Source organism: Glandiceps talaboti, chromosome 4, assembly GCF_964340395.1.
Source record: "Glandiceps talaboti chromosome 4, keGlaTala1.1, whole genome shotgun sequence".
Classification (NCBI taxonomy): Eukaryota; Metazoa; Hemichordata; class Enteropneusta; family Spengelidae; genus Glandiceps; species Glandiceps talaboti.
The window spans coordinates 22385130-22529308 of record NC_135552.1 but is presented as its reverse complement, the minus strand read 5'-3'; the positions used below and the strand labels follow the sequence as shown (position 1 = coordinate 22529308).

At 36.1% G+C, this 144179-nt stretch overlaps 10 protein-coding genes across 13 annotated transcripts in view; 7 read left to right on the top strand and 3 right to left on the bottom strand.

Annotated features, from left to right (window-relative positions):
- LOC144434341 (basic phospholipase A2-like) overlaps positions 1-1095 on the top strand; it is a 6866-nt gene extending 5771 nt beyond the window's left edge. Inside the window, exon 4 of the mRNA XM_078122792.1 lies at positions 905-1095. Coding sequence (XP_077978918.1) covers positions 905-1056 — 152 coding nt within the window. The 3' untranslated portion in view covers positions 1057-1095. The remainder of the gene's footprint in view (positions 1-904) is intronic.
- Positions 1096-5859: 4764 nt separating this feature from the next.
- Positions 5860-12022, top strand: LOC144434619 (basic phospholipase A2-like). The gene is made up of 5 exons (XM_078123103.1): positions 5860-5932; positions 7966-8060; positions 9304-9463; positions 10252-10361; positions 11832-12022. Exons 2-5 carry the CDS (start codon positions 7973-7975, stop codon positions 11981-11983), a joined length of 510 nt encoding a protein of 169 aa, XP_077979229.1. The 5' UTR covers positions 5860-5932; positions 7966-7972; the 3' UTR covers positions 11984-12022.
- An 18170-nt stretch (positions 12023-30192) lies between these two features.
- Positions 30193-31242, bottom strand: LOC144434340 (somatostatin receptor type 4-like). The gene has a single exon (XM_078122791.1). The coding sequence runs from the start codon at positions 31240-31242 to the stop codon at positions 30193-30195; it is 1050 nt and encodes a 349-aa protein (XP_077978917.1).
- Positions 31243-37873: 6631 nt separating this feature from the next.
- Positions 37874-49274, bottom strand: LOC144434339 (uncharacterized). The gene is made up of 8 exons (XM_078122790.1): positions 49125-49274; positions 46629-46707; positions 45833-45957; positions 43641-43699; positions 40506-40617; positions 39779-39874; positions 38702-38774; positions 37874-37983 (listed from the first exon to the last, which is right to left on the bottom strand). Exons 1-8 carry the CDS (start codon positions 49272-49274, stop codon positions 37874-37876), a joined length of 804 nt encoding a protein of 267 aa, XP_077978916.1.
- Positions 49275-52409: 3135 nt separating this feature from the next.
- LOC144434337 (uncharacterized) lies at positions 52410-55129 on the top strand. Its single transcript, XM_078122789.1, has 3 exons — positions 52410-52503; positions 53813-53955; positions 54875-55129. Exons 1-3 carry the CDS (start codon positions 52458-52460, stop codon positions 55127-55129), a joined length of 444 nt encoding a protein of 147 aa, XP_077978915.1. The 5' UTR covers positions 52410-52457.
- Positions 55130-56256: 1127 nt separating this feature from the next.
- LOC144433661 (tRNA-dihydrouridine(47) synthase [NAD(P)(+)]-like) lies at positions 56257-67637 on the bottom strand. The gene is made up of 11 exons (XM_078122010.1): positions 67258-67637; positions 64624-65560; positions 64022-64174; positions 62857-62973; positions 62153-62218; positions 61494-61604; positions 60952-61048; positions 60223-60349; positions 59773-59860; positions 58268-58449; positions 56257-57457 (listed from the first exon to the last, which is right to left on the bottom strand). Exons 1-11 carry the CDS (start codon positions 67446-67448, stop codon positions 57385-57387), a joined length of 2142 nt encoding a protein of 713 aa, XP_077978136.1. The 5' UTR covers positions 67449-67637; the 3' UTR covers positions 56257-57384.
- A 3401-nt stretch (positions 67638-71038) lies between these two features.
- Positions 71039-78030, top strand: LOC144434057 (BET1-like protein). The gene is made up of 4 exons (XM_078122509.1): positions 71039-71069; positions 71418-71509; positions 72752-72808; positions 75442-78030. The coding sequence occupies exons 1-4, from the start codon at positions 71039-71041 to the stop codon at positions 75613-75615; spliced, it is 354 nt and encodes a 117-aa protein (XP_077978635.1). The 3' UTR covers positions 75616-78030.
- A 4482-nt stretch (positions 78031-82512) lies between these two features.
- On the top strand, positions 82513-117257 carry LOC144433588 (CMP-N-acetylneuraminate-beta-galactosamide-alpha-2,3-sialyltransferase 4-like). The gene is made up of 11 exons (XM_078121911.1): positions 82513-82773; positions 95529-95720; positions 104742-104836; positions 105561-105825; positions 107015-107179; positions 110501-110604; positions 111504-111564; positions 112462-112566; positions 112954-113122; positions 113555-113683; positions 114502-117257. Exons 4-11 carry the CDS (start codon positions 105620-105622, stop codon positions 114772-114774), a joined length of 1212 nt encoding a protein of 403 aa, XP_077978037.1. The 5' UTR covers positions 82513-82773; positions 95529-95720; positions 104742-104836; positions 105561-105619; the 3' UTR covers positions 114775-117257.
- A 106-nt stretch (positions 117258-117363) lies between these two features.
- Positions 117364-132113, top strand: LOC144433905 (esterase OVCA2-like). Of its 4 annotated transcripts, none has more exons than XM_078122304.1 (9): positions 117364-118357; positions 120546-120568; positions 121259-121329; positions 123223-123297; positions 123799-123930; positions 128151-128216; positions 129333-129473; positions 130501-130560; positions 131533-132113. In XM_078122304.1, the coding sequence occupies exons 1-9, from the start codon at positions 118280-118282 to the stop codon at positions 131637-131639; spliced, it is 753 nt and encodes a 250-aa protein (XP_077978430.1). In that variant the 5' UTR covers positions 117364-118279; the 3' UTR covers positions 131640-132113. The 4 variants fall into 4 exon arrangements, with proteins under 4 accessions (XP_077978430.1, XP_077978431.1, XP_077978433.1 ...); XM_078122305.1 differs by lacking the exon at positions 117364-118357 and adding an exon at positions 119666-119706 and having other exon boundaries at positions 120546-120630; positions 121263-121329; XM_078122306.1 differs by lacking the exon at positions 117364-118357 and adding an exon at positions 119670-119706.
- Positions 132114-136039: 3926 nt separating this feature from the next.
- Positions 136040-144179, top strand: part of LOC144434688 (solute carrier family 23 member 1-like) — a 16122-nt gene continuing 7982 nt past the window's right edge. The window contains exons 1-5 of the mRNA XM_078123205.1: positions 136040-136095; positions 140228-140328; positions 141687-141830; positions 142401-142558; positions 142997-143085. Coding sequence (XP_077979331.1) covers positions 140263-140328; positions 141687-141830; positions 142401-142558; positions 142997-143085 — 457 coding nt within the window. The 5' untranslated portion in view covers positions 136040-136095; positions 140228-140262. The remainder of the gene's footprint in view (positions 136096-140227; positions 140329-141686; positions 141831-142400; positions 142559-142996; positions 143086-144179) is intronic.

Sequence of the window (144179 nt, the reverse complement as noted above, 5' to 3'; positions counted from 1 at the left end):
ACTTTAATGGGGAAGTGCAGGTACCCCACTTTACTCGCACATATTTGTATCATGAGAAGGGGGGGGGGGGACTTCGAAGCGCCTGTAGAACATAGAAGCACGTTACAATGTATGTATAGATTCTCGCCAAAGAAATAGTTGTCTTTTGCACTCCAGACTGACCATGCTCAGACGTCTGCAAAGGACTATGGGATTATATGTGGTTATCGTAATACCTAATCCGATAAAAAAATCCCAAAATGATCAGGGTAACTATGAATTCGGATCAATCGTGGTTGCAAACAATGTAACAGTATTGTTAACAATACCAATTCATTAGTATCTATTATCACATTTCCCATGATGCAACATTCATCATGTTTTCAAGTTCCCTATTGAATACTTTCCTTACGCTACGGGCAAAGTCCAGTGTAGAGTTTAGTTCCTACATAAAATGTCAGAATGTAAAATTCTGAGATGTAGCTGTCGTACATGATATACGGCAAGCTAATTATACCAATCTCTATGGAATTTGAGGCTTGCATATTTATGATACCCAATTGCCCCAAAAACATCAATTATGCAAATGAATCAGCTACATCAACAAGCTTTATATGATACGTTCACTTTGTTGTCATCAATGTATGCTCCAAATTAATATATAGTTTGCTTTCAAAAATAACTAATTAATAAACGACTCATTAATATGATGTTTAGCAAAACTTATTCAGTTCTTACAATTAGCATGAGGAGATGTGTAGCAAGTTTCACTAAAATTTATGTAGTACTATTTGAGATATCGTGCTCACAGCCGGACAGACAGAGATCTGCAGACAGACGACAGGACATTTCCCTTACGGAATGCAAAAAACGAATTAACGTTCATTTAATACAAATAAGTAACGTTTTTTTTTTCTTATCACAGCCCCACTTTCAGAGTATGGGGATGCGGAGTTTGCATATTGTAGAGAAGCAATTTGCAAGTGTGACGCTGCGGCTGCGCAGTGCTTCGCTCAGAACGAGTACAACGAGAAATACGTCAACCACGACTCATGGTACTGCGTCTGGTGCTGTTAACCGTTTGTGGTTTTTTCCACCTTCATTACCACTGAGGTGTCACCGGCGGAGTGGTTAATGATACTACAGTGTTCGTATCGACTATGTATTCAATGAATTTGATTGTCTCAAATAAAAAATAAACTAACAAAAAAACTTGTAGTTCTTTTTGTATTGATTTAGATATTGTTTCTATAGTTGATGTGTGTATTTGCGGTGAAATATAATCATCGTCATTATTCACATCTTGTTGGAAGTTATCCGTATTTGGAATATATACGTTTGGCCTAGAATAGCCTAGCAGCTAGCTAGTAGCGCTAGGGCGACTTGGAATTCAAAGAAGAGAGCCACCAGCGATGAGTCTAGGTTATCCGGACTCATACAAAAAGAAAGTTCATAAAGAGTTTTTACAGTTTTCGTGGTGAATTTGACTTCATATTAAATCTGCTTGCAGCATTGCACAATTTGCAGCCCCATTTTTCGGAGTGTAAAAATTGAAGAGATATATGAAAGCTTGCAAAAGGAAAATATACAAGTGTGATGTCTTTTGTGTTATTTTTATTACATTTACAGATAGAGAAGGTAATTTTCGGTGCTGAAAAAGCTATCTTTAAAACCGCGTTTTCCTGGCTTGAAATAATCAATAAATTTATATAATGCGGGTGACGTCACAACTTTTACCAGCACTTTAACAACCATGCTGTCAAATACAGGTACATCACATTTCCATCTCTGTCGTATTAGAGTCCAAGAGTTAAGGAGGCTCGCCATTAATTATTTAACGACACTACGGGTTCTTCAAAATTTGTACAGGTGTAATCAAAGACTTGGAAAATCAAAATATGACCAAAAAAAATCGGGGTTCCCGTACTAATTTTGGAAGTAGAGCGCCCTCTAGTGACAGTAGTTTCAGTGTATTCTAGGATTTGCATAACTTCTTAATGAGTTTATGGATGATTTTAAATGTACTAAATTTCAAAACAAATGTAGTATTTCAGCACATAATATACTGAATCATATATCAGTACATTAAACTATGATAATTTTTGTTTGGAAATAAATGAAAGATATTTTGTTAACAGTTTATGAAAAATAGTAGATCCATGAATCAACTTTTCAACTTAATCAACATTACATTTTTGTGAAAGTTTTCTTCAAATAAAGTTTACTCGAAATTTGAAATAAAAAATTAGAGTACACATGCAAATATTTTTGCTATTGCTGTCGAAACTTGATTCTGACTACTGCAAAACCAGAGATATCTGTGAACTGGAGCCTGGTTGTTATGGAAACGACGAAGGTTGCCATAGTAATCTCCATGGAAACTACACAACTAAAAGCTATAGACACCATTTCTACTTTTCCCTTCTAAAATGTTCGGCTGCTGATCACAGCATACGCAACAATCACAGCAGTGTATTATGGGTAAAACGTTACACTACCTGATGCATCTACGATGTAATTACATGTAGGGTTATTTGGCATCCTCTACAGTTTGAAAAGTAATCTCTTTCTGGCTAATTTTATGAGTCAGACATTTTATGGATTATACGTTAAATTGTAGATGATGGCAATTTTTTTTGTATGGAAATTAGTAAGTTTACATCAAAGTTTAATTATTAAAATCAAAAGATGCCCGGAAAAGAAAACATCCGTCTCATTAAAACCTCAACCCAATATAGAAATAGTGGTCTGAGTTAAAACATCACATTTGGCCGCCAACATTTCTTGTTTAAATATTATTCTATCATATTTTATTTTATTCTATGATGATCAGTACTTTTATTAGTTGTCTAGAAAATGTTGTCCAGAAAATTCTGACTTCTGTCTCAGGCTGTACTTTCAATGTCACAGCTATTGGATTGTTCGGTGTAATGACGATGTCTGCTTCTGCTATCCTCGTTTCTAAGGGATGTTCATTTTCCTCGGACAGAATAATTGACAACACGAATACGTATTTAGCCCGCGCTGAAGGGTGTATTTGTGCCAGGGTAATAACGTTATCGGTGTACATACATACATACATACATACACACACATAATTATACACACATACATACATACATACATACATACACACATACATACATACATACATACATACATACATACATACATACATACATATACATACATACATACATACATACATAGATAGACAGACACACACACACACATACACACACACTTTTTGCCAATATGTGATTCAATACACAGACAGACGTACAAGGTCAGGAATTTGTAAATCCTCACACAATTAATTATATGTTGAAACAAATCATGTCCTTATATGCTCCAGTTACATATTATCAAACGTATTAACAAGATTCACCTGGCCTAAGTTGAAAACATAAAGCCAAAAATAAGCTTTCAATAGACATGAGGGTTACAAAAATTGCATTAAAACAGGGCAAGCATGTGTGTAGGCCGGGTGAAATGTGGGGTCGTAACCAGGGGGGGGGGGGACGATGCCAGTCACGTGATACGCTATCGCGTCAGCGCAATGAAGCTCATTCAGTATTGATACACTGTCGAGTGCACTTCCTGCCTACCCCTAGCACTGTGTACTGCTGGATACAAATTCGCTGTTGACAACAGATTGACAAGGTACGTACATTGTCACGTTTCATACGTTTTAAATTCGTCTTTCCTTTATTTTTGCCATCGTAATTTATTATGTATACTGGTACCAAATCAGATCGAAAAGTATTCAGCGACGTGACCGTGTATACCGTACCGTACGTGTACATGTCGGCCTGCAGTTCATTGTATTTGTAGTTCGGTACGGTAGGTCGCGGTCGCGGTCGCGTTTTTACCAAAATGAAAAAAGCACATGGATATTCCATTTTCTAGAATCAACTTCAAGGCAGCATTTGTTGGATACCTACATGTCCATTGATAATTAATGACTGTGATAGTTGTGACATTCAACGTCCAGCAATCGACGTCTACGTCTAGTGCGCTAGTTGCCGGTGATCAGTGCACTACGCCTGGCATAACGTACCGCACCCGGTCTAACGCCCATAAGTTTACGTTCTTTCTGCTTTCTCTGTCCTGCCGTACTTACTGAAAAATGAAGTTTCACTCGTGTCGACAAGTAAACTACTGTGAACCGGGTAATTATTCGCGCATTTTTAATTTCGCGCAATTTCGCGCTCGACCGTGACCGCGAAATTAAAACTGCGCGGATGTACTTGTGTGCGCCCCCATGTGGCAAGTATTTAACTTCTTTCTTTTTTGTTACAATCACTCCGTATACAACCACACACGGTACACACAAACACACTGACACACGAGTTTTCAGACAACACCCAATAAAGTATTTGCAACGAAGTTTTACAAAGAATTATGAATCTTTATTTCCAATTTTGCATAGAATCTCAGAGGAGTACTGCTGATAAGACCCTCGCTTCCGTTTTGTAGAACCGTTGTTTGTTTTGATGAGGCACGCATCGATGTTTTCGTTGACCTCGACATGTAGATAATTGACTTTGGCTTTCCCATCGGCATGCAAGGGTAAACAATGCCTTCTGTAAACATGCTATACCAAATCATATACTGTTGTCCTCGCTTGGTACATGTAATTCCGACATCTTTGCTACCTCTGATTTGCAAAAAGATGACTTCAATTCTGGTCGACACATTATGTGACTGTACAAACACGTGTGTGGTGTACGGGCCTTAGTTTGCTGTCAGTATACGTAAGTTAACAGTATCTCTCTTCCCATCGCTCATTCCATTTTGGCTGTGTGTTGTGTCGGCATTGATAACACTAATGTACGTGTATCTAAGTAATAAATGCTATTTCTTGCCAATTATTTTGTAATAGACTAAACATTCCATAATCAAAAATACACACCACTCGGTTTCATGATTTCACCAACATTAAGATGTAACATTTCAAAATTCAATGACCAACCCTACGGAGAAATGGTATGTGCTATGGTGCGTCTTGTACAATCTTATCTAATGTTATCAACAATAAAGGAAGTCACGTTGACAGCATGAACAGTCCTAGAACACCGTGGGAGTTTATTTTAGAACATGACAGAAATAAACAAAGTCATAAAGCTTTCCGTCAACCGACATCAGAGGCACCGGCTGTTGTTTTGTGTCACTTATCTTGTTGTCTTTACCTAAATCGTCTCTGCTTGAAGCTCACTTCATGCAAGCAACCGCAACGCTCTATATTCCATAGTTGTATTTTTGTTTGCATGGTTGTTCATGCCATTTTTATTGATACAAGAATCATATACAGTATTGTAAGTAACGTGTAGCAATCGGATCATTCTCTGTGACTTCGGATACTGAGTATCAAAATGTAACCAACGTGACCTTTTGAACTTCATTCCAAAAAGACGCAAAACAGAGACACTGACGTGATTTGATTAGTGATTCACCAAACGTGTGACTGTACCATATTGACGCATGTGTGTTGACGGCTCCTGCTTTGAGGCTGTGAGCTACCCGACTTTCGTATTGTGTGATCTGGTAACTTGTTTAGTACATAATTGAACAAATTAACACCTACATTTGTCACAAGTCAACGTGTCACAGTATCTTCGCAGTTGGAAACAATAGAGCACTGCAACTGACGGATGCCGACAGAGCAATACTGCCCATCAATCAGTGTCAAATTTCATTGTTCTCAGCTCAACGTATTGTTTATGTTCACACAAAAAATCCACTGACGGCCTTGCGCGAAAATTTAACTGCGCGTAATCACCGTGATCTCCCAAAGCGCGAAAATAAGACTGCGCAATAATTTTCCGGTTCACAGTATGTAGTTGTTTAACATTTTTACATGTGTATTGTTTCAGATACGTGCTGTTCCCAGTGAAATGAAACTGGTTGTGCCTTCGACGCATTTCTTGCAGAGAGTGTGAGGAGTACTCCCGTAAGAAATTTTATATGTGATCGCTGCATAATGTATCCAGGGTGGCCCTAGTTATACGACAATGACACGAAAAAATGAATTATATAAAATAAAATAAAAATGTGAGATTTACGGTGTTTTTTTTGTATTTATAACAGCATTTCTGGCAAAGTGGTTTGTTCGAAAGTGTATGGTACTATTAGTATTACTAGTACAACGTTACATTAGGGGTAGACCATTCGATATCCTGGGGGGGGCTTGGAAGATTGGTGGAGAGTCATTATTTTTTTTCCCCCACCTGCTTGCCTGAGAATTTTTTTTTCTCCTTCGCCTATGCTGGCAACTTTTTTTTTCTTTGCTTCTTTGAGATATCCGGATTTTATTACGTCAACGTTGAACACCTACATTTGTTGCCACAATTTTCTGTTTGGTTTTCACACAGGGTAATACGGAGAGTAAAAAGATGCTGTTCTATCACACACATATTTTATTTAGAAAACTACATATTTCATACATATTTGATTTTCAATTAAATAAACATCATTGACAGTTTTTATGCCATGGTATGATGACACACTGAAAATACAAATCGGAAACTTGATTGGTGAGCTCAGACATTTAGATAGACCGGTCAGTTTCTCCAGCTTGGGGGGATGGGGGGTGTCAGTGTTATTTTCCATTGGGCCAACAAAAAGTCACTGACCCCATGAATAAAGTTTCATAGCATCTGACAGTAAGCTGTAGAGGAAGAGCTTTGAGACTGGAATATGTGTACCTCTTGTGTGTGTGTGTGTGTGAATGGGGGGGGGGGGGTTCTAGGGCCCTGGAGGATTTTTACTTCTAAAGGCAATGTTTAGGCCATTCACAGACACTTTCAGACAATAATTAAGTTCTTTTATAAACTATCCAATAGTGATAGTAATAGTATGAAGATTACTGTTACAAAACAGTCAAGTTCACTTTTGCCCCAAAGTGCAAGATAAGTGAAGCACTGATTGTGAAACAGCCAAAAAATTACATATAACTAGTGTGGTAGCTAGGTAATACATGGATTATATGTATAATTGTATGTATAGTTATGTTTGAACCCTTACATGAAGTAATATTTAAACCATTCATGAAAGAAACAGAGACAAGAACAAATATATATATGTACCACAGGCTAACGAAACTGACTGGTCCCCGGTGACGTGTTTGAAACTGTTTGTCATGATTTGACAAGTGTCCTGTTGGAGAGGTACGAGCAGGTTGAACAGTATACTCAAACCTGTGCATCATTTCCCTATCAAGATATTTTTTTTCTAGAAGCAGTGGTCCATCTTTTTTTTTCCATCACCCACTCATATCCGGATTTTTTTTCCACTTGGCATCTTTTTTTCCCCCGAAATCTTCCAAGCCCCCTCCCCCAGGATATCAAATGGTCCACCCCTTATAGGAATATGACGAGGCGTGCGTCGCCATCTTGAAATTAAGACAGTTTCGACTAGTCTTTGACGCTGCCGTATAGTCATTATTCGTGGAGCATTTAGTGGTGGCAAGATATAACGTAAATATCATGAATCAAAATGTATAAATGTTGATTTTTTTCATTGAATACATGGTGTTCTTCTGTGAAAAAACCATCGGAAAATAGCGTTCGTCGAAAGCTCTGACTAAGTAGTTTGACCTGTCTCCTGCATTCGAACATAAATAATTTCACAACTGGACGTTTTTGATATTATTTAAGCAGTTTGGGATGATGCTTTATAGCTTTACAACAAATGTGGAATTTATCTTGAGAAATTATTTACATATACACTCAAAATTCATTGAAAAACGGGAAATACTCGCTTGTACTAAGTTGTAGTGCAGCGGGGTCACGCTCTATTGTTCTAGGGGTCAAACCATATCACGTGGTAGGTATCGTGCCCCCCCTGGTCGTAACATTTGTGGCTATACCTACCTGTATCATATACTAATTTATACTATAAAACGCGGGACTAGGTGTGGATCGTACATAAAGACCTGACCCTTTTTGTTCTCCCGCATTTGTAACTGCCACAACGTACAAAAAGACTGAACATGCTGTCAACTGATCTGCGAGCCTTTCTCGCCCTGGTCTTGCTGTGTGTGACGATGGTGAGCTGTGCACGGATCACAAATGAACAAAGTACGTAACATGGCATTCTCTGTTGACACGATATTTGTTTCTTTACATCTAGGTATATTTTTTTTTTTACCTCTAAGCCATCTTCTTTATTCCAGGACCTCTTGTCTATTAGTCCTACAAAAGTAGACGTGTGAATGTTTTCGAGGTGATATTAGAGGCAACATGCCTTATAATCACGGATTGGATCAGAGACTGCTGATATTAATCTTTGTGTTTTCAAATTCATTTGCATTTTAAAATGTAATTTAATGACAAATTTTTCAATGCAATTCGAGATATTGGTGATGTACAGTGTTTTACTTTGCATGCATGTATGAAGGTAACATTCTGGTATCTTCAATTACAAGAAACATAAATAGATGCGTCAGTCTGAGGCGACTTCTTCAAAGCACAATGTTACAATTTCGTGTGGTGTCTAAGACACACAAATTAACTTCTGGTAGGTCGATCGAACAGAGTAAATTGTTGACATTAACTCTCAAATGCTAAGCATTTATGACCATCAGAAGATGCTGGAAGAGAGAGCTCGGGCAGCGACGGTGTTTTCGGTGACCATCCCGCTTTCCATAGATATTTCTCGCGTCTCCTTTTTAACCCCTCTCTCGATGTCTTTTCGTACAGACCGTCTAGTGTCTACATCAAATTTTGAAAAGTGGTGTATGATACGCTCAAACTTCAATGATTCTTAGTAAGTCACCCCTTCCTTGAGCAAAACGCGTGTACCGTCTGCAAGCAGGACTACCGTGATAGTGGCTTGGCGATCGCAATATCACAATTTACGACCTGATTTGAAGATATGTATTTGTCCATCAGACAGACACAATTGTTTTAACGTTATGGCAATATCTTCGTCGTTCTCATACTTGGTACTTACAGGTAGCCAGGGATGGAATATTTGTCCATATCTGGTAATCGAGATCATCATACGAGTTGAAGCCATTTGTGTAGAATTGTCGACGTTTGCCTCCGTAAAGCATTTTTGCTTGGAAAAGAGCCATGATGTGTTTAATAACATTTACATGTATTTGATTTGGCCAATTCTTTGGATTGTTGTTGACCCATCTTTTCTACCTCCACAAGTCTTTTTTTCGAATTCCATCCCTTCGAATTCCGGGTCCCTTTATTGCATGGCATGTTATATCCCTCCCGGCCCAGTCTTCACAATTATTATCACTACAAACAAATCATTAATATTAAATGGAGCCCAAACATCTTTCGTGTAAAATCCACCTTTTTTTTCCAGATATTGAAAATGAAGTGGTGAACAGTATTAGTAAACGAAGTATTCCCCAGTTTGGAATGATGGTATCGTGTTCAACAGAGAGAAACCCGATCGACTTCGCAGATTATGGATGTTATTGTGGACTCGGTGGTAAGGGAACACCTGTCGATGGACTTGACCGGTACGCGGTAGGATGCATCAAAATATATTGCCTCATTTTTGGAGGGAAAAAATGACCGTGATCAGTCATTAGAATTGTATTGTTTCTATTCCTACAATCGACAGTTCCAGAAGTTATCCTGCGTATTTGATGTCATAACATCTATTGTAAAGATTGCATAAGTTGTGCATAGACTGGCGTGGGCGATTAATTAAAAACGTTTTATGTCTAATTTCAACAATTTGTTCTGTATGTGATTCTGCATATCTACTCTATTAGTAACACCAAACCCACGATAAGGCCTAAACAAAATGAGTGTTTGGTTCCGGTTACTCTTGAGTGTCTGATGATCGCAATATGCGTGAAACTCCGAGTTACACCCAAGAAAGAGTTCCAGTACTACCAAAACTATATATATATATATATATATATATATATATATATATATATATATATATATATATATATATATATATATATATATATATATATAATATTACGCTCTGCCACTGCGGTATAGAGCACTGTCTTAGCAGATTGATACTCACCGAGTTATATATATATATATATATATATATATATATATATATATATATATATATATATATATACCACACACACACACACACACACACACACACACATATATATGTGTGTGTGTGTGTGTGTGTGTGTGTGTGTGTCTTGTGCCATATCAGAATGATTTGGGGAAAAAGAGAGACATGAAATGTTTCACACCGTTTTTGTCATACAGACACTTTTATTGGGGTTGTGATAAAGATTAGATCGTTATAATTATTTTATTTCAGATGCTGCAAAGTACACGACGACTGTTATGGTGATGCGATCATTAACGCCGGTTGTGGAGATTGTGACATCTATACCCTGATGTACCGTTACACGGGGTGCTCGGATTGTGGTAAGGGCCAGTTAAAACTCTAAGAATTGTGGGTAAGGGTTATTTGTTATGATCATGTTAAACAGTAAGAGATGTACGGCTTAGAGTAAGGTCAATTTATGATAGGGTCAAACTATTATATAGTATCTAGCGGTGTATGGATATTGATGAAGACGCTGACAAAAATAGTGAATTGCAAAGAGAGTATGTATTGTGGTAACGCTAGCGCTGTGTAAGTATTGGGTATACAACGGGACACGTCAGCACCGAGACATATTTGCTAATAACACGGTTTCGCTTCCTTTGTGGTGACATGTATTGAACAACTGCACCCCTATCTCTTATCTTCATGACGTATGCACTCAAACCACTGAGATTACAGCGGTAGCACCGTAGTATTAATAGTAACGAATAACCCTCTTTACTGCGCTGTTTAGCCCTCGTAAACTCCATCGCAATCGATAGGAGGTACGGCCAGCCAATGATTTATCTCGACAGCTCAGTACACAGGCTACAGTTCACGTAATCTCAATTTACACAAAATACTTTTGACGGTAATTTACATATATCGTGTCTAAAAGTGTAAAATTAACTTTAATGGGGAAGTGCAGGTACCCCACTTTACTCGCACATATTTGTATCATGAGAAGGGGGGGGGGGACTTCGAAGCGCCTGTAGAACATAGAAGCACGTTACAATGTATGTATAGATTCTCGCCAAAGAAATAGTTGTCTTTTGCACTCCAGACTGACCATGCTCAGACGTCTGCAAAGGACTATGGGATTATATGTGGTTATCGTAATACCTAATCCGATAAAAAAATCCCAAAATGATCAGGGTAACTATGAATTCGGATCAATCGTGGTTGCAAACAATGTAACAGTATTGTTAACAATACCAATTCATTAGTATCTATTATCACATTTCCCATGATGCAACATTCATCATGTTTTCAAGTTCCCTATTGAATACTTTCCTTACGCTACGGGCAAAGTCTGTAGAGTTTAGTTCCTACATAAAATGTCAGAATGTAAAATTCTGAGATGTAGCTGTCGTACATGATATACGGCAAGCTAATTATACCAATCTCTATGGAATTTGAGGCTTGCATATTTATGATACCCAATTGCCCCAAAAACATCAATTATGCAAATGAATCAGCTACATCAACAAGCTTTATATGATACGTTCACTTTGTTGTCATCAATGTATGCTCCAAATTAATATATAGTTTGCTTTCAAAAATAACTAATTAATAAACGACTCATTAATATGATGTTTAGCAAAACTTATTCAGTTCTTACAATTAGCATGAGGAGATGTGTAGCAAGTTTCACTAAAATTTATGTAGTACTATTTGAGATATCGTGCTCACAGCCGGACAGACAGAGATCTGCAGACAGACGACAGGACATTTCCCTTACGGAATGCAAAAAACGAATTAACGTTCATTTAATACAAATAAGTAACGTTTTTTTTTTCTTATCACAGCCCCACTTTCAGAGTATGGGTATGCGGAGTTTGCATCTTGTAGAGAAGCAATTTGCAAGTGTGACGCTGCGGCTGCGCAGTGCTTCGCTCAGAACGAGTACAACGAGAAATACGTCAACCACGACTCATGGTACTGCGTCTGGTGCTGTTAACCGTTTGTGGTTTTTTCCACCTTCATTACCACTGAGGTGTCACCGGCGGAGTGGTTAATGATACTACAGTGTTCGTATCGACTATGTATTCAATGAATTTGATTGTCTCAAATAAAAAATAAACTAACAAAAAAACTTGTAGTTCTTTTTGTATTGATTTAGATATTGTTTCTATAGTTGATGTGTGTATTTGCGGTGAAATATAATCATCGTCATTATTCACATCTTGTTGGAAGTTATCCGTATTTGGAATATATACGTTTGGCCTAGAATAGCCTAGCAGCTAGCTAGTAGCGCTAGGGCGACTTGGAATTCAAAGAAGAGAGCCACCAGCGATGAGTCTAGGTTATCCGGACTCATACAAAAAGAAAGTTCATAAAGAGTTTTTACAGTTTTCGTGGTGAATTTGACTTCATATTAAATCTGCTTGCAGCATTGCACAATTTGCAGCCCCATTTTTCGGAGTGTAAAAATTGAAGAGATATATGAAAGCTTGCAAAAGGAAAATATACAAGTGTGATGTCTTTTGTGTTATTTTTATTACATTTACAGATAGAGAAGGTAATTTTCGGTGCTGAAAAAGCTATCTTTAAAACCGCGTTTTCCTGGCTTGAAATAATCAATAAATTTATATAATGCGGGTGACGTCACAACTTTTACCAGCACTTTAACAACCATGCTGTCAAATACAGGTACATCACATTTCCATCTCTGTCGTATTAGAGTCCAAGAGTTAAGGAGGCTCGCCATTAATTATTTAACGACACTACGGGTTCTTCAAAATTTGTACAGGTGTAATCAAAGACTTGGAAAATCAAAATATGACCAAAAAAAATCGGGGTTCCCGTACTAATTTTGGAAGTAGAGCGCCCTCTAGTGACAGTAGTTTCAGTGTATTCTAGGATTTGCATAACTTCTTAATGAGTTTATGGATGATTTTAAATGTACTAAATTTCAAAACAAATGTAGTATTTCAGCACATAATATACTGAATCATATATCAGTACATTAAACTATGATAATTTTTGTTTGGAAATAAATGAAAGATATTTTGTTAACAGTTTATGAAAAATAGTAGATCCATGAATCAACTTTTCAACTTAATCAACATTACATTTTTGTGAAAGTTTTCTTCAAATAAAGTTTACTCGAAATTTGAAATAAAAAATTAGAGTACACATGCAAATATTTTTGCTATTGCTGTCGAAACTTGATTCTGACTACTGCAAAACCAGAGATATCTGTGAACTGGAGCCTGGTTGTTATGGAAACGACGAAGGTTGCCATAGTAATCTCCATGGAAACTACACAACTAAAAGCTATAGACACCATTTCTACTTTTCCCTTCTAAAATGTTCGGCTGCTGATCACAGCATACGCAACAATCACAGCAGTGTATTATGGGTAAAACGTTACACTACCTGATGCATCTACGATGTAATTACATGTAGGGTTATTTGGCATCCTCTACAGTTTGAAAAGTAATCTCTTTCTGGCTAATTTTATGAGTCAGACATTTTATGGATTATACGTTAAATTGTAGATGATGGCAATTTTTTTTGTATGGAAATTAGTAAGTTTACATCAAAGTTTAATTATTAAAATCAAAAGATGCCCGGAAAAGAAAACATCCGTCTCATTAAAACCTCAACCCAATATAGAAATAGTGGTCTGAGTTAAAACATCACATTTGGCCGCCAACATTTCTTGTTTAAATATTATTCTATCATATTTTATTTTATTCTATGATGATCAGTACTTTTATTAGTTGTCTAGAAAATGTTGTCCAGAAAATTCTGACTTCTGTCTCAGGCTGTACTTTCAATGTCACAGCTATTGGATTGTTCGGTGTAATGACGATGTCTGCTTCTGCTATCCTCGTTTCTAAGGGATGTTCATTTTCCTCGGACAGAATAATTGACAACACGAATACGTATTTAGCCCGCGCTGAAGGGTGTATTTGTGCCAGGGTAATAACGTTATCGGTGTTTGGCGTACATGTGTAGTGTGGTAAAACTGTACGTAACCAATTGCATCAGTATGACGTTGTTGCCCTATTATGGACCACCCTCCTTGTCCAATTTGTTAAATGAATCACTTCTTGTTGTATGGACATTATATTTAGAAGGCAAATGTGGGGATAGGTACTAAGTGCGTGACGAACGACGCCCAACGTAAACGATGCCTCTACAGAGGAAGTCTTGGCGGCGATAGTAGGGAGACGTCCAATGATGAAATCCTAATCTATCCACAGATCTATCACGCCGTTAGTCACACACTGTACTACTAAGCCGCCGGATTTCAAAAATACACCTTGTTCTGTTCTAGCATCTACAAACGTTACAGAACTAGAAGCCCAAAAAATATATACATTTTAGCCAGAAAATAGAAGTCAAAAAGCTTGCTACGTGATCACGACCATTGTTTTTCTCAATACGACTGTTGAGAGCATGGTAGTGATTGTTTATGTGTGTATTATGCCTGAATATCAAGCTCATTGTGAGTTCTGCCAGCAGCAAGTTCAATAATGATTAAGGAAGCGGTTAAGGCTAGGGCGTCCGTTAAAAATTTTATATAAAAACTTCAGAAACGATTTTTCACACAAAAGTCCACTCATATTCGAGACCCTGTCACACGGAGTAAATATTGCTAAATTAGACAGTTCTTTGTAGCCATTCTTGCTTTTATCTTCTCTTTCTTACTTTAATAAACGAACCATTCTGATATAGAGCGGCGAATCTCGGTAACATAACAATTTCTTTAAGCGAAATGTGCAGCAAGACTTACCCTCAGTAAAAAACGTGACACAGGAACAATAAATTTGTTGAATAAATAATTGATTTTTAGAGCAAAATATGTAACACAAGGATGAAACCTTTCTTTCATGATAATTGTCTACTCTGTAAAAGAAAGTTTGGTCATAGAAATAATATCTCTTTGCTTAGATATTTCTATTTTGACCTAAACATATTAATGTCTTGTCCTCTGAAAGAAAAGTTTTATCCTTGTATTAAATATTTTTGCTCTCAAAATAATTTTTATTCCACAATTTTATTGTTCCTGTGTCACCTGTGGGCTACCGTACATATCCCTTTAACATCTGTGTACCATTAGGCTTATTACACCTTTAGTGGGCTGAGAAACAAAACAACAACGCTGTGTAGATCTCTTCTTATCTCTTCTTTTCTTCTCTAAATATGCTTTTTAGATAATTCAAAACATGTTGTTATCCGGTGAACTGAATACAAAAAAGGAAAAGGTCGATGACTGGCAACACCTGCAATACCCATTACATTTAATGGGTCTCTCTTTCATGAAAACAAATCATTTCCCTGGACATAACAAGTCATTCTCTGATCATCTCTTCTAAATATCGGACAACTACAATAAGAAGTCGATCGCAAAGCCTCCGTCGGTTTTCACCACAGCACTCTGCAATTCAAATGTAACATTTGAAAGGATTGTGTAGAGTAATAAGCCAAAAGACAATTTTGGATCCAATTAAAGGCAATCCCGACCAAACGAATAAACAACAGGCAGGAGTTTGGCGGTAAGGTACCTTTTATGTAAGTGTGTAATTTCGTTAATTGAACGTTGTAATCATTATTTTAGGGTCGGTTCGGCTTGTGGTTTTCTGGTTTCCATAGCATAAATATTGAAGTAGACAATAATTATTATGAAAGTGATACGACAAAGTTGTTTTCATCAAATTCACCATCATGAAACTACCAGTATACAACTCACTTATCAAATCAAACCAAACCTTACTAATCAGACCACACCTGAAGTCTGGAACCCATATTACAGTAAAAGATATTGATGTATTGGAGAAGATTCAAAGAAGAGCTACAAAAGTAACACCAGATCTAGAGATACATAATTTGTGTCACGAAGACAGGCTGAAGGCACTTAAATTAACTGAACTTGGGGAAAGAAGACTGAGACTTAATTCAAGTCATTCGTATTATGAAAGTATTTGATCAAATGATTCCGGCAGATAAACTGTTCACTCGTATCCAACTTCTTAAATCTACGGTCAAATTGGACATTGGGAAGTATTTCTTCACACAGCGGACCGTATCTCACTTACCTGAATTTGTGTTATTCAATTCAAGCCAAGACTGTGTGCGACTTTAACATTAGACTTTATCAGTATCTGAACAATAAGAGGGAGCTAAGCCTTTTGAGGTTCCCTTCCCTGTCTTGCCATGGAGCTTTCCATGGCGAACATAGCAAAGTGAAATGTTCTGTCAAATGCATGCAGTGTAAACGACTTGAGTGTGTCATGTTATTGGAAAAGCGGTGCGAGTGAAAATATGACATTTCGCATTTTTTTTTTTTTGGTTTGGCTTTACTTCTCAAGTTGAAGTAGAAAATAATACTAGAATGGCAGGCGATGTAACACCCTGCACACTTGCAATCGTCACATTTAACACACGCAACTGTATGGCAATCACCAAAGCTCATTAAGTATGCCATGATAAATTAGTTTGGAAGAGGCGCTGTCTAAAATGTTAACGATTTATACATTAAATTGATCATTTATGTTTCCACATATCAGGAAACAAATCTAGCAATAATCACGCAGTGTAAGTCAGATTCTTGTTACCATAGTGATACATGATCATGAATCTTTCACTGACGCAATTACAAAATGATTTGATATGTACTGAAAAGACCGATTTTGAAACAAAGTCACATTTTGCCAATTATTGAAAGTAGGTACTGACTACAAGGTACAGGCAGATGATGACTCTTGCAATATCCCTGACGTCAGTAACACCTGCTGCCATGAATTCATATTTTAAATTTCAAACTCAATGCAATTAGCAGCTGAAAAAAAATCATATCGATTGTAGTGATCAAACGAATCAACGGAACGATCCATATAAATGTCGAGTGTTCCAATGTTGTCTTCAGATTAACAAATATTTCCTCAATATCAATTACCCCAGAAAAATGCTGGCGTAAATGAAGGTTGGTGTTCACATTACATTATATACCTAGAGCTACGTTAGTTTTGAAGAACTGAGCACGTGCGTGGTGCATATTGATATTTTGCGTGAATTCACTACTTTTACCTGCATTATTTTCACAATTAGTATTTTGATTAAGGGCTTTCATCGATTCCAACTTCTATTTTTGGAAACACGATTGCGGGACTCGACTCTTTCAGATCTGATTTGACATCCATTAGTTTATTCATCAGAAGACGATTCTGGCAATATCACACAGATATATCGGCTTTAAATAGATTGAAACCAGACATTTCACAATTCTGTATTAAAAGACTCAATCTATAAGTTGTTTCCGTTGGTGTACTTTTGTTAAAGTGCGATGACACTCATCTTTAACATCACATGCCGTATACTGACTACACTGGGTCCCTCAACGTCAAGTAATGACGTGTCGCGACGAGTAAACGCAGTTGTTGGCGCACGACTCACATTAATGATGTCATAGTCTGCAGAAAAAGCCACAGTGCTGCGCTGTATCATAGGCGCAAGGGAAAGAACAATTTGTTACTAATGCTAGTCAAGCATTCGTTTTAGATAGTCAGTCGTCTCTCTGTTTGTGAAATTCAAGTTATTTTTCTGGTATTTTTTTGTTCATAAATGCTATTATTCCACTTAAATGATACATCATATGGCGCGGCGTGCCTGTCGCACGGAAATGTCAATTATAGAGCAAAGATAGATAGATGACCCACCGCTTCAGACATACATGTCTATTAATTTGGCAGACAGTGTCCTTTCGTGGATTTCGAATGTTTTCCGATATATATTTTTTTTTTCATCAAATGCTATTTTTTCACTTAAACAATGAGACATGTTGTGAGCAAATGAAAATTGATTACAGAGCAATTAAATTAGATTGCTAATAGATTGTGTGTTACGTCTTACGTTCATTTTAAAGTGGTCAACATCACGAAAGCGGTCGACATCACGCATGCATGTCAAAATAGGATTAGTGTAATATTACATATCACTTAAAATATGCGTTTATATTTTAGAGTGCAGAACAGTTAAGATTAAAGTGGCACGGTATTTGTGATTTATTTAGTTTGTGTATTACATGTAGTTTTATTTCAGTCATCGGAAAATATATTGAGACCACAGGGTACAGTAAGCATGTAATTGATTGATTGATTGATCGATCTTTTGATCAATCGATCGATTGATTGATTGATTGATTGATTGATTGATTGATTGATTGATTGATTGATTGATTGATTGATTGATTGGTTGGTTGGTTGGTTGATTGATTGGTTGATTGATTGATTTTTGTGGTGAAATAAAACTTATTTTTTGAGTGATATTGATCCATTGACTGATTGATTTTTGTGTCGATATAATTTGTTCCCCTGGCTAGCTTTTCTCTCTTTCAGCTGTATATAATTCACTCTTTATTGATTAAAAAAGACACCTTTTCCATTCTTCTACTCTAGATCTTATCAAAATTAAAACACCTGTAATCTTATAATTACCGGGGGGGGGGTGTCGGTTACACCAACAGTTTGCTTTATCTCTGGGAGATTATCACACCAAATAAACACTCAGCCATGCACATACTACGCTCTTTTATAATAATATACACAATCAATCAATCAATCAATCAATCAATCAATCAATCAATCAATCAATCAATCAATCAATCAATCAATCAATCAATCAATCAATCAATCAATCAATCAATCAATCAATCAATCAATCAATCAATCAATCAATCAATCAATCAATCAATCAAACAATCAATCAATCAATCAATCAATCAATCAATCAATCAATCAATCAATCAATCAATCAATCAAATACATGATTGCTGTGCCCTGCGTTGAGATGTCAGTGAATGTAAGCTTATGAAATCAGTTTTGAATCTGTTACAATCACATGTCCTCACACAACGCATACCTGAGGACTATCATGTACGTCGTCGACTTGTTGCTATGTTGATAGAAACGAATTCCTAAAGTACATTGCGCGTTTTATCTTCACGTGAAATCGGAACTTGAAATTTATTATTTATATGGCGATTAAATAAATTGCATGATTTGCGATACTAAAATGGTTGAATGCAACAAAATATCTCGCCATTAAAAATTGGACTTCTGAGAAAACGTTGAAAACCTTACACTAAGCATGATGCAGTGTGACGTAAATTGCGACTAGATACGATGTCAGTGACTACAACCAAAGGCAGATCCGCGACAACGACTTCGTAACCATTTGCAATAATTACGCAGCAAACTGGAGGCACTAGACGGCATACCTACGTCATTAAACTATGGTATGTTATTAAATCTGCTCTGGCTGCAACTGAGGCATTTTTTCATCATCAAGTAACCAAAAGATATACTCACGAAATTGGTCAATTACTTATAAAAAAAACCATTATGTCTGTTAATAGTGGTCAACATTTTACGTTTAAATTTTGAGCGTTGTACGCATGTTAACCAGTGGTCGACATTATCAAGAAGCAGTACAGACACTTCTTGAAATCGTGATAGCCATTGAGGAAGCGCAGCTGATTATTGGATGAGGACCCCCAAATCAATTTGGGTTCATTTGATTTAATTTAAAAATACGTATATCCACAGTTGATACAGTACTGTTCATGGCGTATGGTATTACGAGTAAATTATTGTATCTAACAAAAACTTTCAAAAAACGCCCCACTTGCAGCTAGTACAGCGTCGATTTAATTAAACTTTGACCTCGACACGAAATGCCTGAGTGTGTGAAATTTTAGACTTTTCATTTTACCACGGCTTCACTATATAGGGTCTTGCTGGCTTCACTATATAGGGTCTTGATTGCTGGCTTCACTATATAGGGTCTTGCTGGCTTCACTATATAGGGTCTTGCTGGCTTCACTATATAGGGTCTTGCTGGCTTCACTATATAGGGTCTTGCTGGCTTCACTATATAGGGTCTTGCTGACTTCACTATATAGGGTCTTGCTGGCTTCACTATATAGGGTCTTGCTGGCTTCGATTCACTATATTGGGTCTTGCTGGCTTCGATTCACTATATTGGGTCTTGCGTTATATCTAATCAGTCATTGTCTCTTAATTCAACTACATAGATTCTTAACATATTTATCCTTCTAGCAAACAAACAAACACACAAGCAAACAAACAAACAAACACACACACACACCTAGATAGATAGACACACAGACAGCCAACCAGCCAGCCAGCCAGCCGGAAAGCCACACATACATACATACAGACAGACAGACAGACAGACAGACAGACAGACAGACAGACAGACAGACATACAGACAGCCAAACAAACAGACAGACAGACAGACAGACAGACACACACACACACATATACGCACACACATACACGGGAGAAAACACGATATATGTCTAACTCCTGTTGGTGAAAGTAAACTAATAGATAGATGAATGAATAAATAACATTTTAAACATTAAAAGGAATGAATTAATGAACGGAACCATGTCTAGTTTTCGACGCAAAGAGCTCGACTGGGATACATTTATTACATTTACTTAACCCATTATAGAAACTATAAAAATAGTTTCGTGTACGAAACAAATTAAACCATCGTAAAATATAAATATCTGGTATGATTATTGCATTTGTGGATATTATAAAGCTAGTTCTGAAGCTATACTGGCATTTTATGAGACGTATAAAGTATTCTATAGGTTTCAACGAGTAAAGATGTAGACGGGGGAAATGTCGTGAACGTGTGTATAGGCATGAAATATGATAGCCTCTCGGTGATTTGACTTCGATGGAAAACTCCGTTTAGTCCACAACTCTTTGAGAGAGCCTTAAACCATTCGTGTCTTGTTAGAAGTACGTGTATATCTAATTTCTACAGCTACGTGTCGCCATCTGGTATTGTATATAGATTGTGACCCTTGATTTTAAGGTGTTCACTTTTCTTTGGATAGGATGACATTGTGAGTTGCTTGTTACGACAGTGAACTTAAACTCAATATCGATTCTGAAATTTCATGTATGTGGATAACACGAACGGGTACAGTATCAAGGATTTTGAAATACCGGTTCAAATGCCAACACGGAGGTCCTACAATGCAATACCTTTACAGTTAAATTCGTTGTGCCGTGGAAACTTTACGGCAGTATGTGTCTGCTTCTATTATGACAGATGAATTTAAACTCGAACGGCCATGAATTTTGTTAATATTCTATAGACTTGCATAAAAATATTACCAGAAAGATTATCATATGTTTGCACACGCCTAACGTACAAGGTACACTAGAAACCAGTTAACCTGAAGCATAACGTTGTCTGATCTGACAAATCTTGCTAAAAAGAATGTAATAAAATTATGTTTCAATCTTTTTGATGGTGCGCATGTCCGATTAAATGTAGCTCATGTAGAAAAAAGAAAATGTAGCGATGTTCGTAAGATGTTTTTGAAAAGTCACATGACGTTCTGCGAGAGATGGGTTATATTTAAACGGATGGGTTATCTTTTGACGAAACTTTTCAAATTGTGTGCCTGCAAATGAAGCAAAACAGAAGATAAAAGGAATGATCTTTTTCAACAGTAAAGTAGTAACTGTGACAGAACTTGACATGTTATCCTAAAGTTCATGTATGCATGTACACGACTGTCAAATTCACATTTCAAGACAATGTGAAATTAACGATACTACTATCCTATTGCAATGTCTTCTAGGTTAATGTTCACTGGCCCTGTTTCACAAAGGTCACGCAAATACCTATACGAAACTGTGCGTGCTATACTTTAAGATAACAAGATTGAATGAATACAGTTTCTCGCTACATTTTGTTTATCAAGAAATTATATGCATGAACTTGGCATCATGCAGGTATGTAATGCAGACGTCAAAACATCGGCACCGACGTGTCTGCGTCTAGTTGCGACACCTTTAATTAGCTTGTTTTATTCAGACTAAATGTACGAAGAACTTACATGTGCAGTTTCTTATTGGCGTCTGCATGGTAGTATCGAACAGAGCCAGCGAACAGCAACCTTTATTGCGCTTTAGTTCACAATGCTATATGATGTTGAAATACATGTTGTATCGATTACTATCCCATCGCTGCCACCACGTGTAAAACAGAGCTGTCTAGGTGTAAGGTAGTAGTATTAGATGTTGTTGTTGTTGTTGTTGTTGTTGTTGTTGTTACTGCACAATGCTAGTAGTATATCAAAAAGTGTTCTGTATCTACGAAAAGCATTCAGTTTACATCGAGTCCTTTAGAACACACATATGATCTCTCCATATATGTCTCACAAGACAGTCCATGTTGTAATATATCTATGTATAAACAGCGAGAAATCCTAATAACTAAACTCTTTATCAAACAGATGGCATAACTAAACTTATCTTAAAACCACTCTAAAAACCAAGCCAACAGGAAGCATAATTGACGTTCTATCAATAACCTAGAGGTCCCCAAGATCATTCATCTTCTACATTTGTAATATTAGAATTTACGTTCTGAATCATTCTTCAGGGAAAGTACTCCGGGGTGTACTATCATTAATTGAAATTACAGTCAAAACATCACAGAACATTTGTATTGATTTAATATCATTCAGATAAATCAATGAAGCTTTCGGGTCATTCTCAATTTCCGGAAAGGGTATCGTCGTAGATTCATAAGATACACAGCCACAGTACACATTATAATTTACAAGGCGAGCCATCTCTCTCATTTCTATCATGGGAGACTTACACACTACATTTATTTACAAAAATAAAATTTACACTCAACATAGTTTTATCGATATTTTGGTAAAGTGGAAGAAAAACAGTAAACTAATCGTATGTGTTCACATGATAAATTTTCACATGATGTTTCAAATGGTATGTTTTCACATTTATATGTGTTCACATTGATACGTTTTCACATTGATAAGCTTATGTTTTCACGTGATAAGTTTTCTACGATGAAAGGATTGAAGGGGGAAACTATTCAAGAATTCGTAAAATATCTAGACATGGAACATTCGTTCTGTGACGAGATACTTCACTGATTAATACCTCAAAGGGACCGAATGTACAATATCTAGGGAACGTATTCAGCAGTAGTGTTTTGTTCACTTATAAAAGGTTAATGTACTCAGGATCAAATTGCAAGCGGCATATTGTGTGAAGTCAGAACGGGAGAGATCTCGTTTAGCTGTACAATACATTATATCACTAAAAAGTGTAACTAGTTGTTCACATATGTGTTAAAAGCCGTAAAAGGGTCAAAGTCTTATTACTCAGTATAACAGTTGATTTTACAATCACGTATTTAGCCGGGGGGGGGGGATTCTTTCCCCTTAACTTCAGAAACTGAACACGTCTAAAGACAGTGTATACGCCCTCTGTTTGTCTAGTAACTATATGTTATATCTTCTCTGCAGGGTTCAAGGTTATGATAGCTTCCTTCTTCTATTGTCACTGGCATAGCAAAGTAGCAAAGTCTAGTGAAAGGACTGATATATGTTTTCTGTTGCAACTTATTAGCCTTCAGTAATTACAGGGGGATCACACCCTGGCTGTTGCGTAAAATATAACCCTCCCCCGATTCCGTTGTGCTAAAAAAGTAGCCCTCCGTCAACTTTCTCTGACCCTCCCCATAATACAGTACTTCAAAAACAAGCGTTGAAATGATGTCAGAAATGGAAAATAAACTATTGACACAACAGAGTGATAAACTCCGGGGAATAGATTGCACCAGGTGTACTGCTCGATAGGCCTAGGCCTCGTAACTAATAGGCGAGAAACTCTGGTAGTGATACTGCCAATAGACCATTGGAGAGTTTCTGAATCACGTGATCGAAACAATTATTGTAGTACCAAGTATTCACCTGACCCCCTTCCCCATTGTCATGCCATTTCGATATGACACTGGGGCGCTGTGACAACGAATTCAACCTTTTATAACCTTTTAAAGATGTCTGCATTAAAGGTAAAGCACATTGTGCTCGTCAAGAAGAATTGCAGGTATATATAGTGCATGGAAAGCAAAAACGTTTCCCCGGTGGGGAATAGGTAAATCATTCGCAATATATTGGGTTGGCAGTGGGCCGCGGCTGGTGGGCAAATTAAAACCTAGTTGGAGGGAAGCAGATATCCTTCTTCACCAGTAGGAGGGACATAAGAACAGCTAAACACCCTCCCCATAACTTGTTTGTTTGTTTGTTTGTTTGTTGTTGTTGCTGCTGTTGTTGTTGTTGTTTGTGAGGGCAATGCCATTAAAACATCATTTTGGTCTGAAACAACATAAAATTAATTTTTTTTAAAAACACATCTGTCCGTTGGGTGCACTTGGAAACAACACACCCTACACTTTAAGATAGTAAGATTGAATGAATACAGTTTATTGTTACATTTTGTCTAAATGAAATGAACTAATGCAGACCTGGGATGCATATATCAAATGCAGACGTCGAAAACATTGGCGACCGAGTGTATGCATCTAGTTGCAGTACGTTTACATGGTTTATTTCATTTAGGCAAAATGTAGTAAGAAATTGCATTCTAATTGTCTTAGTGTAGAACATTTAGTTACCTTTTTTTTTTAATTTCTGCGTGGTTGTATCGAACAGAGTTGCTGAACGGTTACTTGAAACGGACTGGATTTGGTTTTGTGAAAGATTTGTTTACAACTTACAGTGCTTTCACTTATATGAGATTCGAGATGACATCTCTGAAATAAATGTGAAGCTGTCTCTTTTTTTGAAAGATCCAAGCAAATGCCAATAAAAGCCACAGTAGGAAAAAAAATGTTTGTTTTTTCTGGCAAGGTTGTCACCGGATTTCACAAAATGTTGTCTGTAATTGGAAGGCAATGGCCCAGAGCTTCTGAAGTAAAATTTTCCGCTTTCCTGTCTTCAGTCATTCACCACAGCATCTGTCTCACATCGTACGTACGGTAAAAGTAACAAGCAGAGTCTAATGGCTCCCTATTATAAGCTAAGGTTACACAGTTGAACATTTGTCAAATGAAGATTTGTAAAACTTTGTTTCTTGCATCATCTTTGTAGTATATTTAGTAACTTGTTGCATTGCCTTGTCCTTATTTTTTGGTATTTTGAGCTTAGCCTAGTTATTTGTCATTAAAAGTAATGTCGATCGTGTTTTGTTGTTCCATTGCATTCTGTGTCCATGGATCTAGGCAGGGACGTGTTTTTAAAGAATCCTATCAGTCGCAATATTCTTGCACTCAAAAGCTTGAAGACATCTAACGTTATCGTTCAAATATACAAGAAATCCATCTTACAACCCACATAGTATTTTATCTTCCATACAGCAATACTTAGAGTTTCAAAAAAAAAATTTAATAAAGTTATCATAAAGAGTTACGTAGGCTAACCTATTTGGGTATTGCCAGAAGCAAATCTCGATTCATAAAGTCTTTTGTATCTCTCCAATTATGCTTCGAAGACTTGAAGTCTTTCACTCTTTGTCGGAAATTCAATGATACTCCTGTCACGACGAATGAAGCATTAGTAGTTTGTTAAGTTTGATGCTTAAATCACGTACGAAAACATTCAATTCTCCTCTTATACCCCAGCTTTCTGCCACCATGCTATGTTGGTAATTTTTATATATCCTGCTGGGTGATCAAACAGATAGATTGTGCATGCTTGGAGCGTGAATAGCTTACACTTTATTTATTAATACCCAACTCTCGCTTAATCCACACATAGATAAGGAGTGCACCTGGGGAAAATTATAGACGAAATAAGATATGTACATAAATGGGTAAAGGTATATGAAGAATCCGAAAGGGTAAAGGTATACGTAAATACTTTCCTGTACTAAATCTTTTACGTGTGTAAGCTCCTAATACTAGTATTTATAACGGTAAAAGATTGTTGTATGAAAAGGCTTGGATGAAATGTTACACTTCGACATTAATGTTTCTGTCACGATCTACTAGACTAACTCAGACTAATGTGATCTACACAGGGTGCAGTTCAAAACACCACTTCACTAACCCAGACGTGGAACAAATGTAATGCTAGAAATGATCACCTTTTAATAAGGTTGGCTCCACTGTCATATTTCATAGCAGAATCTGTCAAACTTAGGATTGTTCATAGAATATGGTTATGATACAGAAAATGAGTTTGTAAGATAACTGATGGTCAATTTAAATCATGCTTTCAGTCGGAAAAATAGTGCCTTTTCCCAGACAAAGTGCTTGTACCTTAATTCTTCGTTTTTAAAATTAAATCTTGTTCAACAAAAGATTCTGTCAGTTGTTTGGTTTAATAGTTACATCAGACTGCTGATGGTTAGTTCACATCACATTTTTTTCTTTAGAATATCCAAGGCTTTGTGTTGAATGCATTTAATAACACAAGTTAATATGTTGGCTGCTGGAGAGACACAATCAACATTTCGAATAATTCTCGTGGAACATACTGTGTCATAAAATAACATGTATGACGTTGCATTACGTTGAACTTTGTCAGTAATCATCTACGACTTCCAGAATCTTACTAAAGCCCGGCGCACACTAGAGCAATTAGCTGAGCAAAATTTCACTAGTGACAATTTGGGCGTGTTTCATAATTTTGGCCACAAGTGATTTTTTGCTCGTGTGTGCGCCAAAACGTGAGCATTCTGCTCACGACTTTCTCTCAAGAGAGCATGCGCGGCTATGATGTAAGTACAAAATGTTTGTGCCCGGTCTAAAATACTATTGAGTAACTTCTGCGTCAATAAATTCTGTATTTTCATGATTTTAGAAGAAAAACGTGTCGATCTTTCACCTAAATACCCGTGGCTATTGTCTTAGAGGGAATGAAATGAAGAGTGGTCCACTTTAGTTGTGGCAGTATGGTAGCAAAATTTCATAGTGTTTCTGTGCCTGGCTTAAAGGCTATCATTTAAACGCAATAGAATGTGTGATTTAATATGAACTGTGCAGATGAAAGTTCTTTACTATTAATAGCAAGCGAAAGGTATGAATACATATCACACATTAAAGGTTGAATCTATATATAAAAGTGACACTAGCCATCGAATGATATAATGAGTATGGAATTCATTTGGTAAACCTTACAGAAGTAAATATCAAACATAACCTCTAACGGTCCTAAAGACATTTAAAAGGTTGTTTTACTTTTGTACGAGGCGCTTCTATTCTTCATTTTTGTAGATGACATTCATTTGATGGTTATTTGCGGGTTTTCTTTTCATATGTATCACCTACGTCATCTGAGATATGGGGGTAATTTTTTCTCTGTTTATGTGTTCGTTATTTGCTTTTGTTAACAAGTCTAAAGAATGTAATCAAAAATGATTTTCTATGAAACTTTGTAGAAGGGTTACTAATAAAATATGAACTATTTAATAAGAATTTTGATAGAGCATATTTTGGAGCGTAATGGTAATGAATATTGTATTTAGTTCAGTTAATAAACAATCTCAAAATTATAATATAGATTTTACGCACAGAGTATTCATAGTCAAATGAACACTTTTTATACACAAGAACAAATGATTAATGTGAATAGTCTAGTTTCATTAATTTTCATATGTAATTAAAAATGTGGGTTTTTTCTTCATTAAGTCACGAGAACACAGTGTTGATGGAACACCCAGTGCTCTTAGTTATAGCATTTTTAATTAAAATCTGCTCTTTTTACAGAACAACTGTGTATCTAGATCGAGTGAAATAAACAATCCACTTCAATTCAGTTCAGTTCAGTTCAGATCAGTGCAGTTCAGTTCAGTACAGTTCAATTCAGTTCAGTTCAGATCAGTTCAATACAATTCAGGTTCAGTTCAGTTCAGTTCAGTTCAGTTGAATTCAGTTCAGTTCAGATCAGTTCAATACAATTCAGGTTCAGTTCAGTTCAGTTCAGTTCAATTCAGTTCAGTTCAGATCAGTTCAATAAAATTCAGGTTCAATTCAATACAATTCAGTTCAGTTCAGTTCAGTTCAGTTCAGATCAGTTCAATTCAATTCAGTTCAATTCAATTCAGTTCAATTCAATTCAGATCAGTTCAGATCAGTTCAATACAATTCAGATACAGTTCAGGTTAGTTTAGTTCAGTTCACTTCAGTTTATTTCAATTCGACTGTTGTGATACTTTTCAGCTGTATTACACTAAAAATAAGAACTAAACTGATTCCAAGAAAAAAAAATACATTTATCAATTAAGAGAGTACATTTTTAAAAAGCTGTGTATGGATGATATTTTCATGTGTCTAGGGAAAAAGATTTTACTTTAGAGGTCTTGATAGAGTCAGATGACGACCTATTTTAGGCTTCTATTGTAAAGTATATGAATGTATTTGGTGCATTAATAAACAAACATCAGAAGTACGTAAGTTCGTACACTGTATTAATCTTGCTGCTAAGACGCGTGGGCTATTCTGCTCCCTGTGAAGATGACCGAAGGTCCCTACTGAGGCCACTAGCCCAAAGTGGTCTGGCGTTTGCCCTCGATTGCACATTTCTGGTGCAAAGGGACTTGTCGTAATGGAAGAAAGCCCGAGGTCTAGCATCTAGACTAACACTGTATGTAATAGCCTCTTTCACTGATCACGAGTATCATTTAGTGGCACATGTACTCCATTTGAAATATAACTTTGAGAACAGGCGTGCTGTGACAGAATGTTCACTATAAAATCGTTCATTATGAAGAGACACTAGGTGGTATAGAAAACTTATAGGAAATTTAACTTCAAGAAGTTTTGTAATGATGTATCATGATTTAGTATTTTTAAATTAGTATACAGACATTTACAGACAGACAGACAGACAGACAGACAGACAGACAGACAGACACACACACACACACACACACACACACACACACACGTACACACACCTAAATATACACATGCTAAGCCTATCTTTCCATTGTTTCAGATAGGCACATCCGGGATACTTGCCGATCAAGTGGAGCATACAGTATATTGCCCATGGGCGATGGCAATATAACTGTTATCGTGACGATATTGTATATGCAAATTCGTTAACCAATTAAATAGGGAATGCAATACTTTCCACCATCAACACACACATACAAAATAATCTACACGATTCTCAGTAAAAACTCCAAATGAGTCAATTTTTTGACTTCATTTTAATTAACGCATTTTTAATTATTAAATGAAACTATAAGGATTTGTATATTTTATATACATGTACTTCGTGTGTTAGTTTGCATGCTTTCTTCATTCATTAGTCACAAACTAACACGTGTGAAAATCGTTACTACTTCAACAGCAGACACCAACATAAACTGAATTATTTTTATCACGACAATATGTTGCAGATTTCTGCTCACTCTCTCGGTTCAACAGAAATCAAAATAAGAATTTGCACTTTTAGATGGCAAGATTGAATACAGTTTCTTCTTTGTTAAGTGAAAAGAAGAAACGTGCCACCATATATAGGCAGACATTTAAAAGTACGCTTTTTCCAAAAGATTTCTCGTTCTTTGACAAGTTTATAAAGATATTAAATATAAAACATATTCCTCATCATATAAACGTTGAGGAGTCATATAATGAAAATATTCAAGTCCTACTTTGGGCATTTGTGCCTTCGGTTGGATGAGGAGCTTATCCGCCCATCTCACTTCGAGCGAAATAACTGCTTGATCCCAGACACTAGCAAATATACATATACTGGGGAATGATAAATAATACGGTAAATGGAAAATGGACAAATCATCAAATGTGACCAATACATATAAATATTAAATAATCATGATAAGATATAACCCCTTGCCCAATCTGATTTGGGAAAAGGGTTCGATTGCTTTATTTACCTCTATTTCCTTCGCATATTGTGGTTTGTTTTCCATTTTGTTGTTCTTGGAAGGCGCTCACTCCCAGAATATAACAATAAACACGGCAATATACGAAGGAAACAGTAAATAAAGCAATCGCGCCGTAGTGTGACATCACATATTCAGTTTGTCCCATGCCATATTAGTTGTCAGTTGCTATTTGGATAGCTGTATCCATGACATTACACCCCATCCCATCCTCTATCACGTGCAAATCACTACCACCACCACCACCACCACCACCACCACCACCACCACCACCTACAACGAGTTGTGTCCAACTAATCATAATTTCACTTGTATTGATATTCAGGGTTAAGTTGCGGTCTCGTGGTACGTTTGCTTTCTCTGTACTCACGAGAGTTACTGTTGTATATCATGTTTACATGAGGATCACTTTCTGTTCGACACATTTTATCAGTTTTTGACAACATGAGTTTGTCTTGAACTACTACATTTGGCTGTTGCTCTTTGTGGTAAATAAAATTGAGTCTTTCTTGTCTTTTGTTCAACCTTTCGAGTGCTTCCGTGAATGGCTATCGATGGCGTATGTTTCCTCCACAAACTCGCGATATTCTGACGAAAGTCATGCCGTAAGTACGCATAGACGACAGGGTTGAGTGCACTGTTAACGTAAGTCAGGGACGTCGTCAAGAAATAAGAAACTTGTAGAGCTTTCGTGCGAGTACCTGATTCTGTTAAAGTTATTCGTAACTGCGTTATCCAGAAAGGAAACCAACAGATACAAAATAAACCCACCGCAAGTAAAATCATGACTCCAACGCGACCAATGCGTACTCCACTATGTACACGATTGGTTCTACGGACAATAAATTTCATGATATTGACATACGATACTGTGATTGCGAAGATGGGCAAAACAAACCCTAAAATGAAAGCGTAAATGACAAATATTTGCTTGATGTATTCAGAGCAAATTACGTTACATACTGTTTCCCCCTCAAAAGTCATAGTTTTCGCATACAGCCATAATGGTATTGACGATAATCCAGATAAAGTCCACAAGCCGAGACATACCATTCTCGCAGTTGTGACAGTGCGGTGGGTTTTCGCCCAGACGGGGTGAACGACTGCAATATACCGATCTACACTCATGGCTGTCAACGTGAAAATCCCTGTGAACATGTTTAGTCCATCTATCCCCATGATAATTCGACACGAAAAGTCTCCAAACATCCACTGTTTCTTGCTGTTAAAATAGGCCAGGAATGGGAGCCCCAGCAAAAACAGACAATCGGCTGAAGCAAGATTTAGTATGTATGCGTCTGGAACCCATTTGGCAGCTCGACATTTTAGAGTCACAATTATAACTATACCGTTGCCAATTATTCCAAACACGCAGATAAAGATATATAATGCTGGAATGAAGACGTGAAACATCCAGTTTGGCAAGATTCCGGGACTTTCATTATCAATGTCATACGTCGTCTGATTTGAATCGATCATGACGTCCAGAAAAGCGACATTTCAAAGTCAAATTCCCAACTCAGCGACTCGTTTTGACTGTGTTCAGGTGTGTCGTTAATAAAGACTAGTTCAGTGCTCAACGTTACTTTCGAAATAGAATATTAGTAAACCTTGCTCGTTACGCCGGTAGATGGCGCACTTGTCGGTAATTATCAAGTTCTCGCAGACGCAGACGTTCTCGTGATAGTACAACAGTGAACGAAGTGCATTTTTAGCCCCGGTAGATTCAGCATTTTTATTTTCAATGTGGTGGATTTATAGGATAGTATAATGGAGTAAGGGTCATCTGATATGCTGGTAATATCCTCAGTGAAAATAAAACAAGTAGTCCTTTAATCACTTCTTAACAGCCAAGTGTTTAAAAAGTCACTCTTTTTTTAAAGTGTTGACAAGAATGCAATCAATGTTACACTTGTCGTTGTAAATTAGTGTCGATGGCATCGTGGTACAACTTAATACTCCACTTAGGTTTATAAAAAATCACTTCTTGATTGCGATATAGTGATCAGGTCATCTTGCTTTGAATAAATTTGGACCCACGAGGAATATCTGCACCGCCTATCAAATCTAATCTGCTTTGTACTTTGATTTTTTTTGGTCAATGTTACCTAGTTATAGACGCGATGCGTATTTTGAACAAAACTGCATCTTGACACCTCTAATACAACGTGACCGCCAAATTTCTGGCCAAATTCACTGGGCATTTAAAAAAAATTGATTGTTGAACAAAACCGTACCGTGACTTGAAAGGAACCATACAATATACAAGTTGTACAATGGTGTGTGATTCATATTGAAGCGGACAATCAAAGCAAATGAATGACTGTCAATGTCAGAGGGCTGCACATTAATATGCGTGACTCGCATTTATATACGAAGTTTTTTTGCCACAAAACGTAAAAGATTTCTTAACTTCAGGCGCCATAAAAATGTGTGATTTTCCAAAACATTGAGGCAAGTTACTACAAATGAGGTACAAACATCTAGGTATGCCATGCACGAGATCTGTCTTTTTTTAGTCTAGGTCCTGATAGGTACCGTATTACAATCCCATTGGGACCGTATTACGTACTACAATTTTTTCACTCTCACGAGAATGAATTTATCGTCAAAATCATATGCCCGAACCTGTATAGTCTCGGTTACCCAGACTCCTCAGACTAGTGGAAATCAGTGTCGTAACATAAGATGGCAACTGTCACTGAACTTCATCATTTTCTGATTGGATGAAAACAATTCCTAATTTTCATTTTCATATACATGACATGAACATTTTGAAAATTGTCTTTTTAAAAAACTACTGGCAAGAGTTGCCAGCATACTGCGATTTCACTTAATCATGAAGTGTATCAACTTTCATACCTAGCCATATACAGCTTTCTGCCAGACTCAGGAACCAGCAGAAGTCAGAGGAGTCTGGGTAATAGCGACTAGAGCCTGTAGAGAAACCAGTGGATGAAAAGAACACTACTCTTCAATCAGCAGTGAAATGAGGTAATCTCAATTTTGGTGTCAAAATGTGCAGGGTCAAAACGTTTCACTATTTTTAGTAACAAAAAAACTTAACAAGTTTACACATCATTTTTTATTTTGTTTCATATTTTAATATGTACATTTCATCTTTAAGGCTTAGACACAGGCATACTTTGCATATATCTTGAAAATATGTTACAATTTTTAATAATTACACACACATTTGAGTAATTAGTTGAAGGGAATCAAGTATTTTCAATAACAACTAAAGACACATAAACGATGCTGATCATGATAACAAATGAAAACTAAAGGTCAAAGGTTACAGACTAGTATGCTAAGTTAGATTACAGTAAAGAATCTCCATAAATTTCTTCTTTTCACTATTTGCATTTAGCCTTATCTGTTTTTTTAAGTATTAATTAAATAAAAGATTTATTGGCAAGTTTTTTTTTCACAGCAGAGAAAATTCCTACCCGATTGTGGGTGAAGGACTTGATGAAAATTGTAACTGATATCATGAGATAGGTAACAACTTACAATAAAACTAAAAAATACCTTTAGAAATGTCTATACAACGAGTAACTTTTTGTATGTGAATGTTAGTTTTATAGTGTCTTGAAAATACCCTTCTTAGTTCACACGCTTTGCTCGTAAAAATAATGCAGTTCTTCTGTTTCTAATAATAGTCGCTAGTGAAGAATAAGAAAACACATACTGAATGCACATCTTGTGTAGAAATCTTATGTATAAACTGATTCATGGAGGTAGGTGTGATTCTACTTCCATGAGTAATTCAACCACAGAGCACAGGCGGAATATATGTGAAAATGTACATGGTGTTAACTACTCGATGTTGAGTGTAATTTATTCCAAATGCTTGCTTTTAGCTGGTATCAGCTAATTCTCTATGTGAGACACATAAGGTGTTCATTGCTCCCACCACATTTCAATCCCGGCCGTAAACATTCAGTCTCTTCCTTATTGCTATAAGTTAGACAAAGGTAATGTATTCAAAACAAGTGTAAATCTTACATCATTCCTTGGTGACAGCACTTAGACCAAAGTCACCAAATTAAAACTGTCATTCACTTGTTGTTCCACTCCCAACAACAGCGCCCTCAACATGCCAAAAGAAAATTAATTTCTCTCTATACATAGAAATTACATAATCTTTATATATATATATATTCCTCCTGTCCCCTGTGATTCAACCCAAGTTTCTCACATTAGTGCTATCTTGCAAATGAAGCCATACAAATTAGATCACGCCATACTTTTGTTCAGGTTAACTTTTTTTCTATAGTTCTGCCCCATACAATTGTTTCGACCAAATTGTAATTCTAATCTGAAAACATTGCAGGAAATAAAGCTCTCTTCAGACTCTGTGAATTTCAATTTTACGTAACAATTTTTATCATCATTGCATTTAATTGATATCTCGTGCCATCACTGAGAAATACATGAATGTAGGTGACATTTTAATATTCGTCATACGGGGATGTATTTTGTCTAAAAGAAGTCAACATTTTCTCAATCTCTCAACAATGCAATCTGGTACAAGAATCAGATTGAAGCTACACAAAATTTGAAATTTCTGGATCATTATACTTCCTTTCAACAGTTTGAATATTTCAGAATGCACCCTTGGGCCTTAGAAAGCCATATACCTTGACACTGAAATGAGAAACAATGACAGATTTCCACTAGAAATGCTAGAAAAATCTTGTAAGAATCAATTGTATCCTTTTTGTAGGCTCATCCCAATAAATCCAAGGGTCTGTTTACGGTAGTCTAGAGACTATCCATCACTTCAAATCTCACCCAACGTCTAGGTCAATGAGGTCCTGAGATGAAATTTGAAATTCAAACAAAGCCACCCACACAGTCATTAACATCATGTCTTTGTTAATCAATCACAGAATCCTACCCAATGATAAGTTAGTGTCTATTGGGGGAAGTTACATAATGTCCAAATATGGTACATTTATCAGCTCAGCATACTACATATACATTGTTTACATAATTCTAACAGTTGGGGCTTTACTTATATGCATTGACAATTTTTTGTTCATGATTTTCCATTGAGCTAGACAAGGTGAAGAGAGATCTTCAAAGACATGGATAGCCTCTAGACTAGTTTACAGCCACTGTACAAGACATATCGCCATTTTTTGTTGTGTCACTGGAAAAATATACTCTTGCTTGTGGGAATGTTGCAACTATCCGGATAAACATGTCAAAATGGAAATGGGAAGTATTCTTCAGAAATGGGGAAACAACATCTTCCCTCAGCAACTCTTTTTCATGTTTATAAATGTACTTACAAGAGAACTATAGGATGTTCAGCTGGACGGATTCAAGTATTTATAAATACATCAAAATGTGACTGGTATCTTTGGTATACATTAATGTAAAGATTCTGTAACAGTTACAAAAAATGTCACCACTGTCAAACCCTGTACAACACTCAAAGTCAATATAAACTGTATATATCTGTACATGGAGAAATATCTTCAGAATGAGAACAAAGCTATTTCACGCCAAAAAAAAAAATCTAAATGTTTTCACAATCTGACAAAATGCTGTTCACTGCTTTCAATCTTCAGCCTGCAGTATTATTTTGTCATAATTTCCTGAAGTCAAAATTAAAACCCATGATATATGAGTGCAAGTGTGGCATATTCAGGGGATTAGTACAAGTGTTTGCGGTGTTCTCCTTGGCTGTATTTTCACAAGCAAAGATGGGAAAGAGCAGCAGAAAACACCGCAAGCATGACTTTAAATATCCCCTGAGTACCCACACTGGAACTCGTACATCATGGGGTTCTGTTATCATTACTTATCCTTAGGCCTAAAAAAAATAATTGTTTGGTTCCGGTTACCTGACCCCACTTAGCTTTTCACTGCTGACCCGAAACTTTTTTTATGTATTCGAGAAAAAAATAATAAAATAGCAAAAATTGTGAAGTCTCACGAGAAATAGTGGATGTGGAAACTGACATAAAATAAAACTCTTCTCCCAATCTGTAATGGCTGTACATCTGATAGGAAGAAATAAACAACACAGAGACCATTTGGAAAACAATGGAAAACCTGAACTAGACATTAACACTGAAAAAAAAATAAAAATAAAAAATCTACCTACACCCCTATTTGAAAATTGAGTGTAATCGGAACCACACAATTTTTTTTATTAGGCCTTATACAAAACAGCAACTTCTAAATAATATATACATGTGCATTTGTATGATCTTGGGTACATGGAATGCTATTAGTTTCATTTGCATGCAAGTAATTAGTATGTGATAACGTTTTTGGGTAATGCACTACAATACAGTGGAAATATTAATACTAAACAATTATGCAAGTAATCACTCATTCATATGACACAAAGCTTCTAATTCTATAGAACTGAAGAACAGGACAAAAAAATAAAACAAAACAAAACTTGAACAGCTTTTATGTGTTGACAGGAAATAATTACTCTCTATCGATGTTTTTGCATGACTCTTTAAACGATGTTTAATCATGACTTTTTTTGTTTGTGGTTTTAGTTCCATTAAATTTTCCTTAGTTTTAAAATGGTTGTGAAACTGTAAAACAAAGTAGAATGGAGACAACTAAAGTCAGGAAAGATAACATCTGACATTTTCAGCTTCAACCTACATCAGAAAGAAAGTAAAACATTCTAAATTGTGTTTGATATTTTGCACATTCTTTGAGTGATGTATGGTATCATTAAATTTCAAATAAAATCACTTTGTCTGTGGTTCATTTGTCCATTTTTTGTCATATTTGATCTATCAAACACAATTTTTAAACACACAGTATATGTACACATTATATACAAATCCAAATATCAGATATTACAAATTTCTATACTTGATTCAATGTTTTTTGCTATTGTCGTTTTCGTTGTTGTTAGCTGTGAGGTACCGGTATCTGGTAATATCAATTTTGGCAATAAACCTGTATGTTTAAAGTGACTTCTTACAATATTAAGGTTGGAGAATCTGTGAAAAAGACAATGTACTTAGTTACAAATGTACACAACACAATGATGAAATTTATTTAGAAGCAAATCTTAGCCAACAGAGTGGCATAATAAGGGCGGTTAGTAATTCAAGACTCAAAAATTTAGCAGTAGTCTTGGGCACATTGACTACACTACTAAACATCATATCTAGACTACCAAGTTTATATGGCGATAGTCTGTTAGACCAATAGAAATCAATAGAATATTGTAGCCCAAACAGTTCACTAAGCTAAATTTAACTAAGTAAACATGTGTAGACGTTAATAACATCCTTGCTAGACATGGAAATACATATATTAAGAATACGTTAATTTGAATAAAAAATAAACACGAAAAGTGACAGACTGAGCCCCTTTAATAAATACTTCAAAAGAATCGTGGTGAGAGACGTAATCTTAGACAAGGTAATATTCTAATAGAGACTGTGACATACCAGAATCAACAGTTACTGTGATATGTTCTAAATAAAACCAATGGTGATAAGCCAAGTAAATAACAGTTACCGAGATATGCCTACCTCAAAAGTGAACGCTTAATGCACATACTAAGCAAGCTAAAAATATTGCATACGTAGTACGTACTATCAAAAGTATTGCAATGGTCTGATAAAACAAACAACACAGATGGTAAAATACACACAAATAGTATATAATATATGAATAGAAATATCTACAAAAGTGATAGAACAAATTTGGTATTTACTCAATTTGCTATTGGATGTGGATGGAATTCAGAAATGTTTCTATTTAAAGTACAATTGGCTACCCAAATTAATCCATGTGAAGTAAATTGAAAATTGATATATGTAAGTATTCGTGTTCTGTGATTTTTAGAAAAAAAGTTAAATTTGTATAGCCCATAAATTTGCATCTTTCACCAGTTTAAAATATCATTTTGTGAAAATAGTACACGCAATCTGAATTTTTGAAGGCTTTGTGCTGACGTGACCATGATTATAAAAAAAAATTGTAATACCACCAAAGCGCTTCAACTTTTGCATAGAGCTACCTGCATGCAAATATAAAAACGAAAGCTAAAAGTAAAATAATATGCTGCCACTAGAGGGCAGTATATTGTAAAATTTCCACCTTGTGATATTTATGATCTCCATAGTGAGAACTGAGGCTGACTGCCAGTCTGTGTGGAATGGGGTTTGATATCTTCTTCTGCTAGCACATCACCTCCAAGGAGTGCTGCCATCTGGGATGCTACAAGAAACGAACAAGGATACTGTTTCAGCTGCAAGTATTACCCACAGAATTTATCTCCGTTATCTTTTTCTTAACTTTGACACCCTGATATTTTGAAAACATTTTGAAAATGAATTTCATCAAATTTTGTTTACAAAATTGACTTCCAGATAGCTATGACAAGTTTACCAATTTCTCCATGATCCTGATGTCAAATATAAATTTTGGATGCACTCATCAATTGTGTCATTGAATCTTTGATCGAATTTATCGAACTGTTCTGCTGAGGGAATGGAAATACTGGTAGTATACAACACCCTCCTGCAGTCATGTGACACGTCTATTGAACCATATACAATAACAGGTGAAGAAGGCTGAGTGATTTATCCAAATTATACTAGGTAAATTATTTATACTCTGAGTTTGGAACTACTCCTAAATATGATTCCAGAGCAAGGAAACAACTTTTTGGTGTTGGTTTGCTAAAAGTCTCCCAGTTATGGTGATTAAACATACATGTATTGAAGCATAGACTCTGTTTTCAAGTAGGGTCTATGATTGAAGTCAGAAGAATTGCATCTTATTCTCCAGATAAAACAAAAATAACACAGAACATCATTTACATCTGGCCCATCTCCCTTTATTGTCCTGTTTTACAAATGTTCACTTTGAACTGCTTGTTCATTACAACCTTTGTAAATAATTCACTAGAACGGTATTCTGGAACCCTACTTACAATTGTTTGTTTTATTTCTTTGGAATGGATCTGGTCTTATTGCATAGGCAGAATCTGGTCTTGAATATGCAGCCTGGAGAAAGACGGGAAACAAGTCAATACATTAACTTGGAAAAGTTACTTTACCGTCGCACAAAATGAATACTTCAATAGAGAAGTCAATAAAACAACTATGCCATGTAAGGAACTAGAAATTTACAATATGATTAATACAGTGTAGAATATTCACAATGTACTTAAAGTGGCACACCAAAGTTTATAACTATTTTTACAAGAATAAAAGCACTCACATTAATAAAATGTACTTAAAGTGGCACAACCCAAGTGGGTATTTATTTTTACATGGATGAAAACACTCACATTAAACCTCTATTGAAAAAGTTAACAGGAAAAATGAAAAATTTGGTTTCTGCATGTACCTAACAGCTTTTAATTGAGTACATGTAATTCAATTGGAAAGCACAAATTACTTTAGAGACTAGTTTCTCACGTACGTGTTCTATTAATATATGCCAGAAAAATAAAGAGGTAGAGTACATTAGCATCAATACTGCATATATACAATATTTTGTTTGAAATTCCCATCAAATACTGTGAGTAATTTTGACGATTACGGTGAGTCAATTCTTCTAATAAGAAAGTGGGTGTGTCAATGTTTTGTTTGTTCAGATAAATACATCGGCTAATATCAATTTAGATTCATTATAACCCATGATAGTAATCTGCTAATGTGTTTAGTACAATGTATTCAAAATATGGCTATGACTTACTTAAATTAAACTGCAGATGGTCATGTGCAAAGTTTTTCTGAAATGCTTTGATTTCATCCTGTTTTGATAAGTGTTGCCTTTTAGTTAGTGTGCACATGTGTGTATTGTTGTGTGTGTGTGTGTGTGTGTGTGTGTGTGTGTGTGTGTATGTATGTGTATGTGTGTGTGTGTGTGTATGCATGTGTGTGTATGTGTGTGTGTGTGTGTGTGTGTGTGTGTGTGTTGTTGTTGTTGTTGTTGTTGTTGTGTTTTGGTGTCTATCAACATGTGTGAATAATTTCTTGATATGTATCAAACCAATTCTCACCATTCTTATACCGGATCCAGGCGGCCTGTGCACTGAAGTGGCTGACGAGGGCGCACTCACACCTGTTAAACTTGTAGATGAGGACGGTCTATCTATCTGTTGACAGATGAGTTATACATGTAATGTAGGGATTCCTATTTAGTTTTTTTAGAATCAGAATCTACCATAAACAACAATTTGAAAACGCACATTTCTGATTAATTTTTGCCTGGAACAAGAAACCTGTCGTAGATGTACATAATATTTACAATTAGCATATACGTTATAATCCTACACACAGCCTTACAGTATTGGTTGCAAAACATGCATAGATGTTTTCAAAATACTCCATTATCACCAAGATAAACCATCCAAATAACAACTAAGCAACTGGTACTTAGCTCATTAGAACTTACAAAGGCTTTAAATCATTCAAGTGAAAGTTTCAAAAATTTATATTAAAAAAAGTATTGGTAGCAAAATTACATATACATGTACATACTTGTATTCATACCACGGGTGGAGGGTCTATGGTTACAACAACTTTTAATAAAAATGTGTCAAAAATATTCTTCAAATCTAAATCGTTCATTCATAACTTAAAATTAGTGAACCTCTTGTAAGGTTTTCAGTAAAAACCAGGAAAGAAATTAGGAAAAATCTCATAATCCAGAAGTACATGTAATAACACTAGATAATAACACTAAAAAAGTAAATCTATCAAGTATCTTTATCAAGTATCAAGTACCTTTTTAATAATTCCTTGTTGTATGAGTTCTTGTTTGCTAGATCTCGGACATCCTAACATTGCAAAATGGGCCCAAATTTTCTCTGAAGCTGACGCAAAATCCTTTGGAGCCCTGCAAAAAAATGGGAAAATCTGAAATCTAGACATGTAAAAATATTCTGAATACATGCTTGGAATATATGTGTCAAGAGCTGAATCATTCTAATACCTGGATCTACTTACTAGCTGTATGGGTACCTGGTAGGATGTGATTGTTTTGTGAAGGAGTTTAAACATAACATACCATATAAGTGAACATGCTCGAATTATATGCTCTCTGGTGAGGTGCAGCGACAAAGTATTACAGGTTGTACATATGTACTACTTTATTTACATCTGTGCCAGAAACAACTATAAATGTGCTAAACAAACCAAGCTGTACATGTTAAAACAAAATATAGAATTTATTTTCTGAAATTCTGAGCTACAATAATAAGAGTCTGTGTGTCATTTGTTCAATGGTGCCTGCAGTATGAGTCAAAATATTCAAAACATCATTATTTTCCATTTTTCTCTTAAACTATGCTTGCACATGTACACGTAGGTTGCCATTTTTCCTATTCCCTTTCTTCTAGTCTTTTTGTACATTTTTGTAGATGCATTCATATCATTACCTCATCCAATATTTTTTTCATTCAGTCAGACACTTGTGATAAGGGTTTTGTCACTACTCAAGTTTTGACTCGTTGTGACAAAGCCCTTTAAGTCACTCATATTTTCCTCGATTGTATGAAGCAATAGACTTGGGCATAGTAATATCTAACTATTCAATCTTGACTCATAGTGACAAGGCTCTTTAAGTCACACATATTTTCCTTGATTGAACGAAGAAATAGACTTGGGTATAGTAATATCTAATTGTACAATTTTTAACTTTAATTAAGAACATACAGTACACTAAAAGGTATGTACAGAATTAAGTGCCATATTTTAGTATCTGACAGAGATCAGAGGTGAACATACAATGTATGAATGAGACAACTAAAATGTAGAGCTTTTCTGCATACCACGGCTTCTGAGCATGGAAGAAAATATATTGATTTTTTAGCAACAGAAATACATTCTTTTATGATGGAAAATTTCCATTTCAATTTTACCAGCAATATCGGCTTTAGTTGATCTGATCAAATCGTAGTATGAAAGAAAAGTCATTTACTTTATAATTCAACTTCATCAAAAGAATTCCAAGGAAAATAATCTCTATTTGAGGTTGGTTGAAATGAATAAAAATTGTGTGTTCCAGGTAATCTGAACTGACATACTTTCTTTTCTTGTAAATCCCTCTCTTTTTAAGAAAAATAAACTATAAGTCACAGCAATTTGCAAATTTGCAAATTAACCACTCTGTCGTTGTAAATGTAATCTTGTATGCAATTGAGGAGTAACTGACGAACCAACTTGACTGGACTACAGAGTTTCAATTTAATAGGCGGCTTGGTTTTTTATACATCTCACAAGGTTTTATTTAAGGGCGGTAAGTAGGTAAAATCTACCGGGGTTCCCACATCATTTTACCGGGGTTCCCCACCTAAACTATGATACATTGCATGGGAAGCACTACCAGTTTTACCTCTTTCCCCCTTTCTGTTACCGGGGTTCCCAAACCTTAGCAAAAACACTGACCGTGACAGTGAAATAAAATGTATCATTTTTATGTGCATGCATGCTGTCAGTGTCTGTAATTTGTTTGTGTAATTCGTAACAAAAAAATGTTGTGTCAGATGTAAAAAATATCATACTGCATAATTAAAATTCCACACTTTTTCTGTTTGGTAGTACAAAAAATATCCCTGCTATCTACATTGTAACCTAGCTGATTTGATTAAATGGAGGCACGCTATCAGAAACACACATACGTATATTTAGTTTGACTTTATGACAAAAATCACCAAATTTAGCAAGATTGTATTAGTTGAACAAATGAATACAATATTTAAGATGACAAGATTTCAACAAGTGACCCTGAAGGTAAATGTCAAAGGTCAAGCTCTTTCAAATAAAGCTTGCACCTGATAATATGGAGGTAGACACTTGAATGGAGTGTCTATGCACATGAAATATAGTTTTCAGGTATGGGGAAAGAGTAATTTTTATGACAAATATAGCTACTAATTCCTTTTCCTACTGAAAAGAAAACTGTTTACCAAATGTATGGTAAGTAACAATAAAAAGCAGAGAAGGATTACAAGCGCAATGTCACTACTTTGGTTTTCTATTGCTTGACAGACATTAGATACTTCTATTTTCTGTTCTTAAGTAATGTCTATTGAAGCGAGAAATAAATGTAATGTTGCGAGACACAATTCAAAATGCCAAAAGTTCAAAGTGTCGTCTAACTAATAAAGTATTCATAAGATGAGAGAAATGTGCTGTATATCACTTAGATAAATAGAGTTAGATAGATGAAATTCACCCCATGGTATTTTGGAATTGCCGATTCAAAATAATTTTTTTTACTTAGCCTTACAGTTTAATAAATAAAATTCACCCAATATATTTTTCAATTGTTGTGTTCCCCGATATCAAAGTGAAACATGTTACAACTAGGTGACTTCATAGATTTTGCTTAGCTGTTTTGTTACAGCCAATCAAATGTCTCTGATGAGGAAGGGCCTGACAATTTTGCTTAGCTTTTTTTTTTGTTATAACCAGAATCAAAAGTCTGAAATAACAGCTGACTATTACAACTTTGCTTAGCTGGTTGAAGGAAATAAGTATTTAGGAGTCATAAATATGCATTGTTCACATATTATATATGCCTTTATTCCTGGGATTGTGGCACCCTTTAACAGAAATAAGAGACATAACTGCTAATATGCATAAGACACAAATTCATCAATTGACCTAGAAGGTGTTGCTTCAATGTAACAATATAAGAAAAACACAAGAACGCAAGACCAGCAATAAGACACACAGACATGTCTTTTACACAGAAATCGTGGACCCTTAAAATGCAGCAATTACAATTTACAAACGATAATTGACAGTGATAGCTAACTGAAAGGTCAACAGGTACTCAGAGAAGACTTAATGGCTTTCATTTCAGATCTAACAGTGTGTAATTGATTGGTTTCAAACTTGCATAATGGCCATTACCTGCCCTCAGAGTCTTCAAGCTCTGGCTGAGCTCCACGTTCTAGAAGTAACATCACGACCTAAGAATAGTAAAATAAATCAATCAAAATCAATTGAAGGAATACAATTATTTCAAAATTCTCTACATTCTAGCTATAATATTACCATCTACAAATAAAAAAAAGACATATAAAATTAGTACAAAGAATACTTGGGTGGGGGAATGTTTAATTGAACATTGGGGTAGTGATACTCTTCTACTCTCTAATTCAATTGATGAGATTCTGACCAATCAAAATGTCATCCCCAGATGAGTTCGATGTCAGATGTCTCTGTATAATGTATATATTTCCCTGTTATTCATTTACACAACTTCATATAATGCAATACTTCTTAATGATCCTGGTAGGTTGCAATGTCATGCTTGAGTAATACAAACTGGTAAAGAACATTCAAATACTGGGACTATGATACATTTTGTATGTCACCTTCGTGTCAAATTTGAATGAAATTGGCTGATAGACGTACATGTTGAAGATAAGGCATGACATAATTGTTCACATGGACAGAACTCTTAAGTGAAGAATGTAAACACTGCCTATTATGATTGCTACAAAAATTCGTTTTTTGCCTTAATATATATCATTACTCATCTGTTCAAAACATCTGTAATTATACACATAAACCAACAAACAAACAAATTCAATGTCTTAATTGTTCAAGTAAAATATGCAGAATGGAACATTTTGCAAATAAGCAAAATGTCTGATTTTTTCCCCAGTGCTAATGGTGTGGTGATTAGAAAAGGTGTTGTAAGACTCTTTTTATCCTTCTTTAATTCAATAAGTAGATCTCGGTTCTGAGAAAATTCAATTTCACAGATGTCTGCGTGCTACATAGAAAATCCTAATTGCAACTGTACGTCTTTTATCAACTGGCCACGCACGTACATGTAGCTTAACTAGATATGTAAGTTCTTTGTCAACACCTGGCGAATATCTTTTATATTCTACGATGTCAAAATAACTATTCATGAAACATACAAATTCCAACAGTAGCGAATATACTGTAACAGCAAGCCAATAAAAAAGATATTAACATTCCCAGGGTCTTATTTCCACTTTGTTATTCTTTTTGTTGTATGTCTGTCTTTCAATGTCTTGGTTTAGAATTGAAAGGAAGCTATTGCATAAGTTATCACATTTACAGGTACATGTGTATGTACAAAAAAACGAGTTTGATAATTTGATAGATTTGTAAGCAGTGAAGTGGGTGCAATCAAATCACTGTGCAGTGATGAATGCATTGACAGTATTTTAACTTTTGCAGGTAAATTGATAAACAGGAGATTGATTTATCAAAACCAAACACCTAGTGACTGACCATCAATTGTAAGTACTCTATGATTTTCAGAAGCCACTGCTAACCATGTACTTCTACCGTAACTTGCTAAATTCAATATTACAGCAAACTTGAATAATGATACATACTCTTACTTAAACATGAAAATGATCTGTTCATAATAATATCAAAAGCAGCATGCACAATTTATAATTTATGGACATTTTTTTTTACCACGATACAGTATATACAAATGTACAATTATTGTATATCATTAAATCATTTAACGCCATTACAGTACACTTCATGATGAAACTTTATCAAGTACATGTACTCTTATTTTGTTGCATAGGGTCACATTTCCACACCTGCTATTTTCCCTTTTTAATGATTTCCAAAAAAGATGATGTGGTTTTTGTCAATGCTGCTGTACCACGACAAATCACATACATAGAATCATGAGAATACTCACAAAGTCTCAGAAGTCAGAGTCAGAAACCTGCCAAGCATGGCAGCGTAGATGGCACAGATGGTGTTTGCACCGTGCTTTCTCTATAGTGGGGAGAACATTGACCACTACTATACAGGGTGTCGTTCAGTGGAAAGGTTCTTTGTATGAAAATAAGTTTGTACAATTACAGGATGCAATTCATTGGAAAAGTCGTTTGCACCGAACTTTGTTTGTGCTATTGAAGGGCATGTTGTTCCAAAGGATCCTATGTTTCAAATAAGCTTTGCCACTAGAGGGTGCACTTCAATAGGCTGGTCCTTTATATCAAGACAATTTACTGGAAAGGTCTCAAGTTAAGTTAGTACCACTAGAGGACACAATTCATTGGAAAGGTCCTTTGTAACTGTAATTTCTATCTCACCTTGCCATGTTCCTGAAATGTAGCTGCATGAAGGGCCGTCCAGAGAGTACCTCTGTTTTGACAATTAATATCTGCTCCGCTATCTAGTAATGCTTTGACAACATCATGAAAACCCCAAAAGGCAGCTGATAAGAAAAAGAATACAAGATAGAACACAAATGATTGATGAGAACAAATAACAGTAAAATGAAAGAATGGACAATATACAAACCTTGGTATTCATGGGTCAAGTACAAGTATAACTGCATTGAACATTGTGAAATTGTTTTCAGATTCTGATTGCTATTTGTATTTACAAGACTAATATTCTAACTAAGTATTGTTTAAAGGCATAATCTGGGTTTATAAGATTTTACCCCAATGAAAAATATATAAAATCTTGTTTAAAATACTTGTAATCAAATACATGTATGCATGCCTTCAACACAAATCATTTTCTTTCCTTGTTAGCACAGTTGATGCCATAACAGGGGCTTTCTTAGTCTCTCTCACAGCCTTGGGAGCATCGCTAGCAGAAAGTGGCTGTACATGTATGTACCGATATCTACCGCTTACTTGAACTCTATCTAACATCCTTGCATTGTGCGCCCTAATCGAATTCATAGGACTAATCATTCATTGACGTGTTATTGCGGCACTCTGGGGCATTGTAATAACACAGTAGGTCAAGCAGGTCAAATCCCCCTCAAAATATAATTTCAGCTTTCACCAATTAACTTAAAATAATTTGCAACCTGTGCACTACATCCGATCCATCACCAAAACAAACAATAGTTGAATTTCATACACAACTTACCTATATATAATTGACTTTGCTTCACTCCTATATCATCTTTTTCAATATCTATATTTTCTGACAAAAATTTTTCCACCAACTGCAAAAAAAAGAAGAAAACAATGTAATGGCAAAATTAAATTGATAATTAGCTTGGGTTTCAGATCGAGAGATCGAGATCGACATCAAGAGGAGAGCTCTCTCTCAATGGTACAAAGGAAATGATAAAAGTAGCAAGTTCATCTTTATGACAATGATGTTGCTGATTTTATCAAAATTCTGATTTCTAGTTTTTTGGGTACATCCAATTCAAATTTATTTCATGATTTTTTCAACTTGAGACCAAGAGCAGTATTTTTTTTTTTTTAAACACATGCAATTTGAATAACAACAGAACATACAGCTAAAAGTTAATTTTTTTTTAAATTATTTCAAGGAAACCAGTTTAGAACTCATAACTCTTTGTTTAATAGTCTTCATAATAAGCCTAGGCAGAAGGACATGTACAAGTATATTTATAATTTGGTCACTTATGACAATCACTTCGCTATACATGTGTACATTGTAAATTGCTTTAGTATTATGCAGATTGTACCCTTGTAATTTTTAGTAGCAACAGCAGAAATGTATTACTGCTAATGTTATTTTATGTCAAGACATTATAAGGAAACCATGGCAACATATTGTAGAAGAGGGCAATAAAGTCAAATCCTGTTATTTGTGTTTCAAATCTCTCATTTGAAACATGTACATGTACGCCTACAAATAGCAAAATGTATGAACATTGGTAGCCATGGAGAAATTCACTAATTTAAGTAAACTCTCTGATTTTTTATATCTGAAATGTCAAAATTTCAATTTGTGATATTCACTAACCAATTTGACATGAATAAAACATGAATGCTACCATCATCCTTTGATGAAAAGATATTCATCAAGATATGGTAGTTAACGTCGATGTAATGTAATATCACATTATCAGACAACGTCTCTAATCATGTAGATTTTATCAAAAAAAGCAATGTAATATCAGACAATGTCTCTAATCATGTAGATTTTATCAAAAAAAGCAATGTAATATCAGACAATGTCTCTAATCATGTAGATTTTTATCATTTTGATCTGTATATAAGGTTAACATTCTTTTTTGATGTCAAATAATGTAAAAAAAACACCTTGATATTTTCAAACTTGAAAACTCAGACAATTTGGGAAACCAGAGTATAATACAATGTTGCTGTAGATGTGACAACAAATGGGTGTTTGTTAAGCACTGCCATAACACGGCTACTGCTCTATGGCACTGATTGAAGTATACCTAAAATTTATTTCCAAGGTGAGGAGAATTTAAAATTTATCCTTATAAATCTGAAGATTGCTAGTTTCCATGGTAACATTCCACACATTGCTAAGAAAGAATGAGTTACTATGAATCCTTATAATGCAAAGTAAGTGTATCATTTGACAAGGAGATCTACATTGTATACAATTAGTTTCTGGTTTCCACTCAATTCAGTTATCACCTGGGTATCATTATGGGGAGAGATATTTGATATTTTAATTTCTCCTGTGAGTTATTCTTAAAGTACCATCGTTGCAAACCATGGCCTCTTTTACGGCACCATCGAAACTTGCCGTAAGAACAGGACTAAGTTACAATTGTATTTTGCATATTTATATTTTCCCCATTTCTATATACATGTAGACATGGAACCTGAGTCAAACAATAAATTAAACAAATAAAAAAAGTACCTGTATGCCCTAAGTTATGGCATGGTTTTTAACAACGGGTTTGTTATTTATGTGCCATGTACAAATATAGTGATGTCGTAAAACTATATCATCGACTGTAAATTGAACGTGATCACTTCATGTTCACTGTGCAACGTAAATTGGGTGTGAAAATCTAACCATTATGATCAAACTAATTTTATATATATGATTTTTGACATTACAAATAAGGAATTTTTTCTTCATTTTTAAAAAAAACAAACATTTACACACATGTACAATGTAGTTGTTGTTCGTGTCAAGTAATTTGTATCCTCATGGTCCTTTTTAAAAAATCTACGGAAAACACTACACGATACGATAGAGAAACCCAGTGTTAGTAATTTAACTGTAGCTTAGAGGAATTATACTGTCAGTATAATTCCTCCAAGACTGTAGTAACTGATCTTGCCAAGAATATTGAAGACCGTGATACAGCCATATGAAGGCAGTATATAGTAAATCAACCTCTGAGAATTCAACATGTTACATAGTGTAGTGACGCCATTACCGTGTACACGGTGTATATTATATTTATGGTTCTGAAATTTAATGCAATATACTTGGCACATGATGAAGACCCGGTGCAGTGTTCAATGCCCGGGGTTCAATGGTTGAACACAATAAGTTACAATATGATACAGCGCGATATCATTGCCTGTTTACACTTTACATGGAGGTACGCGACGCAGCTAAGCGGTTGAACTTCGAAGTTGTTATGGGTATCAAAATAAAATTCTGACGTACCTTTTCATCTCCTTTTTGCGCTAGCGTTGACAGTTCTGGCAAACTTATGTTAGCTTTCGCCAGCTGCTTCTGCAAGTCCACCATAACCGACTCATCTTTCGGTGATTTTTCCTGATTCGCTGTGCTCGTTCCTTTCAGCGGATCCGCCATCTTCCTTCAAATTGTATTTACTTCCCTATTTGATTTGCCTCGTTATCGATCCGACCTTTGACCTAGTGATTGATTGTTTTAAAACAATATTGTATGTTATTTGGAAACCTTCACTTTATGCGTCAAGAAGTGCCACTTAGATCGATTCAGTATCACACTGGGTGTTATTGAGTTGTCTTGCTTGAGTATGGCACTATCAAAATTTATTGCAAAATATCAGCTCCTGAGGGCGTGTGTCAATAGTAATCGAGGTTGCCTTGGAAACCTCCATACACATAGTTTTAAATGACTGTAGGCTAGGCTACCGCCATACATCAAAATGTTATTCTTACAACCTGTCCAAACGAGTTCGGGGGGATTAATTCTACAGTAAGGCTACGTTTATTTCGTTTTGAACTTTTCTCTTATATTTTGGAAGTGTTTGGTTTTTTGTTTTAGTTGAAATATTATGTTCACAATTCTGAGCCACAGTCACTTGTGAGCTAATATTCTATTTACGATTATTAAAAAAATAACGAGCCGTCACCAATGCACAAAAGAGTCATTTTCACTTTGGCACCGGTGACGGTATTCTTTCATAAACAACTAATAACGTCATTATTTTGTATTGAGACCATCTTTGAATAGAATATTAGCTAACAAGTAATGTGTTCTGGGCCTATTAAAGGGGAACTGTGGCCTCCCCGGGAAATAGAGACATTATCATAAACTATGGTTTCTGGAGAGTCATTTCATGATTTTACATCACCTTCAATTACTTGCGATTTCAGAGAAGCATCAAGTTGATCTTGTGCCTCTATAATGGAGTCAACAGAAAAGATAATGTATTCAAATTATTGCACAGTGAATATTCATGAGTACTGATCGCAATATAATATTGAAACAACTTCGTGTAAAATTTCCCAACTACTGGGGGCGTGGTGCATAAGAACTTGAATCAACAACTAACCAACCAACCAACCAACCAACCAACCAACCAACCAACCAGCCTAAAAACAACAAATCAATTAACCAATCAACCAACCAACCAATCAATCGATCAATCAATCAATCAATCAACCAACCAACCAACCAATCAATCAATCAATCAACCAATCAATCAATCAATCAATTAATCAACTGATAAAGTTCTAGGTGAATATAAATATAAAGAAATGTATTTTTTATTGTTATTATTAAAAGCAACAGTTATTTTAAGTTATGTATATCGAAAAAAAGATATATTTACAACAGGATTATAAACTTGCCAATCAATCTGAATGAATTATCCCTTTACGAACTGAAATGATTGGTGACGTTGGACTTTATATAAACGCGAACTTGAACTTAAAACATATCTTTTTGAACAGTATTATGAACTCTACTGATTTGATTACCCCATATATTATGTAGTCATTTTAGCCATTTTGTCGAAATTTTAACCAGTGTGTTGTTTTTACCTTATATGTTTGTTTGTTATAGAAAATACGCTTTAGAAAATGAATTAACCTTAAACTTTAAATTGATATCTGAGCTCGAGTGGTGTAAAGAAGTTGGTAAAATGTTCAGTTCGACCTTACATTGTTATTGTACGGTGACTTGAATCGTCAGTTGAGTTGCGTAACGTGTTCGCCTTGATCACCGCACTCTAGAGGGGTCTAGGATTAAAACTAACTAGCCGAGTACAACTGATTTATATCAGATTGTTGGCACATATATACTTGAAGTACGTATAGTCAATTAATCCTTGATCAGTTATCATCTTTCCTATCAACAAAGTTACATGTATATTCCGGATACTACACAACCAGCGCTAGCAAGGTTATATTGAATATTAGATTTAGGGATGAAAAATTAATGATGAAAATTCGAAGAAGCGAACTTCTAATCAGGCCTTAAAAAAATGTTTGGTTTCCGGCGGTTACCCGACCCCACCTAGTTTTTCACTAGTTTTTCACCCGACCCCTAAACTTCTTTTTACATATTTGAGAAAAAAACAATAAAATAGCAAAAATTGTGAAGTTTCGCCAGATATACCATGGGTGCGGATACTGACATCAACTTAAAAGACAATATAACACTGTTCTTCCAATCTGTAATGGCAGTACATCTGATGGGAAGAAACCAATAACAGAGAGACACGTGAAAAGAAAATATAACAAAATAAAATAAAAAATCTCCCTATTCTACATGTAAAATTGATCGTAATCGGAACCACACAATTTTTTTATTGGGCCTCATAGTTATTTAAAAATCATAAAATTCTATCAAGAGGCTCAGAATAATTGAATTCTATAAATCTTTTAGTTTGCGTCATTTCAGTTCGATTTGGTTCTTATATTTAGTCGAGACTACTATGCCAAAACTGCATACATAGACAATAAATGAAAAAAAAAAAAAACGAAAGCAAAGAAAGTGTCTGACAGAAACCAAGAGAGGCAGTATTCAACATACCACATTCAATGTTACAACGCCATATGCACTTCGTGGTAGCCATGGTAACACAGTACACAATTTTAGAGGGTGGAGTGACTGAAGGAGGCTTCCAAGTGCGCTGCGTGTCAGCACTTGACCTATTTTGAAAGGTCAGTGAACTGTTCGCTGCATGTGTGAAATATTTTTACCGTCAATTTATTTCTAATTATTATTAATAGCGCCATTCCTTCTGCAAAACGTATAGTGTGCAATTTGATATGGTAACTGATTTCAAACAGTGTAAGAGAAATATTTAATGAGAATAACAAATATTGAGATTTTCTTGGCAAACACAATCCTTTGTTTGTATGTCTTTCTTATCGTTTATCAGGTTCTGACGTCACAGCATTTCACTATCAGCTTGTTCGGTTTCTTCACTATCGGCTGCCGAACGTACATATTGTATAATATATGTATATCGTCTGCGAGTAGTCTTACAATACTACGACTTAACCCGAACATTGTCGACGATTTATATTCAAAGGGCATATTTCCATGTGAATCTATACAACGTTGGGTCACGTTCCCATGTGCACATCCGTCAATCTCTCAGGGGTATTATAGTGTGGGTCACTATGTGTACAAATTGTCCATTGAGGAGGTAAACGCTTTTGGGTAATGTACCACTTGTAAGAAGTCGAATTTGTTAGACCGTGTGTCAAATTACATGGGACATGTACATTAACTTGGTTGTTTAAATGTGGTTGTGAAGAAGCAGCAGAAGAAAATATGGATTTGAATTCGCTAGCTGTGTTATTCCTATTATATTCAACAGGTGGGTGTGGACGTTTTTTTTTTAATTATAGATTTTTATAGTGTACGTTCGTTCACTATACGGTATACCGCATTGTGTAGTATTGTGCGATGTTGTGATTGTGATAAAATTATAATGCGTCATCGCCATTTAATTCCTCTATTTACAAGTTTATGCCGACATGAACAAGCTATAAGCTATAAACAATTTAAAATCAACGTACGTGTACACGTAACCTAAGAGTACGGCAGGTCAGTTTTTCATTCACACTGGTATATATAACGTTGACGATATGCTGGTTTCTAACGAGGAATTTAAAAGCTATTTTATGTCAGATTCTTGTATGAGGTCAAACTAGCACGATAGATCATTGGCAATGTACATCCTTAATACAGTAACTAAAAGAAGACAATGGTCGTACATACAACTCGGCATTATGCTACGCTATATTATATTCACGTCTCCGTTAATCATATAATCATACAGTGATTTCAAAGAACAATTTGCTGCAAATAAAAACGTTTCATGTCGATAAAACCGACATGAAAATTGTGTTTTTACCTGCAATTAAATAGTGACCGCCATTCCTATATAAGTAGACCTAAATGAACTTCAGTTGAATTATTATGAAATATATTACAAATGCTGATAATTTCGATTTTCATACTGCCAAGTTTTCACTCCAATATGATATGCATACTCAGATATAACTTCAGATTCTTTTATCAGATATATAATTATCGACAATGAATACTACCAGGTGAGAAAAGCGTTATGTCGACGACCAGATTTTGTTTTGTTATTCTTTTTATTGTTTGCTTCGTTTTGAATAACCACGTACCCATTCTTCCATTTTGTATCGGTAGTTTGTGTAGTCTGGATGCCCACTGTACGTGGTGTGAGTGAAGGTATAAATAGTAACGATACTGTATAGGAACTAGACTATAGTTTGTGTTGATTTACTGCCGTGTCCTTTCTATTCTTATGTTATATGTATTAGTTTTGTTCTTACCACTGATGTATATACACCATTGTACTGTTGTTAGTATGTTACGTATTTAGTGTATATGTACGTGTAAGAAATTTTAACTATTTCGACTCGAGCATTGATCGGTTGATAAAATGGTTGGTTGCGTAGTCTTTCGATTATGTTCATAAGTGCAGTGCAGTTGTTTGGAAGGTTTCCAGAAACATTGGGGAGATGTATATGGTTTGAATGACATTTTGGGTAGGTGTGCTGATTGATTGGTTGATTGATTGGTTGATTGATTGATTGATTGATTGATTGATTGATTGATTGATTGATTGATTGATTGATTATTTCTTACAGCAGTACCATTGGTCAACGGCTTAAAGTGCTACTGGTGTAGCTATAGTCTGACTGCACAAGGTGAACTCGGTGCTTCCTGCAAAGACGAGCCTGCCAGTACGGGTAGATCGTACACATGCCCAACCAATGATGACCAGTGTGCGGTAAGTTCCATAGTACAAACAACTTGGGTACGGGTTAAAACCATGTGATCTGTGAGCTTACTGACGCGACGACTAGACGTTGATGAGAATGTCAAGTTGACCGACACTGGGGCGTACTTCTTAGTTCTAACTTTGGGCACTCCCCAAATTGCAGGCCACTAAACAGTAAATTTAACTACAATTTGTCATCATAATCGTCAATAATTCTGAATTATCAATCACGGCTTATAATAAGAAATTACACGATCGAAAAGAACTAAATCTGAATTTAATACCATGGAAATAGTCCATAATAAAAAGTATAATACAATTATGAGCAATTCCATATTATCAACCCCGGTGTATGTGGAGAAATATTATATATAAGTTTTAATCAAATACATCAATATTAACGTAATAATACGATACCCTATGAATAGAACATCCTCTTTTACGGTACCATCCAAGAAGCATTGTCTTGACATTTCGAAGTGTCGCGTGAGCTATATCAGCTATGGTTTGCGAGGTTGCGTGTTTGACCCCCTCCCCCGGCCATATGACACAAACACACACACACACACACACACACACACACACACACACACACACACACACACACACACACACACATGTGCACAAACACATTTAGACTTTTGGCTCTTGATTTTAAAGCATTATCGAGAGGTCGGATCGCTTTCTTTGAGTGCACATACGACTGTTGACCCCATATTTTGGACAACGAAGTTTTCAATCAATCACACCCCCCCCCCCACCAAGATTTTTGGCTCTATTTTCTGGAATTAATGTAAACATTTGACCCCTAATTTTTGTCTGAAATGTAGACTTCTGCCAAATGAACCAAGGGAGCATTATATAAAGTTTGTTCTATTTAGAAAACACGATTGTAATAACGTTTTATATGATCATGTTCAAATTTTAGTTGTATGTGCAGAAAGAAGGTGGCGTGATCGTCGACCTGAGACGGTACTGTTCCATCAACTGTCAGACGACGTGTAGTGAAGAAGACTATGAAACTGACTTTGAAAACATGGATGACGGTACATGCTATCGTTGCTGCACCGACAAATATAACTGCAACGGCAGGTGGGAAGAAGAGAATGCAAGTAACAAAGAACAGTCAGCAACGATACTGACTATTGTTTCCGTTGCTATAGCGACTCTCCTGAACAGATGATGTGGATAAGATACGCGAAATAAATGGATTTTTTGATTTGCATTACTTAGACGACGTTTAAAGCTTTATCGAACGTGAAGTGGCTTCAGTTGATTTTTTTCAGGAGGGTTTTTTCCGATCATGATCTTACAAGACAAACAATTGCATATTGTGCAACTCTTTGACCCGCGCCTTGAATCTTTCAAAAGTGACCAACTTCTTTGAAAAGTAATGAGCAATATATGTCAGAAAAATGATAATTTTATATTAATATAGTTCAGAGTGTAAATGAGACGAAGTTACGTCAATGCGTGCATTTGTGTACAAAATTTGAAGTCTTGAAAACAGAGCAACACAGTTGTCCAGAAGAGCAAAGAAATGACGAACGTACTAAATATGTTAATATATGCAAATATTTACAAAATGGACGACGATAAAAAATATACCAAGAGCAAAAAAGTAACTTGTACAAACCGTATATATCATTATGATTTGAAATATGTTGGTTATTGTTTATTTACAAGTTTTATAAGATGAATTTGCACTTTTTATATTATCTAAGAAATGGTCGACATACATATACTGATGTGCCACAGTAGAGAATATCACCGCTTTAGTAAATTTAAGTTAAATGAAATTATGTTGTAAATATAACACTATATTGTAAATACTTAAGTTTCATAAATATTTTAAAAGAAATATTTTTCAGCATCTGTATTATGTAGGCATATATATTATATTTATATGATTATTGCAGAGATTCTCAATAAAAGTGATGATCGCAATGTGGGATCTTTTTTCACCATTATTTTCGTTTCTACACCTAATACTGAGTGCGGAACTACAGCTGTTGTCCTTTGCGTCAAACTACTCCAACTGCTGAGTGTCTGTGCACTCTTCTTCTTTTTTGGGGGGTTCTGTAGTAATCTCCACTCACTCACTCACTCACTCACTCACTCACTCACAGAGATTAGGCCCATAATAAATCTTATTTTCATATCAGTATTATGATCATTATTACCATCGCATTATTACTATGGATCAAACTTTTTTATTCTGTGTCTCTACAATTTACTAGTACAAAGCAGAAACAAATGCCTGCTGCCTCTCAGTAAATACAAATAAGTCATTTTATTTGAGCTTGGCTTTCATAACTAGCCTTTTTATTCACCAGAAGAAATGAAAATCCAGTCCAGTGTTGAATTCCACACATCATAACTGTACTACATACATAGTGAAAATGACGAAACACATGCACTTGAATTACCCTGTGTTGTGAAGAGTTATTATAACAGTGACCCTCTGTACATCAAAATAAAATCTGGTGTACAGCATGGTTAAGTAAATCAAATCAAATTCATCTCTCAGTTATGTCATGGGGACAGAAACTGGTATGAGGAGGTAAGGCTGTGGTTTTAATTGTATCTAAATAAAAAACACTCATGATTTCGAAACTTCCATTGAAATGAATCATAAAATATGACAAGAAGTTTTGATCTTACTAGAATCATGTAATATCCGTTTAAACTACATGTACACAAATCAGTGACAAGGGAAGATTGCAAAAAGATATGACCAAACGTAAAATGTTGACTTGAGCTCCAAAAATTGAAAATAACATTTACTAATCAATCTAAGTGTACATGTACACTGTAGCACACATGTTAACATAATACACCTTATTTTTTTCCATTTCTCCCCCCCCCCCATAAAACCACAAAAACGTTTTGTACTTGACAAAATTATCATACCCTGTGCAATCAACCTCAAAGTAGAATGAAGTCACATCACTACCAGCCCCCATCTCGACTACATGAACATAATTCTATGTGACATGCATGATTAATTTGACAGAGTGATAATATGACATACCTGCGAAGTCACACTGAAAAGGTACTCAGATCACAGAACCAAAAACAAATGACAATAAACGAATGACATAGAGGTAAATGTTGAAATCTAGCCATAGTCACTACATCAGATTTTAATCAGATTGGATTTTGGCTAAAGTCATGCAAGTGTGGGCATCGAATTGTGTCTGGGGAAATGTCGGAATATTAGCACCAGACTTCAACTTGCATGCTGGATGCAAAAATAATAAATCAAACACATAATTTGTATTCAATCATTTAGAAATGTCTATAAATTGTATCTCAGACCACTAAATAGATTGTATCAAGAAAGTGGTAGTTCTTGTCAGTACATCAATATTTGTGAACTGTGTACAGCATCTGTTGTTGAACTTTATTTCTCCTGGCTGGCTGGCTGTTATTTCTCTATCTATAGGAGTTTGCCCTGTGCTTGGGAAGAAACTGAAAATCATCTGGTACAGGTCCCAGGAGCATCTCACTGTGTGAAAAAAAAAGTAAATGTCACATGCAGGTGAGTCACGTCATACTTAACAGCCTGCAGTAATATGATACACTGAAACTCACAAGTACTTGGAAACTTAATTATAGGTTTGTGTACTTAAGTTATTTCCTTTATTCACGCATGGAGTGAGACATTACATTCTGTAATTACACACAGACCCCCTTGGCTGCTATTATTATTGGAAGGTGCACACACCTTTAAATAAGGTTCACACAATGCAACTTTAATCATCATGCATAACTAATTTTTCAACCAATGTAAGTATCACCTCTGTCAACACTGATTTGAACTTTGTAAAGTGGTCTACTTTTCTATTAATCAGATGGTAATTCTTTCTATTTGATCACAGGGATGTGGTAGTGGGGATTAATCTTGAAACTGTAGACAACTCGCTTTCAAATTACAATATGCATCATGCTGTGCCTTATATAGAAAACTTAACTCATCCAGAACATAATTTCTTCAATATCTCGTTAATTTACAAAAATGAAATTGTTGACACTAGGTCTACATGATCAACAGTTGTTTATAATTCACCATAAATCATGATGCTGAGAATAAGCTGAGAAACACTCAAAACTTGAGCCCAACAATAAAATTGAAAAGCATACATAAAGGCGAACTGACTAGCGCCCTCTAGTGTTCAAATACACGGAATAATAACCTTTCGTTTTTCTCTGACAACCGAAGAAAATGATATTTGACAAAGTGATACTCCTATGTACTTCATCGTGACACGAAAAGCAGAAAAATGATTTTAAGAATACAGGCCAAACTCTACTGTACCTAATTTTGATCCAATCATTGCAGTAAGAGCTGGCCATCAATGTTTCCAGGTCATTTCTTCCAAAGTATTGTGGTGGTCTTTCATTGATTCGTTGCGGCACTCTTTCCAATACACCCACAGGAATATAGCGATACAAAAATGACAACCATTCTAGTAGGAATCGCCTAGTTCTATCTACACCCTGCAAAATAAAAGTAACACAATATTTTCAGTGTCCTGTACCATAAATTTAACTGAAAGTTTGAGACCCCATTTTCCTCTTGTGCAGCAAAATCTTTATTTAGTTTGTCTATCTAGTTTACTTTTATTGCAAACAGTTTTCAAATTCAATTTATAGTGCAACTTCAGTCAGAATATATACATCAGAGTATTAATACTGAATGGATAATATTTTGTCCTGCAGGTTCAAATAGCTCTTTACATATCTGCTAAAAGCCATAGTACCCAGAACGCCTCTGTCTGTGAATACTGTCCAAACAAATGAACTTTGACATCTTTCATTGACATTGTAAATTGAAGCAAACTTCTAAAATGTTTGACAAAAGCAATTTCAAGGGAACTAAATACATCCCTATTAGTTTAGCTACAATAATACATCTATACTGACATAGATTATACATGAGACTGTTCTGATATTCCCCAAACAATAGAATTGAGTTATGGAGTCATGATGGGCGATTTGTTATGAGTGGCCGGCTTGGAACCTGCATGTTGCAGGTTCGAGCCCTGTCGCTGCCATTTTTTCGGAATGGCTTAAGTCCGTGGGTAAGATTTGAACCACGACTGTGACTCAGTCAACCCAGCTCTATAATTGGGGACCTGATAGGATATAGATTGCAATATGAAAGCACTTAAAGAGGCTGCAAAGGATTGTATGCTCCCAAGGGAGTTGAGGAAGTATAAAGGGCCGCTGTGTGCCACTGATCTGTGCCAGGGGTAATAATTGTGAGTGCCTTGAGCTCTCTGGAGAAAAAGCACATAATAAATCAACTGAGTAAAGGTAGAATACACCTTGGGAGCCAATCTTCCCTGAAAATCAAAGTTCATAAAAACTCTCCTGGCATATGAAACCTTTTTTCAGTTACTTTGGAAGGAACAAATTTTTTGGAGTTCACCATCATTTTTTCAAGGAAATCTATAATCTGTAATTTTCCCAATGATGATTGATTGAGTTAACCGAGTATTTGGCGGTCATTTTAGAGTCTGTAATGGCTGAATTTCGATATCACATTTTGACCTCTATTTTCAAAAGTCTATTGTGATTTTCTCCCCTGATTTTAACTGAGAATAGGTTCTGTACAAAAAAGCAACACCAAAGGTTTATGATTTTTTTTCTATTTCTTAGAAGTATGCTATGTTAAATACAAATACAATGTACTATGGTTTTTCATTTTTTCAAGGACATGATAACTATTTCTTTGGTCATAACTGGTAAAAACAGGGTTTGTTTTGTTACTTTCTGACAAAATATTTCAACACTTTTATTTTTTTTATATGTGTGTACCTGTTGATCAGACCCCCAGTGTTCCAGTCCAAAGTTGGCAAAATCTTGTAGAATATCAAATCTCTCTGTTGAAGAAATGTCCCAATGTCTGAAAATATAAAATGTAGAAAACAAAAATTAGTGACAGTACAATTATGTCAATCTTTTACAAAGGTCGATTTTATATTTACGATGTATTGTTAATTTTTTGACTTTATAGCTTCATGACTAAATTATTGTCTTGAAGTTAAAGCAAATAATGCATGAATGATTCGGTAATAACAAACTCTACAAAACAAATTCAATATTACCCCAAGTAAGCATTACCATAAAACATACACAGGCAGTTCAACTTAAAACAATATCATTAAGACCACAGTAAATGTAATTTTTTAATTCTTTTCATTAATATTCACTTCCTGAAAAAAGTCCTTCTAATTTTCTGAAATTAACCAGGGTGTTCCTGCTCACCTTTGTTCCTTGATTTCAGTAAAGACCCATGGTTTAATTAAAGCACCTCTTGCAATCATTACACCAGTCACTCCTGTGTGTTCCCTCTGTCTATTGGCGTCTTCATAAGACAGAATATCACCATTACCTGTTATAGATACAAATTATGTAAATTAAATGTATGCTATTAGATAGTATAATCATTAATTAATGTTGTACTTGGGCATGAAAACAAAAAGGAAAGGTAATTTTCAAAGATGTAAACAAGTTGATTTGAGTGTCACTGCAAACTACTTCAGAGGCATCTACTGTTGTTTTCGTATCAACAATCTTGTTGTGTTTCCTTAGTTTCATCTTTGCATGAAGCCTTTCCTTAGTTCACTTCATACAAGTAAGTCAATGTTAGTTACTACACACTGTCACATCTGTATTATGATTGACAATGCACTGATATAAAACACATGTACTACAGTCAACATCACAAATTTACTGCCTGCCATCTAGTCTCTTTCACCAAAATTTTGAAGATGTCCAGCATTTGTATCCTTATAGATAGAGTGATAACCATTGAAGCAGACCATGAATTGTGATAGTGCCAGCACTGGCATATCGTTTTCTGTCTGATGAATAACGATATAACTGATAAAGTGTGTCACATCATTCATATGTATCTGTCAAAGCTAGTGTACACCTCAAAATTAGCAAATGTTGACTATCTTAACTGATGCTATATACTTATAACTAACTTACCAAAGAGTGGCATAGGGGAAGCTGCCTTAGCACATTCATTTATGTAGTCCCAGTCAGCAAGTTTGGTGTATCTCTGTTCTCTGGAACGTCCATGAAGCTACACAGGATAGAATAATAATGTTACAAGACATAAACAGAATGTCATGTATTATTTACTCATCCGTCCTAGAAACATTAATTTTTGTCCCACATTTAGAATCAGTTATCATTTGCAAACTACCAGTCACATCAAAATATTGAATCCCATGGATTACAACTAGTGTATCAGTGGAGCCATAAGATTAAAGCATCATTATTTTGGTCTGGACCAACTTTGTTTACAGCTACCAGACAGCTATCTTTCTCACCCAAATTGGCCTTCCACAAAATATAAGTATTTGTTCCTTGTTAATTCTGTAATGATGGGAAATTTGACACACTCAAGTTTAACCAGACATCATCACATAAAAATATGAAAACATATTAAATGATTATTCACATAAGGTGCCAGTAAAGTAGTATGAATCACCCTTTAACTGACTGATGTGCTCTGGGTGACTTACCGTTACCATGGAAACACCCCAATCTTTCAGTTTAGGTATGACTTTGTGAGCTGTGAAACTCTTGTCCTGTATTCCAGTTCTCATTTTGACAGTCAAAGGAACATCCATTACCTACATGGTTACAGTATAAATAGAACATTTGACAAATTACAATTTGTGAACCTTGGGTCAAGCCAACGGTGCCGTAAAACGGTCGTGGTTTGCGACGATGGGGTCAAACCTAATATTGTTATTGCCCTTTTGGGATTGGTTGATAAGACTTGCCGTAGAGGGCAGTGATGTATGATGATGGTGTCCACGTGTGAGTGTACATGTGTGTCTATCTAACTATGTTTCTGAGTGTCTGCTTTTTCTTACTGTATATTTGTGTGTCTGCAGACTGAGTGAATCATGAGTGTTTGTGTGTGTAAGTGTAAGTGAGTCTATGTATGTATGTATGTATGTATGTCTGTGTAACTGTGTTTGTGGCTGTCAGTCTATCTGTCTGTGCAATACATTGTGTTTTCAAGTGTATTTGCCAAATTACATCATTAATTTAGTTCTGATTGATTTTGAGTTGTGTAAGTCTTTCTATTTATTACTGTATCAGTATACTATTGTCTCTTAAATTTAAAAAAAATGCTATTTGAATGACCAATGATTTAATTTTGTATACATACCGATGTCATTCCTGTCACTATCTGTTCGAATTTACTCAATCTACCCATCAATGCACATCCACCACCCTGTATAGCAAAGAAAAACAGTTCATTTACAATGAATTAAACTGCAATGTCAAGGTCATTCCTTGCCTTGAGTCAACTCAATCTATAATGAGTATCTGGACTGAGTATCTCAAGGTATTTGAAAATCATATGCATGTACATCACTTGTCAGCTCTTGTTATTCACTAATTGACAATTTGAAATGTTAACAAACCAAAACCAAAATCAAGTCAGTATTTTGATATGGATTAGGTGAAATCAGTTCAGGTTTCACAAGCAATACAATAAACCTTGCAGAGATTACACTACAATATTACTAGGCAAACTATAATGACTGGACAGACCCCCCCCCCCCCCACACACACACACACACCTAATTTTTACAAGTTTCAAATCTCACAACAAATATTCCAAGTCTTCATTAAAAACTTACAAGGCTATTAGTGTTGATGCAATCAACAATTAACCAATATTGATAGTTTTTCTATGATAAATGGTCTGTAACTATACTTGGATATTTTTACGATATTTGTTACACAACCAATCAGCAAAGCTATATTATTGCAATACTAGTTGGTCCACCCGTGTCATCAGAGTTTTATCATTTTGATACTAGTTAGCTACAACACTGTGACTACTGACATCATTCATAGTCTTACCTTCTTGAAGACCAAATCTATGGGACATCCAACATTGACATCAATGAAATCAATATCAATGTTGTTAGACAATAAATCAGCACACTTTGTCATAGTGTCAGGGAAGGAACCACATAGCTACAAACAAAATAAACAGGAACATTATTTAGTTTATGTGGACATGCATGTTAGCCAGCAGTCTCAGTCAAAAAGTACCTATCACCTACAAAAACAAGCAAGTAGATCTCCAACACCACAGCAGCATTATCAGACTAGAAGTCAGAAATCTGTATTAATTTTCTGAAAATGTAAACCATATTCACACTCCTCGTCTTACAACTATGGAAATCAAGCTATCGGCAAACTAAGATAAACAAGCTAAAGCTATTGTTGTACAATGTATGTGGTACATGTAGATTACACAAGTGGGTGATAGTTGGGAAAACTAAGATAGACCTCAGACCCGGTCTGAGGATAGACACATCAGCAAAGTAAGATAACCAAACTCTAAAACTATTGTTGTTGCATGTGGTAGACCAAAAAAGTGGGTGACAGGTGGGTGCATTGGTTATGTGGATATAATCACTCTGTAATCAAGATACAAAATGTAGTGTAAACAGTGAGCTGTGTTGAATGTGCAGCCACTAACATGATAATTTGTTATCAGAGAGACCAGAGAGACCACCCTACAGTGAGTGCAATTACATCAATGTCCTATCTTTGCTTGCCTAGTGCTTATTTCTGTAGCATTTCTGAGGGAGACACACAAGAGAAGCACACACCACAATTGCAATACAGAGCACATCAAAGGATGAGGCAGTTAGTGTTGAGGAAATTACGCAGTTGTGATGAAGTTGAACAAAGAAGGCATACGTGACAGCTATGTACTGCCAAGACTGTCTGTTTAACCAAATTATGCTTTTATACCAAGTACTGTAAATGCATGTCTGATACATGTATATATGGTATACCATATACATAATCACATATATTTACTAGGCTTGAATAAGGAATAATCAGGTGACTAAGTGTCACCACATCATACACTACCATACACTTACTGAGGTATCATAATCCTTTTACAACAGGTTCCCTTTTCTGCAGCGATTGATCAAATTCAGAAGGAAGGTGATGTCCAAGCACTTACACTTTTACATATAGCACATTGTAATAGTTTATAACTTACCTGCACACCAAAGATGTCTTCTGATGAATGTCTCTTAAGTAAGGCCCATTCTGATAACTGACCCTGTAGTATATTGGTACACATTGCCATCTCACCACATGTGATATCAGCTCCTAAATTCTTACATATCCGTCTGTATGGCAAATTTCCAACCTGGCAAGTGAGAAATTACATTGATGTAAGTTACAGTCAAAGGTACATGTTATGATTTACACTTACAGTTGTAGTCATTACAGTTGGTTTGTCATGTGTTTTTGTTGTTCTCTGGACTAAGTGTTCGTATTGAAGTTTGTAACAACAATTACAACAACAACAACAATAATACACTGTAATATAATTCTAAAAATTACATTTTTTCAGGAAAACTCTCCAAGCATTCATTTTGAAATACCTATTACAGTTAAAGGTGTTAGGTACAACAATTATGGAAAGTTACTGAAGTTAAAAGTGCCAAATATAACTAATTTGAAGTACTAAGTTAAAGGTGCCAAATTCAAACTATTTTGAAATACTTACTGTAGTTAAAGGTGCCAAATACAAACATTTTTGAAATACTTACTGTAGTTAAAGGTGCCAAATACAAACATTTTTGAAATACTTACTGTAGTTAAAGGTGCTAAATACAGCTTATCCGAGAAATCTATTTTCTTTTTCTCACAGGACCGCAGTTTGATCAAATCAGCATCAGTGACAGTCCCCAGGTGATGCAGTTCTGAGTTCAGTTCTGGCATGGTTTTACATGAGTCTGCAGAACTTGTTTCCGTTGCCAAGTTCACAGGCGCTATTGAAGGAGGACCACCATTTTCTTCTGTTTGCAAAAGATTCAAATTTTGCACTGAAGATGTATTTTCAGAAGCTACTGCATCTGCTACATTCTTATTAGCTGCCATACCATTTCCTACATCTGTTTCTTTCTGCATGCCTTTGTCTGTTGACCCCTGACCCTTGCCTTGGCTGCCACCTCGATTTATCTTCGTCAGCATTTTCAACACTCTATCTGCCTTTTCAAACTTATATTTCCTTTTCCACAGTAACCTTTGCAAATCTTTGGCAAGTGTATTTTTAATGTTGGGTTCAAAGTTCTTGTATTTGTCATCGTTCACAACATTAGTGTTATTGTCACTAATATGGCTGCTTCCAAATCGGCATGTGATGCCGTATTGACATCTTCCGTACTTGTCAAATGTATAGCATTTATCACTGATATCCTTTGGTTTCTTAGCCAAGAAATTCTCTATTTTATGTGAGAATTTACACTTATCGCCGAACAAGCACTCTCTTTCATTCAAAATGGCTGGACATACCCTGTCGGCTGCATCAATAAATTTATCTCTAGGTCTACGTTTGTTTTGTCCACGTTTGTCTTTTCTGTCTTTTTTGGATTTCTTTGTAGCTGGTTCTTCAGTCACTTCTGTTTCAGTTTTGTCTTGAGATTTCTCTGTATCTAGATTTTCACCACTTTGCTTCTGGTCTGGATCCTCTTGTATGTTGTCATCTTTTTTGCCAAGTTTTTCTTTGGCCTTGGACCAGTCAATGAACCTGGAGGACACAGGCAAAATTTACTTGAGTGAAGAATGTCATGTAATATTTTGTGAGCCAAAGGAGATAATAACAATGTGTAATCAGGGTTTTCGTCGAGGGTGATAAGCACTAGACTCTCTCACAGTCCTTGGAACTTCGCTTTACTAAAATTAAAGCGCAATGAATTATTTGTATGTACCGATACCAGCTATATAACCTTACTCGAATATCCTTGTACTGTGCACCCTCATCGACCATGATAGTGATAACCATTCTTTGATGTGTGACTGCGATGCTCTGTGTTTTCGCGAAGCCCAAGGAGCGTCGCAGTCACACGTCAACAAATAGTTATCTCTATGTGGTCGATATGCACAGTACAAGGTTATTTGAGTACGCGTTCATGGAGTACGTTACGTAGATAGTACCGATACATACAAAATAATTCATTTAGCGTTAATTTTAGTAAAGCGAAGCTCCGAGGACTGTGAGAGAGTCTAGGTAAGCACATAAATCTACCTGGGTTCCCAAACTGAATTGTGGTAAATTGTATGGGAAACTGTGCAACTTTTAACCCTTTCCTCCTTTCTGTTATAGGGGTTCCCCAACTTAGCAAACACAATGTGTATACTTGCTCTTTTATACCAGCTTGGGATCAAGCTATATGGTTTTGACAAACCTATCCTATAGAATGAAAACTGACCAATCTCATAACCTGTTTTGCCAGCCTTGGCTAATATCGATATCGTTGATGTTTAATGACAATTTGGTGGGAAATCAAATCCCTTGGCATGATGGCCAAAATGTGACCAACTATAAAAATATAACCCCTCTATAGTTACAGTGTTCTGATTTAATGTTACAAAGTGCTATTTGGGTGTTATGTGTGAAAATACAATACTTAGTAACAACACACAAATAGCAGGTACGTAGCCTCCTACAATTCTGAAACTTGTCAGTCCTGTCATTAGACCAAAGGCATAAAGCTGTACACTACATGTACATTTGTAAGTTATTCAGAAATAAATTGATCAAATTTACAATTAAATACTTGTACATTTCAATGCATGACTGTAATGTTATAAAGAAACTTTGCCATGGTGTGGTGGCAGGCTCAGATTCAGACAGATTAATGTGAAATGTGTTGAGATTGGGATGAAGTGATAGTGAATCCACAGAGTTACATGTGTGTATGTATGTATGTATGTATGTATGTATGTATGTATGTATGTATGTATGTATGTATGTATGTATGTATGTATGTATGTGTGTGTGTGTGTGTGTGTGTGTGTGTGTGTGTGTGTGTGTGTGGCTCTGGATGTATACGCTGTGGGTACTGGGGTTTTGACACATCTAGTTGAAACCCCACAACATATACATCTAGAGCTAGTGTGTGTAATCATTAGCAGCCACTCTCTTTTCAATCTATTTACTGAGGTCATGGATGTATCTCCCTAATACATCCCTGCTGAGATCAATAGAGGCATAAGATACACATCTACATCTATACAGATAATCATGGGTATATCTCTATCTTTAATTCTTCCCTTTCTACCTCTGTGGTTGTATTCTATAACCTGTCAAATATTCTCTCCACACTCAGGACAAATAAACGTACATGTAAAACATCTGATTATGCATGAGTGACACTGTGTGATCCCCGCAGTGATCACACCCTGGCCTTGTAAAAAACATGTATGAACGAACACCTCACTTACTCCGGTTTGACTTTGGCATTTCCATCATGGACATTTGACAAATCTAACTCTTCCTCGCTGCTGGGTCTTTCCTGTGTCTGATCTAACTGTTGGACGCATTCGTCGCCGGTGGGGGCTGAGGCTGGACGGCAACTGTCTGTGTCTCTTTCGTCGCCTTCTTTCGCCATTTCGACTTCCAACACGTTATCCATGCCAAGATGAGCACCAAAACGAAAATGAAGTTACAATATAAGATGTATTCTTCGGTAGAGATGTGCTTTAACCCTTTCAAAGCCTGTAGAGCTGCCATTCACACCATATACACATGTAATTCTTTCTTGGATGGGTATATATTCAGCGGTCCGTCACACGATGTCATTTGAAATGACACTAGACTCTGCTGCCCGCCGCATGAATATTACGCAAACAAAAATATCGTAAAACGGTATGTATTTTACGACAAATTTCAATTTTCAGACATAAAATACAGTTCAGTGACGAGCAAGTATTCACAATTAGACTTGGATTAAAAATAAAAGATATAAACGGGCTTTGAAATTCTATATTTTCCACACTAAGTACCTAAATGTATTAAATGAAACCTATTTTCCTTATGTCGCAATGTCCACGTGAAGTAAAGTGTACAAAGGTCAACAGACTTGCGCATACAACTTGAAGCCACTGTTTCTTCATAATCTTTCCTAATTCCTGCCTAGAATGTTCGTCTCCTTCTTTTCTGTATCTCTCAAGATGAAAAATATCGAAAACAAATCTGAACTCCTTTTACGTGTGAAATTAACTGAAATCCCAGATTCTCTTTTGCATATTTTTGTTTTTGTTTTCGAAAACAAAGAAACAAAACATGCTGTGGGCCATTCAGACTGGTATTGTTAATAATATATCGGAGCAACGCAAGAGACTCGAATTCAGTTCTTTGATTTAATATCTTATTCAATCGTGTGATTTTTTTCTCCCCTCAAGTTCGTCTATAACTTTGTTGAAGTTTACCAGTCAATTAAAACAAATGTAAAATGTTACTACAAATAAAAGCATCAAGCAAACAATCGTTAATTTTTCCACCTCTTGTCTTTCAAGTGAAGAATATATGTTTACACAAAATTGTTGATATGAGTAAAGTAGGCTTATATATGGGTGACTTTTTTATGTATCTACTTCACGTTTCATTGGTTTTCATAATGATTGACCTTCTCGTTTACCGGTTCATGTACTAATTTAGTGATTGAATTTGGCATTTTAGGGAATGTAACACAGCATGGTAAAGTATGTTCTTCCTTGCAGCCAACTTTTTAGTAAAACTACATGATGTCTGGAGACATTTGCGAATTCCTTTTAGTGGTCTGAGGTGAATTAAAATGATCGCACCGGGACTTAATTAAATTAAAAATTATTTAACAAATCGAAATCACATAAAAAAGAACCACTGTCCAACTATTAGCACATATATAATGTAGTTGACGGCTTGATCAAAAATGAACGAGTGATCAAAGATGAACGCTGGCAAGAGTTTCAGCATTTTGCATTGCCGGTGACGCCGCTGTTGAAATACATGTATCGAATAACGATGATACCGTTGGACAACGTTAACTTTGGGGATATTACTATGAAGGCTAAAACAGATTGTAAGTAGGAATGTACCACATCGCCAGTGGATTTCAAAATAACGTTCAGCGGTTCTGTTTGATACAACCACGCACAAATCAATAATGAGCCCCGGTGTTTTGTTTCTAAATTGACGAATCAATCAAAAGCAGACAGGAAATTGAATAGAAGAGTCAAATAATTAATTTATATATAAGGGAGGAAGAGACAGGGTGGACGGTCGAAGGATAGGCAGAGAGCCAGACAAATTAATATTATCTGATAATTTCCATTGTTTTGAGAGAAAATCTGATGTTACAAACGAATCTTGTAATCAAACATAGACCCTAAATCCTAAATAATAAACGAAACATTTGGAGGTGGCACATCGTCGCAAACCATTTTACGGCACCGTCCTTAACAAGCCGGTCCCTATTGGTCCCTATTTCGAAGTGTAGTGGAAGAAATAATAACTCTGGTTTGCGAGAATGAGGTGACAATGAGGCAATCATCGTTGTAAGTTGTACTGGGAGCACAAGCACCACACATTATTCATGTCCATGTGATACTTGAGCAAATTCTTTTTTTCTTCTTCTTGTTTTATTGTTCTTAAAGAAAAGGGCTACATGTCAGAAAAAAGATGGAAAGTGTACAGATAACAAGATGAAAGACAGGAAACAGAAGACAAAAGGGTCCTGGGGAAAGAAAACGTTCGAATTAATGCTATTTTGAAGTTTGACAATACATACGTACCAACGTTTTGTCATGACTCTACATGTTTAGATAGCGTGTCTGGAAAACAATTGTCCACAGGGCGTTCTTTTGTTTCAAATTCACGGACCTAAGCGTCATTCACGTAATTTACATATAGTCATGTTTAGACAATTGACATTCCAAGTTTTTCTGTAAATTGATTTGTAAAATTTAAAGGCATTGGAATGCCGGCTCTGGCCTTGGAGGAGGCCACAGGCCGATCTTAGGGCTTTGATAAAAGAAAAAAGTCTATGGTTCCAGTTTAACATACATCGTTTCATGCAGTTACTGTTTATCATTTTACCACAAGCCTTGCTGATCATAAAGATTTGATAGATCAGTCAGGCTGCTTTAACCTTTTAATAGGGACATCATAATGAAATGAAAGTTAGGACAACGTTTATCTTGGAGTAATTATACTGACATTACTCCAATGTTTACTCCGAGAAGGTTTTATTAACGTTAAAGAGGGGGACTAGACTTTTTGTTTGTGGGACTCTGAACAATATAAACATATTCCCTCACCTCACCCCAGCCCCGACCCTTCTCTTTGCAAATTCCGGTGCCCCGGTGTCTTTATCCTAGATACATTTGGCTCTATATGTCTCTCTCAGTGAGTCAGTCTCGGGGATACACCATGCCATAAGCATACAAACATGGATGAGTATAAATTATACAGAAAGGTAATATTATTTCAATAGTATACATGCCTGTATATGCATAATTATGTATATAGATAGTTATCCATGAGTTTCAAATGACATTTCATTTACCCATGTACATTAATTTTGTTTGTTTGTTTGTTTGTTTGTTTTTGTTTGTTTGTTTGTTTGTTTGTTTGTTTGTTTGTCTGTCTGTCTGTGTGTTTGTTTGTATACATGGTTTCCGGGCTACCTGTGCTTTTTAATGCCCGCGCTCCCTGTACTTTTAATGCAGAGTAGATTTTAGAGTACTCTCCCCTCTCCTCTCAAGTTCTCTTCCATTCCTTTCTAGTTTTTACTTTTAATACTTTACTCTTTAAAAAAAAGGGAAAAAAAGTGGTTAAATGGAACTTTGTAACGCTTCTTGTCTTATCAGCACTCACATGAGTCATTTTCATAAGCTTATATCATTACATTTTTTACGCACTGAATAGACATTAATTTGATTAAAATATGAATATAAATAAATGGAAAAGATATAATATAGTAAATATTGAGTGAACAACGTTTTATATTACATAATTTACAGTTAGTTTTGCTGTCTCGTAGGCCCTGCCCTGTACATTCTCCTTGGGTAGTATTTCTCGTAAGAGAGGCGAATGAGAGCACACGAAGTATTGTATATAAAAAACATACGAAATCTCACAACTAAGTTGACCTATCGACCTGTCAAAGTGACACGTCTTTCTTGCTCCGTGGATTCCTGGAGATACGCATACACAAACACACGAACTGACAACTCATCCAACATGGCGGAATGGGGAAAGAAAAGAACCAACGGTGAGTTCTCCAAACGTTTTGTGAGGACTCTGTCCCATTTATCACGTTCTCATTTTCAGATAGATAAGATAGCTTTGAGTAGAGGTTGTCTGACTGATCGTATCGTACTGTGCAGCCGCCTGTGATTGGTAGACACATTTGACGCGTCATGTGTTCAGTGCGTGAACACTCGTCGAAAACAATGTTTTCGGCCTGCTGTTACCACACCTGCGTCACTACATAAATCCGGTATAAAAGACACAAGTGCGTGGTACTAAGCGCTTTTGCCACGCGAAGCCCTTTCTACCAACTCTGTCAAATCAATACCACCTTTTTTGAAAATGACAGACCCTTCTTCTATTTCTTCAGGCCGAGGTGCCGTCACTACGGAAGACATGTTAGAGGCCGAAAACAACAGACTTTCAGACAACTTGGCAACGAAGGTGTCTCAACTGAAATCGGTATGTTTGCTACCATTTTGTTATCCATCTTTTGACTATCATCTCTGCTGTGATAAATTTAGGACCAAACATCTACTATCAAGAAGGCGATGGTGAAATAATTACATGTTATAATTATAACACCAACACGGTAGTTCTTGAAATATATTTAACCAAATTAGTACATGTATGGAATATAGTGTCTCTAAATTATATTTTAAGATACTTCCATGCTAAATACTAGTATGGTGTGACATGGGTAAAATATCATATAAATAGACCAGCATCGTTATTCCTGACTGGTACTGTCATAATTTTCTGAGATGTTCAGTGTTTGCTGTCATGCCGAACATTGAAAACATGTGTGTGTTCCTTTTGTATGAGATAGTTATTTTTATTTAATACTTGCATACGTGTAAAATTGATGACAGACAAAGCATAAAGGGTGTTATGGTTATGGTTTTAGGTGTATGCACATGCAGGTGTATATATATGTATGTCAATGTAATAATTTTTTCAAAATTCCCAAATTTTCTAATAATCACTTGATATAAATTGATGTCATATTGTGAAGTTGATGTTATCAGTAGATTGTTTTTTATTTGTGCAACTAAATATTTTGTAAAGATGATAACAAGTTATGATGTAGATGTTTCAACATCCAAGACCAACAATATGCAGAACTTTATACTTTCCATTTCCAATTATGCAAAAATGGTGTTTGGAGAGGGTTGTCAAAATATGAATTTCTCATGGCATCATTTTGACGACCTTTACATAACAGCTATGTGTGTACATATTGATTTACCCAGTGTACACTCTGACACACTGCAATACACACTGGAACAAAGCATAACAGAAACACTGATATAATATCTTCCGTGATTTCTTTATAGGATGAGGAACTGTACATTTATGAAATGTATGTGTATCCTAGGCCTAAAAATTTTCAGTTATGCAAGACGAACTTTCAGAAATTGTGAACTTAGAATGTGAATTATTGATGATAGAAATGGGAATTCGTGTAGTCATTACAATACTATTGATCTGAAATGACTATGTAGTAAGAGATACAGGATTTGTGTGTATGTGAGAATATTATGTAAGAAATGCTGTGTGATAGTGCCCTCATTTCAGAGTGACATAGCATACATGTATCTCACAGTCTAGTAAGAGAATTGTTCACACAGTAGTTATGTCCTTGTTAACTTGACATTCACATCATAGTTAATTCTGACACTTGCATTTTATTCTGCATTTCAGATAGCACTTGATATTCAAGAAGAAACAGAAGAACAGAACAGGTACCTGAATGGCATGGTAAGATGATCCAAAAATTTACTTCAGATAGGTTGTATGTAGCCAAGAGGCTTGGTTATCTAGTTTGGCAATGTCGTTCACCAGATAGCCAAGTCTGGGTTATTAGGGATATCACTATCAGTTAGACTGTCTTAGCTGCAATAGACCAGAACCTTGGCTTTCTGGCTTGACATAACTTGCATGACTTGTTCTGGTGAATGACATTGGTAAGCCAGATAATCAAGTCTCTGGGCTATAAGTTGTACATTGTGCATTTTGGAATGGTCTATAGTGTCTTTCACTTCTAGTATTTTGCCATCATTTCTAACAAAGGAGTCTGAACAAACAGAATCATGTTAAGAACTGTGACAGATTAATTTTAAAGGCCCATTATTTAATCCCATGTTCTCACATTAGTGCCATCTGATCGGTAGAGCCATAAGGACTAGATAGGATCATTGATTTGATACGGATAACTTTTTCTCTAGCACTCCTAGACGATTGTTGTTCACACCTAAGTTTTAATCCTAGCCCAACATTCTGTTTACACTGAAAAACAATTATGGATTTTTATCGATTGGAAAAAGATGGGAATATGACTTTGATTAGAGTCCTCACTCATTAAGGTTACAGACTATGATAGTAATTCTGTAAACATGTTTGTTAGTAACCGTTGATTAAAGAAACTATGAATTCAATGACCTAGTAGTTATTAAATATAATGTGTATATTTCATTCTGTTTGAAAAATCAGGAAAAGGGTAAAAAATGAACTACAGGCCAGGGTATTGTACATATTGATAATTCTTTTATTGTTACAACGATCGATTTGTAATTGTTTGCACATGAAAAACTGCAAAAAAGAGTAGCATATTATGGTGTGAAGTTTAGTCAAGAGACTTCATCAAATTGATTTATAAAGAATTGTAGAACGTATGAATTTACTCAATTTTTCGCAGGTACTGCAAACCCAACATTTTTTGAAACCAAGAATAAATATCTGGGGCTCAATGGAATATTATTTTTATGATATGATATAAATATATGACAAGTTTACGAGGACATGTTGTTTGTTATTCACAGCTGTTCTGGAAATCAGTGTCCAGATTAGATATTACTTGTATGAATCTGCATGTACCTGCATTCCCAATTTGATTAAAATCTAATGTGGTGAAAGCGGCTAAATGCTTTATTTACCTCTATTTCCATCATTTTGTGACGTTTGTTTTTGTTCCGAGTGACAAAACGATGGAAATAGAGGTAAATAAAGCATTTAGCTGCTTTCACCTCATCCGATTTTAATCAGATTGCTTCATTCCCTCCAGGGCTTATTGATGTCCTGGGGCTTTGTCAACTATCAGAGTGAAATGTTGTCTTTTTAGCAACAGGTTTAACTTTAGACGACATCCCTAAATACGTTGTATCACAAATGCCAGATTAAGTCTTAAGACCCATGCTTCAATATCACATAATAGTAATTAACGTTAAAGCCAACAAATGGATAGTTTGATGAAACCTGTCAATCTGAACATGTGAAACGTTACTCATAAGTAATAAGAACCCTTGGCCGTGATACAAGAAAGTGTTATTTTGAAGTTTTAATAGTATTTTATGAAAGAAACTTGACTAAAAATATTATGAGACTTGAAATGGTATTAGAAAAAAACATGACTTTAATAAAAAAACTGTAAGACAAAGATGAAGACAGGTAATCTTAAAAGGTCTGTCTTCAATTTCTTTATCAAAATGTCTGATGTTTGGTAAAATTACCCTCGCATGTGTGCCATGCCCCACCTCTCCAAAACAACAGAACTGTTTGTTTTATTTCTATACAGTCGGAGAGTATCCATTACCTAATCTGTTTGTTATGGAAAAGAATTCATCTGTTTACACCAAAATCAGATGAAATATTCAACATTTGTTGATTCTTGTTCATTGTGTGGTCATTTTATATGCATTGTCACTTATGTGACCACTTAATATACCTTTACATGGAAATAACAAATAGAAAGCGGAAGCCTAGTAGATGTATCAGCTTGTGAGGATTGGTACCACTGTGACTGACAGCTGCACTGATTTCAGTATTTATACCATAATAGACAAAAACAGTATAAATCTGTACTGCTGTTTGTCATAAGCAGCTTAACCTGGCTGCCTATTTACATAGAGATCATATAAATGAGAACGCTATACCAGTTATATAATATGATAGTCGCTCACAAAATCATAGTGTCGGTCATGTTAGTGGAACATTTTTTTACTTCAAGTTTTATGAGGCCCCCCCCCCCCAAAAAAAAAAAAGGAAGAAAAAAAAGAAAACACCTGATTTCACAATAGGGTTGGTAGGTAGGAATTTTTGAAAAGTTTTTTTTACACTTTACTTTATTTCAGTGCCATGCATTTACTACAGCGAAAATTTTTCCATTTCCTCAGAAGCTAAACATTTCTATCTCTGTTTGCCCATGTATCCTCCATCCCATCACTACATTGAGCAATTGATCTCACCCCTAAGTTAACCAAGGTGTTATTTTATCACCCATCATTGATAGTAGTACAAGTCCACTGAAGGCAAAGTGGATTATTCCATTAAAGAAATTAGGAGTTACTACGGCTGCTAGTTTTAACTTCACTGACTGATCTGTTCTCTCTTCACAGGACAATGAATTTGACAGTACACAAGGACTTTTAGGTGGCAGTTTTAAGAGAGTACAAGGAATGATTCAGTCTGGCAGAGGAAACAGAAAACTCATGTGTTACATCACACTCTTCCTGGTTGCCTTCTTCTTTGTCGCTTATTTACTGATGGAGAAAGTTCTTACAAGGTCATAGGTCAAACTGATGATGCAATCCGAAGTCACTTCCAAGAAGTGTTGTACATAATATTTAAATACAGATGGCTATGAATTACCACAACAGTAAAACTGTATTTATACTGTTCAAATTCCAAATGCTTTGAACCTGGATACGACTTTAAACTGACCAACGTACAGATGTCTGAAATTTTTATCCTACAGTTATTCAAACCTGGATCCAACTCTGGAGAAGTACATGTTTGCCAGGTTTTAACACCAGTGTAGAATCAACGAAATGTACATGTATCCCTTCCCAAATGACCTTGTCAACTTCCTGACAGCCCTTTTAAAAAACTTTTTTTTTCTGGGGCACTGAGGCTGATGTAATATATTTACACATTGGTGTGTTGAAAGCACGTACAATGTACTGTGACTGATATACTCTAAGGTAGATGTTAGCAAGTTACAGTATTTGTGATGAGAATAAAGTGCTGGATTTGAAGGTGATTGTTCTTAAAAACAATTGTAAATACAAACGACAACATGATTGAATAGTGTTAAGACATATCGGTGTACCGTATTACAAAATTGAAAGGTAAATATCAAGTGACACTTACCACTGATGTTATTTGTACATGGTGAGAATTCACAGCTGCCATACCTTACTTACATGTAATTTTTTTCTTAAGTAATTCTTGAATTCCTGTAGTGTTATGAATGAACGTAAAAGAGGACTTCTTTCTTTCATTTTACTCTGTTGAAGACATACAGTATTTGCAAAAAATCATATATGTATCATAACTGTTATATCAGGTTTAAAATGATGATATAGCTTCCGTATCCATACTCTAAACTCATCAGGAAAAGAACATAAACAAGAGAAGATTTGCATCTTTATGTGTAGTAAGTGTGTAAGCTTAGGCCAAAAAGAGAAAAAGAATTGTTTCTGGTCAGCGTGTGCATCACTTAAATTCCCTTGTGTCGGTCTTTTCTATTTGTGGTTGTCCAGCCCATGCAGTCTGCAGATCTAGGGGAAAACACGAAAATAACCCTCCCTACTCAGTGAAGACAACTGCAGAGCCAATCATGAACAAAGAAATGACATCTGCCCCATTTACAAACTTGCTCTAAAGTATTAAATAAAAAGATCTGTAACCATTATAAATAGTGACAGGTTGAGAATAAAAAAAAATAAGAAATAAAAAAAAAATTGGTGTCGTTGCACCATTTTAGACAAACTCTCCTGAGCCTAACCAGAAACAATTCTTTTTTTTTTGGCCATACCGTAGTGACAAAAATAATGTAAAGGGCAAAAAAGCATATAACTTAAAAAGTGAGCTGGCGACTTTTTATTTGAAATGAATTGTGTCATGTCCAAAACACAAAAGCTAGAAGAATTGTGCAAGTTTGCAATATTTGTAATGGCCCATGACATGCACTTTTTATTTTCCATGTGGAAAATATTTGGATTTACTTTTGACTTAGACAGATTTGGCAATAACAATGTGAAAAAACTTAATTGCCACAAATGCTATGTTTTGAATGTGATTTATTTCAATCCCACATGCATGCTGTAGTGTACATACAGTTGGCAATGTGTTGGATCACACTTTCATAATTCAATCCCAGGTTCTTGCATTACGGTAGTTTTATCGTATCAGTTGATAAGTTAAGACTTTCTCTATAGATCTGCTCGACAAGTTTTTTTGCTTAAGTTTTAACTTTAATTCAACATTACCTTTCATTCCAGTGTACACATTAGAATTTGTTCTGTGTACTTGATGTTCACACCCAGACAACTATTATACTGTAAATGCGATCATTTGCAAACACATGAAGTTTATTAGAGGGAGCCACTCCAGTAAATAAAGGCATTTTTATAAACTTCTTGTTTCGGAATGTCACTTTGAGTGACCAGCAAGAGCTTATTACCTTCAGATAAATAGCCATGAATATTTACTGTTCATCTAATACACATACATTTGTATCTGCTAAGACCCATGAGACAAAGCTGGACCACTGCGAGGACAATAAGTGCATCACAAGATTCAATTTGGTGTTTCTTAGCAATCACGCAAAATTTATATGGTGTTAAAACTTAAAATGACTCCAGAATGTTTATGATAATGCCTTTATTTCCTGGAGTGATGTGCCTCTTTAATGAAAAAAAAGTGTATTATCAATCATCCACACTTTTAAAGGTCTTTGTTATTCAAAAACAAGATCATTGTATTATTATCATCTGAAATATTATGGGAAAACAATAGATATCAAGATGCAATGACACACTTCTGTCGTGTAAAATATGAAGTATCTTACCAAATACTTTTAGAATGTATTCACAACTCTAAATCAATCTGTTTACTTTTGTTCTGTTACACTTGTAATATTTACATCACTGTCCAATTTTCTTTACCATGTACATGTATCTACTCAATAAATTCACCTGAAACTTCTATGACACTCAGTGACTGTATTGCGTTATTGCCCGTCAGCAATCGTCTAGTACAGAGGAGCTACTACAATGGGGTTCCAGCTATCTAGCTGTCTGTCCGTCTGTCTGTGTGTGTGTGTGTGTGTGTGTGTGTGTGTGTGTGTGTGTGCATGTCTTTGTCCGTGTTCAGCCATATATCTGACATACAAAAATCAAATTCAACAATTGGGTACATGTATACCACTTTGTTTTCCACCAATGTCAAAATTAAAACAGAGTGCAGAGCCACTGTCTATCATCAAAGTAACTTATATAAAGATATCAAGTACATTTGTCAAAAAAAATCAATATTTACCCCTAACTCAAAACGGTACAGTAATTTGTAGAGACTCAATTCAGCTGTTGGAGAGGGGGGGGTGTCACTTATTGATTTAATTATGGTAATGCTGCCTTTCTGGGTGTGCGTTTTTAGTTGAAGAACCGTGACTAAAACTGGGGTGTAGTTTAGGGTGTGATTAGTGTAAAATGGACCGGATCATTTAGCCTTCATGATGGATTTCGTCTGTTAACTTTTAGAGACATTGTCTTTTCACTTGGTGTGGTATAATTTAATTGTTTACATCTCTAGAACGGTTTGCAGTGTTACTGATAAAATGATCAATCAAACCAGAGACGTATAAACGTATAAGTTTAATAATTTCATTTACCTATACATATTTTATGTTTATTTATTTATTTTTCTATCCATTCTATTTATTTATAACATGGTTTATGGGCTCCATGTGCGTATACAGGCGAAGGACCGTAATTCCACGAACCGCGAAGTTGTATTTCGTGGTTAATGGATCGAAGACTAAATATTATTGCCATGATATTGGGTTATATGCCCGAGGTGAAAGGATATCAGCACGACGCGTAGAATAAAAGCATCTTATTTTACTAGTTCGTTCACAAATATTATCTGCAAAACACGTCAATATGATCGAGAGTTTGTTACATTCTGAAACATATCTCGGGTCACAAGTGTCTGTAGCGTGTACTCATGTACTACGCTGTACAAGTAGTAAGGCTTTAAACAAATCGTGTAATTCCGATTGCGGGGTCCAAGTTGCTTTATGTAACGGCAAAGTGTCAAACACTGCAAGAAATAACCATGGAAGTATAACCCATTCCAAGTGTATTAGATTAGACTGGCTTAATTCAAGAAGCTGTGATTCGATAAGAAATACCATATACCCTACAGAGTCTATGGGAAACACAAAGTCAGTACAATACGTTTAGGGTAGACTTCGTGTAAGAAACTTGACTAAAAACACATAAAAGGTGATAAATACTTGTTCAATCTTCTTCTGGAAAATGTCACGTTCATCAGTAATAAGGATTATATGATAAATAGAAAGTAACTTACATCGTTGGGGCTCTAAGTCCTGCTTCGACCACAGACAAGTACTTCGATCGAGCGTGAAATGGTCCAGGGAAAGGGTCCGTTTTCAAGTTAAAAAGCCTTTGTCTCTACTAAGTCTCTACTAAGTATGTTACGAAATAGTAAAACGAAAGAATCAAAATAGTAGACAATAGAATCAAGTTGTATAAAAATATATATATAAAATGTGATTGAGGGCGTCATTCGACCTATACCTCAACGTAAAGAGAACTTGTATTCATGACAACGGGGTAGGTAGATTTTTTTCTATGTGTGAGTGTCTAGTTCAGGTAGTTATATTTTCCGTTCTTTTCCATATGGTCTCTGTGTTATTGGTTTCTTCCCATCAGATGTAGAGCCAGATTGGAAGAACAGTTTTATATTGTCTTTTTAAGTTGATGTAAGTTTCCGCATTCACTATTTCTTGCGAGAATTCACAATTTTCGCGATTTTATTATTTTTTCTCAAATACGTAAAAAAGGTTTAGAGTCGGCAGTGAAAAACTAAGTGGGTTCGGATAACCGAAACCAACCCATTTTTAGATTTACTGTTACCGGGTTGATTCTCCGTCGTCGTCGTCGTCGTCGTCGTCGTCGTCGTCGTCGTCGTCGTCGTCTGTCGTCCGTCCGTCAACTTTTCTACTTTCATCTTCTTCTCTAAAACTGCATTGTCAATTGACCTGAAATGTGGTGTATAGGTGTCATTTGATGAGCAGATATAAGTTGATGGGTCATTAATATGCAAATTTGGTCTTAAATATAATTGTTGGTAAAAAAAACGCTTTAAAATCTTCGCCTCTAAAACAACTGGGCCAATTGAGTTGAAATTTATTGTGTAGGTGTCTTGGGATGAGCAGATATAAGTTTGTTCAGGACAAGTTGATTGGGTTATTAATATGCAAATTAGGGGTATAAATAGAATTTTTGTAAAATGGATTTTAAAATCTTCACCAGGACAAAATCTGTGATACTAGTATGCAGTTGTATACCCATGCCAAAACTAATGGGCCAATTGGGCTGAAATTTGGTTCGTCATTTTATATGTTTAGCACATTTTCATGTGCATCTTACATCTACATGCACTGACAAGACCACATCCATAGCTATTTTCCACAGCCAAGCAATGGTGTGTATTACAGATATACGCGACACAATATTATGGGTAGACACGTACACGAATACAAAGTCAAACAGATATATGTAAATATGCCTAGTTATTCAAATTTGTTCAAACCATACCCACACTGTTCTGCTTTTAGTGATTTTTGTATGTATAGATTATATTTGTGTTTTTTTTATGGTCACTTTGCGATTTAGTAACGTACGCCACCACAGGGCTGAATCGGTGTACCTCTTTTTACTTCATATGTTCTATATTTGGCTTTAAATTCTTCTTGTTCATTGTTGTACTTGGTCCTTGTGAGTGGACTATAAAAAAAAGTACAATGTTTATCAGTTTTCTGTGTGAAATGTGTTCTATAGTTTGTGTGAGTCATCATATGAAACCACTAACCGCGCGAACTTTATTATTTTTGTCAAACAAAACTGCATAGTTTAAAAGCAGAACCACTTCTACACGTTACAAAAACAAAAACAACCCCCCCCCGCTATTCTGACCGATAGGTTCCTTGTTTGTTTTAAACATTAGCACAGGGTGCAGCGAGCATGTAATCGATTAATCGAGTAATCGATCGATTGATTGATTTATTGATTTATCACTCCCTCAGGCCAGGTGGGTTACCTGGCCATATGGTTATTTTAGAACAACATGCATGTCGGCGAAGTTTCTGACTGTCAGTTTTTCAAGACAATTAAGAAAAATAGCATTGTCTCGTTTGATTCAATTTAAGTAAGAATTACACATCCTTATTGCGATTTTGACGCATGCAAGACGAAATGAACTCTTACCCCCCCCCCACCCAACGAAGGAATTATGTTTGTCGTGCGTCAGTTTTAAAATGACCCGGATCCTTATATAGTAGCCTTGTCTCTGAAAATTAGTCTTGTTTACTCAACCGATGACATTTCAAGAGAAAGGTTTGTTTACTAGTATACTAATGTGAAAGCTTTCAGTTTTCATAATGTTAGTATTTATGTACTCGATGGAAATGCTGGTACACATGTACTTATTTATCATTAATGCCAGAGAATGACACATACATGAAATACTCGTAACTCATTGTATATTCAGATGATGTAATATGTGTGAACTACATCAATAAAAATGTAAATATGAAGTGGTTAAAAAACTGATCAATAGTGATAAATAAACTGATGTACATTTTGTTCAGCTGTGAAATGAAAACATGTTGCACATTTTGTTACCCGTATCTTGAACATTTGATTGTATAAATGGTTATGATAAATTTGGTAGCTAGTTTTTTTTTTAATGAATGATCATCATGCTAATTTATAAAGGCAAGCTTCATCTATTGATGTAGATTGTACGCATCATTAATTGTCCAAAGATTGTACGCATAACATTGACTATAATGCATGAAGTGAATAACCACTGTACCACGTATCATTTTACATAAAAACCAAAACAATGGGCAGAGTAAATACTGTACTTGGCATGTACATTTTAATATGAAAGTATTGCTTGAGGCGTTTTCAAGTTATTGAAGTGTATACGTACATGGCGTGTGATGTATGTACATAACACTGTCAATATAATGCACAAGTGTTACACAGATATGTACAGGTTTAGTCATTTTTGATTATGTTAAATTGAATCTACAGTATCTGGTATTTGTATACATTATGTATATATATACATATATATTTTACTATTACAATTTATTTTCTCAGTGTATAATCATATTGATCAGTATAATGGAACCTAAAAAAGAATACCGCATCACCGTATCATTTTTAAAATTTCCCTTGGGAGAGAAAACTAATATTATTTTTTCCCCTAATATATTATAACTGAAGCTTTTTGCAGAAACATGTCTTTGAACGCAGTATTTAACGCCCTCTTGTGACGTATCTTGAGAAATGACAGACAGCCTTACTTGGGAAATAACCGCGTGTGTTTACAGATCACGATACGTAGTTGTGCAGGTCATCACTGTGGCAGAGTCGACATTGGTTTTTGATCCGGCGTTGAAAGTTTCACATCCTCTTGACGAATCGCTTCTCTGAAATGATCTGGTTTTATAGTTATCGATGAAAGCAAGGACAATTGACGCAGGAAATCAACCTTGCCCAACCCATATGTTGCCTCTATTCCTCAGTTTCTAGTCTCCATCCATTTATCCAAGGCTTTCTGTCAGAAACCTTAGCAGGCGATACAACCTGTATCTCTTTGGGATGTTTTTGACAAACATTATATAGGTAAGTCTAAATTTTATTTAGTACAGCATCCGTAAACCATTACGTCAATCTAACACAGTGAAGCGGTAAGTGCATCGATATCCTTATATACGTACACAGGGACAATACTTACGCTGTTTTTCCTCATTGCGACTTGACCATATAATATATGATTTAATAAGATGTGACGTGATCACGAAAAGCGAATAATATTGATTCTTTATCACACATTGACGGGAGTGGTACATATCTAAGCATGTATTTGTACGACAGTACATTGTATATATATGTGTGGATTGTCTCACGACAGCATTCTTCATGGGGCACTTCGATGGGTGTTTCCACATAATGGGAAGATACGGCTATATTATAAACACGCTGTGTTTATAGCAGTTATACCCAGCCATCAAGCTATTCCATAGCTGCAATAGTGTAGAGTTTGCATAGTCTACTTTATCTATCGTAACGTGTGTTGGAAGTAGTTTATCCGTACATAGCCACATGGGCACGTATTATTGCTTAGATTGCCGTTTTCTTAGGAAAATATCGTACGAATTCTGCTGCTACAAATGTATCACTCTCTATACTATACTAGGGTGGACATAGGGGACATCTTCTTTCAAATTTGAACAAAACATGCATATTTGTCAACAAAAACATACCCGCATGAAGAAGACATACAGAGGAGTTTATACGGGATCGTTACTCGATGTCCCCCCCTTCTCTTTTCTCCTTACAGGTAGGAATGTATAGTCAAAAGGTTGTTATATTTAGTCTGTAGACCAGGAAATCAACAATCTATGAAATATTACACACCCCTATGTACATAGCTCTGTATATACGTCCACGGTCCCATAGCTACGCCACATATGAGATGTGTGGGAATTTTTCAGTGCTAAAGATATACCCTTCATTGAAATTATACCATGATGGTAGTTTAGATTCGACACGTGAAGTGAATAGCATAGTTCGAGGTCATTTTTGGCAACGATATGTTTGTGACATTTTTGTTTGCAATCTATTGTCTTCAAATAATCATGACAAGGATCTGACCTTCAGCGACAGCTACCGTGAATGATGTATTGACTCCAAACACACCACTAGTCATGCAGTTCTATAAGTAATGGGTTGGTGCAATAGGCTGGTACTGCGCTGCGTGGCAACGGCATATACGCTTCACTAGCTACCACGTCCAAGTTGAATACCTTGTCCATTCTCAAGCAATATTGTGTTACATGTATTTGATATCACCGCCAAACACACGAAAAAGGTGAACCCGTAAGTAATGTTACACAACTCGTAATAATGCCACTCTGAATCACTGGATGCTTATTTTTTTTTCTACTCCGAAACGGGTGATTTTCACCCGGACAGTCACAGACATATTTCATCTTGTGACAAAGCTCAGACAATTATAGAGGGATGCAAATGATCACTTCCACACCAGAATCTGGTGGGATGTTATTATCGTCGGATATCCTAATCCATAACTGAACACAACTAAACTGAACTAAACCAAGTAATATCTGCATGAACACATGGAGACGTAATCTTGCTTGGATTATAAGATTTGTACCTTACTATATATGGTCTTAACCAGTGATTGACAGGAGAGTAACTTTATCAGTATCCAATAGGATTTATACTTGAGAATATATATATATTACATATAAGAATATAATGTTGCTTCGAAATGAGCACACTATATGTATTCCCCCGTACACTCATAGGCTTAATACAATGAAAACATACTATGATTAGTAGCAATGGAATTGGTAATGGTATTCTATCTATTTTTATCCACCCCAACAAGCAAGAGGGAGTAAAAGTAGCAACATTGTTCGGAACGTAATATTTCATATATTCATCCATCCATCCATCCATACACAAAGCTCACGTATCCCTGTGTCCCTTGGGGGAACTGTTTCCAAAGGTCGCTACACTGTCACACCAATAATTATGTAGAGAAAGATACTGACTAACTATATATGACTATACTGTAATTGAATCCCCATGCATAGGACCATCTCCATTTAATACGAAAGTGGGTTCTTTTGATACGAACACTCTGTTACTTATCTCTACTATTAACTGCAGACCACATACACACCCCCTATAAAATGGCGCCAAAATAAATTGGAATTCATTTCGTAAATATGGATTATCTGTAATACTATTTTGTGTTTTACGAATTTTGTCCTCAACTGCAAAAAACAAACAAACAGAGGAGCGGACGTGTTGGTAAATGTGTGTGGGAGGAGACTAGACGGCTATACAATTGTTTCCCACGTGCCACAAATAGACCCTAAACATGCCTAGAAACTTCCCATTTGCGTCAAGCACACTACCAGCCACTCACACACCTTGGGCGTTCGGATAATGCACAAGCATACACACCTTTCCTTATCTGACAGGCTATATTAGACAGAAGTACATAAATGAAGCGCGACGTTTTTTTACGCAAATTGAGAACGCAGTTTCTTGTGCAGACGAAGTAGACATACTTTTTATGCACAGTGTGTTATTATATGCCCAGAGAAGTTTTGGGGAAGTAACTAGCAGAACTAGCGGGGGGGGGGGGGGTGCTGAGGAGACAATATTTTGGTCAATTTAAATTATCTTTTTACAAATAGATGTGGGCTTTACAAAAGAGAAATCTCATATTGCTCTAACCTATAAACTGACTTTGAGATATAACACAAAAAGTTATTTTTGATGAATCTAAGAGGCTTCTGTGTTTTAATGATTCTCAAGATCATTTTATGAGATCGTCGCCGTTACCGACTCCCCCTCGACCTTTTATGGCAACGCTGCCAAGCCAAGTGTGGCATTATTCTTCGTTTGGCCAGCTGAAAAATGTGTTCTGGGTACGAGATATGCCGGATACAATTTGCTATTTGTTTCTATAACTTCAACACCTACTATTCAGAGAGGCAATATCTTTGGTCCGAGGACTTATCATCGTATGTAGTTTTTACAGTATCACAGTCGAACAAAAAGTAGCTTGCTTTCGACATTCACACAACCCAGAGCTTCTTTCTCTTCGACGAATCAAAATAAAAAATGAAAATCCTTTTGATGGTGCCGTAAAAGAGGCTATGGTTTTAATACGACGATGAAATGATTATATACTCAAATGAGTGCCCGTTCCTGCACCAACAATCTTTTGTATTTGCCATTTCCAAATTGTCGTATTTTTACTCAGTCATTTAGTTTTGAAAGCTCCAAACTTTGGAACATTTTACCTTCTCACCTTATCAGTATTACGAATTTAACTTGTTTCAAAAAATCTTTAAATCCGTACTTATTTGAATCTCTTTAACCTTTTACATTGTCTGTGATTATTTTATCTCTTTTACGCTTCATACTTTTTATTGTTTTTCAATTTTTATGTGTGTTACTTTGTTTTGTTTTTGTTGTTGTATTGTGTACATTTGCTTTAGGGCCCCTGGGAAGATTAGGCTGGGCCTAACAGGGTCACCCTTTTTCTTTTTGAAATAAAAGTCGTCATTATTATTATCATTATTATATACCTCAAGACATGACGCACAGTTTAATCATTTCCGATCGGATCAAGGGGTAGTCATGGTAACCGAGACAAGGGGACAATTGTGCCTCTGTGATACATGTACACGTATTCTTAGACTGAAGAATAAGGCTAGACAATAGGTATTAACCACCAAATAGTCTACACGAAAGAAAGAAGTACTTAATCAGTATCGGATTTCAGTTTATAAACAGCCACTAATCCATACACCCGGTCAAATCTTACGTGCTGAAATAATAGCTCTAGTACTCAGATGTATTCAGCAGGATTAATACACACACATATTTCACAGGCTTACTAAAAGACGGATTTAGACAGGCAGCAAATGTTAGATGTCGGATCATTCCTGTACGTCATCTAACATCGAAGATATGTATATCTGTGTCTTGTTTAGCGTCTATGTTTTCGTTTAGCACAGAGGTTGTGTACAGCGGGGTTCTCCTTTCTTTGTAACATCAACGATATGGTCATCCAGGTTTTCGTTTAACACTGATGATACAGTGAATTTCACAATACTGTTAAGTTTTTTTCTGTTTGATACAACCACGCAGCATATAACAAAAAACTCCATATGCAACACTTCAATAGCAAGATCGCATTTTTTGCTACATTTACTCTAAATGAAATAAATCATTTCAATGTATTGCAACTCCATGCAGGCATACGGGTGACAATGTTTTTCTTAGTATCAAACACCCGATGAAGGGCGCGTGAAATGTCCTTATCTTCACAAAATGTATGCAAATATGCCTAGCAACAAGACCACGTAATCATGGAGAAATTAAAAGTTTGCCCGCAACAGTTGTGCTACAACGCCCTTGCCACGTTTATTTTAAGATTATAATTATTACGAATTTTCATAGACGTTTGAGGGTCAAACTCTACGTTAATAATTTGTTTTACAATAATTATACTAATGTACTATGAGTAATATTGATAAAGAATAATAAATGAATATAAATATTTAAAACTAGCGCAAGAGATTAATTTTGACATTCTGGATCGTCATCAGTCCATGTCACTGTACATCCGGGTATGTTTTCGGTTGATAAGATAGAACAAAGCCTATCTATTCGACAGGGCCTTAAGGGACTCCGTCTATTATGCACTTATTGATTAATTTAATACCAGCATCCTTTCAAAACCGAAACAATGTACATCCGTAGTTTCAGACACGAATTGATATTTAAATACACAGATAGAACCTACTTGTGTGCTCGTGACTTTAAATGCGTTTAAATCATAGACCCTACGAGTGTAGGGTCTATGGTTTAATATGACCTATTCCCATCTACCTAAGGGTTCATTGTGATATAAATAGTAATTTATGTATTCAAAACATGAGCGAAATTAAACTAAGAATAATTACAGACTGTACAAGGTCAATCAATTTTCCTACAATTATTCGAGTGATAATTACTACAACTATGTATGATTATTAAACACCAGCCGAGAGCATCATCTAACGTTTGCCATTGTGATATAACCATCAGAGTCAAAAACACATTTCGTCCCAACCCCATCCTGGTAGAACTTAGAACAAGCAAGAGACATCAGACCGCACGGACTCGTTCTTTGTGTGAATATGCCAGATGTAGGTTAACATGATTTCGGAAAGGAGTTACAATGTAAGTAGGACTCCTATTTACAATGTAATGTGCACTTATTCTATTGATTTTGATACCAGGATTCTTAATTGCAAAACTGTAACAATAAGCTTATACATCCGTAGTTTCAGACACAAACTGATATTTAAATTTACAGACAGTAAATAACAAAATAATAGTAATGTATGTATGTATGTATGTATGTATGTATGTATGTATGTATGTATGTATGTATGTATGTATGTATGTATGTATGTATGTATGTTGGGGATGGGGTTGGGACGAAATGTGTTTTTGAGCGCAAACAAGAGTATACATATCTCGGCTACCAAATGAATATTGAAAACTCTTGCAACAATGAACAAGTTAATATACTTATATCGGAATTTAAAGAAACCATGACAAAGATAGACGCATCCCTGTTACCAACTTCTGCAAAACTTTCGGCTGTCAACGTAATGTGCATGTCAAAGCTGAATTTTTACTATCCAAATCTAATCTTCACAGAGAAGAACCTAATGGAAATTGAAAATGAAATCGTCGGACATGTAAGGCATTGGTTCAACTTGAACTCGTCTTCCACAAGGTCATTCTTTTTCACTCCAAAATCTGCAGGAGGATTAGGGGTAATCAGTCCTCGCGTTATGTATTATGCGAAACGCCTTTCATTTTATTTGTCTGTTTTGAATAACGACGATCCAAATGTACGACAGGCAGCACGATATTCACTCAAGCTACATATGGAGAAACGGAAAGCTATACCTGTACACGACGAGGATTGTCCGAATTTTGCAGGATATGTTATCAACAATACCGGTAACATAGCAAAGCAGTCCAAAGTTAATTGGCCAAAGTCAATTTGGGTAAATCTGCATGAAATGTGCAAGCGTCAGCACATCTCCTTGATTAAAGGAGACGATAAATACCTCTACGAAATGGCAGTAGACGAGGAAGTGTCAATAACCTTCGATTCGCCAGACAAATTCTACACAACATTTAAACAGCAGCTGCTGCAGCAATATCAATCCGAGTTTAAGGCGAAATCTTCACAGGGAAGAGTGACTCGAGAGGCAGGGAAAGTAAACCATGGTGTATCGTCCACTTACCTCAACAATCACAAGATTGACGATAATCTGAGATCATTTGTCGCGAGAGGTCGTTTACAGCTCCTGCAGTGCGAAAGTCTCATGACCCTGTACTATCCAGAGTCGTACACTAAATCATGTAAAATATGCAATCATCCCACTGAAACAGTATCTCACATTTTGAATGGCTGTACGAAATTCCAGAAACTATACCAACAAAGACACAATAGAATAGTTGATTTAATCTTCGGTAAAATCGCGAACAGTAATCCTGGCAAGGAGACATTCAAAGACACGGTTTTAAAACCTGAAATGTTTGATGCTCATATGAGAACTTTTGAACATCAGCATAAACGACCAGACATTACAATCATCGATAAACAGAACAAACATGCAATATTAGTTGAAGTGTCCGTACCCTTTGATGCACATATTTCATTGTGTTTTCAGAAGAAGTTCGACAAATATTTTCCACTCTCACTAGAAATAAACACTACAGGCTTTCGTTCAGAAATAATAGTTATTGTCATTGGAAGTCTCTGAAATGTACATCATAAAGTCACAAGTGGTTTGATCAAAGCTGGTTTAAATAGAAGGAATTCCAAATCCATCACCAAATATTGTAGTGTCAGCTCAATAATAGGTTCTTACAAAATTTGGAGATTGAGATGTAGGTACTATAACAACCAGATATCACGTGAACGTTTGTCATAAGTGACCAAGAGAAACTCGTTCACTAGTCAGTATGATTTCCTGCAAGGTATTGTGTGTGTATTCTGTAAAGGAATTATGTAAATACTTTACCTGTACATGCTATGTTCATGTAAGTTGGAAATAAAAGAATTTGATATGTATGTATGTATGTATGTATGTATGTATGTATGTATGTATGTATGTATGTACGTACGTGTGTGTGTGTGTATGTATGTATGTATGTATGTATGTATGTGTGTATGTATGTATGTGTGTATGAGAGAGAGAGAGAGAGAGAGAGAGAGAGAGAGAGAGAGAGAGAGAGAGAGAGAGAGAGAGAGAGAGAGAGAGAGAGAGAGAGAGAGAGAGAGAGAGAGAGAGAGAGAGAGAGAGAGAGAGAGAGAGAGAGAGAGAGAGAGAGAGTGTGTGTGTTAAGGGTATGCGAAGGCGATCAATCACATAATATATAGCAGTAATGACAAAACAATATGGGTAACACACGAATTCGCAACAGGCATTACTCATTTTTGTATGGATTTTTCGTGACCCGTGACTCACATAATCTCGGTTATATCTCAGACCACTAAAAAGAGTGTGGTCTGAGGCTATACAGTGTCGCCGCTGGTGGTATTTGCATCCACACACACACACACACACACACACACACACACACACACACACACACACACACACCACATACACGCACACACGCGCATACACACATGCGCGCGCGCGCACACACACACACACACGGGGGGGGGGTACTCGGGTGGACAAAATTACAACCACAAACTCTTCAAAAAGTAGGGGTCAAAAATCTAGATTTTAGTCAGAAACAGGGGTCAAATGTCTACATTTCAGCTAGCTGCAATAATTGTAGCGTCTTGTTGCGGTTTTGTGGTTTTTTAGTGTGTGTGTAAACAACTTGACAATTTTGAAAACTTTCGCGGCTACGAGATCTCGGCAAATGTATCGCGTGATCAACGACCTTCGTTTTCAAAATTGTCAAGTTTCGCATGTTCGGCGGCCGTTTTTGACGGGGGAAATGGCAGATCGGGGCGTCGATTGTGCTGCGGGGGATTCCTAAGAAGTGTTGCGGTTAGGAAATGTCAGATTTTCCGTAGGTAGGTCGATATTTTGGCGAAAATAGGGATTGATACGTGCGATGCAGATCCGCATCGCATAAGCTGATCGGAATTCCTGCACTAGGAATTGTAGCGTTAGGTGCGGGTTAAACACTAAAACTTAAAAAGTCACCAAAACAGACGAAAAAAACCACAAAACCGCAACAAGACGCTACAATTATTGCAGCTACATTTCAGCCAAATGAATGGATGGGTGATAAAGAGTTCATGCTATATCTGAATAATGGGAGTTTAAAGAACCTTGTTCAAAATATGCTTTAAAAGTCAAGACTCCAAAGTCTACATGATTCGAAAAGGGGGGGGGGGGTCAAAACCGCGGTACATACGTATATACCCTTTCTATGGGAGTACCCCCCCCGGGACACAGACACAGACACACACACACACACACACTTTTAAGCTTGGATGAAATATACTTCCCTCGCGGGGTAGTTGGAACGTGGTTTCCCAGACTCTCGTTTGGGGAGGTCTCATAGGCAGATAGCGCCCCCGCGGCGAGAGTCTAGGTAACCGAGACTAGGGTGTCACATTTCATCTCTTCAGTGTTACTAGATGTACGCGTGTGGTACTGGTATACACGGTCACGTCGCTGAATACTTTTCGATCTGATTTGGCGATGAAATATACTAGTAAACATAATAAATTACGATGGCAAAAAAAGGAAAGCCGACTTTAAAGGGTATGAAACGTGAAAATGTACGTACCTTGTCAATCTGTTGTCATCAGTGAATTTGTATGCAGTAGTAGACAGTGCTAGGGGTAAGCAGGAAGTGCACTCGACAGTGTATCAATACAGAATGAGCTCCATTGCGCTGAAGCGATAGCGTGTCACGTGACAGACATCGTCCCCCACCCCCTCGGCGTACTTTGACAGTCATTCAACCACATCCCTGACATCTAATGGCCAAGTGTTCTGTTGAAGATTTACAAGTATAATAGGAATTAGGACCGAATTTCTAATTTCTATTCTAATTTTGGTTTGACCTATTGCTTCAGTTTTGTGGTGCCCCTTCAGCTCGAGTGTTTTGATAAGTGTCTACCCCCTCTCCCTTTCTTTTAATGTGTCTTCAACATTACCCTTTTCCAGAAATTTCAGATTAACCTTGAAGGCATGATTGCAACTGACCAGAAAAAAATTACTCACATGCTAAAAATGCCAGTTTATTGAGTTGCAGTGACAGTACAAAAATAGTCATAACACAAAAACATAGATTATTATTAATATTAATTGAACAATATGGAAATTGAATTTGGATATAACTTGGTCACTTGATGTCATGGATTGGACACCCCCCCTCCTCCGAGTCTCCTGTCAGTCCACTCAGGCATGCGCAGTTTACATTTTGAAAGTGCCTTTTTTATGAGGCCAGTTTTCTTTGTCAGATTGTTATAATTAAAGACAAGGCTAGTCTACCACAATCAATATCGACATAGCTTTTATAACGACATGATAAGTGTTCACCATTGCATACAGACGAATGTCTCGATTATGTTCAACAAGAGGGACTGGGTTATGTGTTCACATTATATTGACGCAAACACTTAGAGCGTGGCCTCGAACTGTGGCGTAAATATGACTTCTCACCTGATGGTTTACTAAATATGATTGTGGATAGCAGTTTTCCAAAACGGATCATGAATATGCAGTGTGACCAACCACGGGATATCCTGATAGGTTTTGCGACGATAAACAAGTCCTCTTAAATGTCTAGAAAGTTCTTTACAAATCGACACAAACAGGTAAACACATTATCTGTTGGAATATTCTGTGTTTCATTATGTACCCTTTCGTGTAGGGTTATGCTTTTGTGGAATAACAGTTGTTAGTCGAGATTTCTCATCAATTTCTTGTCGTTGAATTTTCAGAATAAGGTCAATATATTTCAACTGGCATTTTTTAACGATTAATATGAGCAATAACAAGGAGGACGTGTTCTTTATAAACTCAAGACCATTGCAGGCCACTGACATAATTATGCACAAATAAATACTGGGAAAGTGCACATTCTACAGACTCTAAGATTTCTGGCCAATTTCTTGCTGATTTTAGTGTGAATGTAATCAACCAATTGAATGTCCTACAACTAGACACAGACACGCGGACGCCAATGTTTTGATGTCTCCGTTTGATATCTGCATGGTGTCATGTTATATTTCATTTCACTAAGACAAATGTAGAAAGTGTATTCTTTCAATCTTGCTATCTGAGAGTGTAGTGTGTGATGTTTCTTATTGGTTTATTCAAGGATGTATCAATCAGAGAGCCAGAGATAGAATGTAAGTAATCTGTAACTCGATGTGAACACGGCAAGGTACTATTTGTATTATGAAAGTTCACGGTATACACATGTCACGTCACCATTACATATATTTCCTGTTCACATACGTGTTTTAGGGGCGAAAGAAATTCCACATAACTGAAATCAAGAAGTTTAATCGATGCGATATCATACCTGATAGTTGGTGTATGTATGTACATTTTGTATGTATGTATGTATGTATGTATGTATGTATGTATGTATGTATGTATGTATGTATGTATGTATGTATGTAAATGTATGTATGTACAGGGCCGTAGCCTGACCAAATTGCCAGTGGGGGCAGAACTTTGTCTTGGTGCAATCGTGTATTTAAAACTTAGAAAAATGACTAATTTACATGAATTTGCATACAATTTACATAATATCTATTTTAGCATACGCAATTAAATATCATATGTAAGGCTAGAAAAAATAAAAAAGCTGGTCAACGGGCAACCTAACCCATCACATTGGGTAGGTAGGTAGAATTTCATTTTTTCACAATGCTTGACAAGGATAAAACAAACCATTATAATGATAGCAAAATATTTCAGGTCGAGTTTAGATAGAACTTATTCAGTCGTCTTGATGCTATCTCTTGTAATTTGTCTGCATAGCTACAGTTAGGAAATGTACACAATTTACTGTTAAACAAATGTTGTTGCTCCTCTCACTCTCCATATGGTACAATATGATACATTAAAGTAACAGATAGCCAACAACAATAATACTCTAATGAGATTACTTTCCACGGGATGTGGATTTCACACGCATACGGAGATGTCTCTAATTAGCTCTAACCTATACAGGGAGGTACTTAGCCAGACACCATCCATCTTGTTTTGGGAGAAAGACAATTATCACCTTGACTGCTACTGATTGGAGAGACTACTCCAAAGGTGAAAAAATGAAAATAAGACAGTGTAGGAGGCCATTTAGAGGCATAAAATATCAAACCATATTAGACATAATTTAAAGTCTTACAATACTTGAATATGGTAATAAAATACCAGAATTGAAACAATTATGCTATACATTACATATTATCTGGAAGTGTATTTTGTTGTGGCAAAGCTGAAAGATATTTTGCGGATGTGCACTTGGTAAATGACTTCTCTTGAAGTTTAATTTGGTTCCAAAAAATCCCGAATAAAGAGCAAAACATTTCAAGACTTTCAGACTTTGATGGCCCTATGACTGTTCAGCCCACTCCCATGGTCGTAAACCTTTGCTCAATTCTTTTCAGTTCACATTGGATATGCAACAGTTTAATTTAATCTCAATTCATGCTTGTATGCATCAGCAGAGCCAAGTAAACCACTGTATAAGATATTATATAATTTGGAATAGACTCAAATGTATATTGTTACATGTACTATAAAGAAATATCCTTAATTTCGAAACAAATGCGAAGCCCGCATGAGAATATATTGCCCATCACCAAAAAAATATATGGGTAGGTTGAACAGCTTTTTCATTTTACCTGGCCTAATGTAAAAAACAAACACTTTTAAATAAAAAAACATTGGATGGTGCTTTCTCAAATAAGTAACACAACAAAATAATCATTTTCTTTACCCTACACCCAACACTTTATGAGGTGAAAAGGTGAAATCTGTGAATTCTCCTTGTCATTATCAATGGAAATAATTGAAGTTTGGATTTTGATGTCGAAATTCAGGGCCATTCTTTCCATAGCAAGTTGTCGCTTCAAAATGAATTGCGTAATAACGCTAGTGTCAGTGTGTAATGAGATAATTATATCAAACAACATTTTAACCAAAGACAATGCGAACACAATTATTGAAAGTGGATCTTAAATTGCGTACCTAGTTTAATAGTTTTTCAGGGCCACCAAATATTCCAAAAAGAGGTCTGCCGTTTTATCAGTAAATGTTTTAATATAAGGAACAAGATGTAAATCTGGTCGAGTGCATCTTCTGAGTCACTGCATGCAACAGACGACCTCACGTTGAACGACTTTTTCCGTCTTTTTTTTTTTGAGTTTCACTCTCTGACATTATTGCGACTTGCTATCTTCGAATGAAGGAGACTTTCAAGACTACTGTTAATGCACAGTGCATTTGAACTTCTTTTGTACTTTCCCACACAAAGAATTTTTAAAGTTACAATTTTGAACTGGACACATTTGTTTATTCAAAGATAAGCCAGCGTACAATAGAGATATAAGATACACATTAGCTGAGATACAGCCAACAAGGAGCCTACATGTTCTACGTGACCTGCAAGTTTTAAATTGCTAAAACTGATAGGAAATGTCGACTACCATATAAGATATTATATTTCTATAGTCCATGTATACACGGAATGTAAGCTTTTCCCTGAATAGTCTAACCCACCGTATGTACTTACTGACCACTCCCTAATTTTACTTTCAGGTCAAACTTGGGTACGCATGTATCACGTCTACGTGGTATGTTTTGATTTGTACTCGTGGAAGTGTCTCACTACCTACGGTATTTTTCATAACTTCTACCCGTACACCCAAGTCCGGCAATTAAGGATCAAATCGCAGTGTGAACTCTCCTATCACACATGAAGGATAACTAAATGGACTGTAACACTAACAGGTAAGTAAAATGTATAGTTACCATATCACACAATAAAAAAGTTCCACCATGATGAATCTAAGACCTCAAACTAAACTTTCGATAAATTGAGGATATTTTGGCATCAAGAGTAAATGCTATGCACATTGGGGTCCTTGTCGCTAACGTTCATTTTTTCCCACTTTGCGTTAGCCGTCTTATTAGTACATTAGCATTAGGAGCGTAATGGATCCCCTACTGTCACACTGTAGTAAGTAAGGTCAGTTCATTATGTAGATAGTACGTTACCGTATTCGAAATACCATGCAGTTATATTTACAGTGTAATAAATTGTATTCCTAGTTTAGTTTACTACAAATGTAATACTATTGCTTACATGTTTTGTAGTTAGATATCCTAGACTGTGGATCATGTCAAATAAAATGTCCTATTACAGGCTCTGGTTCTAACTGCCACACATTGCACAGGACGTTTTTATCCGGCATTTCTACTTTCTAATCCTCATACTTCGCTCCGCATGTGAGTTTGCGTATTTGTGGCCGATGTTCGTCTGGCTTGAGTTCAAATAAAACTTCACGTGCATGTTGAAATCGTGCAAAGTAGGGGCACTTTGGAAGAATCGAAATTTATAATGGTGTACCGCGATACAAAATTAAGCTTAGCCTCTCCACAGCAATGTTTCTTTTTAGGCAAACTACATTTTGTAAAAAAAATGGACAAATGAAAACTCGTTCGAGACACAGCCACAGGTATGGGCTTAAAACTAGAAACTATCGGATCTCTTGTGTCTTGGAATGTATTGCAGGTCCTCAGAAGTTCAATCAAACATTTCTTCCCATAGTGGTCGTAACCTCTATACACTTCATGGTGGGAAAGGAATGCGTCATCCTTTCCTTACAGCGATGATTTGTGATGTGGCAAAGAGCGCTTCGATGTTTGCAACTGCATTTTGGGCGAAATCAATAGTAGTCTGACCTGTACCTTAGGGAATGGTCTTTTTGTAATGATGTTAGTCTTGTGTCAATTCATTTGTTGTTTCCATTTTTTGACGTTTTTCTTCCAAACTTGCATCTGTGCCCTCTTACGCAGTGGTTCGCCATTTTACTGTGTAGGAGCTTTCATCGTGTACACTTAGTGAGGACGACTTTGAGTGACCTCAGTGCCAAACTGCCACATTCTTTGCAATTTGTTTACCAACTTTTGTTCTCATGTCCAGCAATTAATCACTGGTTCCAATATACTAGTATACAACTGCTGGCATCAGACCGTGGAACCTATTATTAACAGGGAATGTAAACATCAAGTGAATTGGATTTATAGTAACGCTTGACACAGCATACTGGCAGTACATAGACTTGTATTACACACCATGGTTTGATAAGAGCAGTTTTATGGCCTCTCTATGTGTACATGAAATGCCAAGGGAACTGAAAAAGTGGCCATAAAACTGTTCTTATTAAATGATTGAATGTAATACAAGTCTTTACCTGACATCATATAGGACCTGTATGTATAACATTCAAATAAGTGGTTTTGTGGCGTATTCATTAACTATGCAAATTTATGCATGACTTCAATGTTTTATTCAATCCAGAAAGATAAGGCCAACTTTTTCTCCCACATTCAGTTATATTTCAGTGGGGATATAGCCAAATAATAATGAACACTTCACATATAACTTCAGTTTTGGGCCACAATACCCCAATGATCTCTTATGCACGAAATGTCAAGGGAACTAGTTCGTGAATGTGATCTATTATGAAAAGAGGTCATAAATCTGTTCTTTAATATCAAATGATGTAATAAAATATCAGGTAACTTCGTGTATTATGGCCAAATCAAGTTCCCTGGGATATTACTTTCGCTGTTTGTAACAGGTTCCATTCGGCTACGGTCTTGTGTCGAAAGTAATAATAAACTTTATTCATAGATTCATAGATTCTTTCTGACTTTAGGCCTGTCTGGCCTATACTGTCAGCTCTGTGCCAACTTAGACATGATGTTCCTATGTACTACAGTCTCTATATAGTGAAATATCAATATAACCTGTGTTTTCCTTATAATCATAATACAAGGGTTGGTTTTCCTATAGCTTATCTAGACGACTTTCAAACATGCGTACAGTTGATGATGATACCACATTGGCTGGCAATTTGTTCCATATCTCAACTATGATCTCTTTACAAATGTTCTTAAATTCAGATGAGACAGTGTTTAATAAATCTTAAACTGATGACCTCTGGTACTCGAGTCAGGTCGCAGCTGTACAAAATTTGAAATGTCTGGGTCATATATTCCCTTCAAAATTTTGAACATTTCAAACATGTCACCTCTTACATGACGATAAGCTAATGAGGGGATCTTAAGCAACTGAAGTCTTTCTGGATAAAGAGGCAAATTGGAGAGACCTGATACTTGTTTAGTCGCCCTCCTCTGTACATTTTCAATATTTTCAATTTGTTTTACATGTGTAACATAGAACGGACACCATGTATGGTGTTGCCATACGCTGTGTTATCTTTTCACGTTTGAAATGCCAGCTGGGGAACTTCTAATATTTTGTTTGTGAATTATTATCTATTATGTAAAGAGACCATACAGCTAACTTAGGGTATTGTGGCCCATTGGGGTATTATGGCCAAATCAAGTTCCCTGGCATGTACAGTGCCATCTATTATCTTATACGGTGCATTTCCAAGAAGCGAGCCGTAGTGATCTGATGAAATGTCAAGTTTAGGGAGACTGACTACAAGATGTTGTGTTAATATAAACACAATAATAATATGATATGTCTACCCGAACTCCACCTCTGTCTTTTGAAACTAAGATCATGTGGAAATGCAACAACATAATAACGTGTAATGTATATGAATGCTGTAGAGGAGCACAGAATTTCCAGTCATAGACTACACTTACTAACCTTTGACCTTTTCCGATAGAAACTGGTCTAGTGAATTGCAAAAAAAAACGTAAAGACCTGAAGTATCATTTTGCACAACGTTCGACAGTTTTCGGAGAGTCTAAAACAAAAGGCATGCTTGAAGGGTGAGTGTGACAGTAGGGAGAGGGATTAAGAGCCCCATTCACACCTAATGCAAAAGGTGTTTCTAGTCTGTTCGTTAGTGGTCTGAGACTGAATGAAGTAAGCAGCCACTTTTCAAAGGACACCATTAAGGGCAGACAACAAGTAATATAATGTGCTATAGTATTCTACACATCGTGCGCCCTCAACGAGAAGCGTCTATTGGAAATAGGGTTGCGGACTTCAGCACAAATCTGAACACCTGCCAAAATGGCGTCCTCCTTGAAACCTAAAGTTAATCATGTAAATACCCTAGAAATATTTGGTTTTTCAAAGAGATCTAGAACAAAGTTTGGTAGGTTGAGTCATAACACTGTTCAGAGTGTAGGAATTTTCATTTAATTTGAATCAACATATCTCAAGGATTTCTCATCATAGATCGCGTGATCATGAGGCACTCAGTGTATTGTAATTTGATGACAGCATAAAGGGAATACCCTCGAATTAACCTTTGTTTTTCCAAGAGATCTCGAACTAAGTTTTGTAGGTTGAGTTGCAACACTGTTTTGGGTGTAGGAATGTTTACTTAATTGTTTAATTTGAATCAAATTGTCACAAAGGACAAGATTCCTGTCGTATGGCGTGATCATATATTCAATCATAGACAGACTATGATTCCATGTAGCCTGTAGGTTGACATTGTAACATACAGTTCAACTTCACATGGAGTGCGAACATTTAAGATGGCTGTTTTCACCCTTTGACCCTGTCAGAGTTTGCAAATGGATAAAGATCGGTTTGTTTTGACAATCTGTTTATGGTGTCACTGATACAGAATTTATTTGAAAACAATAGTGAGTTTATTATAGTATTAGTTTTAATGAAAGATATAACATTGCATGCAACATTATATACATAGGTATACATGGGCTTTGAATTACTTTAATGGTTCCAAGTTTTAACTGATGTATATTTATTTTTTGTTGACTACTAAAATAATTTTATCAATATTTGAATCTTGAATATTAAAACCTTTGACAATGTGTTTCTGTATTCTTTATTCTCTATGTTCCATTTTTCTTTTTAAAGTGCATGCACTGTACATTGACAATGTCAAGTTTGAAAGTTAGTAGTTTTATTTTGAAATTCAAAACCAAAATATACCAGATTTAAACTGAATGCCTTCCCTAAGTTAAAATACTTTAAAAGTCTTCTTCTCCAAAACTACTGGACCAGTTAAGTTGAAATTTATTTGTGTTAAAGTTTTTGAAGACAAGTTGAATGGGTTATTGTTATGCAAAATTAGGTCTAAAAATATAAGCTTTGGCAAAAAATGCTTCAAAAATCTTCTCTAAAACCACTGGGCTAATTGTGTTGAAATGTGTTGTGTTAGGTGTCTTGGGATGTGCAGATACATGTATAAGTTTGTTCAAGACAAGTTGATTGGGTTATTGATATGCAAATTAGGGGTAAATTTTTGTTTTTGTAAAATGGTGGTTATATTATATAAATACAATATTTTATCAACTTTCTGTGTGAAACGTGTTCTATAGTGCATTAGAGTCATCATATGAAACCACTAAACACTTCATTACTTTGCTGAAGCAAAACTGCATAGTTTAAGAGCTGAGCAACAACAGAAGGAACCACTTCTACACATAACGTGTACAAGTTACAACCCCCCCCAAAAAAGAACAAAAAAAGACCCCCCCCAAAAAAAAAACCCCCAAAAAACAAAACAAAAAAAACAAAACAAAAACGACAACAACCAAAAAAAACAGCAGAGCTTTTCTGACCGATAGGTCGCTTGTTAGTGTCTATTTCAACTTGAAACTTGTGATCAGCCTCACTGATATTTTATAGCATTGGCTTGTCTCGGGGAAAAGAACTGTAAAAATGTAATCTTACATTTTACCTGACATCATATAGGACCTGTATGTATAACATTCAAATAAGTGGTTTTGTGGCGTATTCATTAACTATGCAAATTTATGCATGACTTCAATGTTTTATTCAATCCAGAAAGATAAGGCCAACTTTTTCTCCCACATTCAGTTATATTTCAGTGGGGATATAGCCAAATAATAATGAACACTTCACATATAACTTCAGTTTTGGGCCACAATACCCCAAGTTTAATAGTCTCTGTGGTACTGCCAACATGCTGTGCCAAGTGTGAATAATCCAACTCAGTTGTTTACTTTCCTTGTTTGTCACAGGTTCCGTTCGTCAACGGTCTGATGTCGGCAGTTGTAACAGTATGAATTTCCGGTGCTACTACCATGCATGAAAGTGCCATTACATTAGTGACACGCTCATGATCATGCCCCCCTCTTGTGACTTTTACAGGAGGACTAAATGAAGTATTTGCTATAATAATGACATTTAACGACAATGCCAAGGCTACACTTACTTGTTTATGTATTTTCCCCCCGAAATGTACGTAGGCAGAGAATGATGATTTCGTCGTAATAGGGTAACCTTACATACTTGGTTGTCTGGCTTGGTAATTGTGTTTGTACGATTTGTGAACGAACAGTTATGGGCCGATAGTCAAATCTCAAGTCTGGGCTGGAATGGTGTTATATTACTGAGACCACCTCAGCTGCACAAATAGGCTAATATATATGTCATTATAGTAGGACCCAGTTTTTGTTAACGATATTTTGTTACAATGCAAATTAGCTGTGTCTACATACTACAAAGTATAAATAGTTTCAATCACATTGGAACTTATGAAAAAATAACAGAAGAACACCACCATCACCATCACCACATCATTTATAAATTTAAATATTACAATTCTTGGTGCCAGAAACAGACTATTCCTATAGATTATTGTACGACGTGACGTGACGTGAGGTGACGTGACGCATGAATGAATCAGTGTCAAGTGACTGTCCATTAGGCTATTCGGTAGGTCTTTAATTTCGTCTTGACTGTCAAAAAATGCTCTAAAGCTTAGCATCAAATGCTTCAGTCCTTCTGAGGCCTCAACAAATATTTAGTTCCTGTTAACCGACCCCACATAGTTTTTCACTACCAACCCTAAACATTTTTTTTTACGTATTCGAGAAAAAAAATAATTTGAAATAAAATCGCGAAAATTGTGAAGTCTCTCAAGAAATAGTGGATGTGAAAACTGACATCAACTTAAAAAGATAATATAAAACTGTTCTTCCAATCTATAATGGCTGTACATCTGATGAGAAGAAACCAATAACACAGAAACCATATAGAAAATAACGGAAAACATGACTACCTGAACCAGAGACTCACATATGAAAAAAAAATATTAGAAAAAAATAAAATAAAAAATCGACCTACCTATTCTACAATTGAATGTAGCCGGAACCACACAATTTTTTTCATTACGCCTAAGCGTACTATCATATGAGTTGATGTCACCCTTTGACTCATACCCTATGACGTCATCAACCTTAGTCTGTGACGTACAATTACACGTATTGTCTGTGTCACCCACCTTTTGTACAGTAAATGAGTAATAAACGTTTAAAACGATACATACATGTAAATACAGACACGCCAAACGCGTCGAAACACACCGCCAATACTCGCACTCTTTAATACCCCTGCATCATAATCATCCAGATAATTATACTCTGTTATGCGCCGAGATGAAACATACGAATGGAGCTTTTGGGAATAATACAACGTTCAGTTTTAAACGTTCAAGCTGACAGACATAAAACAAATCACAGTATTTATGTACGAACCCTTTCAGTCGTCCATTGCTTTTGAAGTTGAGATGAACCGCAGTTTTAAAGGATGGTCGTGGAGAAATTCAGTTACTGTTCCATGAGTAAGTAAGCAGTAGCAGGTAAATAGGACAACGTGACCGATGTTCACCAGTGGCGGTGCTGTCGATACAAAGAGGAAATTGGACTTTCGTAAAACACACGGGGTTGACGTAAAACTCACGGATTTGTTTTAAAACATGAGTATGTCGTAAAACACTTGAATTTGTGTAAAACACGGATTCGGCATAAAACACATATTGCAAATACATTATTTATAAAGCAAAATATTGAATGATGATTGAATGATGATTGAGTTTGTAGACGTTACAATGACAAAAAAATACAGACATGATGATATATCACACTCTTAGATAAGCAGCACTGCGTTGCTCACGTAGCTGGATTTCTGATGTAAATATCGACCAACGAAGTTCGATGAGGTTGCTAAGAAACATCAGGTATACCGGTAGGGCATTATTGAAATGTTAATGACGTCCGCGCATTGCGCATCGTTGTGCGCACAATACACTTGATAGAAACGACATAATCACTTCTTTACTTTACAGATTTAGTTGTCACCACATAAGAGCAACAATGAGTATCTTGTAGTGCAGTCTGATTAAAATCTGATGTGGTGAAAGCGGCTAGATGTCTTTATTTTACCTCTAGTTCCATCTTTTTGTGTCGTTTGTTTTTTCTCTTTGTGGAAAATATTAAAAGAATGTTATATGACCGTTGAAAAAAAATTGTCTTAATTACTTGTGGAAAAGAATGAAACCGAAAACTGTTTGCAAATTTATACGACAATAGACGTAGATGCCTGAGAGAGTTGAAATCTGTCACTGTAGGCAGTGACGAAGTGTAACACATGTGAAGTATATATTATTCTGCTATAGGCCTAATACTAGTATGACCCCTAGGTGAAAGACCACTCACGCCCCTGATTAACAGTTTATAAAGGTAAAATAAGGAAGTTGTGGTTTGTGGAATGTTAATTCGCGGTTTTCTACATTTTAAATGAAATATTATATTTATTGACGCTGAAAATAACACAAAGCAGTTTGTATTATTTTTTGACAACAAAATGTAAGCCTGTTAGTGTGCGACAAGGAAAACAGAATGAAAAAATATTAATATGCTAGCTGTATAAAATACAAGCTATGTCAACAAAAATTCATGGGTCATATGCACATTGTTATGGTTGATATAAGTACCAAATTATGTGAAATTTGAAGCTTACATTCATAAGATTATAGATATAACCTAATTACTGAAGATCATTGATTTTGCACATTACTCATTAAAACAAACCAAACGTTGTAGAATTTGAAGTGGGCATTCTTCAGATATAGCTTAATTACTGCAAATTATTAATTATGCAAATCATTAATTAAAAACATAAGCTACATCAACAAACATATGCGCTTTTGTTATGTTTAAGGCATGCACCAAATCATATTGAATTTGAAGTGTATATTCGTAAGATGTTGCCTAATTAGTATTATATTATACCAGTATATTGATGGCGCAAATCGAGAGATAATGCACAGTTGGCACGCATCCAAATTTTGATGTTAACTGTTCGTCTATGAACGTTGCAGTCCGTGAAGGGATGGGGACGCAAATGAAAACATCGCGTCTTATCTTGTTTCCGATATTTTCAATATACTGGTATAATATAATAGCGATAAACCACCCCTGGGAATGGTATGCCACTCGGTTTTGACCAGTGAACTCAATATATGCACTCGCTATCGCTCGTGCATATATTTCGTTCACTGGTCAAAACCTCTAGGTATACCATTCCCAGGGGGTGGTTTATTGCTTAAATAACCATTAATTATGAAAATGTTTAATTAATGTTCATCGGATGTTTAAAAGAATCAAATTTGTTCATGTCATTACCATATGGAAGAATGAAACTTACTACACATCTAAGATGTGTTGTAAGTTTCGTTAGAATCGATGCAGTAGTTTTTGAGATATTGTGTTCACAGACAGACATACAGGCAGGCAGACAGACAGACAGACAGACAGACATACATACTTACACAGACAGACGGACGGACGGACAGACAGACAGATAGACAGACAGACAGACAGACAGAAGTATAACATAACCTCCCCTTACGGGTAGATGGTAAATTTTTATCAAAATATTTTCTCCTCAGACCCCCCTGCCATAAATTCTGCTCGTTCCCTTACATCATTCGAATTCACATTTCCATAAGTAAAACATGTGCATTAATCATCTTCCAGTTATCTACAACGTACATGGCAATTAATATACCTAGCAGATTGAAGAAACTCTACTGGCACGATGTGTGGCCACAACTATAGCTGATCATCACATGGTATGTATGCTTATTCACCTGTCCATACCTTGTCAAATTATACCAATAAGTTTGAGAACGGTTAGGATAGCTACAGTCTGGCTGATTTCTGTTAACTGTCTATCTTCTGTTTAGACAGGCATGACGCGTATTTCCACCCGCCCTGTTACGTACACCCCATGAGCTATTGTATAGAAATTGTAAAAACTTGCTCAATAGATCAGATATGTCACAATTATAGGATTTTTTTTATCACCAAGGAACGATTTCATTCGTATGTTCTTATAGCATAGTACAGAGTACAAGAGTGACAGTGGTGGGACCTGGCAGCGTTGGGGATGGGTGGCTATGGATGGATGCCAAAATAAAAAACAATGCAAAGCTATAGTAAAACGTGACCTCCTGTATCGTTTCCGTAATTGTCGTAAATATGGCCTCCCTAGAAAATTGATTTGTAAAATGTGACCCCCCCCCCATTTTCCCGCCCTTTCTCTATTCCCTAATATCAGGCTCAGTGTATTATATTTCTAAAAGTACATCGACACTTACAAACAAAGTACATGTAATTCAGCGTGTCTATGTAAACAGTTACTAATTTACATGTTCACCCTCACACGCCAAAGATAAAGCGTTGGGTGTATTTAGTGAGTTTGTTCTGGTTTGTCGCCGCCTTTACATGTAACATTGTGGGAAGACTTGACTCCAGGGATAAATAACACTTTCACTGATAATTTTCTGTCACCAGGTGCAGAGAAATCCAGTGTATCTACACATTCACCTTGTAATAACACATCCAGACGGAATATGTTAACCACAAAGAAGTTCTTTCTTACTGTAGCGATTTTAATCATACCGACAATTCTATGTGCCTTACTTTACAACACTGGCGGAACTGCCTACTCAAAATATATACATATTATCGGAGTGCATAGCAATCGCATATATAATTTGGACAGTAATGTGTCGGCGAAAAATGTCTTATCTACGAATTCAACTTTCGTGAGACAAATGTAAGTGAAAATCTATTTAACTTTTCACGAAACGACTGCTGTTAGGACCTTCGAGAATAAATCGTGCTTGGCATAATATATTAACGTGTTGCCACATTTTCAAACACAATCAAACCTCTGCACGTATTCGAGAAAATTTACATGACTTGTAAATTGTGCTCGTTCTATAAGGAGGCTATAAATCTGATTATTTTCACTGCAATCTTTCGACATTTTTATTAGCACAACTGAACTGATAAGGTTCAGTACTGCTATAGGCATGGCAAAGTGTCTGTCTGTCTGTCTGTCTGTCTGTCTGTCTGTCATTTGTTAAGTACTATATTATATTAGGTATTTCATTCTGTGATCTAGACCAAGGATATTTTTTTTGTAATCCGTAATCGTATTTATTTATTTATTTATTTATTTATGACTGAAACCGAAGTCTCCATCGTACGCAGTCATTTACGTTTTGTTTTCCACGTATTACGTTAAAAATGTCAATTTAGTCCATGTATATTTAAACAATATAGGGAATTTTCACTATACTTTGATTATTCAAATTGTTCATGTACATGTATACTGTTATGAGCCAAACAATTCTGCTCTTCTTACCTTCATCTAGATTATACTGCGTATGTAAGTATATTATATTGTAAACACAGTCTACTTCTATCACAGTGACACGTCGCCGTCCCCTTTTCTCTATTTCCTGTGTTACTGAGTTGTCGAGTGCTTTCATCGATTAAACCCCCGAGAAGAGAATTGATTCAATTCGATTTAAATACGTACTGTAGGTCGTCGACTCTACCATTAGACGACCACTTGTTGGATGTGAGAGTGTGACACGCTATACCATAGTATATTGCGACTAGTACTTGTATATGCAATACTGAGTACAGACATATCATTACAAATTGCCGACCCCCCCTCTCTCTCTATCTCTCTCTCTCTCTCTCTCTCTCTCTCTCTCTCTCTCTCTCTCTCTCTCTCTCTCTCTCTCTCTCTCTCTCTCTCTCTCTCTCAATACATATGCTGTTTACACTATGATGTCCCTTGGTACACTTCTGCGATCTTCTTCCGTGTTAAACTGTCATGTCACACCTAATTGTACCCGTGACTATTTCTTGTACTTGTTTCAACTATATACAACTACCCATTTATATATGTGGCCGTTACTGTTACCCATATTTGTCGTTTTGTGTTCCAGGAATAATGAAAATCACACTGTACATATGTCAGCAGTGAATATATCATCACAACCATCACCATCACCACCACCATCATCATCACGTACAACATTAGCCACGGTGCCGCCACCACAGCAGTGTATAAAGGGACATGTACAAAAAGAAATCCAGAAAATAATACCATCGTGAGTGACTGTTTAACATCGTCAATATGTGTATAACCTCTTTTTTTTTCTTTAACTCTCACCTGGACTGTAACAGAAACAGTTTGACTTCGCGTTCATGCCTATTGTAAGAAGGAGTTGTTACGCACAAGTGAAAAATGGTATTTCGAGTCGTACATTTATATTTACAGCAATCTTCTCTTAGAAATTATGAGTTACCGATAACACAACCTACCCTAGTTTAAGCTGCCGACCATAACATTTTTTTCAACATACAAAAAGGTAAAAGTAGTAAGAATGTACTTCTATTATATTACCATGTTCTTTTTTTCGCCAAAGTATCTCTGGTCGATATTTCATAAAACCATTCTTTCGAACAAAAAATGCAAATTGGAAATTAATATTATGCGTCGTGTACACTACTATGATATTTGCAAAACTGCTCCATCGTCATACATCACCCTCTACGGCGAGTCTTATCAGCCAACGCTGACTCTGGCTTGCGAGAATGAACTGCACATGCTGTATGACGTCATTGAAAATTTGAAAATATAATTACGTTTGAGAACATAATCGTGATTGATTGACACTTAGGGGTCCAATGCACAAAATTAATGCAGGGGTGATGAATATGTTTGTATTAAAATTTAAAGGGAATGATTGATTCCGCATGCAGACTATTCACTGGCCTTGTATATTGTGAACTCTTAAAGCAGGTTTACAAATTACCATTAGTTTATAGCGCTAGCATAGTTTGTCTACCGCCGGCGTATGATTATCAAGTGAGACATACGCAACGTTAACTTTGTATATCATGTTAAAATGTTGCCGTATTAGATGGTTTGCATGTCAGTTAAACCACAGTCCTAATCCTACATTGTCCTGTCATCAAAGCTACATTTTTAGCACAATAAGGTTCAGTAGTGCTCTAGGCATGGTGTGATGTCTGTCTGTCTGTCTGACCGTCCATCCATCTGTCTGTCTGTCTGTCTGTCTGTCTGTCTGTCTGTCTGTCTGTCTGTCTGTCTGTCTGTCTGTCTGCGTGCGTGCCTGCGCGCGCGTGTGTCTATGTGTGACTTAAACTGAAAAACTGCCAGACCGATTGCCTTGGTATCTGGTGGGGACATTACTTTTGGTATCTAGTTGGGAAATTGTTCCATGCAAAATGATCGCATCACAGGTGTGTGACTTAAGTTAGGTCATTTTTGGTAAAATAAATTAAACTCAAAAACTACTGGGCAGATTAGTCTGACAGTTGGGGTGTGTATATTGAGAATTGTTCATGACATGATGTCATCAGTGATATGCTTGCTGTCTTTATGGTCAAGAATCTTTAATTCAAAAAATACTGAGCAGATTAGGCTGAAATTAAATGGGGATACATCTGGGAATATGCAGAAGAGGTAATAGAGAGGATTAGATGCGCGTATTTACGTGTGTTCTATACGTGTAGCGTCATAGTCACATGATTCGAAGCAACCGACTCGTCTGTGTTATGTATCAGACAATGCGTCAAAAGGGTGGTCTACACGGAACTGTAAATACGTGTTAAGTATTTGTCATTTTTCTTGTATTACATGTCGTAATATTTTTATGTTAAAGTTCGGAAATTTAACAAAACTAATTGTTGCGTTTTTCCCTTGGGTAGTTGAATGAAAAATGTCTAAAGTACAGACAAGTTTGGAAAACAATGTCCTGTGTTTGGCCTACGAGACAGAAGATGCCAACGCGGGCGTGCACATTCCAATGTCTTTCAAGTTTGAGTTCTGAACGCGTAGCTAAACACAACTCTGTACGCGTCATTACGTGTACGCCTGCACGATAATGCTCCCGTGCGCGTACGCATACTAACGTGTATCTAAACCTCTCTGTTCACGACATGATGATCCTGTCAGTGATATGCAAATTAAGTCTAAAGATCTCAATTTTGGTCAAAAACATATATCTCGAAAACTATAGTGAATGGGGAAGAAATTTGGTATGTTCCTGGAGGTGTTATTCTGCGGTTATTGCTCAAAACAACTTGCCACAACTTGCCCTAGCAACCATGATCACACCCTTAGCAACAGTGAAATGGCTATGTATATTACAACGATAACAACAGGGATGGGTAGGCAAGTGAATAATGATTTTAAAAATGTGTGCAAATGTGCCTAGCAACAGACCACGCCCATAGCAACAGCCAAATGAAGGTATATATTGCACAGATGAAAAGGCTAGTAAATAAAGATTCCAAAAATGTGTGCAAATATGCCTAGCAACAAGGCCACTCTCATATCAATAGCCAGATGATGATGTTTGTTGGAAAGATTACAATGGGGATTACTAGGCAAGTGGTTAAACATTCAAAGTTGTATGCAAGTACGCCTAGCAACATAACCACGCCCATAACGATTGATCAACATATTGCTATCATTTGATCAACATATTGCTAAGATTACACAGTCTGCAAATCGACTTCTGGGGATCATCCGTAGAACCTTCAACTTTTTGGACAAAGACACCTTTCTCTTCTTATATCGTGGATTGATTAGACCTCACTTAGAATATGCTCATTCAGTTTGGACACCCTACAAGGCTCATCAAATTAACACCATCGAGTCTGTTCAACGACGTGCCACTAAACTAATACCCGGACTACATGAATTGACATATCCTGAAAGACTTAGTTCACTTGAACTTCCGACGTTAACTTACAGACGGGTCAGAGGTGACATGATTGAAGTTTACAAATTAACTCTATACAACCTCTCATCTACACTACTGAGGTTGGATACCGGCCAGGTTACTCGAGGTCACCCATATAAATTAAAGAAACTAAATACACCCTCACTGGAAATTCAACGTCATTTTTTCTCAAATCGAGTATTTCAACCATGGAACAGCTTACCTGACAATGTAGTAAATGCACCAACTATAAACTCTTTCAAGTCAAGATTGGACAGACATTGGAGTTCAAAACCGTTTCTCTATGAGTATTCTATTGATCCATACTTCCAATACCGTCGCACAGGAAAATATGCACTGGACTGATTTCACTGGCAATAATTTGTACATTTTTAGTGGCTAATTAACTACTGATGTTAGCACATACAGTCACAAGCGCTCTTAGACTTTGAAAGCCTCGTCTTCAAACTGCAACCCTGATTTATTGTCGTAAACCACGGCATCGCTAATAAGCGTTTCTTGATGAACGTTTGATAAGCGTGCTGAAAAATATGTACATGTATTAGCGTGTGAAACAAGTAAAAAATGTAGAAAACAAATATAGGAAACATGTATGTTGATGAAGCAAATATTACGTGTATGAATTCTTTCTCATGGTCTTCCTTTGTTTTCTAGGTTCGATCTAAAAACTCCTATTTTCTTGACACCAAGTTACAAAACCTGGAATAGTTTTGAAGATATGATGAAATTAGGGTTTCCATATGGTGTAAAAAATGATGGTAAATATTTTATATCCTATAAATATATTTCGTAAGAGGAGCACCATGAATTGTATAGATGTTCATGGGAAGTTCTGTGCCTCAAATCTATGAAGTAATTGTCGCGAATCGTCCCACTCGAATCGTTGAAATGTTTGGCAAAATCATTTTGTCATGGTCGCTGATCCGCAGAATGCCTGTTTGGGTCATGTATTTGATAATTTACTATCAAAATATTAAGATTGCGAAAACCTTAAAGGGGAGCACCACCACTTCACGAAACATTTTCATAAACTATGGGTTATGGAGAGTCATTTCATGATTTTACATCACTTGCAATTACTTGCGATTTCCGAGAAACATCAAGTTGATCTTGTACCTTCAGGGATATCTTTGCTGTGGGCCTCATTACCTGATGGCCCATCATGGGAGTCAGGAGAAATGATTATTCATGGGTGAACAATGAATATTTAATTCATAACAAAAACCTCTAAGACTACTATGTTTTTATACTTGTGAACACAACAATGTGAAACATCATATACTAAAACTTAAAATGAAAATGTTTAAAATATTTCTTATTGTACGTACAATAACAAACTTTTTACACAATTGTTGGCTTTTTGTCAGTTATTGAGTTACAAACACAGACTTGGTCGATGAAACATGCTGGAGTGTCTTAAGATTTCAAAATCCAAAATAAATGCCCATTTATTATCCATATGGCCACTTTAAATCACAGCTAATTACATGTAATTGAAACTCAGATTTAATGTATATGAATTTATCAAATCAACTTTAAATTAGATTCAATCCAATCAGACTAAACCTGTCAATTAAAGACCAATCCATGACAAACATATCAAATCGAATTGAATGCCAAACCATGCTAATTCAATGTTATTTGATTTCATTTACAGTCAGTACTATCGATAACATTATGAACCTTTTAACTGAAGCTGGTAAACCAGACAGATTTGGGTAGGTGAACTGCTTTCTTCTCAAGCATCCAACAACTATTGATGTGTTTGGTTTTTTCCTAATAGGCTATTCCATTTCCAGAGTGCAAACGGGAAATTGAGAATACAGCGCTCTCGCTCGAATTGGAGGTAGCATCACCATTGCACCGTGTCTTAAAGAGCTTTGTCGGTATTCTGTAGAATTTTAAATCAGGGATGTTTTTCGTATTGTTTAGACATCGACGAAAGCAGCAGTGCTCTATGATTAACTGAGTAACCTATACTATGTATACCCCAAGGTACACTCGGTCAGAAAGTAGAACGCCACGTCACCGTGGCAAACTTTGCAATTCTATTGTCATTATTATGAATATATAATTATGCATCCTTACATAATCGGATATATAGAGCAAACGACGCATGAGCTCAAGAAGCGAAGTTCCTTTATATAGGTCAAGACCTCACCTCCGCGGCCCACGAAATGAAACTTCACAAGTTCGAAATTTGGATTGATGACGGCCATTATAATTTTTCAGGTTGCCCATAGTTATGACGGCCATTATAATTGTTCAGGTTGCCCATAGTTATTAGTTTGATACTGACCGAAATGTCAACCAAAGGCAAGCTGTAATCGATGTTCCTCTACCACTGGCGTGTCAGAATACACTACGTGACCATTAATTACAAAGTTCATATTAACGGGAACAAAATTTTCTTATTTAAAGTTTTGTAGTGTTGTGAACATAAACAGCTTTACGTCAGTTCTTTCTTTTTTTCAAAATATTCCTGATTTGTGATTGAATACGCAATTTTGGCTCAATAGTTATTGTAGACACGTATACCGTTATTTGAATCACACGTCAGTCAACATGGAATGGTGGAATCAATGTCATTGTCACAATGTTAATTTTCGTTGCAGAGAACCAAGTTCAGTTTGTCGTCGTTGTATTTTAGTGGCGAATGGTGGTGTTAGCCTAGGAAAGCGACTTGGAAAAGTGATCGACAGTTATGATATAGTCATACGGTACGTATGTACATCAACAAGCTTTTCGAACAATGGGGTGTTATAAGCTTTACACGTACACTTCCATTAAAATCCGAATAAAACTGCTGAGGTGCAAAACTAGGTGATGATTCAGGTCGTTCTTGTACTCGCTGTACTGCTGATACATTTTCATCATGCAATAGGGCGTTCAAAGAGTGACAAAGGAAGTTTGTAGTAGTTTTCGGACAGCTCAGATTACATTTAAACCTCATTTGTAAATGATAGAAAAGGTTTACAGTAGTGTGGCCTAAGGTCGCACATATATTATGAACATACGATTGTTTTCATGGTTTGGGGTGTGTCTTCTCTTCTTTACTGTAGACTTTCAAATCTTAGGTTCAATGATAACGGATATATTTTCTATAGAATGAACACTGGACCTGTGGCGAGGTATGAGAAGGATGTTGGACAAAAAACCTCATTCCGTTTGATATATCCTGAGAGTGCTCTAAATACTTACGATCCAGCCTCAGACATAGTGTTCTTAGCTTATACGTCAAATGACGTCAAATGGTTGGAAGCAATTCTGCAAAAGGTACGACAGGTTATGCCCATTTATCGAGTAGAGTTCTGTGTGTGTGTGTGTGTGTGTGTGTGTGTGTGTGTGTGTGTGTGTGTGTGTGTGTGTGTGTGTGTGTACGTACGCACGCATGCATATATGCAGTCTGTATGTATGTATGTATGTATGTATGTATGTATGTATGTATGTATGTATGTATGTATGTATGTGTGTGTGTGTGTGTGTGTGTGCGCGTGCGTGCGTGCGTGCATGCATGCGTGTGTGTGTGTGTGTGTGTGTGTGTGTGTGTGGGCGTGTGGGTTTGTTGAAACTTTGTCAATGTGACTATTTTCGAGGCATTTTGGTAAATGTCATGCATGTTGAGGCTACCTTTGAAAGAATACATACACATTATATTTGGTGAGCCATGAGATAATTGAACACACCAATATATGCTTTATTCTGTAGAAAGACCCCAGGAAACTGAATTTGTCCTTCTGGAAGGGAGTACCAAGTAGTATATCGAAGAACGCCTCACAAGTACGATTTTTGAATCCAGCCATCCACGAGGTTACCAGAAGCCACTTGGAAACAAAAGTACGTATAAATTTATCGATCGTTTGTTATCGTTAACTTGTTTTACTGAATAGACGGCGACAAATTACATGTACATGTATCCTGCCAAACAAGTATATTAAAAATGTCACAAATAAAACTTTTGTGCTGACAGTTACTGTTGAAATAATGAAATTAAAGAACTTTTCGCTATCTCGTTTTCAAGGAAAACCAACACTCTTTGTTTGTTAATCCCCAACTAGCAAAGCCCGAAGGGGACACTACATGCGTACGTGTATGTATGTATGTATGTATGTATGTATGTATGTATGTATGTATGTATGTATGTATGTATGCATGCATGTGCGCGTGTGTGAGTGTGTGTGCTTCCGTACGTGTACGTGCGTTCGTTTACACCTGTATCTCTGACCTGAATTAGCTAACTCCACTCAGACTTGGTACAATTATGACAAAGGTGACATGCTATACTTGTCATATATGCTCCATCGTTCTCAGTTAAAAATCGAGAGACATTTAGAGGTCACCATTCAACATTTTTGAATAGAAATCAAATGATAGTAATATTAACCTATTTTGGGAAAGTGGTTGCCGGATACTGTCACAGGTGTATAATTATCCTTAATATGATTATCAGGAAATCTTGGATGCATTGTCTTCTTAAATTTATTCTCATAGCTTTTTATTTGCATTTACCAATATTTTAATTGCACGCACATTTGTATGATGGCTACGTGAATTTAATTTGTAAGAATTTTTTTTTTCGAAAATGAAAGTGTGACAATCAAGTCACAATTGGTCCAGATGTTTTCTACTAACCCCTCTTTGTCTTATCATTACAGAGTAGGCCGTCATGTGGAGCTGTGGCTCTTGAACTAGCATTGAATTACTGTGACCACGTGGACATTACGGGTTTTGGATACGATACAAACCTACCTATACACTATTATCAATCCAAAACTGGAGTTGTAGCAAACGGTATTCATTCCTGGTCTACCGAAAAAAAGTACATTCTTCGCTTGCTCTACTGTGGTGTTATTGGACGCGATCTTTCGGGTCTCTACGCGAAAGAGGCTCGCCTTCAAGGACACAGTTTCAGGTGTGATTCGTCGTAGCTGTATTTACTCACAGACAAAAGAGAAAGCTCTTTATCTGTGATAAATTGTTCTATTTTTGAAATCTCAAAATTCCGAGGTGTTATTTTAGAATGAAGGGAAGACCGTGCAATTATGGGATATAAGAGAACTGCTAGCACTGTGGATGATCGATGTTTGGTACTCACAACAAAGAACACCACGTCGACCGATTGGAACAACTCTTTTAATGAAATATTTTCAAATGGACGCCGGAACAATTTTTTTGAGAAGGTGTTTATATTACAAATGAAATTCTCCGTACAGCAAGAAACAACCTTTGATTTATAAGAAGTTCAAGATCAATGAATATATGACAACTACACTCAGTTTTAGTCAACAGGAAAAATGAATTCTTTCGCAAGTCGTTTGATTGCCATAAATGGCCATTTATAAAAAAAATATCACCGTAATCTCAGACCACTATAAGTCATGCAGCTGGTCACAGCTAAATGCGCTTGTTCTCACCTTCGAATCTGCATATATTTACAAATGTTTTTAAAAGAACACATTGCTGGATATCTATTTTCAATATAGTTAACTGAGTTGTAAAGTCATGAGTAGGAGACATTAGAGTAAATAAGTCGACGAGTTTTCGTAATTCATTGGAGGTGTGTTATAGTAACATGGATGTGTTACTGAGACTAATATATTCATAAATAACTACCTTAGGGTATCTTGACTTAACTTATGCACCGTGTTGGGGTGCCCTCTCCCTTCGTTCTACCAGCAAGGCTGAAGAACACGGACCGACACCTCGTATCTTAGTCTGCGGGCTGTGATGGGTATACGGCAAATGAATTCATGGTTGACTAATAACGTATCGTAACTCCCTTTGCTGAGTCTATCTAATGTAAGTTAACTTTACCACTGCCATGATTGCACCATGATATCAGGTGACAATAGTGACAGTGTGACAGAATGCCTGTCACTGCATCATTTTTGAACACATTGGTTTTGGGGGCAGCCGACGTGGGAAACATCGAAATGGTTTGGTACCGTTTTGATACCGTTTAAAAATGTTAGGTCGGTATCGAACATATTTCTTTATTTTTTTATTTTCAAGAGATATATATTCTCATAGTTTTAACGATATTTGACTTAAAAAAACCAACAGTTTTTTTGTCGTCAGGGAAAAAAATGATTCGGATTTAAATTGAGTTATTGGACCCCACCATTTAAATTTGTACTTTATGCCTGTATACAAGCACTTGGAACATGCAAACTATTTGAAAGATGGGTATGACGCCCACAAGATTCCTTGCATTGATCCACGTATTTGGGCACGAACGTGTACCTGGGCGTGTACAATTTATGTTGATATGTCTCATGTGGCGAATATCATTTTGAACGATAACTAAAACTTCCCTGTGCCAGCAGGAGCCCCTGGGCTTGGCTACTACCAAATCTTGATGTTCTAAGTCACTCGGGGGACGTAATTATGCCGTTTCATAGGAAACCTCTAATGAAATTGATGATAACTTGAATTAGAGGGCCAAAGTGAAACTGTATCTATAAAGTATTTATGAAGAATTTATCATGGATATAAGCTGTTAAAGACATCGAAAATTCCGTTGTGCCTTCTTTTTAATTATAAGCATCATCGTTATTATCTATCTGCTAATCAGCTTCTTGGTCCCGATTGGGACATCATGGCGTCCCATAAAACAGCGCCCACAACGACAATATTCAGTCTGAATCGAACAATGTCAATAGCTATCACTCAAAAAGTAACAAACTAGTTTACAACTGGATCCAATCTTTAAATTTTTTTCGACGTATGAAAATAAATTATTTTTGTCAGTGGCATGACCAGTGGATGTAGTTTATCCAAGTACATCGAAATCTTATGACGTCAGAGTTTATAGTAATAAGAATTTCTTTATCAGCAATCTGATGTAAGTCACTGTTTTTAGAGTTTGTCGAATAAACACACACCAGTCCAACTTTGTGAGGTTGCCATAATAAACAGCACCACTTATCATAGCGTGAACAAGACCGACAACTTGCAGTCGAAAGCTCACAACTTTTAAAAATTATATCGTGTTATATTTGATAAAAGTTTTAGTACTCTGTCCTTCAATTACACTGACCAGAGAATACATTATTGTGAACGACAGTATACTGTATTTAGTAAAATATATCTCATACCAATTGGGTTTTTCCTTTGCTGAAAAGGAGTGAAAAATGGTTGTTAATTAAAGTTATGAAAATGCCACATGTTAATCAGTACTTACTTTAGTCTTCGTTGTGTGAAAACTTTGATTACAAAGAGTGGATAGAAACTGTCCACGGTATGGTTTGAAACTTATACCTTCGTTATTACAGTCGTAAATTCCTTGCATTAAAGTTAAAATGGGAGGCTTTAGAAGTATAACAACTCGTTTTGTCACAGTGTAGTAGAAGTACTGATGGATAGCTCAATACAATTGTGATAATGTTTCAAACAAATATCAGTGTATGTATGCATGTATGTATGCATGTATGTATGCATGCATGCATGTATGTATGTATGCATGTATGTATGTATGTATGTATGTATGTATGTATGTATGTATGTATGTATGTATGTATGTATGTATGTAGGTGTGTAATGTTGAAGAAGGACAGTTTCATATTAAGGTACTTCTTAATTCCAAAGTTTTCATCTCCGACTATCACATACTACAATTTTATTTGAATACCAAGAAATTGATCACCATTATTTACACAAGAGATTTATCTACACCGTGTTGAAAAGAATTAACTCATTTCATGTTGTAGTCATGTCAATGATCCTATCACGTGCACATGTTTTGTATTTGATAATGTGGAAATGTTTGCCAGTGAGGAGTACATATTACAGTGTGGCTACATCAATAATATGTAAACATAGAGGAACAGTTTCTTAGAATTTTTTATCGTGCTAAGCGCGTGTACAAACAAGTTGTTACATGTTTGTGTAATTAAAATATATTGTGCTCGACTATGAAACTGAGAATGTGATCAATTTCTGTAAGAAATTAACATATAAGCTATCACGTTTAATAATGAACAAAAATTAGAAACACCTAAAATCTACAATATTTTGGGCTTATGTTTTCTTTTTCATTACATTAACTTCACTTTCACCTTTAAAGTTGGTCGTATGCTGTATGGGGTTGTATTTTATAGTTTTGTATTCATAATGGAATATGTTCTAGGGAACTTCATACATCAAGTACCACGTGACTTGATTATTGTATTGTACATAAACATATCTTTGTGAATGATATTCACATATTTGTTGTACTGCAGTGCCATTGGCGCCAAATGTCAATATATATTTGTTATTATAACGTATATGTCCAGAATACTTATATCTTTGCATGTCAATGAAATTGACATGCCTTTCAAAAATAAAAACGTCTTTTTAATGACAGAAATAGTCAAGTAACAAGCAAATCTTGTAATCAACAGAGACAGCAAACAAACATGAATTGGATTAATTAATAACACATGGCACAGTATGTTGGAAGTATGCAGATATTCATCATTTGGGAAAAAATGTTTTATGGCTACATTCACAAACGAATTTGTACTGAATGTAGCTATTATGTAAAAAGGATGTGGAACTGTTCTTAACAAATGATGAACTCTGCCATACTTCCGACATGCTGTGCCAAGCGATAATAAATAATCCAATTAATTTGTTTACTTCCCTGTTTGTCACTGCAAGTTCCGCTTACTACTGTTTGCATGTCTCCTGTTGTACAATGTATATTGGCACTTTTAGCCTGGTGTACAGACATGTAAATATGAGGCTGTGGTAATCATTTTTCGGATTTTGCTTTAGGTTAAGTTTGCTTTGAAGTTTAGCTTAAAACAATAAAATTCGTTTGTCTTTTTACGAACTTTGTGTGTGATTGTACTTCATGTTATCAATGAGTGAAAAGTCTTACGTTTAGGGGGAAACATCATTGACCAAGAAAATTAAGGTAAAGTATATGTGTTGGTATTGTAGCTTTATATAGATAGTACAGGTCTGGCAGAATTCAATGCACACACAACTTCAACATTACAATTCTTCCGATACTAAAGTGTGACCCATTGAGAGCTTCCCAACCTCGAATTTCGAGGTTATTAATATGCTAAGCTGGTAGAAATGTGATGAAATGAATGAAATGGTGGACTGTTATTTAAGCTTGCTCCTTCGAGGACTTCACAAACTAATACCTACCACTACAGCTGTTGCGTAGTTAGTTTGTTTGCCGAGATCAACTTGACTATATATCACAGGGGCGTGTAATATTGCATGGATTGTTGTTTTCCAGGTCTACAGACTAAATATAACAACCTTTTGAATATATATTCCTACCTGTATAGGGAAAGAGATATTTATAGTATACGTAGTACTATAGATCGATACATTTGTAGCAGCAAGATTCGTATGATATTTTCCTAAGAAAACGGAAATCTAAGCAATAATATACGCCCCTATGCTATATATAGTCCACTGGGATGGGAGGTTTCACGTTCACTTTCTTGGTAGATTGTACTATAAAAGAGATGTAATTTAATACTTCATGTCACTATAATAAACAAATTACTTACTTACTTACTATGAAGATTCACAGACATTATGCTAATCGTTGTTGTTGTTGTTGTTGTTGTTGTTGTTGTTGTTGTTTGTTGAGTTTTTTAAGAAGTGGCTAATTTTCTGCCACGATAGAGGTCTGATTTTAAGAAAGCAAAGAATTAAAAATAAAAGAATGTGATGCAGGATTTATGGTGACAGTGATCATCACGATGATGTTTATTCGGTCCGACGCCTGGTTCCACTGCAAGAATCGAGTTCATTCCATCAAGTCAACCGATGGGGGCGCAAATCTTAAGAGTCGAAAACGAGGCAAGAGGGATCCCAAAATGGCCTCTTCGGAGAAGTGTCTTCTGAAGGTAAAGTTCGAAAATTTGATGTATAGCATCGTCATGGCATCATGCCGCAGCGGCTAAACAAAATATGTAAAGATAACATTCTTCCCATTTGTAAAAGCTGTATTGCAATAGTATTTCTGGTTGTCTGACCGAGGTACTGAATCGAGTTGAACGTTGACGTGGTTCAAAATAGAAGGGGTTGATTGACTACGTACTACTGCATGACTATTGACTGGCCGGGCTGAGGAGGGTTGGAGGGGGGGGGGGGTACCACTGGCAGGTCTGGTAGGGGTGTGCGGCCATTGCTGCCAACCCCAGACCCCATTTTAGACCCATTTTGACCAAAAACCACTTTAGACCAAAGGGTGAAAAACTCCATCCCAAAGGGTAGCACATATACATATCACTCAATAGGTGGGAGTACCCCCCTCCCCCAGGAGGCTGAGTAGCTTGAATGGACTAGGCCACTGCAATGATATGCATGTGGTCCGACGTAAACCTTAGCTGTGTGAATTTATACATTGTATGGTGCCTTGTCACTGTCTAGCAGCAATTTATAAATCACAGATATGTTTGTAGTTTATAGTGAGAGTTCTCTTTTTCCATCGATCTCCCATTCCCAATGTTGAATTTTTTGTTGCAATGAGTATATTTTTACCAAATTCAAATTCCCCAATTCTACAGAGTCTGTACTTAGTATTATTGAAGATTTTTTCATGTAAAAATCTTCTCAGCTTTCAGATTTCCCTTCAAAACTTTGCTGGAAAGGGAAAAGCTTCCCCTTCCCCCATTTCCCTTTTCTCAGTGCACGATATATTTATTACTAATTGTCTTTTTGTGTGTTGTTTTTATTCCTGTAGATATTGTGTATCCATGGATACAGGTATGTGGATATTGTGTATCCATGGATACAGGTATGTAGATATTGTGTATCCATGGATACAGGTATGTGGATATTTAATGAATGGAATTAGGGATCTAGATGTCATGTGCATGGGTCAGAAAATATTTTCAAATCTTTTACATATGGACTTACATGTAGAAGTTAGACGAGAATTACCGATTACTTTCTATAACATGATGATAGGTGATTCTTAGCAGTCAGTGTTGATGTGAATCTAAACACAGAAAGAAAAATAGTAACATGTCAGTAAACGTGTCAGATGCAAGAGTCAATGTTACTGAAGAAAACAAACATTAACAAGGTATCGACATACATGTACATTGATGGGACACTAGCCTGTGTACTTGCTTGAACCATGGAAGTATCACTAACAGTTATACTTCCATGCTTGTACTGTCACACTGCTACACTTGTTCTCTATCAAGAATGTGTAAAGATCCAACAAGTAGAGAGCATAATGAAAACTGAAGTTTTTTTTTAAAAAGTAGGTAAGAAATGCAATTTAAACAAAGCAAATTAAAGATTACATTGTGTTAAAAATTTTCTTGTCTAAATTCTGGTAAAGTCAAAATTCTTGTCATCTTTTGTATGTTTTTGTTTTATCATCCACAAACACTTGATACAATGATAGCGAAATCTGAAATAGGTAAAATTCTCATTTTTTTTCAGACAGAATGCACAGAGTTTTAGAGAGAGAACAGGGTCACTGCGTAAGATATTGAAGAAAGTTGCTGAATTTGGTAAGTTTGAAATAATTATTTTCACTAGCCTATCATTTGTCTGATTTAGCTTGTGAACCACATTTTTGCCATGAAGGTGTAGTCATACAACTTCTCAGTGTATTCTCCCCTATAGAGAAATCACGGTGCAAACACTGTCCTTGCCACATAGTCCACCATGCTTGACAGGTTTCTACTGTGCTTCAAAAGTGTTCTACCATCCTTGAGCTTTAGTAATCTTTGAATGATCCGAGCCAGGGGTAATAATTGTAAAGCGCTTTGAGCACGATGTGGGAAAGCGCTATATAAGAACCCAACATTAATGACAAAATCATTATAATACTTTCACATGTAGAGAATTGGTGATCTCAATAGGTCCAAGTGTGCATATGTTAAATATAAACATGTCAGAGTATGTTCCAGTGTTGAAGGCATGCATATTATATGCTGATCACTATGCACACCAATATGCAAATTATTATGTTAATTATATTTAAATTACCATGCAAATTAGCAGCCACCACCTGTCAATCTATCCTGGTTACAACTCTACTTCTACAACATACCGGGTCACTGAGAAAATACCAATATTCTTTTACGTTTGTGTGGTTGAACCAATGGGTTGGAAACAGTGTATTTTCTATTGAACATAGTGCAGCTGTAAGGCCAGTGGCCTATTGTATTTGAATAAATTATTATTTAAGCAATAACCCCCGCCGAAGGCGGGTATACACGAGATTTTGGTACAATTCGCGACATATAGCACGAGCCGAATGGCGAGTGCTATATGGAGCGAATTGTACCAAATTCGAGTGTATACCCGCCTTCGGAGGGAGTTATTGCTATTATATTATATCAAAATATGTGTCTATTTCTTCTAAATGTGATTCTGTGGTTATTTATATGCCCGAAAAGGTGAATTCGCACGTACAGAAAAAGATCGTCGGTAATACATCGTCGGGAACGAGCATATTTTAATGAGTGGATACGTTCATGTAGCCCCCACACACACTGCATGAACACAAACCATACACTGCATTGCAATGCATTGCATTGCATTGATAAATTACTTTATTTACATCATATAATGCATAACGAAAACGCATTGAAAACTAGCAACAAAGAAAACGGGGCAAGAGGTCAAAGAAAGTAACAATTTTGTTTGGATATTTACATAAGAACAATACAATCTTGTACACTGCTAAAAATAGATGTCTCGGCATTGAATCAGTTGAATCGTAGAAAGCGCGAGACAGTAAGTCGGAGACGCGACGTTACACAGTCTACTTTAATTTAATATTGATAACAAATTGAACATTGACTGAACCTGAAAATGTACAGTTTTGAAATAATCCTGACGCACCTTGACTGATGGTTAAAAGTTAAATCGGTGTTGCTTGATTCAACGCGTAACGAGAGTAGGACGCTGAGACGGCTCGTTGCATGGGGAGAACTTGTACCTTATCAGTGATGTTGAAGCCACTGATCGATCGTTGCTTTCGATCGCAAGGTCATCAGTGGAATTATTTGGACTACTGTAACCCAAACTATTGTACTGGATACCTGACACACCTTTACTCTGGGGAAGTGTTAACTTATTGGTATAAGAACGAACACATTCAGCTTGTATGTACTATTCATATGCTAGTTTAGGGGCCCATTTTACCACTGCCAGCCGTGGTAAAATGGGATTTTACCACAGTTATTATCCAATCAGAATGGCGCATAGTAGCATGATATAATATAATCTTATATTTATGTATTTGTTTTGAAATGTGAACTATTCTTAATTCAACTAAATAGATACATTATTTTGCATACTTCTGACTCCAGTAAAATACAGTCTTCTTAGGAATTATGTATGTTTGGCATATATAAAAAGGATTGAAATGTTTTTTGTTTTTTTTTCTGTAGTTTTCATCACAGCACCAAATGTTGTGCCACCACTAGAGGGCGCTAGCAACTCTGGAGATGGAAGTCAAGCTGATGGTACATATTTTATCTCTATATTTTAAAAGATCCTTTGTCTCTAGATCAATTGATTGAAGCAAGGGAATTTCAAATGCAATTTAAGAATTTGAGAGGAGGAGTGGTTGGGATAGATAAATGTTGATAGAAATTGCAGCTGGTGTAATCTCTCCGGTGGGCTTTACATATACAGTACATGCAGTCAGTCACTTGATACTCCTCTTGAGTACAACTTAAAACATAAAAGGTTATGAAATGAAAGAAACTGTGAGATGTTGAACAATTCTTTCACAATCAAAAGGACATAGTCTATAACTTTGTTAGTTTTGTTTAGCATCACAGGTAAGTCAATATTTGTAACAAACTGTCCATAAAATGTTCCAATTACAGTTAGTGCATTTATTGCAATGTCATAAACCACAGGCTTTTTTACAGCACCGTCCAAAATGTACCGCTGTGTCAGCAGAAGAATTGTATTCTGACTTGCAAGAATGAATTGTTATTGGTATTCTTCTTGTACAGATCAGTGTGGATGGTGGTTTTCAAGACAAGATGATTATTTTGATGCAAGTGATAAAACTGATGTCAATAAAGGGTTTGATAAAACACTGCAACTCCTAGAAAATGTATTCAAAGAGCAGGGACCATTTGATGGTAAGATTATCTGACCTCAAGGGAGGCGCTGTTCACAGCTTTTTCTTTCTACCAGCAACAGTATGAACAAGCTGGAATTTTGTGTCATCACAGGGCATGTAGTAGTCAAATATCCATATTCTGGTTACTCACCTTGCAATTAATTTGTGAAAGAATTGTCTTGAGAGGGCAGCCCAGATGAGAAATACAGGCTAAATCACATATGACATGTATGGCAGTATATGACAGTATATGGCAGTATGTGACATGGTCATCAAATTATGGCTAACGTCAACTCCTCGAGTTCCTGAAAATGATTTGATCTGAAAAAAGATAGCAGAATTTTTTAACTCCAAACAATTCAACCAACTTTGCTGTGAAACGCTAATCTTCTCAAAGGAGACAATAACCCTCAACTAATATGGCCTGCAAAGCGGGTCCTAATCCTGCTCCTGAACAGTGCCCCTAGTGGTCAAACTGTACAATCTTTTGTTTTTCTGATGCCTGGAATAAGAAACTTTTTTATGTCCTTACTGTTTATCAATCAATAAAAGCACTTCTGGCCACTGCACTGACCCTCATTACGATCTTGAAAATAGTAAATTTATGATCAGGTAATAACTTTTCTCTTTTCATCTATGCACTTTTTTCTGAGCTCATCATAAAAAGGACAAACAAATAAAAAGTGTATCTCATCTTCAATGTTAGCCAAACACACACACTTTTACATCAGTATGATGTTGACCAGAATCTTACCTTAATTTTTTCTTGGTTATTTAAGAGTTATGAAAATATTCCTATGATATTTACTTATGATTATGGTACTTGAACTCTGTGAGAAAGGTAGTCTGGATGCCAACGTGGTCTCTAACTGAGTGGGTGTAAATTTACTGAGTGTAAATCATAACGATTAGATTATGAAAAAGGTTACCTGTTACACAAGTTAACTCACACGACAGTTGAATGAAAGTAGACTTTGAGATTTCACGCTGATTCATGCATAGACCCTACCCTACACATTTAGGGTGTATCACAGGTACTCAAATCAATCTGTATGATTTTTTCTTTAAATGTATGGTAAATACGTTGTATTTACCATACATTTAAAAAAAAATCATACAGATTGATTTGAGTACCTGTGGGGTGTATGATTCATTAATGTTGACTTATAAATGTATAAAAATACTGTAAGCTGTTACTATGACGTCCCATAGAACATCACAAAAAGTTGTAGATAGATATCACATTTATTACTCTCATCTGTTCATTTTTGATAAGGTCTCATGAAATAATGTGGGCTAGTCTGATTAATTTTGGTCACTATTACTTTCATTATTAGTCTAGGAAGTTTCTGTGGTTTCAAATCTCATGATCACAAGATCAATATCTCTTCATCCCATCTAGCTTCAAAGCCACATACAGCATCTAGATTACTTCATTGTGTGCTTGAATAGTTTTTACATGTTTATATTTTGTTGATGAAAAAGGAGACATAATAAAACAAATGACATATTTGGACAATACAGTCAAATGAATACAACATATATAAACAAAGGACAATACAGTAAAATAGATGTAATGAATTGAATTGAACAATTGACACCTATATCAGATTAGATTGTAATGTCCTGAATGTGGGCTTACCTACAAAGTTTACAAAGTTTACACCTTTTATGAGTGTCAATGTACATTATGTAATGTGTTACAAATTTATCTCTTTATTAGTGTCAAAGTATAAATGCCACAACATGTGGTCCATGTCTACCAAATCATAACTGTACCATTCATTGTCCCCAAAATTATTTTACCCTCTGAGGAAAAAAATACAAGAGTGAAAACTGCATTTTGTGACCCACCATTTCCTTATTTATGGAACTACTACAAATGTATTTTGATGTAAACTTTGATCTTCTAAAAAAAAATGGAATGGTCTAAAATTGGGTCCTAGTTTTTGGTTAAAATAGGTCTAAAATGGGATCTGGGGTTAGCAATATTTGGCCACCCACTTGGACCAGAACTGGTCACTGGTACCACACCCGGGCCTTCTGCTACTCAACAAGCATGGCTCCAATGTTAGGCTGCTCCTTCTACATTTTGGGGTACTATACATTCTGGAAATGCTGTCAAACATGTCCTCCAAACATGCAAATACATGTCACTGTTTACACATTCTGAATAGTTACACTGAGAAATGAGAATATTAGTTTTATAGCACTCCCATTATATTAAACCAATGTAAGTTAAGTGAGTTTGACCTTCATTCAGTATTTGCTGTGCATCTGTGCAGTTGTAACAGTAAGTACTTCAAATCTAAAGTGTTGGAGATTTTACATAAGATGATCCATTAGGTTAAATTAATTTGTCAAGAAAAATTGTGACAGAATTGCAACAAGACCACACCCATAGCACCAGCCAAATGGTTGTGTATATTGCAAAGATTGCAGCACTAAAATAATAGTGCATATTGTGTGGGTAATAACAAGTAAAGGAGGGATTGACATGTGGAAAAATTATCACAAATTTTACAGTTGTGTTACAAAGCCATTGGCACTTTTTCCTCTATGTTGACTTTAGATAATGTATTTTACATTATTTCATATAAAATAAACTATGCTGTGCTATGCTATACTATTTAATGTTTTTGATTATTGTTTCTGTATTTTGATGTTACATTCTCTATTTTTGTATGTATTATTTTATGTGAAATAAAATACAGCATTCTACTGTTACATTATGTAAATAAGACAGTTGCTGAAGTTCACATTGACATACTTTATAGAGAGAATGTAAACAGTAGTTTAAACATTATTCATTTATTGCTTGTAGACCTTTCAACCCAGAGGCAGCTCTCTCAATGAGTCCTCATGTAACACAAATTGTGATATGTACTGTAATTGTTGACAAAACTTGCCATCCATCATTCTAAGTCTCAATACTTTAACTCCTGACTCTTACTACTTCATGTTGTTGGAGAGGTTTACGCAGTGGACACAGGAATGTGTGGTGAATGCTAAGTAGGCACACATTTTAGCTCCCACACTCGTGAGAATATGGTTTGGAAGGCTGTAGGAGACTTTTACTGGTAGCCGTATTTAAATCAGGAGAGTTTGAAAGTGGGTGAAATCATGTTCTGTTTCCATTTCCTGTTTCCAGTGACATTAAGTACAAACATTACTGGTGCTGCCTTGTTGTTTCACTCAAGGGACGTAATGTTTTTCAACTCAAAGATAGACACATTTCAACTCCAGACAAGGATTTGTTCAGACGGAAAATATATGTACTTTGTAATTGTAAGAAAGGACAGCAGTCAAAACACCATGAATAATTATCTATTGTAAAGCTCTAAATGTTGGCATTATTGCAAATTAGCTGTTGTGATTCGCTGCAGAAGAACACACAAGTCAAATTAACTGTTTAATATTTCCATAATTTTGAAATAAAATCTATGAAAATACAATGTCAAAGAAAAGAAATATCCAATTAGAAATCAGTTCACTGTTTTTTGAAGGGAAACAAAGTAAACAAGTGTGAACTCAAGCTTTATTTTTACCTACTGGGACGCACTGTCCTGAAGTAAAATCAGGGGCCGTAGTAATGTTATAATTTACTGCACATGTTGAATACAAATGAATTTGGGAGTAAGTCGCTGTGTGTGCAATTATGTGACATATGTTATACTACATGTATAGTAACTCTCTTTCCCTCTTAATAATGACTTTGCATGTGTACAAAATATGTCATTCAATAGCTGCTTTCTGTCAGCAGTATTGTCACTAGCTTTATAACTTATAAGGTATGATTGATGTTCTGTCCTTCTGTAATTTAGATTTCTCATTGATAAATGAAAAGTGCCAAGTCAACACCATAATTGTTTGGTGCAAAGGTTAAACTGTCAGACACATGTAATGGCTAGTCTGGCTGTACACCATATAAACAGCAAATACAACAGAAACCATGAACCATTATAACTTTCCTGTAGTCTTGCAGGACTAGACGGGTACTATACTAACTGCCATTTTGAATTTTTTTAGTCTTTCAAGAATTTGCAGGAGGAGTGAAAATTAAAAAAAAAATCAAGATGGTGGTGAGGATAGCTGAAATAGTGTAGTAGCATCATTCCTTCATGACTGCAGGTAGGCTTGCTTGAGCCATTATGGAGTAATGGTTCTAGAACAGATGTCACTTGTCTAATGTCACCTTACAACTTCTCTCAAATTAAAATATTTATGTTTGTCTTGCAGGTGTGCTTGGTTTCAGTCAGGGAGCAACTGTGGTTGGTTTCTTGTGTGCCCTAAAAGATGACCCAGGTAAATAAGTGTTTGTGATCCAGATAGTACATGTATAAACTAGTATTTCTTTGTAACTGAGGCAGGGTGCATTGTTAAAATTATTTAAATGCCAAAGAGTTTCATGCTTAAACCATTTCTCCTAAATTCATTTTAAAAAAATAGCTTATTTGACTTCATTTTGTACTTAAAATAATTTAGAATTGCTACATTATGAAATTAGGCCTACCTTTGAATTGCAAAGCTGTTTCATGCTAAAACCGTTTATTTTGAATGAATTATTCCAATAACCATTTTTTTTATAAAGTTCATTTTGAGCATAAATCATAGCCAGAATTCTTATAAGTGAATTTATGTGTACATGTGAATCACAGTGTCCAAGTTTCAAAATCTGGTCACTCATGATTCTGTCAAATATGTGGTTGGCACTGACAGGGGTCGAAGGTTAGGCTATTCACATTTAGCTATATACAGTCTGCCATGTGACATGAAATGTGCTTGTAATTTACTAAAGCAAAACAAAAAATAAATAAAAAACACTTTGACATCAAATTTATTAAAATCAGTTTTTAAAAAAAATTAACTAACACATTTATACACCTACTGATAGTAAAAAATCAAACCATTTTGTACTCATTTACCGCTGGTAATAATATCGTACATTTATTTTATAATTTTAGCAGTAAACATGACATTCACAAACCATTAGCGGTCCAAGTGCAACAAACCCGCGGGCTTGCCTGGCGAAAACGGGTGTCATAAAAGTTGTTTGCATCTCTAAAGCTGTTTGTAGTGTTACTTATAATAGCCTAATAAATTGATAACAACTGATATAAGACGGCGATAAGGTTTGGCTCAATTGCAGTCCATGCAGACGGCCGAATACAGGTTTTACAGCTGTTTACTTGTGTTATGTAAGAGCCCATCATCACATGTATAAATATTGGTACTCTTTGATAACAAGTGGACTTGCTTGGCTAATGGCATGTCCCAGTAATGACCCTTGTCATGAAGCTCCTGTAGATTTTACATACTAATTTGCCACTCTACAAGACTATTGAAAAAAATGTTGATTATTGTGATAGTTTACAGTGCAAAATTAATGCATTTTTTCTCTTTTCATAAATTATTTTCCAGGGTCTTGTTTTCAATTTGACTTTGCTATTCTTGTAGCAGGATTCCACAGTCTCTCCTCCATGCATGACCAGTACTATAGTAAACCAATCACGTGTCCAACTTTGCATGTATATGGTGATACAGATAGGGTTATACCAAAAGGTAGGCTATCAATTGGTTTTCTTAAAGGATTCAGAACTCTCAATACCAGGGGTGGGAAATCAGGTAACACTTTCAAATGATTTACATAACTTGAATGAGATTGTGAACTTGGGTAGATTTTACCTACTTCATAAGAATCATAATAGATGACTCATATTATATGCCACTTTGATACATGTTTTTGTCACTCTCCTGACTAGAATTAGACACCTCAGTGTAAAACAGATGTAAAGTGAATGCCTGTGATAAAGTCAATATACAAGAATTATGCTATGGAAGGAATACCTAATCAATCTTTAACCACACAATGACCATAAAGACAATAATTATGCAAGCCTTTTGATTAATTAGCTCACATGCAGGCCTTTTGATTAGTTAGCTCCTGTTTGGGCACTGCAACAAGAGAGATTGGTTGGTACCATGACTTTCACTCCACATGCTAAACATGCATTACTATGCTAAAGTTGTGTGAGAATGAGTTGATCTTATTCTAATTTGACCCTCTAGCATGAGGTCATTGACTGGTGTGTGTTTAATGTGATGTCAGTTATGTCATACGATATAGTTCTCGCCCTGACCTTTTTTACAACTTCCATGCATGACTGTCTTAAATATATGTGAAATAGGCTGTAAATCATCCTAAAAGCACAAAAATAAATATTTAGAAACAAATTAATTTGTTCTAGACACACAATAAAAGAGTTGCAGATCTTTCAACCAGAGGGTGTCACCAACTTTGATCATGCTAATAGCTGTATAGCTGTAACTCTCTTAGTGAATTTACCGGGGGGTTGGAAGGGGGGTTGGGGGAGGGGGGGGGGGGTAATTGTCAGTTTAAGCGCTGTGTTCTTAAATTGTATTCTGAAGTGAATCGATGCTATTTTTAATCTGTTGATAATGGCAGAATTAGGTGACAAGGTATTTTTTGGAAATAAAAATTTCATATGTTGAAAATATGTTTTGGTTATTTGATGAACTGTTAGTGTTTTAACTCAGTACCTTGCATGTCTTTATTAATCTTTTTCAGAGCGGAGTCTTGAATTACTAAAGTATTTTGTTGATCCGCAAACACTGAATCATGAAGGGGGTATGTAAATGTTCTCTCCATACTGATAAATATCTATGATGTACACAATAGATAGTGAAATTTTACTTTGTTGAGAGTTGAGGTTCATGGTTATGAAGTTTGAGTATTTCATCAAGGAGCCATTTTCTATTTTTTCTGCACATTGTGGCATGCTCACTAGCTAGTATAACACAACTAATGCTTGATGCAAGCCAAGTTCAACACATTCAAACAAACATATGGTATTTATACCTGGGTCATTCTACATCATGATGACAACATATGTCTATGTCATTGGTTTTGTATTTCTTGAAATATGAGTCAAATGTTCAAAATCATTATTTTACCCATTTTCTCGTAATGTACCCTTATGCAGGTACAGTTATATTATTCTCCAATATTGTCCTTCATTCAGCCAGAACCATGATATAAGTAAGACCCCTTGTGTCACTCGTATTTCCATGATTGAATAACAAAAAATATAGGGAGTAATATCTAAAGAAAGAGATGTGATACATATCATGTCACAGTGATGAGACTTTCAGCATCAGATTAAACAGACAGTCTTGTGTGGTTGTGTTTACATGTGTATATCTCATTATCTGCATAAAAAGAAAAACACTGGGAGATATTCCCAGCACAAAAATAAAGTAAAAACAACAACAACAACAACAACAACAACAACAACAACAACAACAACAACAACAACAACAACAACAACAACAAAAGAGACTGCCATGATAAAGTTAGTCAAAGATTTATTCCAGGATTACCTGTTTTCCTCAGCAGATTGATGTATCTTCTGATATGGTCTGTATCGTCGGAAAATATTGTGATGTGAAGTTGACAAATCTTTGTTCAACTCTGAAGTGCCAAGCACTTTATGACATGTAAATGATGTAATGTATCTATTACCATATTACTTTAACTTCAACTAAATGTAGAGAAATTCATGACTTCTAATATATTGTTTTTTATTGTTAACATTTTCAGGACATTTCATACCTGCATCATCTCCACAAAAGAAGGTCTACCTAGAATACCTACAGTCATGGCTAGAGAAAAAGAAATTGAGACAAAGACAAAATACAGGAAGTTGATGTTAAGCAGCTATTATTGTAACCTTTCACTTATCTTTCTGAAAAAAAAACATAGATCTGGGAGATGTCACTTCAGCATCAGTGGAAAAACACATAAGTAGAATTAACTAATGCAGTGCATGATCCGAGAGCAGCATGGTTGTATTTATGTTAATGAGTATTTTTGCCATATGTAAATTCACTGATAATGGTTCATTATCAACGGAAAATATTCACTGACCTCAAATAATGCGCTGTCTACATTGACTTCTCAACTATACACTGCGAGGATGGAAAACATAAAGTAGTTTGTGTATGGTATGGTGATACGAGTCCTTAGTACACATGCTGTTAATTTTTTTCACTTTTTGGAACTTTGTGAGTTGTATGCTTTATGCAAACACTTCACTCAAGGATTTTTAACAATTGGGGCTTTTATGCCTGCATATTAAATCAAAAGTGTAGACTTAGACTCAAGTCATTGTATTTCTTCAAATTTTGTTTTCAGTGAACCAATTTAGTGTTACTTATGTACTTTCGCTTATCTTTTGTATAATTACATAACAATTGAAATTTTAATAATAATAGCAATGTTCCTAAAAACTAGCTGGCTAGAGTATTTTGTGAAGTAGTAGTTCTATGTTGAGCATTAAATGGCGTAATTTTGTCATTTTTGTTTGCTTGGTTACTAAATCATGAAGACCACATTTTGGCCTACTGTATTGTAGTTTCACAAACTTTCCATGTATTCACACATTTCTGAAATGTTTTTTGGTGAAAAGGTACCTATATGTATTGTTATTGGTTATGCTTGTAACAGTAATAATATCAAGCCTTCTACTTTGCCAAAGACATAGCCCCCAATGCAAATGAGGTGTTAATTTCCAGAGGCAATGAACATGAATACGTTCTCTACTAAATACCACCAATGGTGTTGTAGCACAAATGTACAGTTTATGTGTTATATTTTAAAATGTCTATTCACATGCCACTCCTAGATCATGTGTCTCAATACCTATGCAATATATATAATATACACACCACCTTTTTGAAAAGAATATGATAACGATACACAACCATTACCCTCAAAAATCATTGTGGGTATACTGCATTATTCCATTTGTTGGTGATGGTGCTCTTGCTTTGCATGTCAACCTATGAGTTGTGGTTGAAACACAGGGGGATGAAAATGGACTCAATGAATTTGTTTTAAGTACCAAGGATAAGTTTGACCATGGACAAATACTGTACATAAATTGTTACAAAGGTCACATCTAATAAAGTTCACTGCAAGATGGTGTAAATATTGTCCTAGGTTGAACTTATTATTGGCAGATGAGGGCACTCAGCAAAGGAAATCTCATTGATATTGATACGGGTACCATATTTAAGTCTCGCATTGTTAAAACCAAGAAAAGAATAAATTCATTTACCTTCCTATCATCAGTGGTATTTTAGCATTATATGTCATTTTTTACCTCCTGCTATGGGCGTGGTCTTGTTGCTAAGGGTATTTACATATTTTAAAATGATGTTTATTCAGTTGCCTAGCCATCCTTGTTATAATTGTAAAAAACCCTATCATTTGACTGTTGCTAAGGGCATGGTCGTGGTTGCCAGGGCCAATTACACAAGTATGACACACTCATAGTATACAGACTAACACTTAGAATAATAACCAAATTTCATCCCCAGTAGTTTGAGAGTTAAAGTTCAATACCAAAATCACTTGCATCGTCTACAAGACAGACGGACAGACAGACAGGCATTTTACCTTGAACCAACTTCTAGCTCAGTGTTAAAAGTTATATATAGGTAGAGAATGTTTTCAAGCAACCTCAAGGAGAGATTAATTCCACTTGTTACATTATGTTAAGTACCATAAAAATGTTAATGGCGTAAAGAGATCAATAAAACAATAATTTCTGTACACTCCTATCTACGTAAGGGACCGGTCAGTTTCTTCAGCCTGGGGGGGGTCACCCTGTTTTTGAAATTGGCAGTAGGGGGGGGGGGGTCATGCTGTTTTCAAAATTGTGGATGGGGGGGGGGTTCATTGTGTTTTGGATTGTGATGGAAGAAAACAATCCCTTTTCTACAATGGCATATAGCCTTGTCTGAAGTGTGGTACATGTAAATATTTGTTCTTCTCCCTGTTTCTTACATGAATTCTTTAATATTACTTATTAGTTCAAGCATAACTATACATATACATATACATGTATTACCTAGCTACCACACTAGTTACAGAACATGTCATGTAAATGCTTGGCTGTTTCACAATCAGTGCTTCACTTATATTGCACTTTGGGGCAAAAGTGAACTTGAAGGTTTCGTAATGATAATCTTCATAGATAGTTTATAAAAGAAGTTAATCTAAAATGTTCCCTACTCGTCTCTATGAACTTGTCAGAAGTGATTAATACACTTTCTATTTTGGACACTACATGTTATTGACACTACAAATCACGATATCTCATCAGATTCCAGTTTCTATTATACACTCGGTATGACCACCTAAAGTTCTCTAACATACCGGTGACTTTACTATACATGCAATATTAATGCCACTATACCAATGTTATGGGGCCATTTTTATGTGACATGGGAAACTCATTTAAAACTTACATTTACGATAGCTATTCGTAGCTTGGAAATATTACCTCAAAGGCTATGAATAACCTAAACATTGTTAGAAGCCAAAAACTGCAGATCTGCCAGGGGGAAAACCCCGGCCAAGGACTCCCTCACCCCCACAGGTCACTCATGCATTCAACCAACAATCAGATGCACCAACTACCTTTTTACTGTCATAATGGTATTAAACTTTTCTTAAATATTTTCACCCAATTCTAATTTGAGATGATATTGTCTTTTAAAGATGTGAAATGTTTGCCAAGGTAGTCTAAAATTGCCTTAAACTCCAAATCTCCCCTACCAATGATACTACCAGTAGATGTGCTGACCTTTACTACATGTATATAATGATGCAATTTTCAACCCTGTGTAAGTTATAAAGAATAGTTTCTGATACTTGATGGTGCTGTCTTGTAAAGCATGGATTGAGTTATTGCTTGAAAGGGTCTGAATAGCCTAAAAATTGGCTTTAAGAGTAAAAATCCTCCAGGGCTTCTAAAGCCGGGGAGACCCCTTGGACCCCCCACATGAGGTGGACATATCCCAGTCTCAAACTCTTCCCCTCTTACTGTCAAGATGCTATCAAAGTATATTTCAAAAGTATTTCAACCCTGTGTAGTTGCTTTTTACATGTTAGTGCTGTCTTGTAAAGCTTGGAAATTATTGTCTGAAAGGGACTGAATAGTCTCAAAATTGACTTTTCAGAGTAACCCCCCCCCCCCAGGGCTTCTAGGGGGAGACCCCCTAGGACCCTCCATAAGAGATATACATATTCCCTGCTCAAGCTTTCCCATACCTTTCCCTGTCAGGATGCTATTAAACTCCTTTTGGAATATATTTACCCTGTGTAGTCAATAATTATAATTATGATAGTGCTAAAGTCTTATAAAGTCTTATAAAGTAGATGCAAGACAGTCAAGAAGTCCACACTGAGTCACGATCAAAAAATACCTGTCATGTGAATATTATATATATGGGGGGGGGGGAGGGGTCATCATGTTTTAGAATTAAGTGATGGGGTGGGGGTCAGTCTGTTTTTGGTTTTACAGATAGGAGGGGGTCAATTAAAGAATCCACCGCCCCCCCCCCCCCCCCCCAGGCTGACGAAATTGACCGGTCCCTAAATATTCCAGACACACATTTCTTCCTTGTTAGTGCATGTTTGAGTGTTTGTCCGGTGTGATAATCACCCAGTAGATATGGGCTGTTAGAGATAAGTCGTCTCGCTGCCAGACTCGTGACTATCGTGTCCCTAATCTATTTTAGCTATGCTGAACGGCTTTATAGCGGCTGCGGCGCTGGGCATACAAAACTTAGGGACGATAGTCACGAGTCTGGCAGCGAGACTAGAAATAAAGCAAATATGAAATTTTCGCGCTAACTGATCCCTGCTAATTATGGGATTAGGGTGTTTTTATGTAGACAAGAGGGGAAGAATGGACAAGATGTCTTTATTCAGTCAATAAAGAGAATTATATACAGCTGAAAGAGAGAAAAGTAGCCAAGGAAAGAAGGAAAACATTTTTATATCACCACAAAAATCAATCGGTCAATTGATCAATTATCCAACACAAAATAGGTTTCATTTCGTTACAAAAATTAATCCATCCTGTAAAAGGTTTATATTAGAGGTTGACTCACGTCCGGCCGGTCCCTGTGTGACAGTAAACATGACAAAAGCATTTATTGATTCTTTATTGTCTTGGATAACTCTGGTACATGTACGCATGCGTGTCAATATTTTCATGCATGTAAACACGTTTACGCTATCACTTGACCGTGCATTCAGCGAAAGGACATCCAAAGGGATTCGTCGTACGTCGTCTATTGACTAGCTGTGGTAAGTCGCCATTATCTCGCTTACCTACACTTATCGTTGTTTCGGTTGAGACATAGACCCTCCATCAAGTTGATGGAGAATCTATGGTGAAGAGCAATAGAAAACTGAATGCATTCGTAGACCTGTGTTGACTTTGCATAACTGTTACGCTAATCTTACACCGTTCACTCATAGACCCTGTAGGGTCTATGGTTCACTGTGATCTTGTAAGACTTAAGGACCATTCTTTGAGTCTGAGCATGTTCACCTGTGAACTTGCGCGATCACAGAAACAAGTGTAATTTTACCCCTTTCATATATAGTTGGCTAAATACGTCAATATTAAACGACATTATCGACATTTTATTGTATTCTGATAGAAACATTCTGATATACAGTGATACATGTCTCGGGAACCAAGTGTCTGTGGGAGAGGTAAGCTGGTGGTAATTTTATCACCGCATGCCCAGATTTCAATGTGGAGTTCACGACAATTGATATGCTAAGTAGGTGTCTTTCTTTTCACAAGTGCATGCACATATCAAAGACTGGTGTTGGGCTTAGCTCTCACCACACCTAAATTATGACAACTGTCTCAGACCACTATTAAAACTAATTTTAGTGGTCTGAGCGACTGTCATCGATAGTGGCTCACCGGCCTTGAACCACCTGATGATCACAGATCAGTCACTCCAAAGCAAGGAGCGCGGTCAGGAAGGATAACATGGATAAAGCCGCTTGCGATCCATTAGCTTAACCATGCCATGGAAATCCCCGGGGAGCCATTACAAGGGGGAGGACCGGAGTAATCGGGGGTGGGTGGTAGAAATATTGCTTTCTAATAGAGAGTCAAAATCATTTAATGTGTATATGTATACATATAATGGGAATATTGTTGTTTAACGTTCAGTATTATGCAATTGTCATGGAGAGGGTAACGTTTTACAAAATGGGACCAAGGGGAAGGTCATGTTTTTCTTAACAGACCATATGTGATTTCCTCCGCCCCCCATTGTAAATACTGAAGGTTCCCTAATGCAGGTGATAAAGTGTTCAATGGTTGGATTTTTCATGGCGCTGAATCTGTGACTGCGCTAGATCTCGTGTACCATGACACCCTTATATACCTCCATGATGACATTATATACTAAGCGTAGTTACAAATCAGTGCCGTGAACCGTGTAGCTATTGTATCGCAAACTGTGTACGTGTTTATCCTGAACTCACCTACTGATTATAACAATGAAAAAGGGTGTGTGAGTGTCGGAGAACACGAGGTGATAGGCCAGTGACAACTAAAGTGGATACAATATATAGTAGTCCTGTTTACATAGTGTTGCAGACAAAGTAATAAGTTGGGATGTGACGCTTGACATTGTCCTTTTTTTCTCTAAACGGCATACACCTCCACATTCGATGACCAAAGACAAGGCGATTCACCGGGGCGATCCCCCAGTGAGACCACATTTCCCAAACTACCCCCTCCCCTAGCCGGCCATGCATACTTTTTGCCGTAATTACTCAGTACAGCGCATGTGAAGTATTTATGGTCTGAAATGTTCTTAGATTGATGCTCATATATTGATATTATTCGTAAAAGGACAGCGAAATTCAAAATCAAAATGTTACTTAGGATAGTAAACAGCGTAGTAGCGCTAGTCCTTCGAGTCTACAGGCCGAGGTAGGCTATGACAAAACCATTTGTAAAATAATACTCAATATGTTTATTGTGGAAACACTATGATTCATACACAAGTTCAATCAAAGTGGAAGAAGACGAGATATAAGCGTATATGTAATAACACCACCTATGTATACACGAGTAGTTTGGTAAGCATGATTGTAATTGGTGCACATGTTTGGTTTGTGGTACATTGTATGGACCCCGGGGTATGGTCAAACTGTAACTGGTTGATCCTCTCAATTAGATGGTGAAATGCATCGAGAAAGAGGATTAACGGAGAGTCTAATTCAACAGAACGTAATATGTGTAATGTATTGTATTACTACCAATTTTATGTCATTGCCAAATAACTTTGTTTGCTGTGATTTTGATCAGAACAAATTATGATTTTGTGAGGACAATATTCGAAAAATAGTCACGTGAGTACAAACGCTAGTCAGAATGCTGTATTTTTGTGATATAAGCTTATATATATGTAGGTGGGGGGGGGGGCTACAGTACAGATATCCCCATACGACATTTTGACAAAATACAGTTACTCACGATATAAACTAATGCTCGAAATTGACACATTCTATGTAAATTGATGTTGACATTTGTGGTACAATTTACCTGTCGAGAACCTCGTCGGCCGCTCTGCCACTAGCCACTTTGAGTTGCCAAATATTTATTTATTAATATTTTAAAAACGATAAATTTCTGTTAATACTACTCACATTCTTTGAACAATTTCTTTTCTTTGTATACTGAAAATCAAACTGTTTAAAATAAAATATATGTATCTGATCATCAACTAAATTTAAATTACATCTTCTACAAAACCTTAGATCAACGAAAGATAAAGACGTGTCGGAATCCTCGGAGCGCATATTGCAGAGCCACATACTTGTGATGATATTACCCGTAAAGGTAGTAGCTACTCGGAACGCATATTGCAGAGCCACATACTTCTGGTGATATTACCCGTAAAGGTAGTAGCTACTCGGAGCGCATATTGCAGAGCCACATACTTCTGGTAATGTTACCCGTAAATGTAGAAGCTACTCGGAACGCATATTGCAGAGCCACATACTTCTGGTAATATTACCCGTAAAGGTAGTAGCTATATTCGAATCTCTACTGTTTAGTATAGTTCGATTATATCCCTATTTATAATATACCTAGTGATAATACTGTGCCACGATTCGCTAGAATCAGTCACGTGATAGGAAAATAGAATGACTATTTCCCTAGGGAAATAGTTCCATCAACTTTTACATGGTCACGTGACCACCGCGCCTTCACAGCAGGTCAAAATGGCAGCTTCTGACGATGTCGTCTGCCATGCCACCGCGAGTTCACAGCATGAGGTATATTATAAAACACATATTGCCTGGCCTATATTCGGGCTATAGCATCCGTTCATTACCCCCTCGTGACTGTGAGTTAACAGAATCACATGCTAAATAGCATGTGATTCTGGTAACTCACAATCCCTCGGGTGTAATGTCAAGGGCATTGAACAGTAAGTTTAGCAGGCCTTACCAGTAGACAACAACTTAAGTTATCACACTTGAGGTTGATATTGATTGACCCTGTCATTTTGATTGATATCGTGAGCTGACTGTTACAGTGACTGCGATACAGGTCTTGGTTTATAGAAGAGAGAGAGAGTAGTTGCGCTGTGCCCTGGTCGCGAGAGAAAGGTAAGTTCCAGGGACAAGCTAGTCGCCCGTTGCGTTTGCTTTTGTGTTGTTAGGAGCAAGAACAAAATGTGTTGGTCTATTTTGTCTGAATTCTTGCAAAGTGTGTTATGATGACAACCATAACGTTTCAGAAGTTGGACACATGTAACTAACACATGCCATTCGAATTCGTGGTACATCGTCTGCGTGAATCAAATACCGATGTATACCCTGGCCCCGGATGTGGATGTACAACGTCGTCGCATAACGGAAATGTCAGCATGCACGGGGCCGGTATTCGACTCAGTACCAGTGTTTGTACGAATTCACGATCCGGGGTTTACAAGTCCAGTACGTTGGCGATGGTAGCTATTATACTAAGGATGTTCAAGTGGACAAATTCTACCGAAAATCTCGCTAAATCGCCTACTGCATTGAAAAAGGGTGAACAAGACATGTCAGCTGTAATCACACGCAATTACAGGCATTTGTAAATGTTACTATTCGTTCAGTTTACTACAAGCTCAAACGCCAGTCTTAAAGTATGTCACGTGACGAGCCTTCACGTATAGTTTCTAGATGAGCTGTAGACTGACGTGGTTTGATGAATTTTTCAGGTTGCAAGAAACTAATGGTCATGTACTGTACGACCAGATATGCAACGACTTGTCCGCCGTTAGAAAAAATTGTGTTTTCTTCTTAGAAATCATCGACACACTAATGTTATATCGCCAAACAATGGAATATGATTTAAAATCAGTAACGATACAACAGACAAAACTCAGTGTAAACCCTTTCTCTCTAGATACAAGAGTACATATACCGCGTTGATTCTGTTGAATGGATGCTGAACTTACACCGTCAAAGATGACAGACACGAAGCAGCAAGACCAAACCGACCAAGAGGTGAGTTCTTAACATAGGGATTGGTAACCTTTCTTAGATTGTTAAAAAAAGAAGACACTGAGAAGTGAAGAAAAAGAAAATCCAATAAATTTCTTACTAATTCTTTTCTTGTTTTATATCGTCATATCGCTATTTCGGTGATTGTAATTAGCCGTTGTTGTCGTTGTCTACAGGCTAAATATAACAACATTTTGAATTGAATATATTTTCGCTACCTTTAAGGAAAGAACACATATTTATCAGATAGTATAGAGCGTATATTGATACATTTGTAGTAGAAGGATTCCTATCTAAGCATAGACGTTGGAGAAGAACTTCTCCAACGTTTATGATCTAAGCAATGATACATGTCCATGTGGTTCTTAACATCTTTACTATACTCACATTTCATATAATTGGGTACTGTATATGTCAACCATAATAGTGAGCACCTGTCATATGAAGTTTGTTGACATAGCGTTTAGTTTTAATGGGAAATATTCATAATTAATGATTTTCGGTAATTAGGCAATATCTTAAAAATGCAAATTTCGAATTCATATAATTTGATACATACGTCAACCATAACAAATCATATGCAGTTGATGTAATTTGACAATAGTTTTGTATTGTAATTTACAAAAATAATCATGATTTAGAACATGCATTGATAGCAAAGAAGTGCGTGTCCTTAAAACTTGTTGATGTACCTAATTATAATCTTAATGTTTCATTTTGTGTGATTTATGATTTTCTGATAATTAGGCAACACGTTAAGAATGCAAGCTTCAAATTTCATAATATAGTTTCATATAATTAATTTTCCAATTAAGATATACATCATGTATAACAGCTATAGCTCAGAATTTAGGAATAGACACATATGTGTTGACCTTATAATGGTAGGCATTTATTTTGCATTTGGTTTTTTTTTTTAGGTCAGTTCAGAATCAACTATTACTGGTACTGCTATTCACCAGTTAACTATGACAGATAAAAGCACTGCTAAATATATTGTATTTATGCTTCACGGGGTGAATGAATTAGCATGAATTGATATTTGGTGTCAATAATTCCAATAGTTTATATTTACAAGAAATTGGGCACTTTCCACGTTTAGATGACTGCCTGAATTGTAGTTTACCTTTTAATCAAATGTATATCATTGTATGTATTTAGTTATAAGTCATGAATATGCGAACCATGACCAGTTCACTGACCTGTTGAGATACATTGTCAGATGAACGTACCACCTAGTTTACGAGGGTTAGGAGAGTACGACTAGCTAACTTTGTATCTCAACAGTGCAGTGACCAGGTTATGTCTAGATTTGAATTTACTTAAAACAAAATCTTTGGTTCGAATTTTTTTGAACTTAGAACCTCTCTGTCGAGAGTGGCACTGGTAATATGTTGTCCCCAAAGGAGGAAGCTGCACGGGTTCTGAAGAGTCTGAAAGGAGATGTGGCATATGGTATTATAGAAGTGCCGCCCTGGTACCTGGCTATACTTTTGGGATTTCAGGTAATTCACTCCGAATTACAAATAACTCGTTCTGGTTTCAAGTCATGGCATGATTGATTTACAAACAAACAATACATGTAAGTCTTGTTTTGTATCTGTATGGCGATATGAGCAAATTCTTACTACTGTGTGTGCAAGAAAGTTATATTGAATTCACCCTTGCATATATTTCTGGTCGTCATGGAATTACTAACTTATATCAACTTATTTTGTGATGATGAAAAGGGCGTTAATACCCCCAAGCCAAATCACATAATGAGTTTATATTTTCGAATTGTCCACGTTGATATTTAGTCGTACTGAACCACTAGTGTGGTGCGGGAGAACTGCTGTATAATACTATGATCGTGATATTTGCCACATGTTAGTACACACACACACACACACACACACACACACACACACACACACACACATCACCACCACCACCAACACCACCACCAGTCCACCATCATCATCATCATCATCACCACCACCACCACCACCACCACCACCACCACAATCACCACCATATTTATCACAGCTATTTCTGACCTCTTAGCATTATCTGACCTCTTCCTGATCCCTCAGCATTATCTGACTATGTTTGGCGCCACTATCGCAATCCCATTTCTCCTGGCCGATGCAGTATGTATGTCAAAAACTGATGTGTCAAGAAGTGAACTTATAGGAACGATATTCTTCGTATCAGGGATGGTCACCATACTACAAGTATTATTCGGAGTAAGGTCTGTATATCATTTATCATTCCTTTTCGCAATCTCTACGGTGACCTCATCTGTTTTTTGCATTCATGACTTCATGACACAGCAAACAGCCGTTCTTTTATATAGTATACATACTTGCAAATTGGCCATGTGTAAAATGACTTCAATTGCCAAATGTCATTTCTTTTCGATGATAATAACTTGTTTGCAGACAAGTAGGGAAAGACTTTACTGAATTGTCTCTCATACATGCTATGAATAGAACAGTCAGCCTATAACACAAAAGAGTATCAACTATATCTGTACAAACCTGCTTTTATGGTGTACATGTTCCTGCACTGGCATAGATTCACTGTACTGGCCAACCACCTCCCCCATCCCACCAACACTCCTCGTCCCTTAAAAACACACGTATACACAAATTCCATATCTATTATAATGATTTTATATCCCCCTCAGGCTACCAATCGTTCAAGGCGGTACATTTTCTTTTCTTGCACCTACATTTGCACTACTAGCGTTACCGAAGTGGCAGTGTCCATCTGAAGGTGAGTAGTAGTGTAGAAATTATTACTATGCAATAAAAAAAGATAGTCAACTACCTTGGAGGGTTTTTTATCTGATGTAACTACAGATGGCGATATTTATAATAGTGTTGTTGAGGTATCATTGTAGCAAAGATTCACATATTCATTGTTGCATTACATTGTTTTGTCCCTAAACGCATCCTTAGAAATTATATTTTGAGTTAGCAATATGCACAACAAATAGACTTGTTTTGTCACCAGTTGTCCTCGACGTACAGACAAACCCCTTGTGATACTAGTATATCCTGTCAGAATGACTAGAAATATTGGAGAATAAATAATCTGATTATACTTGCTCAATTTGGAAAATGAGAAAAAACAACAATTCTGAATGTTTTGGCTTGCATTGCAAGCACCAATAAATAATGATGTAGTGTATTTAAAGTGTATTTAAAAATAAGTACAATTAATTTGGCTTGCACATTCTCTTCACCACCCCCCCCCAAAAAAAAACGTTTGACTTGTTCATTGCTATACATATGCCTGTACGTGAAAATTGTTTGCGCATTGACTTAAGTATAGTGAAGATTAATCACGGGGAACCTTGCACATCGATATCCAATATAGGATGTGGTCACATCGTAGTTCTAGGAGGAACACAGCTACGTATTCCAGCCATGTGCCTCACAGCCCTATTACAGGGTATATATTTCCACAGTCCTTCTACTTGACTTTGAATAATGTGCCTGTTACATGGATGTGTATATCACCTCAGTGCCTTGAGTCTTCTACACACCCCTGTACCAGGTGTGTTGGAAGATCGCGAGATCTTGGAATCATCTACTGTTATTCAGTAGCTTCCTTTGCTTGGTTCACATTCAATAAGCATCGCTCATACAGCTGGTACATGGCTCTGACAAATACCTCTGTTGCAGAAATGCTCACAGAGCTGGAACATGGTTGATGGGAATTCGTCTGTAACTGTATGTAACAGTATTGCTCACATAACTGGTATACGGCTGTGAGGAAAACAACTCTTGTATGGATGTTATAAAAACGTCTGCTGCATTGCTAATTCTCACATTCATTACATGGATGTTGGCATACCAGTTACA

Coding starts and splice junctions, on each gene's coding strand:
- LOC144434619 (XM_078123103.1), top strand. CDS start 7,973: ATGCTGTCAACTGATCTGCGAGCCTTTCTCGCCCTGGTCTTGCTGTGT. Junction 8,061..9,303: donor ACGGATCACAAATGAACAAA/GTACGTAACATG, acceptor TTTTTTTTCCAG/ATATTGAAAATGAAGTGGTG. Junction 10,362..11,831: donor CACGGGGTGCTCGGATTGTG/GTAAGGGCCAGT, acceptor TTCTTATCACAG/CCCCACTTTCAGAGTATGGG.
- LOC144434340 (XM_078122791.1), bottom strand. CDS start 31,242: ATGATCGATTCAAATCAGACGACGTATGACATTGATAATGAAAGTCCC.
- LOC144434339 (XM_078122790.1), bottom strand. CDS start 49,274: ATGGCGGATCCGCTGAAAGGAACGAGCACAGCGAATCAGGAAAAATCA. Junction 40,618..43,640: donor CTTGAAGACTCTGAGGGCAG/GTAATGGCCATT, acceptor ATTTTTTTGCAG/GGCTCCAAAGGATTTTGCGT. Junction 39,875..40,505: donor AACAAGGAATTATTAAAAAG/GTACTTGATACT, acceptor ATCTGTCAACAG/ATAGATAGACCGTCCTCATC.
- LOC144434337 (XM_078122789.1), top strand. CDS start 52,458: ATGGATTTGAATTCGCTAGCTGTGTTATTCCTATTATATTCAACAG. Junction 52,504..53,812: donor ATTCCTATTATATTCAACAG/GTGGGTGTGGAC, acceptor TATTTCTTACAG/CAGTACCATTGGTCAACGGC. Junction 53,956..54,874: donor CCAATGATGACCAGTGTGCG/GTAAGTTCCATA, acceptor TTCAAATTTTAG/TTGTATGTGCAGAAAGAAGG.
- LOC144433661 (XM_078122010.1), bottom strand. CDS start 67,448: ATGGATAACGTGTTGGAAGTCGAAATGGCGAAAGAAGGCGACGAAAGA. Junction 62,219..62,856: donor TAGATTTGGTCTTCAAGAAG/GTAAGACTATGA, acceptor TTTGCTATACAG/GGTGGTGGATGTGCATTGAT. Junction 59,861..60,222: donor ACTGAAATCAAGGAACAAAG/GTGAGCAGGAAC, acceptor TTATATTTTCAG/ACATTGGGACATTTCTTCAA.
- LOC144434057 (XM_078122509.1), top strand. CDS start 71,039: ATGGCGGAATGGGGAAAGAAAAGAACCAACG. Junction 71,070..71,417: donor GGGAAAGAAAAGAACCAACG/GTGAGTTCTCCA, acceptor CTATTTCTTCAG/GCCGAGGTGCCGTCACTACG. Junction 71,510..72,751: donor AGGTGTCTCAACTGAAATCG/GTATGTTTGCTA, acceptor TCTGCATTTCAG/ATAGCACTTGATATTCAAGA.
- LOC144433588 (XM_078121911.1), top strand. CDS start 105,620: ATGTTAACCACAAAGAAGTTCTTTCTTACTGTAGCGATTTTAATCATA. Junction 105,826..107,014: donor TCAACTTTCGTGAGACAAAT/GTAAGTGAAAAT, acceptor TTTGTGTTCCAG/GAATAATGAAAATCACACTG. Junction 110,605..111,503: donor ATATGGTGTAAAAAATGATG/GTAAATATTTTA, acceptor TTTCATTTACAG/TCAGTACTATCGATAACATT.
- LOC144433905 (XM_078122304.1), top strand. CDS start 118,280: ATGTTGGAAGTATGCAGATATTCATCATTTGGGAAAAAATGTTTTATG. Junction 120,569..121,258: donor TTGTGTATCCATGGATACAG/GTATGTGGATAT, acceptor ATTTTTTTTCAG/ACAGAATGCACAGAGTTTTA. Junction 123,931..128,150: donor AGAGCAGGGACCATTTGATG/GTAAGATTATCT, acceptor TTTGTCTTGCAG/GTGTGCTTGGTTTCAGTCAG.